Genomic DNA, 127,705 nt, shown 5'->3' on the forward strand with positions numbered 1-127,705 from the left:
AACAGGGTAATGTAATCTACTTGTTGTATCTGCTAATGGGGATGATAACCTTAATTGCTAAACCTAATTTGAAAGACAAACCCTGCCTTGAAATCTTACTTGGACATTATTTCAAATTGCACTTTGCAAATATGACTCGGGCTTGGAACCCTAATTTGAAACCTTAAAACATTTCCTTGACCCTGACCCAAATAAACAAGCAGATTTCAAACCATACTGTAGCTACTTTGAAGCCATGACCATTTCTTGAGACTAGGCTTTACTCAGATTTTATCGGTTAGTTCGGATTGTCAGATATCGTGCATTTAATGCAAAACCAGTGATTGGTTAATGGCATCATTTATCGGACCCGTAAAATAAGACATAACAGCAAACATAATCTTGGTCATTCCAGGACTGTCCTGCCATTGTTATTAATCCAAGGTGTATCAACATCTATAGTCAGATTTTATTTATTTATTTTTTTTGATAGTCACCCCCGACAATCTTTCGAGTTTCAGAGTTATTACTTTTTCACAATGCATTTCAATTACACGCAAATTTGTGGGCTGAGCCGGTGTAGCAGGATTTGAATGTGGGTCAACAATTAATTGGGTAGCTAATTAAATTTTCTGGTTAAATCAGTGATTGGTTTTGTTTTTGTGATCAGAAATTGACTCCACCCTGAACTGTCAGCCAATCACAGGTCACACAAAGACAAACAACCATCCGCGCTCACGACCATACGTAGGGACAATTTAGAGTGATCAATCAACCTACCATGCTTGTCTCTGGAATGTTGGAGAAAACCCACGCAGGCACATGCAAACTCCACACAGGAAGGCCGCAGCTGGAATCGAACCCAGCAGGTCTGCACTGTGAAGCCATTGTGCTAAGCAGTCATACACCGGTCACCCCTGTAAAGCATCATGTAAGAATATATTTGTAAAACAAAAACAAACAAAAAAATAGTACTTAAAACTGTTTCAAAATTCACTCAGAACTGCTTCTTCCGTTTCTTGCGTTTGGTGAACCATCCCCTTTCATATGCTTCTTTCCATACAGCGAACTGAGAGGAAAAAAACGAAATGCCTCAAAGTTTGAATTTATAAAGTATAAAAAAAAAGCACAATTGTATGATTTGAGCACACAGTCGATACTTGCCTAATTTTAAGACAACATGAACACATGCAAAAAAAAAAAAATATCGCAATTCATAGGAGAGCGTTTGTAGAAATTTTGCAATTTGCTGCCCCCTGCTGTGAGACAAAGGAACAATCCGGCCTCGCACTGGCAGAGGATCAAAAGAGAAGAAAAAAAAATCCCATTCTTTCTGCTTCCATTCCCTCCCTGGTCTTCCATAATCACCGATTGTGCGTGTGTAGTGTTAAGCGCGGAATGGTGATTGGATTCGGTGCGCTTGTGCCATTTGCTGTCCACACACGAGCCTCCATGTGTTGCAGTCATCTCCGAGCAAGGCTGACTTTTTGGCAGTGCCGCATCGTGTGCTGCTTCTAGCTTGGCTCCATCGCCGCAAGCTCCACAACTCACAAGTGTGAGTCAACTAATCTGCCTCTTTCTGTCTTTTTTCATTCTCTATTTTTGCAGATTTGCTCGCTCATGTCTTTCCTCATCTATCTCACTGCACCTGCATCCGCTCTGCAAATCCGGCATGAATGTGTGGGCCATACAAGTTCTTTTAATCGTCATTAGTAAACTACAAATGTTATAATCAAGCAATTCGCAAAAATCTCCGGAAAGATACTTAACTCTACATGAACATTACGTGTAAACATAGGAAAATTAAACTACTCCATTTAAATATTGATTTCATTTAAAGATTGCTGCAGACTAAAAATCAGATCTTAATTTAAGTGTTTAAAAATAAACACCGCTTAAAAATGCAAATGTTTTAAAGTAGAAAAATGAAATACAACTGAACTGTAGTTAAGCGATGGTTATTTTAAATACCACTAGAGGGAGCCAATTAGTTTAAGTCCTATTCTAGTTGTTAGTTTATTTTTAGTATAAGCTAACTTACTGTTTTGCTTGAAAAACGATTACCATCAAAAGTCACAGTTCTACGTAATTTAACAATTCAAATTTGAATTATTAAAAGATTACTTTCACAAGTCTAGTATACTGTAACATTATGACAATAAAGCCATAATTAGAAAATACAACATGTAATAAAATAGTGAGGTATTGAAAACAAAGCAGTCAAACTAAAAAGACAGTTAAAAATAACTGTATTCACTCATTTTCTGAACTGAATTGTGATGCATGGATGTAGTGGATAGGTGAGAAACGCTCCGAGCAGCTCTAGAATGACTCAAGACAAGAAGATTAACTTTCCAGCACCTATTGGATCAAGTCAAAGACGTCCCAGCGCCAAACGAGAGAAGGCAAAGCTGATTTTTGAAGTTTGGTAGAAACTGCATGTGTGAGACTGAAAAATGATGCAAAACTGTGCCATTATAAAAAAAATTATCAGCAAAAACAAGATCAAGTTTACAACGTAGTGCCACCCATCAGTCTAGTAGTATGTAGTTCAAATGAATTGAGTAATATTAATTTTCTTATGAAAAATAAAACCAAAGATCAATTATGCACTTCCTTCAGAATATTTATTCTTAAAAATGAGTAAGCAGACAGTTCATGTGTCCTGTGAACACCAAAATGTGTGTAGAACAGTACAGAACACATTTTGTTTTTTTCATTATAGTTCTACGATGACAAAGAGCATTTTGAGCTGCATATCAAAAGTGCCTTTTAATTGAACAGCGTGTTCATCTGGAGATACAGAGCACACGTTTCCTACAACAAAGTGAACACGGACGTTGATTAGTGTTAAATGACGTGGCTAATACATGTGAGTGAGGAAGGAGGGGCGGGGTGAAAAAAAATGTGTGCTGAAGAAGAACGTCACAGCTTGGGCAGGAGGGGCCTCAAAAACGTTAAAAAAAAAAAAAAGAAAAAAAAGAAAAACTCAATTTCCGCTCATCACTTACTTTCTCCCAAACTAACCTTCACACGTTTCTTTTGCTTTCTTTGCCCCCTCCTGTAAAAACTGCCGCGTTCCATCCCCTTCCACAGTTGCATTTTCATCAAACACTGAGGACAGGAAGAACAGGGGAATGAGCACTCGTGGGGCAGGAAATAAATGAAGATGAAAGGAAGAATGGTGTTAAATGAACACTGATTAAGTGATGTCGATATAGAACAACAATGAGGCCAGCTCATTTGCCTAAATTAAATGCACGACATGGACACACTACAATTTCACCTCCGATGATAATGGATTCATGTTTTGAATCCGAGATTCTAAACTACAGGGCCAGAGTTCATCAGGTGTGTTTTGGGAAGTTTTTAATTGAACTTAAATGCAACCTGCGTATCCACCTGTTGCTATTTATACAACAGAAAAATGCCACACAAACATAAATTGAGTTGTGAATATTATTTCGGAATAGATATTTTTGTGCCAGGTTTGTTTGTGCGCTGTGCCACTTTTCTCATGTAAAATATGTGTCTTGGATAAAAAATAATGATTGAAATGAGGGACGGCGGGCACTGGAATTAGTCTACTGCTTAAGAATAGAGTCAAATTACACGTTTTCACTCATGTTACTTGACAGAAAACGCTCTTAATTCAAGCTCAAACTGTTGCTGACGAAAGATGGGGGAGAGATTTCCGCTCGACAAGGATATCCGCTCAACACCACAATGTGCATCGAAACAGATCTTTCTTTGAGACGCTTGCATGCTTCAATCGTAACCTAGCTATATTAGCTACATTAGCTTAGCATTGTCATGTAACATTCCTCAAGAGCTGCTGATATTTTTTTTAATGTCAGGTTTACCTTGTAGTGTATCGACCATTATGTTATGTCTTTTTCGATTGAGTTGTGGAAATATATAGTTTAAAAAAAAATAATTCTAATTTGCCACTTTTACAGGCGTTGAATGGGTGGGACTAAGTCTAAAATCCTGCCCGTGTTCGTCATTTCAAAGCCACAAAAGTGGCAGAAGAGCGCTCTTGTGCATAAAGCAATTATCGCTGCCCAACAACTATAGACATGCTCTGTCGCTATGCAAAAGGAGTGGATACATGCTAATCGTGATCAAGACAATGTCAGAACATCGCTGTCAACTGTGACACATACACACAAATTGTGGAGAAAAAAATAATGCAGTACAAAGTCATAATTGCGGTATGTTTGGAACAAGCGGAATGCAACTCAAATCAAAAAGGAGCAGGCTTAGAGAATGGATAGCAAGGAAGTTAGCGTATTTAGTGAGTGTATTGACTCCAGTGACGTGGTGGCCATCGGGAATTTCAGGAGATTCCCGTATGGCCGGTCCAATTTCAGAACAACCAAACAACCTAAATGCTGAGAAATAACATTACAATGATGTTCGGCATATGATGTTGATTTGTTGTCACCCAAGATAGCATTTAGCATCCAAAGTAGCGCAACCACTGTCCACCAGATTGATTAGCAATGCAATTATTTCATGTTCGGCCTGAACCTAGCATTATACGTCACACCAGACACTGCCATCGCCAAGCATTTAATTATCTATGGGACAACTAGTTGTTATGTTAAAAACTCCAGAAACATGGCTCCACTTATACACGACAATTTGTTCAGGTGTGTGGGGTGAAAGAGGCTAAAAATGAGAAAGCGGGTATTAGGAGCACAGACAGGCCTTGCAATGTTAATGTGATGTGTGACATGTCCTCCTCTCAAGGCGGCGCAGGGAATGAGAGTGCAGGGGGTGGAAACCTATCTGTCCGTCAGTCACTCTGTGTGAAAGGCTCAGCTGAGTATAATTACGGTGAAATGACACACATGCTGACATAGAAGAGGGCGGGGGGGGAGAGAGAGAGAGAGAGAGAGAGAGAGAGAGAGAGAGAGAGAGAGAGAGAGAGAGGTGTTTTGTTCTTTTTTTTTTTCCTTCTTAAGACCCGGCCTGCCGGTCGCTCGCAGCTATGTGAAGATTTTCCGAGGCTTAAACCTATTTTGATTTACCCATCAGTGTCACTATGAGGCTCCCCCAGCATAGACGGGTAAAATCGCATAAGCCCCCCCGAGGACCCCTTGATCAATATCCTCATCACTTCTTTCTGTTAAATCCAAAAATGTGATTTTTTTTTTTTTGTCCGTTGCTATCGTTGCTATGCAACAGCGACATTTAGTGCGGTCCGTCAACCGTAAAAGTCTGCCAGTCTAATTTCCAGTCAAAACGTGATTACGTGATGAACATTATTAACATATTTAAAATGAACCATTTATAGTCAAATAAATCTTTTCACCACATATTTATTTTATCACATTTTCTGAAGGTTAGCCACCAGACGATGCAACGGATTCTATTGAATCAAAGAGACGAGATGAAGTGGCACTTTACATCCCATGAATGATCGCCACATCAATTTGCTCATCTTACACACCTAATCATGTCTGTTTCGTATCCAAGCACAAATTGTGCAATGCGAACACAATAATGCATTTGCCTTTTTGAATGTTTTGGTTATTGTGCCCAACTTGAAATGTTTTGACTAGAAATTAGACAACATTGAAAGAGGATTTTAGCATTTTACAGCGGAATGTCGTCACATGACTTGTTTTACCGTTTTCAGTGCCCTTCTATTGTCGCTATGTACTAAGACATGTGGCAGTATCCTCCATCGCACACCACGGAGACCCAAAGCTGCTATATTTGAGACATTTGGGCATCTCGTATCAAATACGAGGCACAACATGTGGACATTGTAAGCCTTTTTACAACACAGCTGTATTGTACTCAAGGCACAGACACTAATGTGGCCAGCTATTGGCAATATAAACGTACGCAATCAAAGTCATCTTTTAACTATTAAATGGTTAGCAACGAAAGCGTCTGCTTTAGTGACAAGGTTAAAAAGAACCCAACGAATGTGTTATCAAAGTTTGTGCAAACCAAAAGCATGACTAAGTATCTGGTGATCCATTTTCCTCATTTTTTCTTTTCTTCTTTTTTACAAAATCAAAATAAGCCTTTGAATTGTTTCAAATTTCAGGGTTGGACTTAATTGAGGCCAGCAAGTCAGTTAGAAATGTGTTTCCTTTTCTGAGACGGTGGATATTTTCCCATCAGCTTTTAGCATGGCGTCGTTGGCGGCGTACGGACTGAGAGCGGCGAGCTTCCCTCGCATTTTCAGGTCCGGGCTGGGTGTCGTCAACTTCTTCATTCTCTGCGGAGGAGAAGAGATCAGGAGATCATTTTCAACATTCAAATGTTAAAAGGGAAGTCAAGTCAAAAAAAAAAAAAAATCCAATCATTTCATAAACAACACTAGCTTGGGACGTTATAACGCACGGAAGGAAATTTGCACGACAAGTCAAAAGCATATGAGAACGGCCCGGGCCAAACGACCGTTTTTTTTTTTTTTAATACCAATTTATATTGTTGACAAGAGGTAAAGTGAGTTGAAGGGTGGGGTGCATGGTATATACGTATTTTAGGACGGCATCTAGGGAGAGGCGGCTCTGCCTGGCATGATGATGCCATGTCTGTCCTCATGCTATATAAGGCATTATTTGCTTTGTAAGCGAATTGTACGTTGTATAGAACTGAGGCTCATTTGCATAGAGGTAGGTGATTAACCTGTCAAATACATGCACATTTTATATAAATACGTGCAAATATCACCTGTGAACCGAGATGCATTTGATTTGGCTTCGCAATAAGTGAAGCATTTCACCACCTGAGCGTGCCTTGTGAATTCGACGTTTCTGTTTGCTTCCATTTTATTGGCTAGCGCCACGCAAAAGCAACACGATCATTTCGTGAATTTGGCCCTCTGTGTGCAGTATCTTGTGCAAAAGCCCTATGTGTAGCTATATGTGTTGTACCTCAGAGAAGGTCCCGGGAGTCTTCCAGATCATCCAGATGATCCCAAGAGGGATACACACCATGGAGGACATGGCCATGAACCAGCCGATGCCGTAGCCCCAGTCGGGATAGGTGTACACGTTGTTGTACTTGAGCGGTTTGTATTTGATCAAGAAGAACAGGAAAATACCCTGCAGCACAAACGACAAAATATTTGTAGTGTCCAACACTTACCCCAAAAAGGGGGGGATCTATTACTAATTTGCAATGATTAAAATCATTTGAAATGTATCATAATCATTATTTAATACCAATATGAACTGTGACCTAGTTTCCATTTTCAATTTGGGGTGAGCCTGGCAGCTTGTCTGATCCTGAGTGGGTGCTGCCATTGAGCAAGGCACCGACCCGAACAGAACAACCCCATACTAAATTATGTTCCTAATATGGAGACATAACTTGTTTTTGTACTTCAGTTGGCACCTATATTAATGTACATTAGTAATTAAGTCTTAATTACAAGCATTACTTGTATGGAAAAACACCCCTACGTCATAAATAGGAAATAAATGAAAAACTTCAAGTACTGCGGAAACTGACTGTGCCTTCTCGTGCCATGTGACAACATATTCCTACGTACAAAAGTTGCAACATGCAAGTGCTTGCTCATCTTGATAATAGTGAGTGTGTGTGTGTGTTTGATGGACTCACAGCACAGATGCCCGGGGTCAAGATCATCCAGCACCATTTGATGAAGAAGACGGGCTTGTAGCCAATCATGTCTTCAATGTTTCGGTAGAATCTGTCACTGCCTGAAAAACATAAATATCGGCCACTCTAGTTTCCTCCTTCGGCTTCAAATGAATGACATGACTGATTTGTGAAGACACTACGAGGCCCGCTGAGCACAAAAAAAAAACAAAAAAAAACCTCAAGACATTTCTCTGCGTTATCCTCATCTCCAGCAGATGGCGGAGTTGCCACTGGCCAGTTTTTCCTCAGTTTTGTCTTTTCGCATGCGAATATTGAGCCGACAGGACTGGACACTGTTATTGAGATTACGTAAGAAGTCTTGAGTCATGTCTTACCATACACCCATCCGATACATATGGACTCAAAGATGGCCACAAACAGCAAGCACATGCCACTGGCGGCGTACGAGTCAAAAAGCTGGAAGACGTACATCCCTCCCTGCAAGGAGAGAAGGCAGGTATCACATGGTGGCATGAAAAAAACGTTTTTATTTCATGTGGTAATATTTTTGGAAAGGGGTCTGCAGGGTTGGACATATTTGATTGGAACATTTTAGTTCCAGGATGTATAAGAAGAAAAAGATTCTGGAACTTCAAGTGCAACTGCGCCTACATTAATCCCCAAATACGAGGCAAATACGGCCGTTCCCCTCAAGGCTATTTTCAGCAATCTGATTGGATGTAATTTGGTGTATAATCTCGCTTTTCATCTTTCAGGAAAAATCTGATATATCAGAATTGATAAAATGGAGAATAATAGCTGCCCCATGTCAATTTTGATGAGTTTGAATCTATTAAAGTAGAAGGCCTTTGAAAAGACCAGCTCAATATTGTGATTCAATTGCCATTTTTTTTTTTTAGCAAACGCAAGCACTAGATTAATTTGTATTTCGATAAACAATATCAGATTTATTGCGTAGCAATGTATTGGTTTTACAAGTTATGTCTATGGAAAAATAAATGCAACTGGAGCTTGAATTCATATGAGAGACAGTTTATCTACTTCAATGTGAGTCGTTAACCGACTTGACGTTATTTTTACTCTATTTTCGTAGACAGGCGCCCCGCACTTGGTATAAAAACAGGCTCATCTTCATTTTAGTGCCAGGGAAATTCAAGTCGATAGCATGTTGCGGAACACGACATGTCTAATTGGGTGTTTCAGCGCGTGAAGCTGCCGCGCCCCCACGCATCTGATCGTTTGGTCACAGAAAGTAGACGGGCGCTCCGGAACAAGTCTAGTTTTTTGTCTGAATTTTTTTAGTCTCTCGTAGAGTTACAGTCTGATTGATATTCTTCTCTTCAGCTCACTAGATCTTATTTATTTACAGTACTGGTGGCGATTCACTTAGGAAAACTCCTGTGCTTTTCCGCTAAAAGGACAATCATGAATAAAATCTCCCATGAATCCCAGAGCAGGGTTACATCAGAGGTCTGACCTGCGCGCTCATACACAGAAAATCTCAGCACTGTGTCCAATGTTTCAGCTCAATACTCATTAGCCTCCCAAGGGACCTTTCAAACACCCCGCTCTGCAATTTGTATGGTATTTAATCCGTGAGGGCCATTTTGTGGCCGTAAAAAGTGGCAGATGTATCAAAGTAGCTGTAAATATTGGACATTTTAACATACTGGTGTCGATAGGGATAAGAAAGCTTGATGACCAACTAAAAAAAAAAATCGTTGAAAATTGCAGCTGAGGAATAAAACGCTTGTCAGGAGTATAAAGTATTATCAGCGTGGCGCATTTGGTTATGTCCTCACATTTAATGGCACCCCATAAAGTACAGAATGGTTCAAGAGTGGGTGGATGGACTACAGCGCTTATAGAAGCACGAGAAACATTTCGTGGGTGATATAAGAAACGATTGCTGTTACAAAGTAAAGAAAGAAGGTCTTAAAAGCATGGGAGAGGTGGCGGCTACTCCAGATACACAGTAGACATTAACTGCATTTTACAGTATATTAAAAATCGATGAGAAGACAATCAAATTGACTATAAGGGACAGAAGGTCATACTGTATGATCCAATCAGACAGTATCACAAAAATGTACCTGCTGGCTTTCATCTGGTGGTGATGACGATGACAGTGAAGATGACAATGATGATGATGTATCGTGGAAGTGAAAACAATTGAATTCTATTGAGCAGTAGAAACGTGTTAATCGAAATATAATATACTGAATTGCTTTGAAATACAATGGTGCCTTAATATACACGTGAGCTGACTTTTGGGGTTTTCTAGATATGAGGTATCATTATGAGGATTTTCTTTTGTTTTGAATTGTGGGCAAAGATTTGAGGTATGGTGAGCAATTTGGCATAGTGGACACATCTTCAAATAATAATTCATGACACTTCCTGTTAAAGTTTACTGTTTAACTAAACATGAATACAAAGAGATGTACACACCGTGAGTTTAAAATGGCCAAATATCGTGGGTTTTTACGTCTGGTACCATAATGGTTACACCCTATTGGAATTGCCAGAGACAGGCTAACGAATAGCGTCTATGTGATAGTGTTACAGCGCTTCAATGAAAAGATGTTTGAATACAAACTGTGCAGCAACACATGTCGTCAGACAATAAACCATTACTCACAGGCATAGGTTATTTATCCTCTGCAAAAAAACACCATTATCGTTGCAGATTACTGAGTCAATTATAATAGTTAATGAAACTCTTTTTTTGTCTTTATTACCGTATTACGCTGCCACCTTGTGGCCAATGCGCACACATCCGGAGGAACCATAATGAATTAACCATGATGCTAAAACTTTTTAATTCTTAACATTCTATTCAATTATGTTAATATTATCCTTTTTTTATAAAGTACAATATTTTAAAGTGTGACATTCCTTATTAATAAACATTTTTAAAAAAACGTTTTTTATTTGGACCTTATTAATGGCATATCAATTCATTTTAATGGAGAAAAATAATTTGAGATGCGTGTGTTTTAAGTTATAAAGTGTGGTCATGGGACAAATTAAACTGATATCTCAAGGCACCAGTGTATCCATGTCTGAGTATAAAAGTCAAATCTCACCTCTGTACACATGATGAGCCCTATGAGAAAAGAAACTATAGACATGCCAAGGATTAGCAGTTCTCGGCGGTAACCTCTCCTGAACGTCTCTGGATACATATCCACCACAGCTGTCACCAGGCTTTCCACGCACACAAACTGGGAAATAAAGCAATAACGAGAGGTGGGTCACACAAGTGGGAGTATCTACAGATGTGTTTATTACATTTCAGTTGTTATTACTGCATTATTACAGAGTATTCAGAAGTTATACATGATATAGGAATGTAGTGTATCATTCTCCTTCATGGCACAGTATCAATACAGCAACATCAAATTTGGATTTTGTCGCTGAAATGCATGCAACTAAATGCTATTTGTGTACGTTAGCATACCAACTGCTGATGTATTAGCATCATTTGATGCAGTACCAGACGACAGTGCATGATGTAAAATCAATTGGCCTATGTGCTTTCTTCACTCAGTTCAATGAGGAAATTCAAATTTCTATCTCTGTAGAAATGTTTCAACCTCGACTTGATCTATTTTAAGTCTTACATTTGGCGAAAGCGCACTCAGTATGCGACTAATCTCAAACCCTGCCTCAGCCTCTGATGTCTGCATTTTAACCTGTTTTACTCCTCCTGCTCCTGTGGTGATGCGCAAAGTGAGGTTGTCGTTAAAATTGCACAGCAATATATCTTTTTTTTTTTTCTTGCCCGGTTAGTGGGGTCAAGACCAGGGGATATTGTTGATTATTGTAAAATGTAGGCCTGTGAAGCACTTTGACACTCTTGTGATTAAGGGCTATACAATATGAATAAACTTGACTTGATTATCTTGCTAATGTATGCTAGCACAGAAACTCAAGTTAATATTCTACCTATCGCTTTGAATTTCTAAGACAACTCCAAATGCTGTGTTAACTACGTAAAATGTCCACATTTTTATGGTGTTCTGACTGCACTATTACATGAGTGTTACTTAGTAATTTACTGTGTCCAGAAATTGTTACTGCACTCTTCCACAAATGTGCAAGTACAGTACATCATCTTACACTACTGCATTATTGTTTTAATCATTACATATCACTATATTATCATATCCTGCAGAACTAAGGCCTGATTGGAAAAAAAAAAAGACAAGCTTAACTCATCATGGATATGTGTGTATTGTGTCTGCTCGTGTTCACCTGACTGTCCAGTCCGAGAAAGATAAGCATCATGAAGAAGAGACAGGCCCAAAGTGGAGACAATGGCATCATTGTCACAGCTTTTGGGTATGCAATAAAGGCAAGACCAGGACCTGAAAACACACGATGTTACAATATTGGCATGAGGGAAAGATGTTTAACTCTTGCCAGTATCTGTCTTAAATCCTGGAAGCTTTTCACACTTCGTTTTACTCCATCTGTAGGATCTCCAGTACATGTGTAGGCTGCATGCACATTGATGCTTCCATGTTCACAGTTTAATGACTGTTGAGCTCAATTTTTCAGTTTTTATCCATATATGCAAAACAGATACATTCATCACTCAGCTGGAGAAACTGTGCATTACACTGCTGCGTTTGTTGCGACGCAGCAGAGATAAATGGCCCGAAACATAAATGATGGTTCTGCGTACGCTGTTTTCAAAGCAGGAGGAACGGGTTCAAAATAAGATGCAGCAGGAAGTCATATTATCTCGCGGCGACCTACTCTCAGAAAAGCATTAGAAGTTGTCTCCTCGCTGTGCTCTGAGACAAGTATTTTAAATCTCTCACGCTGTCATTCTCACTAAATCATTCATAGCAATTTGAATAAATCATCAAGTTGTGGTCTGAGAAGCTTTGCGAGTACGAAGGTACATCAGAATCAGAATCAGAAATCCCTTTATTGTCATTGTACTCAAGTGTGCAACGAGATTAGAATGCATTCACATAATGATGAAGAACGGAACAAAAGATTCATGGACTCCACCTACAGTATGTGATTCTGACATGCCCACATCCCAAACAGGTTACTGGCGCTTCTGTACCGCCCTTACCAGATTCTGCCACGGCCTCGATGGGAACATTCTGTTCGTAGGCCATGAATCCCAACACGGAGAAAATCGCAAAACCAGCAACAAAACTGGTGCCACTGTTCAGACAGCACAGCATGATGCAGTCCCTGAGGAGCAAGTCAGGAAGAGATTAACACTCCCAAATGTCACGACAAATTCAAATTTGGACAAAATGAAACACGTTCTTACCTGTAGCAGTTATTGTTGTAGGCGTTATAACTTCCAAGGGCAGTAAGGCAGCCTAAGCAGATGGCGTAGGAGAAGAAGATCTGCGTTCCTGCATCAACCCATACCTGGAAGTAATGCAGCTGACATTACTAACAAGGAAAACTTGAATGGAAATCATATATAGCGCTGCTAACTGCTTATTTAATTGTAATGTGCTTAATTTATAACAATTAAATTTTTATACCGTATGTTATAGTTTGATTTCTTCATTTGATGATTATAAAACACCCCCCCCGATAAATCATGTAAAACCTGAGCAAGGCAAACATTTTTTAAAAACGAAATTTTCGTGAGGCTAAGTAAAAATAAATTGTGATAAATGTGGTTACACAAGTGTGCACACACTCTTCATGGCTGTTCAAAATGAACCAATCACATTCAAACATTCATGTTAAATGGGAGTCAGCACACACGGCAGGGATGAAATGTGCCTCTGATTAACACCAAATACATTTCGGATGTTCTAGTAGGCTTTTCGGGGCCTTTTAGAACCCTGAAGGTTTTGTGCTAATAATGACGGCTATTTCGAACTGTTCTTCCACCAAGGGCTGAACAGGCCATCTAGCTTTCAGGGCAGGCGTCTTTCATTTTGGTTTCATAGATCTATTAACTCCTTCACTGCCAGCCCAGGTAAAACGAAAGTACGTCAATATCCGTCGATGGTAGCGAATGAGTTAAAAAAAAATAAAATAAAAAAAAATCCCAAACATGGATTCAGTTTTTCATTTTCATGAAAAAATTACTTACGATAATACTTTAGAAACGGGTCATCTCCCTTAAGAGACAAGTTTGGAGCAAAATGGATATTAAGTAAGGTGCATTATGAAACCAGTGTGAAGTTGCAGCATAAGACCTCTGAACCGGCAGGCCTAGCATGGGGTGCTAGCAAATGCAAACCAAATGCAGCACTGCTCTTTGAAAACTTCCCCACATCACCATTCAACCACTAATCTCATTTCACCGCCATGAAACAATTCACAAACGCACAATCTTCACTCCCTCCTGCGAGTAACCACGGTAACTTCCGTGACCCCACAAACACAGGCCTGTTCCTGTGGAAGAACAGCCCTTTCTTTCCTAATGTTCATTAATGTTCCCTTTAGTTCACTTTGGGCTGATGGCCGGACAGCGTAGGGAAACCTTCGCAGCCCGGCCCCCCGAGAGAATCTCTTGTTGATGTTGTGCCTAATTTGGTGGGCTTGTGTTTGCTCGTGTTGAAAACATGTCCACCATGTGAAAACTGAAAGACGCTAGGCCTGCTCTTACTATTACTAGTTACTATTGCTAGTTCCAATCGCTGGTTTCATTTCCAATCGCATTTACTGTTTTGAGAGACTGTCACGGGCTCTTATACATGCCCTGGGTCACTTGTGGACAAGTGGGGAATGTGCCTAAAAAACATTTTGTTTTTGTTTTTTTAGATCTGGATAAACGGGTACTTTTTCAAGTCTGCAATTTCTCAATGAACAAAGCGTACATCTTAATGCTCTGAAGATGGGCATCTATGATGAAGAGTCAACGCTTAGAGAGTTCCACAAGTCATGCAGAATATGAATATTGAGAAAGCTTCATCATGCTCGATTTTGTGTTCCCAATTCCAGTGTATGATACGAGACACCGGTGATGCTGACATTTGGCAAACATAAGTCAATCTCATCAATATAGTAGCTCGAAACAACTAGGACATGAAATGAGATTTTTTAAGAAATACGGTTCCATTTCAAAAGTTCAAACCAGGACCATTTGCGATTTTCATTGAAATGTAATTTAATGAAGTCTGCCATTCACATTTCTTACAGTTTGATGTGATTAGTTGTTGACTGTAAGACATCGGGAACTACCTACTGTATGTACAAACACTCGAACGGCTTTCAATAGATTTACCAAACGTCATGTCCTAATTGTTAAAACTTAAAATATCAAATCGCAAGAATTTAACAACAATGAGCAAAATCCTCTAGAGCAGGCGTGGGCAAACTATGACCCGGGGGCCACATGCGGCCCGTTAAACGTTTTAATCCGGCCCGCCGAACTTGAAAGAAATTAAATGAATAAGCCGCGTTTTATTTTCTAAATACTGTGGGGGGTTTTTCAAAGACATATATTGGTGTAATGCTTTTGTTCACTTTTATTAAATTAAATGTATTTTTTTTTCCAATGAGGTGAGGTTACCAAAACACTCCATCCATTGGTTCCTCGGTCAAATCTTAGAACCCATTGTGGCTCGCCAATCAAAAAGTTTGCTCACCCTTGCTCTACAGTATCTGACCATTCCTAACCTAATATTTATCAATAATATATCAGACTTTTTTTGTTGGACTGGAAGAGTGTTTTTTTTATGTTCTCACTTATTTGAAAACTTTAACTATAATGTGTGCTTAAAGTGGGTTTTCCCTACTGTTGTTATATCACTATTGTGATTTACAGTATGGAAGTACCATTAATTTTAGTACAGAAATCTCATTTGGCAAACACAGGTGAACATAAGCAAACAGTTATCATTGCAATTTAAGATGAGGAACGGAAACAAAAGTAAGCTCCTTCAAGAGGTATTAGAGATACATGAGCGGGAGTGAGAAAGAAACACATTCCAGGTAGTCAGAGGAGGAGGAGTGATGCACAGCGCTTGGAGAGAAAGGAGATGGAGCTTAGCTAACACACAACCACTCACACACACATAACACACAGCTTTGAAGTGAACAGAGCCCTGATTGTCCTCCAAGGAAGCCAATTTAACATCAGAGTCAGAAGTAATGTCTTCCTCTGCCCAACAGCGCCGCTTCTATATCACCCCCCTTAACTGCCACTGTTTGGGCCTTTGACTGCCCCACTACAAACACACATATACGCACACACACTCTTCCTCAACTCGTCTTACGTTTTACTACAGACAGAATGTTTCCACACTGCTATTGAAAAGAAGACAAAAATGGCTGCTTTCTTTTATCAAGTAACTTTATCAATATGGACTGACCGGAAAAAAAATGACAACAGAAAAGGATGCTGTAATTCATCTTACATAAGGGACACAGAATAAATATGCAATCAGCAAATGTGTGTTGTGCTGTCATATGTTCTAAATGCGCTCACAAGATTATTTAGTAATCATCTTCCTCAATCTTTCTTTTCAACGATCCAAGAACTATAAGTGATGCAATAAATAAAAGAATGTGCTAACTATGCAGTGCAATAGGTGGAAATGATTCTGCACGCACTTACCTTTCTTGCTGACTAGCTCCTTCTGCATAACAGCTATCCATTTTACGCAAAACCGGTTTGATCAAATGTACCAAACCAAACTATTCTCACTCATTATCATCCACAAAACATCCAGACTTTCAATCTTCAGGTAACATAATGCACCACAAAGTTGTCCGACACTTTTTCGAGACAGTTCAAGTGTGTTTAGAACACTTTAAATTGGTTCATAATGTAAAAATAACAGAAAATGTGGCGATCAATAGTATCATATGTGAAAAAATATTTAATTGATTATATTTGGACATGCGGGGTATCTACCCAATTGTGGCGTTATGCTAATTAGCATTAGACTAGGAGATGGTAGGTTACATAATTTTGGGACTTATCAATTACTTACACATATTTGAGTTTTTTGGGTATTTTTTAACTTCAGAAGCCTTCACATTAATCAGTACCCAACAAGTAGCTCTGTTTAAAAAAGGTTTGATAACCCCTTGATCTATGGTATCTCAGATCGGCGATATCAATGGTGTATTTATAGTATCTATTCTTCGATCGACGGTATCCATAAATATATTGTATCAATTGTATCCATGCTCTCCATCTTCCTCCCACATAAACTACATTTAATCATTTTCCTCCAGTCACGTTGTCATGACACCCTATCTACTCTGAATTGTTCCGCGCTACAGCTGGTGAGCTGCCTATTCCATGGAAGGTCAAAAAGATGAGTATATGTGACAGTTTTTAAAGTGTTACACATAAATCGCAATCTTCTTTATTCTGTATGAATAAGAAATGGGAGAGGAAGTTATCTCCAAGCCTACCTGGGGATCGGAGAGACGAGAGATGTCTGGGTACAGGTAAAACTTGATGCCGTCATACGCTCCTGGCAGCGTTACTCCTCTGATCAGCAGAATCAGCAACATGAAGTAAGGAAATGTGGCCGTCACATACACAACCTGCAGGAATGAAACACAAGTGCAATAATGAATTTTTGACTCGAGCAAAGAACAAACACAACCAGTTGGCTGTAACCTGGTACCCACAACTACAAAGAATAGTCAATTTGTATACTGCAAAATGAAAGAAAGCCAATGAAAGATCGGCATTAAAATTTTTGCAGATACAGTTATTAATATAACGGTTGTTGATTATGGATGCAGATTATGGTTTAGAGACGATCTTTTGTATGATTTCAGATTGTGTCTTTTGTACCATATTTTTTGGACTCCCTATAAGTTTTTTTTCCCAGAGTGTGGCTAGTCCTGCGACTTAAACTCACAGGTGACTCGTATACATATTTTACAATTAGAGCTTGGACTGGCACCCAAAAATCCCCATTCCCTAATCATGTTGACTTTCTTCATGTGGTTTGCAAATACTTTTGATGCATTACCACAAGTGGCCAGAAGATGGTGGTAATAAACCAAATATTTGCCCATCGCCAAAACAAAGTACAAGAAGAAATGGAAGAAGTAGAAGAACAAGAAGAACAGACAGACAGATCGCCGTTCCCTCCCATTAATTTTCCGAAGGTAATCTATGTTATAAACCATTCAACAGCTCGCACTAGAACTGTTTCTGTTCCTTGCACTGCCTGACACGTTCATTTTTGTCTTCCAAATTTCAGAGCGCCAACTTGGGGTCCTGACTGAAAACTGAACATTTATCAATCAACACCAAAATCTCTACGTATGCCCTCATAAATCCCAGAAAGTATCAAAACACACACGGGGCACAGCGACTCTTAGCAGCACACTTAGTGAAGCATGTCAACATCTGTGCATGCTTTGTGAGTTCGAAGCTACCTGTTTGCTACATTTTTACCAGTTATTGCCGTGCAGAAGCCACACAACCTTTTAGTTAATTCGGCCCTGAGGGTCCAGCGAGAACTTTGGATGAGAATTCAAGCACTGCTGTTCTTGATGTCAGTATGTGGAAAACACATTTCCCCAAAAGCAACTTATGTTTTTTTTTTTTTTCTTTCTCATGCTGCAGTTTTTGATTGGTGCGACTTACATTCCGGAAAATATGCTACCTAAAGTTCATCAGCAGTAAAGCTCCCTGTTATAGAGCGTTTGAAAAAAGCCCGGGGGTAGGCAACATATATCGCCAGGCTTTTTGGAACCCAGTCAACGGTCACCAATTGAGGGCAGAACGGAACAGAACAGAGCCGGCCGGGCCAGGAGAGTGAAAAGAAAGTGAGGGCTCCCTTGGCTCAGTCTCTGAAACAGGAGGAGCCCGGAGGAGTGATGCTGGCAGTGTGGGAAAATGTGCTTCAAAGAGACACACAACAAGTGGACAAATACACAACTTCATTCACCACCTAGAAGTACATACACACGCACACAGAGTTTAACATACACTGTACGCACATGGACTTTGTCCTTATGCTGCATTTGCTCCAAATATAGCAAGACACTAAATTCTGAGCTGAGCATGTTATGCAAACATTTGTAAAGAAGCAAAAAAAAGTCATGTTTTATGATGCTAAAGACTTACTAAGGCTGTGCACTTTAAGCTGTGCTAATCCCAACATGTCCGACAGGAAAAGTGTGGGAAAACTTGTCTCCTGCCATGCGGCTGGCTTCTTTCGGATTGACAAATGCAACGATTACACATCCTAAACCTCTCTTCCCCTTTTTCCCCCACGTTTGGGCCAACAAAAAGGGTAATATTAGATCCCTGCGTGAACTTTCGAAGCACTGCACGCTGCAAGCCACATCACCACGGGTAAACATTTAAGACAGCGCAAATTTACGGGTCAAACTTGCCCCAGCCTTGCCGTAAATCTTAACAGGAGGGCTTAAATGTGAGAATGGCTTGCAAACACAGTCACAAAGCAAACAGCTTAGCAGTGTCGCTGCTGAATGGGCCCGTTGGGTCTGTGGAGAAGAAAGTGAGGGAGGGAGAGACTGAGGATACTCTGCATGCTCCTCATGAACGCTCCCCTTTCCTCTAGTGAATACAGGAATCAATCTTGGACCGGCTGCTAAAGCCCCGCCATGAAGGAGCATTCTCTCCTCTTCACTTCACAGACAGACAAAAGACACTTTAGGGGGAAATCAGCAGTACCGCCTAGTTGTTTTGTTTCCCCTCTATCATGTAGAATGTGAACCCATTCATTTTCCCCTCCTCACACACCTCTTTTTTATTCAGTTTTTTTGCCATTCTTGCAACCCTTTTCCACATTCTACCTCCATCTCCCAAATTATTCTGGACCACTGGCCCTCCGGGGAATTTTCCTACAGGCTTTTGGGTGTGCTCAAGGCTGCTGTAGGGTCTCTTGGACCGCTTTAGATATTAAATGTGGATTCAGCAGTGGTACAAAGTAGTCATTAAACAGTTGTTAATAAGGAGAAATCATTGCTGTCTCACCTTGCCGGTCGACTTGGGTCCTTTCCAGATGCAGAAGTAGCAGATAAACCAGGCCAGTGCCAGACACATGGCCAGCTCCCAGCGCATCCCCCCCATGTGTTCAATGCCATCAGATATCTTCAGGACTCGCCGTCTGTATGGGCCCAGAAAAAGAGACTGAGAACTGGAGGCTCATAAGAATCCAACAAACAGTGTTTGCATGAGCAGCTAGTTACATAGTCGCTTGTGATTATTAGAGGTTTTGCATAAGATACAGTACACATAGATACAACTGCAGCAAATTTTAACTGTCTGGCAAGCAACAGCACTTTATTGTGATATTGACCCTGATTATCGCACAATTACTAGACACTATAACAAAGTTAATAGTATTCTTAGCAAAATACTGTGCGTTAAACTGCAATTCTCACCAATAGCGATAACGAATAGCAAGATTCATGAAGCAAGATCTGCTGCTTATTATATACGGAAACACATTTAGCTGGGTGTATTCTTACGAGATAAGCTCCAGTTTCAACAAGACTTTCCCAGACTATAAGACGCACCCCTATATAAGCCGTGGCTACTCCTATGTCTCACTATGAATAGTGCCTTCACATGAATCACAAATTAATACTCTCACTATTATTTTATCCTAATTTGAGGAACAGAGATGACAATTTAAAAAAAAGAAATTTTTAAAAAGTTGATTTTGACGGAAGGCTTAATTCAATCGATGCAGTCGACAAATACAGAAATGTCAATGTTAACCCAAACATTGTCAATGACTGCCATTGTCGTTGAAAAATAAAAAGTACACCATCATATTTACTCGACACATTTCAAGCCAACACATTGGGAAGAATTTGCTCTTCCAAAGCTACAGTGCATCTTCGAAGGCCAACAAGTGTCACGGTCAAGGTGGCCCAGTCTGCGAGTATGCCACGAACGGTCGTTTGCGGCGGTGAACCAGCACATGTGCTTCCTGTTTGTCAAAGCATTTCCAGGCAACGGCATTGATGGAGGATGCGAGGCGGCACAGCGAACTAAACGCTGTTTGCCAATTCTTCGCCACCGAGTTCACCCCCGGAGATCCTGAAGCAGCTATTGATCATGGTGACATGTTCTTGGTGGCAGGCCACAGGCTAAGTCCAACACCGCTACCCTGTCCCCCTGGTCAGCCACAAGGGCTACCTTGGAACACTACGATCTATCTGGATTGCTTTTGAGTGCTCTTAGAAGTGGTTTTAGGCATGTTTATTGCGCAGAATTTATCTTCAGACCGACTTTATGCTAGCTAGCCATACCAAAGGCTGGTTCTGAAGTATTTTGAAAGATCTTATTAACCCAGGCCAGACAATCAAAACCCATTTTTGTTCTACCCGAATGATATTAATACTGTTTAACTGGACACTTTGTTGGTCCTTGAAGTTAAATCATTTAAAATAGTATCAACGTATTCTTTGGACATTTGTCGAAATTGTGTCAGCCTTTATGATTGACGTTTTCATATGTATAACAATTTTCTAAGAACACTTTCCATTCCACGTTTAATCTGCACAAACTGAGTTAATGCACGCGATTTCACAATGGATGCAACGGCAAAGATTGAACAAGGCTTTACCGTTTGGTAATGTTTTTGCCTAACAAGATTGAGGTTGTTTTGGGTACAAAATTCATCATCATTAATTCAAATTGAAATGATACGTAATCACCTAAAACTGTTTTTTGTTTCCGAAAATACTCTGATTTATATGGTGTAAAAATCGGACCGTTCTGGTGAAACCACGGGGACTGGCAAGGAGACTGGAAGTGCGGTCAGCACTGCCCACTGACAAAGGCTGATCCGCTGCCACACTTGTGACTCCAGCTGAGAGACAGCTGGCCTAGTGGACCCTGCTGACAAATATGAAAAGAGCTGACTAATTATTTTGAGGAGGGAAGTCGAGGAGGTCTTTGAAAGCATCTTAGGCTGTCTAAGACTTTCATTCTGGGCTCAGGAGATGTTCACTAACAAAGAAATGACTGCAGTTTGATTTGTGGAAACCGATTCATTCATATTTGATACCCAGAGAGACAAGCGACAATGTGTAAAGAATGCTGAAAGCGACAGAGGGATGGGGGAGGGGGGGGGATAAAATGTACTGTACTCACTCCCAGAATTCAATAACAGGAGATGTTGCGTTGGGGTTTGTAATGTTGGTGGCATTTTCTCCATAGTAGTCGACACAGTTCTCTGTGGAGACACATTGACATCATTGGCTTGTTGATGAGGAATAAACATGAACATGATCACGACCATCCCACCAGTATTCCAGTAATGGCCACAACCCGCCCACGGAAGCTCAGTGGTGAAGCAGTTAAAGAGGTAGAAGATTGCCCAGGCGAGGATGACTACATAGTAGACGTTTAGATGAGCTTCAATCACCTGGGTTGCATAGCCGATGCCTGAAAATGCAAAAAAAAAAACACGCTTTGTGAAATAACAGCTGAGTGGTGATGAAAAAAAAAACCTTTCAAGTAACATGAGGGATTTCTTACCCTCAAACAGGGGGCAGACTTTTCTCCAGCATGTGATTCCTCCCTCGCTGGTGAACTGACCAAGGGCGGTCTCCAGGAAAAACACGGGGATCCCGCAGCATATGAAGAAGATGACGTACGGAACAAAGAAGGCACCTTGATGCATGCAAGAGAATTTTATTTTTTTTTAAAAAAGGGCACACATTTGCAGCATGATGATGACATTTTGACATTGCATCGCTGATACACTGTCAGAAGTGGCGCTTTACGCTGGTCTAAGTCATGCACCTCATAGGACAAATGATAGAATCCATGAAAAAAAGAAATGCCGTTATGCGGGGGTCAACGGGTCAACGATACAAAACGGCCCCAGTGACAAACCATTGAATCCCTAAAGATTCAATAAAGTTGTGGCTGAGTTAAAAGTACAAAACCACTCGTGACAAGCCATTGTACGGCAAAGACCGGATAAAAATGCATAGAATTATAACACAATCACAACTAATCACGCAGATATTCCAACATTCATTATTGTCTTGTACAACTCAGCCTTCGAAGTCGCAAAGTTGTTCAACACAGTCCTCATTTACCGGCGGCTGGTGACTCAGCATTCAGAGCAACTGGGTTTTGGGACATATCAACATGGTCACAGGTAGTCAGGTAAAAGCCAGAACCTTTGTTTTGATGAGCTAACAGTTTTCCACATAGGACATGAGTCCAAATGAAGTGGAAAACCTGGCACTGATCAACCCAACTCACTCAGTCCAAAGAAAAACACACAATCACGAAGACCTCCCTTATGTCACCTCCACCAGGAAATGGCATGGAAGCAGGAATTCAGAAAAATATAAGGTGTTTTTTGCATGCCACTAAGTAAAATATTTAAAATAACCACAAATTGATCATTTATTTTCCTCATGGTTGATCGTAGAAGTAAACATCCATACCTCCTCCGTTCTTGTAGCAGAGGTAAGGAAACCTCCAGACGTTGCCCAGGCCGATGATTTCTCCGGCCACAGACAGGACAAACTCGATCTTGTTGTTCCACTGGCCTCTCTCGTAGTACTCCCTGTTGTCCAGGCTGGAGTTGGAGTCATCCGTGTCCCTGCCATCTTCCGGTTTACCGTTAATAACCGGCCCGCTCTTCTCGGCTGTCATGTCGCTTCCGCTTTGCGCAGAATCTCCAGCGGGCAAAATGAGGAACTTTCACTTCAAATGCAGCAGCACGGCCCTCCGCCCTGAATAAAACAGGAACAGTGGGGAAGTGGAGCGTGAGATTTCATTAACAATTCATTTCCATTTTGCGTAGGAAAGAATTGAATAAAAAGGAGATTACAAAACTCAAATGATAATTCTGAGTTGTAGAAAAAAAAAAAGTTTAAACGTACCAAGGACAAGCACTTACCAAGTCGACTCCCAAATGCAACGGCGGCAACGTTCCTTTGGGCTCTCTGAGTGATGGTGCCTTGGCAAAACGTAGGGGAAAAGAAAAACAATTTCGGTTAAATTTCTCGTCTCCAAAAGATTTCCGGACGTGGTTGGTCTGTGCTGCGCACCGGGCGGTGGACGGTGTGCGACTGCGCTCCTGCTATCCAAGCGCGCCTCTCTCAAGCGCCTCCACTTGGACTAAAGCCATGTGGTGGGAGGGAGGTGAAGGCAAGGCACATGATGAAACATAGACCAACGCTGGCATGATGCAGCTGATAATGAAGGTCCGTGTTTTTTTTTTAATAAAGTGCAACAACAACTTGCGGCTGAACCAACCTGAAATTTCTAACTGCCTGACGCTTTGGACACGCTACTTGGGGTAAATGTGCCACAAAATGCCACAAAGAATTCTCAGGTTGAAAGCCATTATGAGTGACTGTCTGTCGACTGAAAATGACATTGCAGTCGTTTGGGGCTCAGGTAACGACCAATCATTGCTACGCTTCAGAAAACAGGTGAGCTTTGATTGGTCGTTATCTGATAAATTGTTATGTCATTTTTAGTGGACAGAAGTGACAAAATGGCCAACGGTGACGGGTGAATTTTGTTGCAAAACTCATATTCCACAAATTCAATTTTAACCAGAATGGCATGTTTAGACGCATAGAACATTTTATTGCAAAAAATAAAATAAATATGGCGAGTTGACTTCCCTTTTAACTTTTAAGGCATTTTCATAGGTTACACTCCAAATTGTACTGCTAAAATAACTATCAAAATAAAAAATAATACTTAACGAATCCTAATAGTGACTGTCACGACAAATATCAGACCGATATTGAAGACTTTCAAATATTTTTTTTAGTCCTGCAATAGTGACATGAGCTTAGCATTAAGCTCCATTCATGAAAAACGCAGCAGCACAAAACAAGTTAAGACTTCTCTCTTTGTACCTGGCCTAGTTGGAGACAGTTACCCCCCGTTTGATTTTCTCAATTGATGTCAACAGTCTTGTTCGCTCCCTCTTTTTCGGCTTTGCTCGCAGCATACCAAGTCACCGCTCTTTGTCTCCTGCAGCAGTCATCGTGCGCTCCGGCATACCAATAGAGTCCTTTGTTAAAAGAAAAGACAAAAAAACAAACAAACAAAAAAAAAAAAAACACAAAATTGTCTTTATCAGCAGCTCATGATAAATCAGCCTGTCATAAAGTCCCATCACACACGCTGCTGGACGAACAACAGTTTTCTTGCCAGGGATTCAAAGCTTTCAAAAAGCTTGTCGGTGTTTGTTCATACACAAGTCAATTCTCTGGGTCTCCAGGCGTGATATGCTCGCTGCACAAGGAACTCCCCTAACTCGAAAAGCCTGACCCAGTCTCTAAGAATCCCTTCACGCAAGGGTCACTCGCCATGAGAAGCTGGGAGGAAGTGGCCTGCATAAAAAGTATGGCCACCCAAAGCGGCTGGCAAACACCGTGTGTGCTTTTCAGCCAGAGTCAAGTCTTTTATTTATGTTGTGAGCTGTGCATCATTATCCCAGTCAGAATACTTCATTTAGGAGGTGGAGACATTTTGGATTGCCTTTACAGATGCTATACCTGGGAGGAAATATTAAACTGTCTGAAGGGATTGCCACGTATTGAGCAGAGCGAGCTTCGTATTTTACTCAAATCGCAAGCTTGTGGGTTTAATTTTAGGGTGATGCGACCGAGACAATTAGCATCTTGACATGAGCCAACTGCAAGTTTTTTTTCTGTCATCTGTGTGGCCCGGTCTAAAATTGTTTACTGTCCCCTTTAACATGGTTTGTGCCAGACTTCTGTGAGGTTTGAGTAAAGTACTCACACGATCCTGGTCTTTCATGATGATCAATCTTATGTTAGCTTAGCAATTAGCATGACTTCTCCACTTTTCCGCATCAACCCTTCATGAGAACGATACTTTCTTTTTATGAAAAAGGCCAGAGGGTCGAGGCCGGAACGATACTGCTGCTCAATTAAGTCAACAAAGAGAGCCTATCTAATATTCAAAATGTAATAAGTGTTTTGAGTTAAAGACTGTAAATAGGCATAGCAAATTTTTCAATATGGTTACTCCATGCTAAAAACTATTCTGCTTGAAGAAGCATGAAATAAGCGTTCCAATGACACCAAATCACTTAGATGGGTTAAAAACTCACAGATATTCATTCTTGAATTTTGCGAGTGAGTAGCAATTGTCTTTTGTTTTTTCTTTCTTCCATCGTTCAAACCACTTATCCACAATGAAACAAAATCAAAGCTGTCACCCAAGACATGGTTTTAATCACAGAAAATCCATGAAATATTCAGGTGGTGTTTATTGCAGCCATCTTCTGCCTATTCCAATTTCATAATTAATTTGGCATTATAAAACCTTAAAGGGACACTTGAAACACTTAAAAGATCAATGGAGGCACCTCCCCGCATCTTCATTTCGACTCTAATTTGCTTGAATGATTCAGCAGCGTTTAAACACGCATCACTTGACTGAGAATGCTTTCAAGGGACAATTTAGCCTGTGCCAACAAAATAAAAGTGTGAGGCAGAAGAGAAAAAAAAATTGGTGAGGAAGACGACAAAAAGATGCCCAACTCAGGTTCAACAAAATTGTCACTAGCCACTATTTTCATTGATTCACTTTTTTTTCATATAAATCACAAATCTACATAACACTAGGCATGAACCAAGTGACCCATTGCTGTTCCAAGTGGAGTCCACTTACCAGCCGTGCTTGGCAAGTAGACGGCCACCCACTTGTGAACCAGACCTGCCAGAGATGGTGCAGGCAGGACAATAACAAGGCTCATAATAATCATGCAGAATATTAGCAGGAGCAAATTAAACCACAATAGTGGCACAATTTGGAGTTACAAAGAAGCCCCACGATTAAGTGCTGATAAACTCACTTATTTGCTGTTTTTTGGGGTCAGTCCAAAGCCCTGCCTAATTGGAACAATGTCGCTTATGTGACTATTCCAAAAACCTTCCTCACACATTTCTTAACACGTGTGACTGCTTGGCAACTCTGGCCTCCTCCCAAAACATTCATTGCAGGTATTGAAGAATCTACGTTGCGGGAGGCGTGAATGGTTGATTGCCTAATCGACTGAGAATCAGTGCACCGCACCTCTCGTCCAAAGTCACCCAAGAGGACAAACGCTAGAGAAAACACGACAGATTTCTTCAGCATGTCCATTAATTGTGACGCTCAGTTATAAGTTCTTAGCAATTCCTCTGGTCTCTGTCTTTATTACTGTCATCCAATCCTTCAATTCATCCTCACACAGAGATACAATATTGATCAGTCTGGCCGGCGAGGTGACACATCATCATCTTCCACACCCACCTTCTTGTGAATTCATCCATTCCCTGATTGCAGGCTGACGTCTCAGCTTCTGAAGGCTCGGCCAATCAAAACTGAGCATTATTATCTTCTCTCATTAGAGATTGTGCAGTATCAACAACAAATATATCTTGACTAGAAGAGCTATACCTTTTTTTTTTTTTTTGCAATACTGGGTGACCCCTAGAGATGAGAATAAGCCACTGCAGCCCATTACAAGCACCCACTCACTTGTTCTCGCCTCACATGACCCTCTTTGAAATACAAACGTCGGAAATATCACAATAAGGTGCAATAAGCAGAGTCGCCGCAATTTAAGTGACTCAAATGCAAAACATTTGGTGTATGTGCTGTGTATTTAATTCCATGCTAGAGTTGACAGGATGGCATTATGCTTGAATGCATTGTCAATTTGTTCAATGTATGTTTTGCCACTCATCCGGCATATCCATTAACAACACATATGCACTGATGTATCAAACGCACACATCCATACCAACCTGCGAAAAGGAGAACTCACTCCTCTACAAAGCACCACCAATGTTGGCCCATTGTAAAGGACTGTCAGTTACGGCCGCCTTCTTTTGGGCCAAAAGGAAAGCAGCAGGATTCAACTTGGGGGCCCAGTGGAGGGTTTTTCTTCCTGGAAAAGGGCCCTCGCTCATGGACTTGAATGCACCCAGGCGCTAATCTTCCGAGCTGTGGGAGCCCACTCTACATTCACAAGCTGTATCGAGCTGCAGCTACGCATGCTGATGCTATAGGCGTGCTTCATGCCGACATGGCGAGTGGAATTTGTGGGTCTCAGGGATTTTCATTACAAGTGTATGATGGTGGATGATCTGGCAAATTTTGTGGAATAATAATAATAATGCCTTTATTAGTCCCACAATGGGGAAATTCGAGATTCGAACCCAGGCCTCCTGGGGAGACTGGGTCCTGAACGCGGCGCCTTAGACCACTCGGCCATCCTGGCAGCCACGAGATTCGAACCCAGGCCTCCTGGGGAGACTGGGTCCGGAACGCGGCGCCTTAGACCACTCGGCCATCCTGGCAGCCAATTGTTACACTGCTTCCAAGTGGCCTACAGGGAAAACACAAATACAGGTGACAGTCATCATAAACCTCAAGAGCAAGGTCCATAAGGTCAAAAAAGACCAAATATGTCAACATATGTATTTAAAACAAATATAATTAGAAAAATAACTGACCTGAGCTTGATGTTCAGGGTCCGCGCATGCAGTCAAAGTTGAGCAGCAAAAAAGTCAAAACTTAAGGCCGATCAAACTCCATGTGTAAATATTTTGCTGGTGTTTCATCATACAATTGAAAATCAGTAATGTTCACTCAACGAGGTCAAAATCGACATAAAACCACCCCATTGAGTCATACGTCATATTAAAGGGCTTGATGATGACTTTTCCGATATTTTGTGAATATGTCATCATTATGATTAATGATTGGGGTAAGATGTATTTCACCCTCAAAACATGACTAAAATGCCAGGTTAAAACAAAGTGGTGTTACCTCATATTAAATTGTTTGGTGATGATATTTTTAACGTCATCATTATGATGAACAATTGGTGAAATATTAGTATTTCATTCATGAAAAATGACTGACTTGTCTACTTAACAAGGTCAAAACTCAAAGTGCAGCAAAGCCCATCAAGTCATGCCTCATATAAAAGGGATTGAAGACATTCCAGTAGTATAATTCTTTAGTTAATATTACATCATTATGACAAACAATTTAGGAAAAACCTGCATTTCACGCTCTCAAAACTAAAAAATGTCAAATATACAACTGAAATAATAATTTAGGATAATACAATGTGTATACTAAACTAGTTGACTATAGCAAAGTTGCATAAATAGAATAAGTCAAAAACATGGGGGGAATTACTGATTTGAGATTATTTAAATATACCCTTGTATATGTTGATCGAAACAAATCCAAAGCAATTTCAAGTGCGTGGATAAGCTTTCATTCCACTCTGTTAAATAAAAAATAAATATTGTACCACTATTAATCCCAAACTATTTCTATAAAGCCTAACAGGGTCTGTCATGGTGGGCTACTGCCCTCCAGTGGATTTCAAATGTACACTCCCGGTTACAAAAGCATCATGATGTGCTCAAGGCTCTCTGGAGATGACCCTCTTAAACTAAACACCCAGTACAGGCCCAGCAAAAGAGCTGAATGGCAAAAAAATTTCAATTCAATTTAAATTAACCCTAGTTCAAGCCACTTGATCAACGTTCAGTCCTAAGTAGGAATATTCTGTATCATTCATAATTCCTAACTCTGCATTTAAAGTGTTATATCAGATGGAAGCTTATTCCCCCAATACACTTGTTGAGTCATCTTTTCCATATTCTATTTCATTTTTCCGGGAAAAGAACATTTTGCCCGTTTTTGTAACTGACTCCACTTGCCATTGCGTCTGTTTCACAAGAATAAAATTAAATTCTATCAATCCATCCATGATCTGATCCGCTCACCATAATGAAGTAACATTTTACGGGCTTCACCCGAGGTTTAAATTAAATTGAAAGAAAACAAGTTAAATTCATTAAATGTATACAATAAACAAAGTTTGAGGATTTAGTGCATTGTTAACTTCACGTCCCGAGACTACTGGACTGGTTTATGACCCCTGCAACGACAAATGAAATAAAAATCTATATTCAATTAAAGTGAAAATTCCAAAGAAGAAAATGCAAATTTAAAAAAGGAGAAACCTATTTGCTGCTGTATGGGGCTAACGTTGCTCAACAATATATTGTTCAAATCAGTGGGCTTGGGGCTATAGCGCCCCTTAATGCCTCGGTATGACTTCACAACATGGGAAAGCATTTGGGGTTACTCTGTAAAAGGAGTGGATTTAGACAGCGCTTATTTCTACACCTAATGGTGCCCAAAGTACTTTACAAATACTCACATTCACTAATGAGAGGCAGCGGTCATACAAGGCACCGGTCCACTGAGAGCAAATTAGGGTTCAGTATCTCGCTCAAGAGGACTTCGACATGGTCACAAGGGTTGAGCATCGAAACCACAAGAGGACCACTCTAACACCAGGCAATGCTGCCCAAAATGAACAGTGCGCCCCCTGTTGTCTGGGCATAACCTTTACACCCTGGGAATATATTTTTCATTACTAGAATGAAATAAATATTTTGCTCTTCACACTTCTTTTGTCTGAAAAAAAGAAAAACGTCAAACCTAAAATAGCGACTAACTGAAAAATAATGAAAGTTAAAGAAAAACTATATATGGATAAACCTTCAGGCTGCCGTTTTTAATGTCTTTTAATTGGAGGCAAAGTAAATTTCAACTCCTCTTTTAAGATAAAAGCAACCAAGCGCAGTCCTCAGGAGACTCCAAATATCAGGGACACAAATCTTTGACATTCACCTTAAAAATCTTGGTAAATGGTACCTTAAAAGGGAATCGTAATACTGTTCGCTGACGCCAACGTAACATGTAGAACATTATTACAAAAGCAATGAATCTTAGATACTGCGGAAGCGCATCGAATCAGACGAGGACATGTGACACGGGGCCAGGACACACCATGCTGGGTCATGCTGCTCTGGGAGATTTATTTAGTGATTTTCCATTTTTTTTTAAATTATATATATTTTTCTTTTGCACTTGCGCTTTTGTCAAGGAGTGTGATGAGTGGGACAGTCAAGCAGCAAGAGTCACAGTTGATTATCATCATCATGAGCATCCTCCCCCGTAGTATCAGAATCATTTGTCATCATCATCATAGAAGTTTTCCTCAAGCTATAAAATTAGTTTACATCACATCATTTAACTGATTTTGGAGAGCACAAACATTCCAGCAACACACTCTAGGATTAAGGGTGGGTAACAATCAGGGGGGCGAAAAAGCATGACTTTTTGCATAGTATTAAATGAACAAAGACATTGAGTTCTTTATTTACAATTATTGTATAGATTTAGAAAAAAAATAGATATTGGTTAAAAACAAGATGAACACTTACTTAAATCACTTACCCAATAAATGGCTAAGCGTGTATGCCAAAAGGTTAGTTAGCTTGTTGGCATGTCTCTTTTTCTTGGTTCCACAAACTGCATGCTGCTAAATACAGTACATCGAGGCAGGTGAGCGAGTATATTGCAAGAAGTTTCATTGATATCATCGTTTATCATCAGCGGCGGCGTCAAGGTGGGTGAAAATAGCGTGGAAATTGCACATTTTGAGGCGCTTCTGACTAATTGAATTTCATTAATGATGCATGACGGGAGACGTAGTCAAAATATTGACAGTAGAACCTCCAAAGAATGTTTAAAAGGTGACAATTTAAATCAACGTGACTCCGCAAGTCTTGGCGGACTATCGACCTGTGCAAAAAAAAAATAAAAAAATAAACAAAATGCCAATCCATAGCTCGCCAACAATTGTCAGACAGAAGCAAAGGGACTTCATGCAGTTGGGAGGATTCAGACGCGACGTGTATTTAGCAAAATCTCTGCTCAACAGGATATCACATGGTTTGATTGTACATTTCTGAAAAATAAAATGTTATATATCGCTAATATTTAGGATTATCGTAACAGTAACACTCCATTACCAAGAAGTCATGCTAGCAACGTAGCAGCGATGGTTTGTTTTGTAGCGCTAAAGCTAGCTTAGTATTTCTAGCGCTGCTATGTGATTGAAGCTGGATGTTACACAGCCCCTAAGGTGACGTGGAAATTTAAAAAAAAACTTTACATTACCTCCCCAAGAACTTTGAGTTTCCTCGCAAAGTTTTTCTTTTTTTTTTTTGCGAAAGACCACTTTTTTTAATGTCTGTTTTTGTACTTCCAGTTCAACTTCCGGGTAAACGAAAGCAACAAAAATGGAGCATTTTCACTCTTGGGCAAGTTGAATTGAATTACTTTGAAATTTGCTTGAAATATAAAGACATAAAATCAGTTCTTGATATTAAGCACAGTTTCCAAATCTGAAAACATTCACATAATAAAGAGCCGTCTCAGCCCTACTCCATGATTCTACAGCCGCGCATTCGAGGCTAAGGTTATGTAAGTACATAATTGTTGATTTAAAAAAATGCGTTTCCTCACAAATAATGTTGCGTTATCTCGCAATCTTTGTGAGGAAACATTTTTTTTTTTTAAAAACTACCAATTCATTTTAAGGAGTGTTGAGTGTGCACAAGTGTCATGTTGACTCCTAGAGGAGTGGCGTGCAAGGTCGCTAGTGAAGAGAGGCTATTTTCAAATCTTGCTTGGCGTTTTAACACTGCAAACTCCCAATTTACAGAAATTTATAAGCATGTTTGCCTCAAAGTTTAAGGTGCCAGGTTCGAGTGTCCCCATAGGCAGAATTGCACCCCGTTTTTATTTTTATCTAATAATAATATAAATTATATAATAAATAATAATAAAATAATTTTCCATTTCTTCTCAGCCTAAAAGGGCGAGTAGTTTTTCTTTATTTTTGTTTTATTCTGTAAATGTCCTTCTTGTATGGCAGGCATTGAACTTCCATTGTTTCCCATGAGTGGAAATGACTTTGGAGGTTCCACTGTATTTTCCATTGCATATTAGGCATGTTGATTTTTTTATTGTATCGCTGTGTGTGCCTTGGTTGCTGTAATTGTTTTTCTAAAAAACAAATAAGTCGTTTTGTTTCTTGGTCAACTTAATTATTTTCCGACAGGCCTGAGCTGACTGGTAAATCTTGTGCACGCTCTCCACACGGGAGTGGACGAGAGGCTCGGCACGAACGAGATAGGACAGCTTGTGTAGAAGATTGTAATGCTAGAGTGTATTTATTTCGTAGAAAAATGGTTATGGGTTGCATAATGGGCCTATAGAACACGCTGCGCTTGCCAGTGATTTGAGTTAGTAATAGAAAGAGTACAGGCTTCTTTAAAGTGGCCTTTTCTTTCTGAGTGCAAAACGTTGTTTTCGTTTTTTTTTTTTTTTTTGTAACGTTCCCTCTGCTGAGCGTGTGGATCGGTCAAAGCACAATAGATATTACAATGATCAGTGAGCACATCTGAAATGCTAGAATATTGTATATTCTGTGACGGCAGGAAGACAAGCTTGGTTAAAACACACAAAAAGCACATCTAGATTTTACACCACAGAAATTGTCATTCATAACCAAATAGTGCAGAAAAACTCTTTTTTTCCTTTTCAATTCTGGTATATGTATAGATGTGTATGTATATATTAAAAGAGCCAAAACAACATTCCATTTTTGTGTCATTGTTTTCCCCCTTGGAGATGTTTAAAAAGGGCATACAGCGCTGTGAGCCAGTTTGTGGAGGAAAATCAATTCAAATTAATATGGATTTAAAAAAAACGAGACTCTACAGTTCAGAAAAATGGAATATTTGTGAAAAAAACTGTCTAAAAAAAACTAATTGAATTGTAAGTTCCACTTAGCAACATGAAATTTGGTAGGCATAACTGATGAGTAGAACCCCACAAAAAGTCCAGAGAGCCCAAGCCCAAATGACATCGGAAATCTGCCATTTCAGTGTGAAGCAGACATTTGAGATTTTAAAAGATTTTCTCCAATTCCCACAAAATTTGAAACAAGTCCAATAGAGAACTGGGTCATGCAAAATGTGGAGACTTTTGAGATTTCGCCAAAATTTGATGATGTAAAACAAAGCTCTTATCAGTGAGCGCCACAAGCTTAGGGTTGTTAAAATCCAGCTCTCAAAGCCAGCATGAAATTTTGTCGGCATGTCTATCATGAGAAGAACCACAAAAAAGTCTCAAGAACCCATCACCCGGAAAAACACTAGAAGTCTCTTATTTTGGCTTGAAATGCAACAATTTTTGTCTGATTGAGAGCAAATTTGAACTAGAATATGAGAAAACTGAATGATGTAAAATTTGGAGGCTTTTGGTGGACCACAGCGACAAAATGTTATGATTTGTCATGAAATCTGAAGTTCTTCTAACTCGGCTCCACAAGGCTAGGGTTGTCAAAAAAATAAATTAATGAAGATCCCCAAAGCCAGTTCAACTTAGCAGCATGAAATTTGGTCAACACGTATATCACGGGCACCCACAAAATAGTCTCAAGAAGACATGGCATGTGGGTGGAACTTGCCACTGGCATTTGATGACTCATCATGAAATACGACGCACTAATATCTGAGCTCCAAAAGCTGAATGGTGATCAAAATGAAGCCTTCAAAGCCAGTTTTACTTAGCAACGTGTAATTTGGTCTATCTTACATAGTGTAGACCCACAAAAGTGTGAAGAGGCCTTGCTCGGAAAGAAGCAAAAGTCGGCCATTTGAATTTGAAGGGGCCATTTCAGGGTCACGTTGGCCATTCTTCAAAAGAAACTACTTCTAGAGATTTTGTCCAACTGCTACCTAAGTAAAACTATGCATGCTAGACAGATGGGCAACAATGAATGAATAATTTGAGCTTTCGTCACCACTTGTGGTTGGAGCGTGGCAGCAAAGACCAAAATTTTAGTTTAATGAATCCGTCTTAAACCTTCTACTGTTTGACTAATAAATAAAATGTAGTGAAACCAATCCTTTTTTCTGTTTAAAAATGGCCTACAGCGCTGTGTGGATGTTGGTCTCTCTGACAGAGGAAATGCATTGAAATTTACCTGGATTTGATGAATTAAAAAAAAAAAATCCCAATAAATCGTTTAAATTGATTCCTGTGAGGTCAAGATATATTACTTCGCTAACGTGACTCAAGCAGTTCATTTTTAAAGGTTCTGATATCAACCTTTAAACTGGAAAAAAACAAAACACTATATTATAATATATATATAAAAAAAAAGGAAGAAGCAGCAGTGAAAGAAGATAGCGAATGATAGAATTGTTCCCCCTCTGTCCCTGTGGAGGCCTTTCTTTAAAAAACAAAACAAAAACAAAGGCAACTCCATCCTAACAATCATAAAGAATAATACTAAGATTCCACATTTACTACCATTATAGTTTGGTTTCTTTTTGTTTGTTAATCCTCTAAAAATATCTACAATATTTCACAAGATAGCAGGCAAATTCCAGCACATTTTTTTTTTTCAATTTTTTTCCCCTCCGTTTTTTTTCCTCTCCCCCATTTAGTTTTAATCCTCAGCAATAATAATAACACACCATGTGAGCTCCGGCGTCCCTTCTTCTAGAAACCAGGAAGTATATCTCTAAGTGGTCTGTAAACAAATTACATTCTCTTTTAAGACATAAATAAGTCAAAAGTACTTTCGAGCCATTCGAAGCAGGAACAAGGCAACATGCCGACAAACAAAGATAAAACTCTCTCTACTGTAAATATATTTATATGTGTTCATATTTATAGAATATAATCCCGTAAATGCTCGTAAATGGCCGTTGTATTATTTTTTCGCTCCTCTTTTCTTTTTTGGGGGCGGGCAGTGGGGCGGCGGTGCAAAGCTGCTGTGCAAGTTGAGCCCTGGCACCCGGTCACATGATCAAATGTCACGTGATCATGCCACGCAGAAGGAGAAGAGGAGCAAGCTGTCCTTACGTCCACCGCAAAAGAATCCAAACGGGAGGGCAGGGGTGGGACCCTTTTAAATAAAAGTCGGGCAATGTACATTCATGCAGGAGCGACAATAATAATATAACAATAATATTAATTAGAATATAATTAAGAGGAGAGTTTTTCTTCCTCCTCGTTGATGTCCGTTTGCTCCTCGGCGCGAGCTAGACAACCACAAATGCAAGATGGCTGTGTCGCTTTTTCTTCATCTTTCTTTCTTTTTTTTTTTTTTTTTGTACCGGTTACTTGAGAAGGTGAAGGTTCCGAAACCAGTAGGTTAGAGGCTGGTCTCCAAGCTGTGCAAAGGGCTGGCGGGGCTGGACGAGGCCGCCGATTTACTGGTGTCGATGGTGAGGTTGATGCCGCTGTCGATGGCGTTGTTGTTCTTGTTGGGCGACGACGGCTGGCTGGAGTACTTCCCCCTCCGGCGAGCCGAGTCGTCGTCCGTGTCGTCGATGAGCGGGATGTTGGGTGTGGAGTCCACTATCCTAAACTCGGGCTGCGTCATGAAGTTGTGGATGGAGGTGCGGGAGTCGGGCTTCTCCAGGCCTTCGTAGAGGGAGCTGCGGAATGCGTTCACGACGCGGATCTGCCGAGGGGGGAGAAGAGCACACGTGGGGTTTAGAAGGAGGCGCAAGGAGGAAACACGTGGAAGGAAGGAGCCTCTCATGGATGAGGTCGGGCATCCCGGCTCTTTATGTTAACATGTAGCCACCTTATTGGTGTTGGGTGAAACATCGTTGCTGATGTTAGTCCATATCCCCCTCGACGCTGAATCCACCAACGCGCTACATTCATGGATCTAACATCTGTTGGGAATTATGACCTTTATTTTTGTGTTGTGGTAAAAGTTCAATTGTGGATATGTGCCTTCCAAAGATTAGAGAAGGTCAAATTAAGTTAAACTGTACTGTGTATTTTTGTTTCATCGTAAAATGTCACCTGCAAACCCACTAAATGAAATTTTAGCAAGTAACATATTTATATTCTATTCATAAAAGTAGAAAATCAACTTGTGACAGGCAATTATTGTTCCATAAATGTCTGACAGTTTTTTTTAAACTTAGGAAATTTCATTTTTGTATTTGTAATTCCTTTTTAAATACGGGTACTAAGTAAAATATTATACACAGTGGAACATGATTTCAGTTTACTCACTACATTTCCCAAGACGAATGACCTTGGTTAATGCAATTAGGCTTTTTCCTGGACTGTGTAAACATTGTCTCAGTGCAATTACTGTACAGAACTGTTTCTGTGGGTGTGTTCGAAAATTCACCCTCACACCCGTGTACTACTCGGAGAGTTTGTGTTCTGGGAGGCAGCGCGGACTCCCCTTCCGTTAATTTCCAAATGTTGCCAACTATAAATTCTGAACTAACCATCAGTTCGTGTGTGAACTGTGGTCTCTGAACAAATTAAAATTGAACCCCAATGTTACATCAAATATTTAAAGAAAAACATTCTGGCATCTTTAAATCTGCTATTTAAAAAAAAATAGTCAAATCAACAAAAATTCTTAGTTTTCCCAAGACCAATATGGCGGCTCATACTTGACATCACGTCAACTTCCTCCATTGGAGCTTGTTAATAAGGAGGCAGGGTGAGAGGAGGAGATCTTCACTGTGCTTTCACAACATTACTATACAGTTCACTCAGGTTGGGGGCGTGCACTAAAGAAAAACTGTGAGGAACGTAACAATCACAAAAAAAAAAAAAAAAACAAAAAAAAAAAAGAAAAAGCAACACAAATGCCTGTTATAAGTATACGCTTTTAGTCCAATGTGCTGTATACCTAGAAACAAGCCACGTTAATCAACGTAATGCTCACAGAAAACAAACAAAACAACAACCAAAAAACACATAAAAATAAATCAAATTAAGGAATGAATGGTCGTTGACCATCACGTTGTATCCCACCGGGCCCCCTCCAGTTCTCAGCAAAAAAGTGAGTTGGTCTCTTATTATATCCGCACAGTCTAATCATGTATCGTATTGACCAAGATAATAATGTTTATTTTTTTATTGAGCCATTCATTGATAAATCAGATGCTTCATATAAAGTTGACACCTCAACTTACCCTCAAAAAAGGGGAATGAAAAAATATTTTCACACCCTCAATACTGACGCATTTTCAAACTCATGTTCAATGGGATACACCTTCCACCATTTACAACGCCTCTGATTAACCATATATAAGGTTCAGCCGCCGCAATATGTTTCTCATGACATAGGTCATTATATTTTACAGCACACTTTTATAGCCACTGTGCGTTTGATTACACCGTCTGAGATCACAATCCTGATTTCATCTCCACTTCCAACCGGTGATGCCTCCGCCCAAAAATACGGTTACATTACATTATATAAAACCGTCATTCAAAACTGTGCGTGATTACATTTCATGTACAGTAATGCATATATAATGTCATATCCGCCTGCATCTATTGATCAATTCGTCAAATCTCTGCGGCAGTAGCGGAGGGGCGACCATGAAACCATAGTCTGACACGGTGGGATACAATTCAGGAGAATATCACATGCAAAAGTTGGAGGAAATCTGGTGGACAAGGTCAGTAAGGAGGAAGGAGGTTAGATCTCAGCCATCCAATCAGGCGCTCTAAAAACAAACAAACAAAAAAAGAGTGCCAGAGCCAACTGTGCTGACTCAGAATCCACACACTTTGCGTGGGACACGCAGATTTAGAGCACAGGGTGGTCCCAAAAAAAGAGGAGGGCGGGGATGGTTTGCACACGTACACAGGCAGTGCAGGAGTAGACGACTCACAACAACACAAAACGGCACGCGCGCGTTTGTGAGACAATGAACAAACATCGTCACATAGTGTATGACGACAACAGAAAGTCAACAAACCAACATGCAACAAGACAACAAGTATAAAAAGTTGACACAAAACACATGGATGTCAAGAAAAGTTTTGAAACTTTTTTTTTTTTTAATCAGGTCTGACGGCCTCAACGCCATGCATGGATTGGTAAACATTCAAGTAAGAGCATAAGATATTGAGGAAGATTAATGACACTAAGGTTAAATGTGCAATGATATCAAATGACAAATGATTATTTTTTTCCACATCCAATTACAAAAGCAACTATTTAACACATTACAACTAAATACTCTTTTAATTAGTATTTAGAGTTATAAAATAGCCAACATTGAATATTTAAATGCAGATTACAGTAGCTTCTTTGGATTGTTTTCAGTGCGGTCTTTAAATAAAATACTGTAAAATAATTAAGATGGTACAATAATATAGTAATGACTCAACTCAACAGACAGTTTTAGAAATGTCTTTTGATTTTAAGGTAAGCTTTTACAATTTTACGCATTTTAAAATGTGTTTCACGTTGTGCGCGCATTTTGAAAATATTTAAAAAAATGTGGGAAATGGAGTAAAATTAGCATGAATATATTTTCTTCTTTTAAAATAGGAGTCAGTTTATACATAAAAAAATGTATAAAGTGTACATTTTATACTAATACAAATAGTAAATGATTATATTCAAAAGTGTGGAATAAAACTATACAGTATATTAAAAAAATGTGCATCAGATTTATTTATTTAGAATAATTACAAATTGAACCATTTAAAATCTTAAAAAAAACGATTTAAAAATACCTGTCACAGTTTTAGGAAATAAAACAAATTGTTAATATAAAGTATAAAATAGTGAAAGTTTCACCATATATTAAGTATAATAAATAAATTTAAAATAATGAAGTTTCGGATCCTAGCTAATAAATAAAGCAGGTATTGTCGAGAATATGAAATCATGTGACAGGATGTGTGACACGTAACCGATGAAGTGTTCCAAAACGACGGTAGGTTGAATTTGCCAATTGTCGCTGTGGCTGCAGAAGATGTATTGCGAGTCTCCGTAACCATGGCGACATGACACTCAATTACACGACAACATGAAGCAACAGGACGGGGATGAATACATTTTTATGGTCGCTTCACATTTACTGTAAAATTGAGAAAATAAGAAAAAGAGAAAATTAAACTTGTGTGCATGTGTACGTGTATGAGAAAGGAAGGTATTTTAGTTAGTAGACTATCATCTTTACACAACATATATTTGATTTGGACCCCAAGTAAAGCATCTCCAAGTCAGGATCAATATGAATAGCGCTAATGCTATTAGCATTTTTTTGTCACCTATTGACAAAAGTCATGATTTCTGTCACCAAATACAATGAAACAGAACACTGCGTCATTTTGAAAGTAGCACCATTGGAAGAATCATCACAACATTAACATTTTTAGCACGTTAGCAAGATTTTTGCCAACTACTGAAACTAAAATAAGACCAAGATCCTTAAATAATGCAAACCACTGCGGCTCATATTTGAATGTTTACCATCGGTGGAATTAGTTGGAGTTAGCATCCGTCAAGACACAAACGGGTCAGATGCTGGTGGTGTGGGTTAGTGGTCGAGTGGTGGTGGGGGTTGTCGGTTTTACGGGAATATGAGCAGAGGGAGACAAACTCACAACCTGAAATGTCACGCCGTGGGTATCACCCTTAGTCCCGCACTCCTAGCACTCTGAGGAAACAGACAACACATCGACCAATGAGAGGACAGTACACCCGAGCATGGGAGGAGAAATCCAGCGTGAACAGCAACGAGACAGAAATATGCAAACAAAAAAGCAGAAGAAAGCAGAAAATTAAAAAGAACGATTCAGGGACTCCAACCCGCCCTAAAAGCGTTCCGATTGGTTTAAAGGGTTAATATAGTGGAACCTCCAAAGTGGATGGCGGTTGACTGAAATTATTAATTGTAAAATCATTTTATCTGCCGTACGAGTGTAACGAGAACTGGATAATACAAGTAAAATACGGCAAAATGACTCTACCTGTCTGTCTGTGTGGCCCGCTACCAAATGGCCTACAAACTGGTACCAGGCCGTGGACCAGTGGTTGGGGACCATTGCTCTTGTTAAGTGGACAAATATGTTTTCCCGAAGCAAATCTGTTTTATCTTTTAGTTCATTGTTAGAGTAATTCAAAGTTATTTGAAGTCAAAAAGATATAATAGTACTATACAGTTAAAAAGAGTGTAAAAGATTGAGCCCTTGGGCCTCATTCAACAATTTTTTGTACTTGAATTTGTGTGTATTCTGCATTCAAATTTTGTGGTGTGAAAACTTAGCAGTAAAAATGACCTCATCAACCTCGGCTGCTTTCGTTTATTAGCTCAAAACAGCAGCAGACTGCTGCCATTCAGCTCTTAATCAGATAATTCACCGCACATTACCTCACATCGAATTAGGCTTCATTGTGTTCACTGAGCTGAAGTCGCGGGAGATTTATCGACATCTAGCACAACGTTTGTACATGTTGAACTCCGGAGGCTCCACTCGTTTTTTAGCATAACGGGGCTGACGTCCCTGAATGCGAGCAGACAGACAAGCAGACTGACAGATTTCTGACTCACGGCCAGTAGACGGAGCAGCAGCAGCGACAGCAGCAGCGCTTGTAGGAGAGGAAAGGGCATTGGACAAGGACACGTGACTAGGACTAGAAACATTGGTTACATCCTGGTTCTGGCTGGTGGTGGATGATTGGCGTCTCAGAGCTCCCGCCCCCTGAAAGGAGGTGCCGCTCTTGAAGGTGTTGACTACTTCGATCTGCGGGGAGGAGAGAGCGGGACAGGAGAGGCCAAATGGCGGCTCGAGGTGAGCGCGGCGAGTCCAGGGACAACAACAAAGCACAACATGTCCCGATTGTGGCGAGACGAGGCTGAAGGTCAGGGTGTTGCGTCACCTCGACAAAATGCTTCCTGGCCACTCTCGTTGAAAAAGGCTTTGGCTCATTTCTTATAATTACAGCATTTGATTCATCAAACAGAATCTTTCATTCTATTCATTTTTTTAAATTTAAACAAATTAAAGAAAATAAGCTAAAAGGCTAGTAAAGTGTAAAGCCTCACTTGTGATTTCACTTAATTTATTATATATTACTCTATTAGTATTGGTGGTGACCTGTTACAAATATAATGGAATTATAATGAATCATTTAATTTATTATTTAATGCAATAATTAAAAAAATATTTTTATCTTATTTTAATTTCTTAAAAGTATTTTATCTTACCAAAACCGTTCCAGTGGGACACTCACCTGACTTGTGTGTAGGCATTGTTGGGTTCAGTTCCCACTCAGTGACAGTGTGACTCTGAGTGGGAATGTTTGCTTCTCTTAATATGTGTCCTGGTACTGATTGGTGATCAATTTAGGGTGTAGTCTGCCTTTGGGATAGGTTTCAGCATCCCGCGATCCTGAACTGGATAAGCGATGTTGAAATTGGATGGATGGGCAGAACAGCGCTCCAAATGTATTAAATTAAATAATTAGGGAAAACTAATTTGGGATAGATAAAAACTGCCTTATGCATTTTAGTTAGTTGTTTTTAATGTGTATAGCCATGATTTTAAAACTGCCACTGTCCAAAAAGTCAACCTTTGTCAGCATATTTTCTTCTGATTCTCAATGGCTTGTTTATGTGTTTTAAGTCTTGCCTTTCTGCATGTTTTTTTTTTTTTTAAATGTGACACATTTAAATTAATGTCAGTGTCAAAGTCTTCATCATGAAATGTTTCGTTACCAAACTATAATGATCACATTTAAATTAATTTAATATGTTTATACGTATACATTTAGTCTATTTTGCTTTATGAAGCCCCTCCCTGTAGGACGACGAGCTGTGTTCCCATTGCGACGTGACACCTTCACCCTGGACCATCAGCGACACACACAATGAGATGAAACCATTGCGTACACAACAATCTCATTGTCTTGAATATCACAGTGATCAGGTCTGCAGAGTTCAGGGTCCAAGGACCATCGTCTTGGGGGTCCACCAGGCCCATCACTTCCACACCCCGAGCGAGAGCTGCGTGTCTGTGAACTTAACTCATCTTGAGAGCAAATATTTTCCATTCCAGCCGAGGGTTACAAGTGTAATTTGTAGACTTCATAAGGTGTGTAGCTTAAAACTGCGGGTGAGCGCCCCACCTGAGTCTGAATGCGGTTGAGTCCTCGGAACCAGAGGATCTGGCCTCTCCTCAGCTCCCGCTCCGCGTGGTCGATCTCCTCGTTCTCCTCGTTTACGTCCTCCTCCGGGAGTTCGTCCTTTTGGCTGAGTTGGCCGGCCCGCCGCAGGAAGCGCAGCTTGCTGTTGGGTATTGTGGCGATCACCTGGGACCAACAGAGAGGATGAAGTTTACATTGTGCTTGTCCATGCATGTGTGTGCGTGTGTAAAGTAATGTTAAATTAACTATTAAACATGATGTACTTAATATATTACATCAGCACCTGACTATAAAAAGGTGTATTAGCCCCAGACTAAGAAAAAAATATATATATACGGGTGTAATGGAGAGAAAAAAAGTCAATCTTGTCAGAACAAAGTGGTGATATAAAAGGTTATATTTTTGGTTGGAAATAGCTCAGAATATTTTGAATCACTATTTTTGGTTATGTTTTTTTGAAGTCCTAATCATGACACTAAAATAACTTTTTTATCGGGTTTTGCCATTTTTTTTTAAGTCTCGTTTCCCACCGAAGAGTCGTTAAATAATGACTATCAAGTTGCATTTTTCAGGAATGAAGATGTAGTTTTTGCAGAACAAGTAATGCTATAAATCAGGGGTGGGCAAACTTTTTGATTGGTGGGCCATAATGGGTTCTAAAATTTGACAAAGGAGCGGGACCAGGAGCAGATGGATGGAGTGTTTTGGTAACCTCACCTCATCAAACATACACTTAATTTTAAATGAATGTGAACAAAGGCATTACAACAATATTTAGGTCTTTGAAAAACCACAGTATTTACAAAATAAAACATTAACAAGGTTTATTCATTTAATTTTTTTCAAGTTGGGCGGGCCGGATTAAAACCTTTAACGGGCCGCATGTGGCCCCCGGGCCGTAGTTTGCCCACACCTACCTGCTATAAATTATAATAAAGATCAACAGACAAAAGGTTCGGATCATGGATGGATTGAATTGCTGTAATCTAATGAGCACAAAGCCATATTTATTAAGGTTACAATTCTTCACAATGAATATTTTTATAATTGGCAGTTAACATATGGGGTAAAAAAAAATAGTGTCATTTAACAATAAAAAAATGGATGTAATAAAAAACAGATTTTTTTTAGAATTAAATTAAAAAGAAAAAAATCACATTTCATTATCATTAACATTTCATTACAAATAAGTATTTTTTTACATTTTCTCCACTAGATAAAAGTAAAATTATGGCAATATTACATCAGAAATTTACGAGACTAAATATTAAGTGTAACAAACCCAAATTAAAAGTCAACATTTGTTCTCAATCTTCTGTAGCAAGGATTGCATTTTCCAAAAAATAAGCCATAAGCCAAAACATTTTTTTTCAGCTGGTGAAACCAATGTGGCCAAAATACTGGAGATGAGCTCCGTCTCAGATACGGGCACTCAGAATTGCTTCATAGAAATTGTGAAGTTTTTGTTCTTTACCTGACCCCACACGAGCTCCCCCAAGCCAAGGAAAACGCACCACATCCACTTCTCCAGGTCAAGGGGTTGGCAGCTGAATGGCTTCCCTCCAAACTGTACAATTACAATCTAAACAGGCGCAAACAGAAATACAAATAAGGAAAAAGAACATGTTTGGTATTAGTGTACTCTAAGTACAAGTGAATTCAAGTCGTTCAAAAATAGTTTGAAATTATTTTCAAAAAAATGTGTGTGGAAAAAAACTCTCACCTGTACAGCGAAGGTGCCAAAAACGATAGAGCAGAAGATGGGGTTCCTAAAGATACCCTCGAAGACGTTGCGCTCGCCGTGTATCTTGCGGGCGTTGATCTCGTTAAAGAGTTGCATCATGACAAAGGTGTTAAAGATGATGGTGTAGTGCTCCGAGGGGGGCGCATGGAGGGGGGCATTGCGGCCGCTGTCAATGTCGAAGATCTGCTCACCTGTTGCGACACGGAAACAAATTGATTCGTCACATTTGGCAGGGCTGTTAACGAGACTCTTTCTCTGTGGTGTATAAAATTTCAAAGACGTTTTGTTCATTTTACAAGGCCTTTAAAGAGAGTCAACCACTAAAATTCTTAGCAATAAAATGTTCTTTGCGCCAACACTAGTAAACATGGCATTGTGATTAATATTGCTTTTGTGTAATACGAATTAAGCAGCAAAATTGACCCGTTTTTAGCCATCTCAGCGGCGGCCATTTTGTCACTTCTGTCGAGTGAAAATGACATCACAGTTGCTCAGGGCGCAGGTGACCAATCATGACATTTTTTCTGAAGCTGAGCCATGATTGGTTGTTATCTGAGCATTGAGTAACTGTGATGTCATTTTCAGTCGACGGCAAGTGACAAAATGGTCGCCTGCGGAGATGGTTAAAAACAGGTGGATTTTATTGCTTAATTAATATTCGGCCAATGCAATATTAATCACAATGCCATGTTTTGACTAGTGGGCCAAAATAGAACATATTCTTTTAAAGAATTGTTTTTGTGTTGAATTCCCCTTTAATAGTTTTGCTTTTACAACAAATCACTGATCTGATCTTTAGTTTCTGAAAACTACAATTTTCGCTGCATCCCTTGCTTTTTGAACACACTGATTTTGTTTTGAACTTCATTGTACGCTACAATGCAACATTAATCCCTTTTCACGCGGCAGTCACTCACTCTGAAAGGTTGAGCGGCATTGCGAGAGGAAATAATAGTTGAGACTGTCGACAAGATGTATCTTTCATTCTTACAAATGAAAGCACTGTGTTTGCTCATTTCAAGAGGGAAGAGGAAAAGATGAGCAGCAGAAAAAAAAGGCAGTGGTGCTCAGCGGGAACATGGAGAAAGTTTAAAAAAAAACAATTTGAGGTAGGCTGAGCAGGAAGCAGTGTCCTCCTGTCATGAATGAGTTCGGCAATCGAACGCTGAACCTTGCTAAGCGCAGAGTGAAAAGGGATTTAGTCCATACCGATGAAGAGAAGGAGAAAGATGATAATGAGCTGATAGACGCCGTGTCCCAGAATGTTCTTGGTCATGGTGCTGGAGATGAGAGGCTTGTTGCGTCCGTACGGCTTCCTCCTGAGTAGGGACTCCGTGGGGGGCTCGGTGGCCAGGGCCAGCGAGGCGAACGTGTCCATGATCAGGTTGACCCAAAGCATCTGCACGGCTTTCAGGGGGGAGTCCTGAGGAGCACAACATGCACTTTGAACCACCGACACATGCATACAAACGCAAAATGCCTTATTTCATTGTTTTATGCAAACTATTCTGATGCTTCAAAAAGTGTAGACATTAGTATCTGATCTATAGCAGCCTGTGGTATTGTGATAAGTTATTCTCTTAAATATAAGTTGATTTGAACCTGGGATAAACCATCCATTGTTTTAGTAATTGCCTTAATTAGGTAAAGTGGCGCCTATCCCGGCTCATTTAGAGCAAGAGGATCCCAGAGTGGTTGCCAGTCAATCGCAGTGGACACACACTCACATTCACACCCACTTAGTAATTTAATGAACACTAACATGTAAGATAATAAAACAATAGTAAAGTCAGATTTTTATTAAGGTCAACATTTCACCAGAATCTCAGTGAAGATGACTTTTTCTTCAAGCATCAAATAAAGTACTTATTGAGACTATAGTCCTATTTTTTTTTCCAGGATAAAAATTAATTTGAGGAAAAAAAAGTCATATTTTGTTCTAACCTCATGAAAAGAATGTTTTTTTTTTGGAGGGGAAAAAAAGTCATAATCCGACCCGCCACACTCCCCCTCCCCCCAGAGTCAGCATATTACATGAATAAAGTTGACTTTTTAAAAGCGTTTTTTTAGATAGAAAGTCACATAATAATAATAAAAATAATAATAATCACTTTTTGATGGATAAATCCTATGAGGTAATTACCAATTACAGTTACAGTAAAGGTTAAAGGGGAGGAACTGAGCGCAAATTGTTTGTCTTGCATAAGAAACCGAGACAAGTTTTGGCATGACCTGTCCTGAGATGAGCTCCCCTAAGCCTCCCAAACAAACCTTAAAAAGAGCTTTTTAAGAAAAGCTGAATCCAGCCTGTCACTTGCTTGGGTTTTCTCCAGGTACGACATCCTCCTCCCACACTCCAACAACAACATGCATGTGGATGTTCACTGAAGATTCTAAATTGTTTATAGGTGTGAATATGAGTGTTTATTTGTGCTGCTGGCGACTGGCACAGATTGTACTCTGCTTCTCGACGAAAAAAGACAACCTGGATAGGCTCCATTTTACCTGTAATCCTAAAAAGAGAAGCATTACAGAAATGGATGGATAAATAATGTGGCGTAAAACTGCACTTGAGCATGCTAAGAAGTCTTTTTCAGTACCTCTTACCACATTTTGGGCTCATTCGTCCGTACCTGTGTGATGCAGGCACCCGTGAAGGCCACGATGACGGCGACCACGTTGACCGTGAGCTGGAATTGGAGGAACTTGGAGATGCTGTCATAGACGTTGCGGCCCCACATCACCGCCTTGACAATGCTGCTGAAGTTGTCGTCAGTAAGGATGATGTCGGACGCCTCCTTGGCCACGTCGGTGCCGGCGATGCCCTTGGAGTAGAGATTGGGAATAATGTTTTTTTAAAGATCTATAATAGCAACGGCCAGGCTACTAAATATATCCTGTCTTTTTTCAGTGACAATGCTATTTAAATGCCAGCAATCAGTTGCAGCCCCCCTAAAAAAAAAAAATTATTATTTTTTTTTTATCAGAAATATAGCAATCTATAATATCGTTTCTAAAAACATATATACCATAGGTAACATAATTATACATAACATAATAAAAAATAATGTAAAGAATTACACAGCTTTGCACTGTGATTTATTGATTTTCCTTATCCTTACAGTGCATATAACTTGGCCACCAGGGGGCAGTATATACAGTCATGCCGACATAAATGAAGATGAGTTACACAACTATCGGAAGTGACTCAGGTAGCTGATGTAAGATTTTTTTTTCAGATGAAAAATATTCCCGCGAGTACCGTTATAGTGCCTGTCGCCGCGTTCAGGACCCAGTCTCCCCAGGAGGCCTGGGTTCGAATCTCAAATTTCGGCTGCCAGGATGGCCGAGTGGTCTAAGGCGCCGCGTTCCGGACCCAGTCTCCCCAGGAGGCCTGGGTTCGAATCTCGAATTTCCCCATTGTGGGACTAATAAAGGCAATATTATTATTATGTGTTGCCGCACCATTTCTGTTCAAATATCAATTTCTCCAAACCAGCACCTTCACACAGATGCTATTTGTTAGCTGGTCTGTGGAGGCAAAGTTGTGTTTTTTATGTAAAGCTTTTCTAGATATGCAAAGAAGCAAAGAATCTACTTACAACTAAAATACTAAATACACATGCATATATTTTAATCATTGTGAAAAAACTAAATAATTCCACGTCACCACAAAATCCTAAACTATTTACCTCATCACCTCAACAAAAAATTGTGCCGATTTTTTTCAAAAAAGCTATAGTACATAGAAAGTATGTATCAAAACACCACACTTTAATGTATATATAATATATAATCCAAGATGGCGGCGCGCATGGACGCAGCGGCTAACAGCTCCCCCTCACAGTGCTCCTTTTTACTTTTTATTAGTGTTTGCTTGCTCTTATTGGCATCAACTGAGTATTGTTGTATTGCACTGGAGAGGGGAGCCCTCTAATCTCGTTGCACACTTGAGTACAATGACAATAAAGGGATTTCTATTTCTATTCTATTCAAATGGAAGAATATGAAAGTGATCCTTGCATCCTTCCAGTTTTCTGTATGTGGCCATTGTCCATAACGCTGAGTGTGATCTAAAGATGAGAATCAGTACAAATCAGATCACTGTCACAATGACAACGCGGATTATCCCACTGTCACAATAATTTGGTAATCTGCTGCAGTTATAATGTGTGTCCCCTGTCCTCCACTAGGTGGAGCTCATCATCTTTACAGCAGCAACCCCGCATACCGCAGAGGTGAAGAAGATACATCTGCAGTTGAGGAGCGAGATCTATCTCTAGGAAGTGAATAGTTTTGGTTACCATGGCGAAGCCGACGTCAGCTTTCTTCAGGGCCGGCCCGTCATTGGTCCCGTCGCCTGTCACTGCCACCACCTGTCTCTGCTCCACCATGGTGCTGTCAATAATGCCTGTCACACACATAGCAACGTTTTATTTGTGCGTACACTGCACACTACAAAAGGCGATTGGATGCAAAAAAAAAAACATTGTGATTTACGCTCGTAATTTGTCCCTTTATGTTTGATCGCAGTATGTCATTTACAGCAAAAGCTCACAAGCATGAGTGAAATTAATCTTAGAAATAGTGGCGTTTTTTTATTGTAATTTATGCGACAAGGAACTATTAGGAGCATAACTGCACCATGTTAATCTTTTTGTGTGTTTTAAAATCAATACAAAGCAGGGAAAATGCCAGAATAAAAATAAATTTGGCTCTTAATCTGAAATATTGCTTGTTTTATAATAAATAAAGAGCAGGAGTTAAAAAAAAAAGGAATGTGAATGTTTTTAGCATTCAAGATTAAAGTAAAAAAAAAAACTAACAAAGATAAAAGGTTTACTTGGTTTTTAGAAAAAAGTCAGAAAATAGATTCATTTTTCACCAAGAAAAAAAAGAATAAGAATAAAGTTTCATATTTTTTTTCAATAAAAACGCTGTAATGTCACAAGAATAACGTTGCACGGTAAAAATGAACTTGGTGTATAATCTTAAACAGTGCTGTTTTATGAGTTAATGAAACAGCATGCTGGGCATGATTGCATCAAGCCAAATATTTTATCTGGCTTTGTACGTGTTTCATAATTAATGCAGAGCAATGAAAATGTATGAGTGTAAATGAACTTGGCTGTTTTTTTGGTAGTCATTTCTGCGCCAAATATTAAAAGCATGGTGTGGATGACTTCAGTGTGTTATTTTATTTTTTACTGTTTTAAAATCAATGCGGAGCAAAATGAACAAGCTTTTTTGTGTGTGAGCATTTTTAAGTGTGCCACACCCACACCCTATGACTTCCGCCAAGCAACAGATGCAACCAAGACAAATGCATATTTACCTTTAACCAGTGTGTGTTTGTCAGTCGGGGAGGATCTGGCCAGGACTCGCAGTTTTGGCCAAACCTTATCAATACGCTCCTGCTCCACCTGAACACAAGCACAACAGTTGAGTGAGTGATGTTTTGTTTTCTCAGGGTCAACTCTTCCATTCTCGGACGGCAGCGTACCTCCCCTTTTTCATTGCGGATCCTTCTGTTGAACTCCTTGCCGTCGATGCAGAGGAAGTCCTCCCCGGGATGGATGATGCCGCACTTGATGGCAATGGCCCTCGCCGTGTTGATGTTGTCCCCGGTCACCATGCGCACGGTGATGCCCGCACGCTGGCACTTCTGAATTGCATCCGGCACCTACAGAAGTGCACAAAAGAATGAGATTATTATTATTATTATTATTTTTTTTACATATGTGTAACATCACAATTTGTTTGGAATAGGATCCAATTTTAAAACAAATGAATATGGCCCTTTGTTTTGATAGTTGTTGTTGGATAAAACTCTGGACCTCCTGCATGCCAATGCTAAGGGAGTACCTTGCTTATTTCTTCAGCATTGCAGCCTCACTTTCTGTAGATTTTTACACGTTTAGGGTTGAAATTAAAAAATAAATAAATAATAAATAAATAATAAAGATAAATTAAAAAAAAAAAAAAATATATATATATATATATATTTAAATGTAAGGGTGCCTTTCGAAAAAGCGCACGGTTGTACGGAATGCAGTTCAAAGAAATTAACAGTTTTAGTAGTACGCAATCTAGACCATGGAGGAGCAACTGAAAGCACGTTCAACAAACTGTCAACGGTTCCTGGACGGAAGGGGGCATCACCGTTGTTAGGCTGCGCTGTTTCAGGTGACTGCAGAATCTTTTTCCATCATAAGGTTGTTAATCATTATTAGGTGTGCTTACGATATTCCTAATTCGTTGGATGAGTCTTAATTACCAGTTGTGTACACTTTGTATGTACCTTAAGCTACATACTGTATTTGCATACAAACGGTAAATATTGTAAGGAACGTAATATGTACCTTGTTAAAGAGATACAGGTGGTCCAGTAGGTGTAGTTACTACCGCCGCTGGGCACTTAAAGGTATAAATATCGTACGGGTTTTTTTTCCCAACAGTGTAGAAAATCAGTCCTTTGCCGCCCTCTTGTGGCATTATTAGGTAATGGTAACACTTGTCTATTGGAATGCTAATGAGGGAATCCAACCACACATTTCTTGGTTATTATCCTTATGATCCCTAATGGGAATATTCTCTTCACATAACAAACCACAACCATCCCTCCGAACCGCTCATCTTCACGAGGGTCATCGCTATTGTCATAAATAAGTACAACCTGCGCAGTATGCAGTGCACGCAGTTTTTGGGGCGAGCTTTGCGTCGTCCATGTGTGATCATGTGATGTCGAACAGCATGGTGGATCCGCTGGGAGATGTTATGTATGGAGATTGATGCACACGAGAAGCCAGCATGTCCTCTTCTCTGGCAAAGGTCAGTGTGGGCGAGCTGCGCTCTCCAAACCCACACATGCACAAACACAGAGGCGGACCTATGCATACGTTTGACTCGCGAGTCACTTGGTTATGTTCTACATACTTTAGCTTTTTTTTTTTTGTTTCGTTTTCTTTAAGAAAGAAATCCACCAGCACAATTACATAGCTGAGCCAAATCAAGCCTCTCATAAAAAAAAAAAAAAAAAAAAAGGGTTGTAATTTCACACATTTGCATCACTAAAATGACTCTAAAACATGCAAATCACGCGAGCACCGTGCTGCCCTGCAAAGACCAGCACAAAAACGAGTTGCATATTCCATTTTCTCACCAGAGTTCTTGCTGTTCCACATTTTCCTCGCCGGACTAATTCACATTCCTGCTTGACTTCTCGTCTTCATGACCGCAGGTCATCAGAAAGAAGTGGTTAAGCAAAAAGCACAACGCGGGGACCAAAACAGGGATTTTCTGTAAGAGCAATTACACTCTGCTCGGCCACCGTTGTCATAAACCCCTGAGGTTATTCGTCTTATATTTTTTGTTTAGTTTCTTTTTTTTTTTTAATTCCCCATCTATGGCAGCCCCACAGGCTAACCGGTCATCAAAACGAGCCACCAACAATTGGTTTAATTGAAAAAGAAGACGAGCACAGGGTACAAAAGAGCTGATGGTTGCGAGCAGGATGAAAAGACGAGGCTGAATAACGCAACATGGCTTTCCTGCACCTGCGCGAGAGCCGCCAAACGAGGTCAGATGTCCCACTGCACACAGATTCCATCAAGCACAGCTTTGCTTTCTTATCTCTCTTCAGAGTTGTCCTCCCTGACAACCACAACACTGCAGATTGATTCGCCCTTGACACACGATCAAAATAAAATCCGTCTTCTGCACTGCTTGTCTGGCTCAGGGTCACGTAAAGGGCTGGAGCCTAACTCCGCTGACTTGGGCAAAGAGAAACCTGGACTATTCGCCAGTCAGACACACGGCTTCAGTAGGATCAACGGAAGGGTGCATTGACACAGTCAGGACTTTGACAAAAGATTCATGCTGCGTGACAAGAAAAAGTCTTCTGTCCAAACGAGGTCAATTTCAGTTTTTTTTTTCATGAAGTGACACAATTAACTATTTTGCGCTAGAGCTTTCTAAGATGTGCTGTAAAACGAATGCCTTTTCCCGCACTCTTCCGTGCAGAACTATGTAGTCTCAAGATTGGAAGTGTTGCTGATGTGATGTGTGTTTTTTTGGGGTTTTTTTTCGACATGAACAAATGAATATATTATACACATTATTTGAGTAAGCCTGTTTTGTTTAGCTGAAACGTTTCGTGTATAAGGAAGCAATCAACCACGGTATTGCACTGCTTGGTCCGCTCATCCATTCATCTGTTGCATCACACATGGCTCTAAGACCTTCGAAAAAGAGTTTGGGAAGATGAATTAAGCACACATTTCAAAGGCTTTTTGTTTAATTGGGAGGGGGGTCAGTATGAGCATTGACGCCGTGTCCCAAATTGGAATCAATGACCGAGTAATAAATTAGTGATTTTTTTTACAAATGATACAGTATGATACTGACGTGAATGAGACAGTGTTTAGTAATGAAATATGATCAACTTTTTGCGAAAACACAGTCAAGCAGACCACCGTTGCTTTGTCGGCATCATATGTACATTCTCCTCCTTTTCAGATCGCTATCAAAATTTCTCTCGTTGCTCCTTTATTAATGCTGTTAATTGGCATACAGTTATTAAAAACTAACTTCCCACCCGTGGAGTTTAATGAAATATGAGTCCTAAAATTGACATCAGAAAATAAATGTAGTCTGTGACTTGAGCGCAATTTTCTTCCAAAGGCGCAACAAACACAAAGTTCAATAGCCATAAAACTCTAAAGACTCCTTCTTGGATGGATGTCGGGTTGGGTCAGACCACCCAGACATGCTGCAAATATTATCAAAGGATCCTCTGTCTTAAAATGTCCTCTGGAACGTCCTTGGGAGAATCATAATTGTCCAGCGCATCCATTTAAAAAAGAGGCACAAGGGCAAGATTTCTCATTTTGATGTTGGGGCGGTGACCTCTTTCAGTCGCAGCATCTTTTGTCGACTTAAGACTTTAGAACATCCTATTTGTACTCCCAGCTCATCTTTTTCTTCCGTATTCTGTATTCATTCCTTTTTATTTCCAAGAAGCCAAGCAACCCTGACGATAACAGCTTCAAAGGATGATGCGAGTAAATGTCGTCAAAGGATGATGCGAGTGAAGCGTAACCATAGTAACTGAAGCGCACGTGTACAGTAACTTATGTGAAAGGGAGGCAGAGGGACTTGCGGTCGAGTAAATGTATCATTTATAGGCGGAAAGGTCGTTTGGGTACCAGATAAATTCATTACTTTGACAGCTCATATTTTGATTGATGCAGATACAAATCTTGACTCGCCTGGAGTTGACAGGCGGGTGCACAGAGTGTATTTCAATCCATAAAAGTGTGACATTCACATAGCACTGATCTAACATTAAGATAAAACTTTTTTCTTGTTTTGTCACGCAAACGCGCCAAGATTTATTGAGCTATTCCAAACGCGGGGTAAGTCCAGGAAATGAAAAGTTTCTGAAGAAAAACGAATATTTACTGATACATGAACTGCATTAAAAACACTGCTATGATGTGTGGACGATGCATGTTGTAGTTTATGAGCAAAAGTCACATTAACAAACTAAAATAAATATTCTAATTGATTATTATTGTGTAATTCAACACAAGATTTGACACTGTCAAGTGAAATAGTCATTTTTAATTCACCTTGAGCTTTTTTCAGAGTTGAAAATGTTGTAAGATGCAGAGATAATATTTTGCATTGTCTCTAGCAGTTTATGAATACAACACTATAGTTTTTTTTTTTTTTTTTTTTTAATAGAGGTGCCACAATAACAGTAAATATTTTCAGATTTTTGTAGTCCTCCATAAAATCAGACTGATTACCTTGGTGTTGAATCCAAATAAATTAACTGCCGTCTACTTTTACTTTGGAATACAATGATCAACATTTTTGGGTGTCATTTTGGACCAAAACATTTACTTGACGTTAGGGACCAAAAACATTTACTTTCAATTTGAAATAACATCCTGTATTTTAACGGATGGAAATGAAGTGTTTTTAAAATCTGATTCATCCATTAATCAACAATATAATTGACAGATTAATCGGTTATTAAAATAATTGTTAGTTGAAGCCCTGATAAAAACAACATGAGCAGTGTTTCCCTCACTTTAGATATTAAAAGGGTTTCAAGGCTCTCAATGTTTTTTTTTTTTTTTTGCTGTGGGTGACTGCCAAAATGGCACTTAGGGTATTTAAGTTGCCGACCCCTAGAACAGAACAACAGCAACCAAGCAATCCAATATTTTGCCAGCAACCATCCCATCCCAACCCCGTCCTACCTCTGGCCTGACGGGGTCTTCGATCCCAACGACGCAAATGGCCGTGAGGTCGCTGAGGATGTTGTTTTCGTCATCCCAGTCGGGCTCGGGGTCGCTGGGGAAATCGCGGTACGCCACGCAGATGGTCCTCAGACCGTCGCAGGCCATGGGCTCGATCACCTTCTTCACCATCTCGTCCTTGTCCCGTGGACGGAAAACGCGGGGCTCGCCCACCTCGCTCAGAATGTGGTTGCATCTGTGGGATAGAAGGAAAAAGTGTGAAAATGAATCAAAAGCCCATCCCATCTTGGTCGGGCTCTACAGGAAACATTGTTTTAAGACAAAAATAATGTAGAAATAAAGGCTTGTTCTCTTGTAGATCTTTCTGCCATTTGAAATGGCACGAATAAAAGCCGCTGTAAAGCATTTAAGATACCTTACTTTATGTAACTTATTCATTTATGAAAATGGTATCTTTAACTGCAGTAAGTATTCTTATGGACAACTGCCCAATAGAAGCACACCTCATCCCATCTGCAGTTGAGTAAATAATCATACTTTTTGAGGACGATCTCGGATGCTCCCTTGCTGTACATCCGGAAGCTCCCGTCCGGCAGTTTGACGACGGTGCTCATAGACTTCCGCACAGAGTTGAAAGTGTACACTTTGTAGAGCTTCTCCTCGGGGATCTGGTTCCTGATTGGCTGGTAATCTCGCTTCAGGTCCAGCACCAATCCCAGCAGGCCGCACTCCGTCTTGTTGCCCACCTGTTTCGGCAGACCGCCTTCCTTATCCGGGGGCTGCGGAGACGCAGAGGAGAGGTTTTCAGTGTTTGTGTTCTGAGATCAAATTAAATGCGCCAGCTCTTTTTTCATCTAAGCATCTTGATCAAGAGGTAGAGCTTCTTTATTATCACACCAATGCCATGATGGTTTATGTGAACATAATTTATTGTCGCAAATTTCACATGAATCACCAAGTGACTAAAAAGAATAGCTGACACAAATAAAGAAATTCATGAGGAACACAGCCTTTTTTCTTTTAATACATGTTCCCTTTCAACTGGCGCTGAAACCCAAATCTCATTAATGTCAACATCGAATGCACTTTACTCTCGTTTTAGAGCGAGCCACTTCACACATTTGCTCGTCTCAAGATCACATTATGATAGCAAGGAATGCTGTCATCCGCAATCATTTATCATCAACAAGGCGCAAAGCTTTAAGCCTCCTCTTTGAAAATGCTAACCGGCTGCACGTGTAACCATAAAAACATAAGAAATAAATTTTTTTTTTTTAACACATTTTTGAAAATCTAGGAAATAAAAATCAAGGCATAGCATTATATTTGGGGGGAGGGAGGGGTTGCGGGGAACCGTATAAATTAAACATTTCTATAGCCCCCGGGTTTTATTTACAATATGTACACACAAAGTGAAAAGAAGAAAACAGCAATGTCAGACATTTTTGATTGAAGCTATTTGAAGACTTAAACTTTAAATATATATATATATATTTTTAAACTTTAAAAATGGTCAATCTGCCCAACAACTGAAGAGAAGAGTAAAAAAAAAACCCCACAAAGCTAAAGGATGACAGAGACAAAAATAAAAAAATAAAAAAATCAGCAAGCAATGCTAGCTGCTATGCTACATAGCTTTGAATGTAATGACTGCACATATAATTCTCTGTCATTGAATGCAATTAGTATAATAAAACAAAGGTGAAATCAAACAAATCTTTTTAATATGTACTCTTTCCAAACACAACATTCGGATTGGCATTGTTGAATGACGTTTCCTTTTAGTGAACGTTGCCACCACTAATGTTGCTGAGTTGGGCTGTTGACTGAAGTGTACTTTGGTTTCAAGCTAATATCTCTCCGATCAGCGACGTGATAGACGGTGGCTTACGTTAGCATTAGCATATAGCACTTGCCTTGAAAAGAAACTGTACCACCCACCTATTTTGATTGAGACTTTTTCTAGTCACTTTATATTGTTGTTTCATTTGAATGGGTTATATTGTGTTGGACTACGACAAGGGCAATATTCTATTGTGTTCACTGAATGGTATAAAGTGAAGTGATTTTGTAACCTTTTCCACAAAGCAGACGGTGTGGATGCGGATAATAGTTCCATCCGTTCATTAGCCAAAGACAGACACTGTCTCACTGATGTCATTAGTGATCATTTAGGAGAGAGCCTTCATTTGTTTTGTTTGGTTTTTTTTTAACCGCGCACTCGCTTATCCTGCCACACAGCTAAACATGAATCCGATTGGGACGAAAAGTGATTGGATTTTTAATAATGGAGAACATTTTATGTGATTTCTTTTTTCCCTCTCAGCTGGAGTTGTTTGGCTGGTGGCAGCTGCTGGGAGACAGCCATGTAAATATGGCCACGGAGAAATAAATCAACATTTATTATTCTTCCTTCCCGGAAAGTCCAAATATTGAGTTGCTCTTTCTGGAGGCGGCTCGCTCTTTTCTCTATGCTGAGGTCCAGCTATCTTTGTGGATTTTATTCCAGCATCTTACTTCAGCTGAAGGCCAATAACAAATTATTGCTGACATTATTTTTTTTATTTATTTATGTGAATTGATTTTTTTGGGGGGAGAAGACGTGGTTGTGAGCAAATTATTAAAGAACAACTTTTGTATGGCTAGTTTATGTGGCTGAATGCAGAGACCAACTAGACTTTGAGGTATTGTAAGACCCCTTGGTATGAAGTCATTAAATCTAACAACTGTGACCTATGCAACTGTCATTTTTGCTCGGGATGACATGCTTGAGTTTTCGAAACATAATCAAAAGGGCAAATAGAGTAAATTCCCCTCCATTGCGACTTCTATGTTTTTTGTCCTGCTATTTTCAATTATTGCGAGGGTGGTGTGGAACGTAATGTCATTGATGCCACGAGGTTTACTGTATTTGGCATTTTTTTTCTTATTTCAAAGATTTATTAAATGCTTTTGTGAAATACACCAAGTATAATAAAATACAGTACAAATTAAAACATTTTTCTGTTACCATGACGACTTGGAACGTAGCAACCTGTTAAGCCTGATAAAGACCGTAAACAAATGGATTGTATTTTCATTCTCGGAGGCAGCACTTCACCCCCATGCCGATGAATTACACTTGTCAAGAAGCGAACACATAGGCAAACACAAATGCTTATGAATCGCTTGGACACATTTTTGGAACGCTAGCGAAATATTAACTTGGATGTGACCTGCAATTGTTTTGTATTTATTCCAAGTTCTTGACTCGGATGATATGATTTGAGATAAATTTTTAGAATTTTCTACTACACATCCTGAGTTTATAAAACAAAGACACATGAAACGTTTTCCGGGCAAGTGCATACAGTTCAGGCAAGAGTCGCCAAGTGTCAAAGGCAGAAAAGTGATAAATTTTCGACTCAGTTGCGGCAGGTTTCTGGTTTTGTGAGATTGCGCTGAGGTTAAAGCATGACGGTACTTCCTTGCTGGCTCCGAGAGTCCCATGTTGGCACGACCGGGCTGCCGTTGGCACGTTTTGGGGCCCGCTCGGGCTGAGGACCAGCTGCCCTCTCCCTGGTCTTCGGGTGTTCCCGCGGGCAAGGACATATGCCAGAGGGAGAGCTGGCAAGCTGACTTCCTGCTCCCTTACTCCACGCCTCCTGTTCCTTCCACTTCTTTTCATTCTCCTTTGTAATCTTCTCATTCACTCTCCCGCCTCTCAATGACCTTCTTCTTCATCCCTTTCCCCTCCATGCCATCCCTCTCGTGGATGATACGCTCGCGCTACGCATGAAGCGTGCATGCCAACTGGGCTGAAGCCCGGAGGTGTGCTGGAGGGCAGCGAGGCGCTCTCGCAGTCCACGATGAGGACACTTGTCACTTGAGTGCGGTCTGACAAACTCCCTCCTCCGCTCCAACAGTATCATGTCACCATCTTGTCTGACTCTCCTTGCTCTAATTCTCCATTCCTTGCTCCGTCTTTCCACCATGTCCTTCCTATTTTGGCACTTTGTTTTGGCAAGGTACCACAAATGGTAAATGGTTGCGATAGAAATAAAATATATATGTATATAAGAATATATAAATCAAGTTAAAAAATCGTTTTTTTTTTGTTTTTTTTTATAAATTCTAAATATTTTAAACATTAAAATGAACACAAAGTAAAACAGATTAAAATACCTATAAAAAAATATATTAAAAAAATAAAATATAAAATATATAAAAAAAATAAAATATAAAATATATAAAATACATATATAAAAAATATATAATCTAAAATATATAATATATATATAATATATAATCTAAAATATATAATATATATATAATATATAATATATATATAATATGTATATATATATATATATATATATATATATATATATATATATATATATATATATATATATATATATATCCATTCAACATTGTATCCTTTATGTGCCCTGAGTCAGTAAGTACAATCAGATTGTGCATAAAAGAGCAAAAACACAACTGTATGAATATCACTTTCACTTTGAAGAAGCAGCTCGGTCCCTGCGGGCCAATCATGAGAACATCTCCTGCCAGTTCACTGAAGAATATCTGGACTGGCCCAATTTCATTAAAGAGATCTGTTTACTTGTCCTTTAGGCTCGATTGATCGCCAACCTAACCATGTAAGTAAAACTGGCGTGTGCATCTACAGTATATCATAATGATGCACGATTAGGAATTCTATCACCAGTGGCACCGGTCAGCCCAGAAACATGCTCTGCAGAAGCATGGAGTCCACCGTGTTGTGTGTGCTGGGATGCCTTTAAACTCTCCAAAAAGGGTTAATTGATGATGTCCTGTCAAGTGTGAAGGAAAGGAAAGGCTGGCGGTTTCCCAAAAAGAGGGATGATCAAATTATGTTCATCACTACATGAGGGTGGCTTCCATTTTCAAGACACTCAAGATGATAAATGAAGCCCAAATGAACTTGCGTGCCGAGCTAAAATGAGCAATGCTTCATAATAGGAACCACATTGTGTTGCTTTTTTTTTTTTTTGCTTTTCTTTCCCTGTTCTGTAATGCCTTTTATCAGCATCAGTGGCATTGTCGCACAAAGCAGATGGCGCTTTGGTGGAGGCAAAAAAAAAAAAGCATGTTGTATTTTATATTGAATATAGAGCAGTCACATAATTGTCCTTCTATCCATTTTCTGTACCACTAATCCCTACTTTAGAGTTGCGGGGGAGATGCAAGCTGTACCCAGCTGACTTTGGGCGAGATGCGGGGACCACCTGGAGGCTGTCGTAGCGAATGCTTAAAAGGTTGCCAGTCCAAATGTTTAGCAAATTAACACGAATTGAAATCCATAAATTGATGGATGTCGGCTTTTCAGTGTTACATTGTGTCACTGAACTGGCGTGAGGTAAACGACACAGCCAGCTTCCAATAGCTGTCTAACACACCTTATTCAAATGATCAGCTCATCAACAAGCTCTGAAGAAGCCTGATAACAACAATAATGATCATTTGAATCATGTGTGTTGGATTAGGGAGACATTTCAAGCCCTCGAGGTCCGGGTTTGGACACCCCTGACCCACAGTATTATCATATTTTTCATTGCTTCACGTTTGTATTGCGTTGAGGTGAGCGTATACATATTGTGTCGCGTGTGCAAACACCTCCCCACACTTCACTTCACATCGTGACTTGATACAAGTATTAAAGGCTGCCTTCTTTCGCCATTGTGTTCCCGCCGCTGCGTGTGTAATGGCCATCAAAGACTTCCACAGCCATCTTAGCATCCCACAGGATTGGCCTCTTATATAAGAACACAGCCACTAACATACTGCAGGGCTGGCGGCGCGCTGAGGGACTGACTGGTGGGGGCGTCAAGAACTAAATATTCCTCTGAAATGTCCCCTTTTTTCAGCTCTCGGGATAAACGTCCTTCCTTAATTGTATGCTTCACTTTTCTTCCTCATTCAAGAGCTCCTAAAGAATAAATGCATCCATATGTATACACGCATGCCTGTTAATGCATCGTTGCATGGATGGATGAGCTCGCCTGTGCTTGTGAATGGTCAAAGTGGTGGCGTAGGGGGCTTTTTTTAGCGGATGTGCTCAAAGCGCTTTGCAGTGTTGTTTTGTTCCCACACACACACACACACACGCACACACACACATGCAGTGAAGGCTGAGGCTGCTGTTGAAGGTGCACACACAAGGAGCACTTCATAGACACAAATCAAAGCGGCTCATAAGCGTGGACACGGAACTGTAAGGAAAATTACGTCACACTTTTCTGTCCAAATGAAGGCGAGTGGATGTCGGAAGGGCAGATTAAAGATTTTTGGATGTGGGGATTAAATTTAATGGTGCAAGATCTTGCAACCATCTCATACACAAAATGGAAAATTATTTACTCAGAATTTATACATTATACATTCCTCAACAAAAGCATTAGAACAATCAATTCCTTAGTTTATACTGTTGACCGAAAACATTTCAGTTAAATTTCTGTGTTCATTTATTGACACCGAAATCTCATACGTAAATTAGAAGATAGGCCCTTTTATTTTTCATATGAGCAAAACTTGCTTGCTAAACATTTTCAGTACCAACACTGAAAGCCGATGATCAAGCAAATGTGAAAATACAAAAAAAAAAAAAAAGTAATATCTTGAAGAAGAACTAAACCACTGTTGTACTCAGCAAGCGAGACTCAGGACAACAACAGCCGCTAATGACATTTTGAGAGCTGTAGAGAATGCGGCTCAAACAAGTGTTTGTGACATCAGCAACAACCTCCAGAGGGCAAAAGTGAACGTATTACAGTGTACTGTTTGCACAACACCTTATGGGCTAAAGCACAGACATTACACTTGAAAATGTGAACCACTCACTAACAAGAATAGAAAGGCCAGGCTGGAATTAGAATCCCAAAAAGAACGCAGGTGAGCCCAAGAAAATCTGGGACGAAGTGGTATGGTGGTAGTGATGAGACAATTATTGATCAAGGAAAATAGGAAGGAAAGGAAAATAAAATTCAAGAAAGACAACAAGGTACAATGCTTTTATATATATACATATATATATATATATATATATTTTTTTTTAAATATTTTTATTTTTTTTAAGGTCACTGAGTCACTTGGTTGTGAAACTCTTCTTTGTGTATTATCTATGTGTGTATTATACTGCCACCTGGTGGCAAGGGGAAATACAAAAAAAGAGTACGAACTCAATGGGCATTGACGCATGACGTGATAAGTTGTTTAATTCATTATATATTACATATTTTTAAAGTTAATCAGCTGATTAATAAATTAACAAAATTTTACTCAGCCAAATATCGGTAGCTACAGCAATCCATCCATTTTTTTGAAATTATCCTCACAAGGGTCGCAGGTGTGCTGGAGCCAATCACAGCTGTCTTTGGTTGAGAGGCGAGCTACACCCAAAACTGCTTGTCAGCCAATCACAGGGCACAAATCGACAACCACCCACAATCAAATTCACATTGGCCTAAAACTAATTTGTATCACTTTGTGTTGGTGTGAGCAATATGAGCGGGTCTTCCTGTGTGGGAGTAGAAGAAGAAGGAGACTTGACTTTTGTCTTTTAACCGCACAAAAAACAACTTCAAGTAAAAAAAGGGGCTGAGTTGAAAAGCCTGGAAAAGAATTGCAAAAGAACAAAGTGACAAAATCCAAGTCCGGTGTGGAACATTTTGTACAATTACCGACTAAACGACTGTGAGAACTTGAGCCCACGTGCGTCTCAAATGGTCATTGCAACTAAAAGCTTTTTCACCCCAACCGGTTCTCTGGACTTTAGACTGAACAAATGCTTTGCTGTGGGAATCATTTTGAAGGGACATCATGAGGTATAGAATAAGTGGCTCGACGGAAGATTTTTTTTTTTGGTATTTTATTTATTTATTTATTTTTTAATATTAACAGTTATTCGATTTTGCGTACGACTCCCAGCATCCACCCACCGTCTGCTGCACTTGGACAGATTGGTTCCAATTGCAGTCTGCTATTCTATAATATATAATTATAATATCAGATTAGACCCAAATTACACAAGCACTCTCAAGGTGACAAGTTTAGGAGAATGCCATTTTTTAAAATGTTTTTTTATCATTTAAAAAAAAAAATATATCCATATATGAGAGCATGTGAAAAAAATGATGTTTGCCTTTAATCAAACATGCATGCTATGAAGACATAAAGAAAAGTCCACTCAGCCCTTTGTTTGCAGGAGATTGTTGAATGACGTGGTCTACTTAGCTGTGACATGGACACCAAACACATGAGCACTCAAGTACCAAATGATGTTAAACGACTATCAATTTTACACTTTAAAAGCTTCGCTATCTTCATACAAACATATTTAGTTTAAAAACTGGACCAAATGACCAATTATGAAGAGAAAATGACTTATGAAGGATGATCAGACTGAAACAACAGCGGCCATGCACAAGTCGTTCCATTCAAGGATTACGGTGGACAACATCACTGATCAGGTTTGCTGAACTGCAGGCTTTTCAAATTCTGATGACTCGCGCTCAAGAATACACACATAAAAAAAATTTATCCAAAAAGAGCCACCTATTTTATTGTACAATCATTTCCAATAAAACTGGACAACACACCTGACGCGTACATTACTTGGTCATCGTGGGATAAAAAAAAAAAAAAGTTTAAATTAACATGATAACGTAGTTCTTGAAAGAGAAACAACAGAACTTCTTTCTGGTTTTAATTTCGAAAGCAATTCCAACAGATAATATTACACCTTTTATTTTATTTAGTGTCACAGGTAACTTGTGTACTCCATATTAAATGTAACAGATTTTTTTTCCTGCCAACCAGTTGTAACAATATGAACAGCGTGGAACTGAATTCAATGGCATTGTGTTCTAATTTCATTCTGCCAATCATTGAATCTTGATATTATTTATTTCCTACCTTGTTCAATCATTGTGAGAAATCATTAACATAATGAGAGTCTTCACAATGCTGAATATTGTTGATTATTATTAATAATAAAATTAACATTAATCATTACCCAGCTCTCAGTTTCAAAAAGTTTTGTAACCACAATTTCAAGACGATAAAATGTGTTATTTAAATGATCTTGCCATGCCAAGTGGATTATCACAGTAAGAGTACAAATGAATATAATTACCAGTGAATAAGAACAATCTGAACATCAATAAATTAACAGTGAATAAAATGCTTTACTTACCAGTATCTTGGTGGTGTAAGCGCTGTTGATGGAGATGGAATTGACGAGCAGGTCCAGAGATTTCGGGGGCAGGACCCCCGGCTCGGGGATTTCCTTGTAGTGCACGTCGCCAACGTAGCACTGCACGGCCGTCATGCGGTTGGTGGTGAGCGTGCCCGTCTTGTCCGAGCAGATAGCGGTGGCGTTGCCCATCGTCTCGCACGCGTCCAGATGACGCACCAGGTTGTTGTCCTTCATCATTTTCTGTCAGTGGAAACCCCCCAAAAAAATAAAAAATGGCTCAAAAAGGTGATCTAAAAGATGCAAGGGCGCGGTCGTGGCGGTCGGTCACCTTGACGGAGTAGGCCAGAGAGATGGTGACGGCCAGCGGCAGACCCTCGGGCACGGCGACCACCAGCACGGTCACGCCGATGATGAAGAACTTGACGAAGTACTGAATGTAGATGGGCGTGCACTCGGGCAGCCAAGGACGCTTTTGGATGACGAAGGCGTCGATGGCGAAGTACAACACCAGGATGATGACGGTGATGGCCGACATGAGCAAACCTGCAAACAGTGTCGTTGACCCACAAAGTGAAACTCGGATGCAATCTTGAAAACTGAACTTCATAATCCATCTTTGGATCCCCAAACCAAGCTTGAAACCTCCATTTTAAAAATAAACTGGAAACTGGAAGCACAGGCTTCAAACATTACTTCAAAATGCTGAACCAGGTTCAAAATAGGCTTTACACGATACGGAATTTGGAGCAGAATTAAAAAAAAAAAAAAAAAAAAAATTATTTGGAATTCAGACCGGCCTGCTCATTGAGTAGCTAAAATCCGCATATCAGTGACGCTAATAAAAATCCAATGAGGAGAAAAAAAAAAAACAATAAATAAACCCTAGAAATTAATGTGTTGGGTGGTTTCATAAAATGTGAAGTATCCGACTATCCGATCCAGCATGTGCTTTAAAACTCAAGATCGGAACCCTAACTGTGTTTTAAAACCCGAGTTGGGAACCAAAACTGTGCTATCTGGGAACCCAAGGTGAATTTTCAAAACCTAGAAGGGAACTCCAACTGTGTTTTAAAATCCTATCCGGGTACCCTAATTGTGCTTTAGAACCCTGGTTGGGAACCCTAGTTTTAAATCTAAATCGAAACCATAACCAAACCCTAATCCTACTTTGATGGGCTAAGCCATTCTTAAAACTAATTTGAACCTGACCGATATGTAGAGTCACATCAAGGAACCTCCAGGCAGCAAGTGCACAAGTACAGAGTAAATGTAAAGCGTAATCGTTCAAATCTAATTTTGCTTCGTCGCCTATTCAAAAGGTCAAGCAGCGCAAGTGATTTAATCAGTCTTTTTATTTGGATTAAACTCAGTTGACAAATGTGAGCAATTCCCTCTGCTGGGAATCAATACTTGAATTTTCAGAGAGCAAGCAGCTTGTTTGGGGAAAGACATATACCTGCAAGTCCTGCATCACAATGTCTCACTTTACCATGAAAACAATGGTCGTCGGTTTTCATTTCGTAATATATTTATTATTGTGGATGTTGTTTGCTTTTCGGGTCATTTTAAACAACATAATTACAAACTTCTCTCGGTAATTTGAGTGCAATGCATGGATGCTATTACGAGTCATGTCGGTGTACTCAACTGTAATGGAAATTTGCCACGGCAATTTGCCATGACATGAAAAGATCATCTTGGTGAAGCAGCATGTGGCTCAATACACGTTTTGTTTTCTTTTAACACCTGTGAACATTTGCATATTTACGCGGCTTGTCTGACAGCAACTGCCGTGAAATTCGAAGAACACGCTCGCCCGCTCCATAAAAAAAAAAATCTCTTGTTTTTTTTGACTTGGTGAAGCAGCATGTGGCTCATTATCCAAGGTTAATTTTTGCATGCTTGTTCCAAATAACAATTTAGTCCAAATACCTTGTGCTCTGCATTCAGCATATCTGTTCTAGAAAATTTCACCACTTTGCTTTTAAGACTCAGTGAATCATATGCCTCATGACTCAAAGTTATTACTCTGGATTACGTTCCAAGTAACTGTAAACAATTTCATTTTAATCATAGCTCATATGACATCAGAAAACTTTGCAAACAGCATTCCATGCATTTGCTGTATACAACTTCTCTTCTGTAGACTTAGTGAAGCAATATGTTGCTCAGTAACCAGAGTCATTTTAAACCGTGACGCCTGTGACATCGTTTGCCGTGTTAGTCGGAAGACCTCAAGTGGGACCTGTCCGCAATTGAACAGCATGTTTGTGGTCAACACAGCTTGTCCCGTTTGTCCAAGGACCTTATGTACTGCATTACATCCATCTGCTCGATGCAATTTCTGATTGTCTGGCAGCATAGGAAAAACCTTAGAAAACTTCTGGTGTTTCGCAGAGTTAAATACAGCTCTGGGAGGTCTTATGTCCTGCTGCAAAGCATTTTTTTTCTTGCCCGTCATTGAACCCCGAGTCACCTCTGAAAGCTTCAAATGGTTCTTTGCGGCGCGCCACACTGGGTGTCAGGCAGAGTGCACAGCGACGCGATAGTAACATAAAGCACACACACACGAGACAATCACAAGCTCCCGCAGTGAACAAAGTCCACACAGTCTGCACTGAGAGCACCTGATGATCCAAGTGTATGCTAATCCATCCGCGGCATCGCATTGTTCTGACACCGCGTCCTCATTCCGTCACTCACGCCGACCGACTGATGTAACGGCGTCGCTATGACAACAAGGACTTTCTTTGAGGAATTTGCGGAGGAATAAAAAGCGGACCGAATCCCACAAAAATACCTTCTTATGCAACTTTTAAGTGCTTAGCTGAAGAAAGAAAAACTTTACATGCATGTTATGCGCCACTGCTGCAGAGAGGACACCCAGAACGTGGGCATGTTGGCTGGGCTAGAAATGCCTGCAAATAACACACACACACTCCATCATACTCTAAAATTATGTGCGTAGGTCCACAAGTACAAGAGTATTTTTAAAAACGCCATGAGAAAACATATTAGCGGGCTGTCAAGCGCATGCCAAAGCAACAGGAGGCGCAATGACCCCTAAGCATGGCATGAGCCCATTTTAATAGATGAGAACAAATTAGCGTAAAATCTAGTGAATATCGTGGATTTTGGCCACTAAAATATGATGGCGAATCAAGCGGGGGCTTAGCAAGGAAACAACAAATTTATATTATATAATAAGATAAATTTCACTGCTCACCGTGAATCACCGTATTTTGACACCAGACACCATATTTTAGCCGAGGGATCGGTCAGTCGACTCCATTTATAGACCAAAAATAATAAACACTGTTATGGTCGTAGCAAATCCCCAAATGAAAAAAATTTACCGCTCTAGCCAGAGCAACGTTTGGCGTTCCGGAACTCGGACACAGCACAACTTAAGGAAGACACCACAACATGGATGGTTATTACAACTCTATAACAACAATGCCCAACAATTACAAACAAAGGAGTTTGTTACATTGTTATAACATTTCTGTTTCAACAGCATATTTGTCGTAATATAGCACGGACTACTAGACAACAGAAAACGCTCACAGGTGAATTTGTAATTCAAGACTTTGCCAACGTACGTAGCTTAGTAGACGCAAATGTCAGCTGCCTGCGCCAAATCACATTTAAGAGATTGACAGAAAAAGAAAAGCATACCAAAGTCACAAACATGCCACCTTCTCGTTGGAGGGAGAAGTGAAGCCAACGGTGGCCATCTTGCATTGCCACTCGCTAAGCGTGCTTAACACAAACACATTGATTTCTTTGTGACGCGTTCTCGTTATTTTTTTTGCTCCATGGTGAAAATGCTACTGTGGCTGCCTCAATTTTTAAAAAGTACATTGAAAAAAATTGCATGGAACACCACCAAACAAAAATGTCACAAAAAGTGGACACAAATGTCAATTATATACTTCCTGCAATCTAACAGAAGATCATTCATTTCTTCCTTATGTCACAAACTTTAACTTTCCGACCAATTATGTGAAATTTGATCATTTCCCCTGAGACATCTTAAAGGGGAAGTCAAGTGAAATTTTATAAAATTTTCATACTCATTGGTATGACCGTATGTCACACATTGTGGCATTTTTCGCTTAGAGAACGGAAATGTATTCAAGTCAGGTAAGCGTCGTGATGGGTAGTAGCTTAATTTCTCGCTACGGCAAGTAAGGCTGCACTAGCAATCCGGGTTATTACATACGTCTTTGCTCAGAGAGCAGCCATTTTACTAATTACTGTCAACTGAAAATGACATCACAGTTTTTCAGGGCTCGGCTAAAGACCAATCACGGCTCATCTTGCGAACGTCACATGACCTAACTCAGACATTCTTTTCAGGTTGGTTTGGATAAAACCCAGAGAATTGGGTCAAATTGATCCCAGTAGAATGTCGGACCAATTTTCGGCCAAACCTATTTTTGACCCGGCACTTTTAAGCATGCACGGTATTCTTATTCTTTACCTGCTTTGCCAATCTGGACAGCCAGTTTGGTGAGCTTCCCTTGCAGCACAGACTTCTCCTTTTTGGGAATGGACACCTTCTTCCGCTCCTTCTCTTCCTCGCCACCCTCGGCGCTCTTAAGAGGCTGCATCTCCATGGCAGCCGCGCCGTCCTGCTTCTTCACTGCAAAGAGCACAAAGCCACAGCGGACAGCAGTGTGAGGAACGGTGAGATTAGGGCACGGAATATGGATGAAAAAGGAAGTCAGGATTTGGCAAGGAGAACTCAAAACAGGAGGTAATGAGGATGCACCTTCCTTTTGGGAAGAACGTGATCAATGCTACCATCGAGGCCAAGTTGGCCAACATACAAAAATATCGTAAAAAGGTTTAGGATTGGATTTGAAATTCCATACATACGCGTCTAATCCCAGACCATTCACAAGGGTTTTTCTACCATTTTTTTTTACAAGGGGCGCTCCGATCGATCGCCCACCGATCGTGAAAGGCTGATTTCCGTGGAAAAGTACGTGATCGACATACGTCAATCAATGCTGTTGATCACAACAACTGATCACCCGCAGCTTGCAGACAACTAGACAACAGCGCGTCTGAAGTGTGGCATCCCTTTCCCTTTTCTTTGTGCATTTTCGCCATTGCCAATATCAAATACGATCCTGCTTTTGTCTCATAAAGAGAATTTGAATGGATTTTTTTTTTCAAATAAGATTCATTAATTAAACGGAAAAATCTACAGATTTATCGATGATTTTAATAATCGTGAGTGTGGAGCTTTAAAATTGTAAAATGTGCAGCTAATCCATCGGCAGCATAAAACCCTAATCAGAACATTCCATGTGTCTACCAATAATTAAAAAATAAATAAAAATAATGATAATAATAATAAATAAAAATAATAATAATAATAATAAATAAATAATAATAATAATAATAAAAACCTATAATCGATGATAGTATCAAATACAACATGAGCACCAAGAGGAGATGTAACCAACATTTTTGAAAGGGAGAGCTCCTTCTTGGATACTAATTAATTAAGGGCTACCAATTTATTAAACTCTCAAATATTCTGAGATTACTTTAATAAGGAAAATTCCACCACCACAAAATGGAAAGCCTGACGTGTCACCTGCATCACGAGAGCCAACTACGATATGAAAGCCAAGTGACACAACCGCAGCCTCGCGTCAACTACACCATGAGCAGAAATCCAACAATATTACATGGCAGCGACTACGACATGAGAGCCAAAAAGACAACTGCCAAATCACAGCCTCAGGTGTCTACTACTAAACGATAGCTTAATGTGTCCACCACCACATGCGAGCCGAAGACATACGAGTCTCAATCGGCACCTCAGAGAGAAAACCACAACATAAGATCATAAAGACTCAACTACAGCCTGAGAGCATCTCGTGTCAACACGGAGCCAGTCAAACACAACACGAGAGCCGAAAACTCTAGACTAGAGCATCATCTACAGCATGATGACAGTTCCGATAATGGACGGATGATTGTGTAAACTCTGAGAGGGTCAACCATAACATGAGAGCCTAGAAAGTCATGAGAGCAAGTTTTTCTGAAATAACGCATTTGCTCACAATATTAATTAAACGTTATCAATAATAGTTAATGATCTTCATCCGGTTTGAGCGAAGACAATGACCATAATTTCTCGCAATAATCAATGATATTTAGCAAGGTAGGAAACGGATGAATATGAATATGAGACACTTTTAAAGGGGAAGTCAACCCTCCAGAAAATGTTCTTTTCGCTTTCACTAGTCTAAACATGGCATTTTGATTAATATTGTGTTTTTGGAATATGAGTTCAGAGGCAAAATCCATCTGTTTTTAGCCAGCTCAGGGGGCGGCCATTTTGTCACTTCTGTCGACTGAAAATGACATCATCGGGTGACAATCAATTGCAGCTCACCTCTTTACTGAAGCTGAGCCATGATTGGTCGCTGTAGCGTGCAATTGGGTATTATCAGAATTCTGAACACTTTCAGGCACCTGGATGACCTGAACACCGCTGCCGTGACGACGACGTGTCAACAACACGAACAGCAACAGGACGACACAGCAGTGGCAGACGCAGCGGTGGGTACGGGAGTGGAGTGGACGGGGGAGAGGGGGCGGGTGGGGGGCGGGTGTAGGCTAACCTAACCTGAGCTCTGATACGGCCCTACTGTTGAATTGTCTGAGCGAGTTCATTCCCCAAAATCATTTTCTGCATTCGAAGAGCACATTCCTTGTGGCGAACGTAACCTGCATTTGACCCCCAGCTTACACGGCACACCAGAGAGAGGGAGGAAGGGAAGGAGGATTAGGAGGAGGGAGAGATGTGGACTGGTTACCTTTAATCTGGTTGCTCTCCATATTGCCGTCTTGCATTTTACCTACGATGGAGACATACAAGACAGGAACAACAAAGATAACCAAGGCGGACAAGTCAACAAAGAATCATCACATGGACAAAAAACACACAGTGAGGGAACCCCCTCCCATCAAAAACAGAGACAGGGAGACAGGAAAATGACTTTTAATACAACTTTGCAACATAGAAAGTGATAGGTGAATGGGCTGGGTTGAAAATCTTGCCAAAAAGCGGGGAAATTCATGTTTGGTTGATCATTTCTTTCATGTAACAACACTTCTCTTACACTGTTGGCGAAAGGTCTGTCCTTTTCTCTCCTTGCCATCCCACAGCACTTGTGAAATCTACTTGAGCATGCTGGGCTGCTTTTACTGCATCTTGTTTTTCTAACCCCACTGCAACACTTGAACCAAACGTTTAGTGAATCTCCTTGTGTGACTACAGTCACCCAAGCAAGCACATTGGCAGCAAAAGGTTCAATAGTTGAAGACTATCCCACAGCAGTGTGAGGTGCCAGGCTTGCACCCGTTGGATCAACCAGAATGTGCTGTTCATTCTAAGATGACAAATCACACAATTGCTTTTCAAAAACTCCTGGTGGAGAATTTTAAACCAATATTGGTTGAAGAGTGGAATGTCATCCCACAGCAGTGTGTCACCAGTATGAGGTAGCAGGTGTTGTTGTGGCTGCATAATACTTGCACTAAATACTTGTGCGATCTGATTTTTTGTTGGAGAGTGACCAATATAAACATACTGGTTGACTTGTGATGAAGGCCATCCCGCAGCATTGTGTGACCAGCATAAAGTGCCTGGCTCTTGAAGCTTGAACTGGATATTAATTGGAGCAGCTTGTTGTTTCTAGAATGATCAACACAAGCCCCGTTGGCACATTTACAATGACTGGCTCAAGAATGGATGACCATCCCAGAGCAGTGTGTGACCAGCATGAGATGTCAGGCTGTGTGTGGTACTTCCTTACTCTACTGAAGCTTTTGAATTAAAAAAATTATTGGATCAGATTGGGGCGTTTTTTTGTTCTAGTGTGACCAACTCAACCACATTGGATGAGATGAAAAGAAAGGTAATCCCACAACATTGTGTGACTAGCAAAAAGTGCCAGAAGCATGTGTTTTTTTTCCCCCGCAAACTCCTGATTGTCTTGAACTGAACCATTTTTGGATCAGCTTGTTTGTGTAAATCAAAACTGACCAACACAGCTGCGTCTGTGAACTCGCACCAACTGCTTGAAAAGAGGAAGGCCATCCCACAGCATTGTGTGACCAGCATGAGTTTTCAGCTTCTCTACTTTTTGGATGAACTTGGACGTGCTGTTCGTTACTGAATGAACAAAAAATATATACATTGGATAATTTACGGTGACACTGGGTTGGAGAGTGGTGAAGACCACCCCAGGGCAGTGTGTGACCATCATATGGTGCCAGGATGTTGTGGCTGCATATGATTCTTGCTCACACTACCAAGTCTCTTCAACTGTTTTTAAGGGGTCATCTTATATTTTAAGTGTGACCCATCCCCCTTACTCCCATTGCCGATCTTCTGGCAACTACTGGTTGAAGAGTGGCTTTGCATTCCACAGCAGTGTGGGACGAGCCTGATGTGTCAGGCTGTTGAGGAATGTATAGATCTTCCTCATATTAATGAGTCTTTCTAACTGAACACTTCAGGGATCAGCTTGTCCGTAAGAGAGAGAGGAATACAACCATGTTGGTTGATGACGTCTGGACTAAAGTGGCAGGCCTTCCCACAGCAGTGTGTGACCATGTAAAAAAACCGTCATGAAGCTCCAAACACGAACTTCCCAATATTTTAGTGTATGTGGTGTACTTTGAGTGTGCTGCATACGTAACACAAATGAGCTGTTCCATGGCATATTTCATCCAACAAATTGAACAAGCTGCAATATATCATGCAGAATTTAACATTGATCACAATGATGGCGCGGACAGCATATTACGGAGACAGCGTGCACAAAGTATGTGAGCATGCAGGATCACAGACTCAAAGTGAAGGAGAATGAATATGTGAAGAGGGAGGGAAGGAAAGAGAAAAAAGAAAAAAAAAAGCCTCCCACACGACGGAGTTACATAAGGAGGAAAAAAAAAATCTAAACTTAAGTTTGGGGACAGAGAATTTAATTTGCAGGTGGATTCTTGCTTGCTCAAGGAAAGAAGTTTAATTTAAAAAATATGTCTTCCTCATATGTTTGCTTGTCGTCTGTAATATTAGCGGCTGAGCTGTAGCACCACATTGTGGATTCCATTTCTCTACCCAGGGATGAGCACTAATTGTCTAAAAATTAAGACAAAGATTTTTCCGCCCGTGCTTTAAATATCACCAGAGAGGAATGTTGGACCTGTGCTCATGGCTGCAAAGCGTCAGATTCATCCAGCAGACACCAGAGTTGCGGTGAGGATGACAAATCGCTGCATCCCGGGACGCTGCAAGGTCACCGTCACAGTACGAATAACCACCCAGCTGTGTCGAGCACAGGCTGCACGTTGGCGCCGGTATCCTTGGAGATGCCGCGCTGCCACGGTGAGTTAATCTTTTATTTCTTCTTCCGGTGAAAATGCGGAAGAGAAGAATTTGCAGTAAAGGAAGTAAAGAGGACAGCCAGATCAACATTTATTATGCTCAGGACGCAATTATATATTACCTTTACAAAATCTATTGTTATGCTCAAGTAAGAATACAATATATTTTCAGCATTTTTATATTATATATGATATAACAAATATACCATCATTGGGAAATCCAGTACTTTAGGTTTTAGCTGATGTATGGTTATTTTTCTGATTTTAAATTGTGATCCATGTACTATCATCACAATTACAACTTTAATGCCAAGATATTTTTTTAAGTGGAAATTTGATGCGAGTTTGTTATTATGACACTTGTCTTGACTGCTGCATTGTATGTGTCTTGCTGTCAATAGATTCTCTATACTGTATATTCCTTGAAAAATGTTTTCAACACCAAGATCAGAATCAGGCCTTGCCAGAATGTGGATAAATACAACATCTGGCAGAAATGATGCAATCACCCAATTTTGAGGAAAAAAACGGAAAAACAGCAACAAAAGAACACTTTAACACACGACTAGTATTTTGTTGCGCCACTTCTGACTTTTGGAACAGCTCAAATTCTCACAGGCATCCGACTTAATGAGTGATAAAGCGTAATCTTCATCAATCTGATTGCTCTTGACACATCAGCTTTGCAGATTGGAGCCTTGTCATGGACCATTTTCTTTTCTTCAACATCCACCAAAAGATTTTCAATTGGAGGGGCATCGAGACTATTTGCATCATATGTGCCTTTCTTCAAGGGATGCTTTTACAGTTTTTAATCGCTGGTTAGTCGCATTAAATGGTTTCGTCATCCCCAAACAATTCATGGGATATGAAAAGTAACCAAAATATAAATGTAAACGTGAACATTTGCTGAAAATGGAATGGCATCATATTCATAAATTTCATTGGAATGCCACCAAACAAGAGTTCAAGCATCAGCACCTTGCCCAATGCAGCTTCGCCATTCATCACTAAAAATGGTTTCCATCCACGATGGCTTTTCCTTAAGTAAATGGAACCTTTTTTTTTTGTGTTGTCTTTCAATTAGCTAAATCCTATTTCCTTTAGGCGATTTCTTACAGTCCGGTCAAAAAAGTACATGCCGGATTTATCCCCCTTTTTATTTTTGCTGTGCAGTTTCTGTTTTCATGAAATATTGCTTTAAGTTTTTCTAGAGGCTTTGATTTATCCTTGGTCTACCAGTCCGCTTGCCTTTAACAACCTTCCTGTTTCTTTGCATTTGGTCAAGCTGACTGTGAACATACAACATCTTTTGCAACGTTATCTGATGATTTATCTTCTTTAAAAAAAATGTTTTAATCCTCTCTTTTGTTTTAATTAACATCACTCTTGTTGGAGCCATGATTCATGTCAGTCCACTTGGTGCAGCAACTTTCCAAGGTGTGATCGCTCCTGTTTAACAGCAGACTAATGAGCATATCTAATTTGATGTGTTAGTTTTGGGAATGGAAATTTACCCGGGGATTTTTTTTATTTATTTTTTTGTTACCTGAGAGTTGATTCATTTTTTTTTCACTCAGCATGGTTTGAAGTAGTAAACATGAGACCACCACATGTTTATTTATTTTTGTTGTTGTTGTTAAAACCAGAAAATCGCCATTTGAAATGACATCAGTTTTGTGTCATGTCAGTAATCTGCTTTTTCCTACAAAATTTAATCACTGAATGAGCATCCTCCGAGACTGGTGATTCGATTATTTTTGGCATGTGTTGTGTAAACTCCCAACGTACAAACTGATTTTTTCATCTATTGGTTATTTCAAGTGTTCAGTAAATTTAAATAAAAGATATCCATGAGTCACTTTAAAAAAAAATAAAATTAACAGTCAACAGTCTTTAACAGTAAAATTAACAGTCAAAAACTCGGATATAGGTGTGAAATTGATATTGGGCATAGAAGTTAATTTGACTCTGCGTAGGTCCACTCTACAAATTGCTAGGTTAAAAGAGACCGAAATTGGGTGTAATAGCAAAACCAACATGGTGTCCAAAAGGCTGGGTTGTTGGTACTCAGTACATTGGGTTTAGGATTTAGCCCATTACATTGGGTCAAGATTTTGGTCCAACAAGTAAAAACTACCCATATTGATGAGTTAAAGCTACCAAGAAATAGTTATCAGTACAGCTGTTGTATAATTTTATTGCAAACATGATCTAAAATGAAGCAACTTCCCCCGTCAAGTTTTTACATCTGATTCCTTTCTTGATGCAACCCAATTTGTATGCTTTTTCAGCCGTGAATTGGCAAATGGCATAAAGGATCTTGCCTGGGGAGCCGACCGGATGTTCTCGAGATTTGATTCCTGTGTTCAAAGTTAGCAGTATTACCCACTGAGCAATCCAGCCACCACCAAAATGTTTTAAAAAATGCTCCATTCAAATTTACTTTGACATCATTCCAAAATGGCAACCAACTTTAGCTCTTCAACCCAATCTGCTGGGTCAAAAATAATTAACCCAGTGGTCACGTGAATGAAATCAAAATCTTCAATGTTGACCATAAGAGACAGTACAAGGCCAGACAGTGGGGGAAAAAAATGATCAAAGTTAAAGTCCAAGCAGAGAGTACGAGGCGGTGGATGCATGACTGATGAGGAGGCAAAGAGGACGACAGAAAGAGAATCAGAGGTTTTGTCAAACCTACCATTAATAAGGTTGGCACTGCCTGGGGCGTTAAAGCCCGCCGCCCCATCTGTGGCAATAGTGGCGATGGGGTGGATGGGGGGATGCGAGCAGTCTAGCCAGTAACAATGGAAGCCCAACATAAATGGACACACACAAGAACAAACACAAGACAGTGAACAGAAATAACATGGTTATAACACATTTTCAGCATCTTTATTTAGTCATGGTGCCGATTACGAGTTTGGTGTCATTATCGTTCATGTACTAATCAAAACAAACAAGTAGAACATTGGGCAGACACAAAACACACAATCTACACATATTGTTTATGGGAAGGAATCGATGCAGAAAGCTCAACCTACTTCTTGAAGGAAAAATTCAGTTTCAGGAGCTATAAAAAGCCTTAAAGATCTCACACGCATTTTATTTGTTGGGCAGCTGCCACGCAAACTTTGGAAACTGAACGTTCGATTAATTGAAATGGAGTGAATAGCGATGCCTTGAGGAGATTCTTCTGTGTGAATGACTTTGCTGTTCACAAAAACAAATTTATTTAGTCATTAGTTGCGGTCACTTCATCTTTCCTTTATGATCCAATTAGGGAATAATTGCACCGCAACGTTTAGCGAAAGTCGTTCCAAATGTACTCAAAGTTTGAACAAATATGCTCATGACTATAGAAATGTTCATCTTGGTGCAAGACTTAAAGAACTATTGAATAGAACGGATGAACAGTACGAGGGACCTATTTTCTTGCCAAGCACAATTCTAGTCTGAAAGCGGAGTCTGACTGTGCGGAGACCATCTTTTATCCCTGATGGTGCGTCTCTTTGTGTCACACACGCACACACATACCAAAAGGGTGTTTTTAAAAGTATATTAAGGTTGATATTAATAACGATTTGTTCAATGAATTGATTTGCACAATGATTTGGGATTGACACAAGCTGTTGTCATATTTAGAAATGAAATCCATCCAACGCAAACATCCGCAGAGCTCGGAATTTGTCCGACTGCGCCTTGATCAAATCCACCAACACCTGCACCACAACTTAGACCTGCCTTTAGCTGGTCGAAATTCTAGTCTACTTTCTGGAGGTATATAATACATAATATGTGATAGAGAACACCCTCAGTCCACCGGAAAGCCCACCGAGGCGCAACATGGTCTGACAAATTTCCAAAAACTGGACGTACACCAGCAAGAAAATGAAGATTCACCACTTTTTATGCTGGCCGGACCTGCATCTCTCTATGAATTAGAGCCTTGCATCTTTATAATGGAAAAAAAAATGTTGCTAGTTGAGCACACAGACTGGATCATTTTGCATTAGTAGACACATGCAACTCAAATGGAGGGAAAATTGTGGATTTTACAAACTGGGTTGCTGAATCACACTACAAACACATGCCACACATAACTGTTATGGTGTCATTTTGCAGATAATACCTAGCTGACCCAGTCACAAACTAACTGACTCACAAAGTGACCAACTGAATGAATTAGGAACTGACCAAATCAGTGACTAACAATCTGATCTTTGTTTGTCTCACAATGGGACATTGCACGATCTGACTGACTGACCAACCAACTGCGCCAAAATAACCACTTGAGTTACTAGCTAAAAATTGATTGAATTACGACTAGCGTTGTCACTAACTGACTGACAGATCCAATGACTAACTTCCTGACCTACCTCACAGACAGACTGACTAAATAAGTGATTTAGTTACTGACTAAATGAAATGGCTTACTAATTTACAGACCTACTAACTGTGGTAAATATGGTACGAGACTAACTAATTGACTCATTCACTGTCAAAATAACTAACTGACTGACAAACTATGTAACTAGTTGACTGACTAACTAAACTAATGACCGGTGAGTTACTAAATGACGGACTACAACTCACTGGCTAACTAACGGCTGTTCAACAAACTAACTAAAAAAACATAACTAACAGCCTGATTGACTAACTGCCTGACTAATTAACTAACTAACTGACTGACTGACAAACTGACCGAGCAATCACCAAAGTGGAGAAGTCTGACTAACCCACGCATTAACTGACACTGACCAACTTAGCAACTAACTGACTGAGTGACTGACCATGGTAACTAAATAACCAACTGACTTACTAAGTTGCTAACAAAATGACTACCGCTAAGTAACTATCTGACTATTTAACTGACTCGCTAAGTAATCAAGTAACTGATTAACTGACCCGCTCTCTGATTAATCAACTATGTGATTAATTGATTGGCTAACTTGCTAACAAACTGAAAAAGGTCACAGATTGACTGACTAAATAACTGACTGACTAACCAACTAAGTAACTGACTAACTATGGACGTTAGCTGTATAGTTTCAGTGAATTGAAACAAAACTGAGGACACCAAGTGAAAAGGGTTTCACTTTTTAAGTGAAGACAAGTGTTGAGGAGGACGTGACTTGCGGCTGATTATTGGAGTAGGGGTTAAAGGTCAAAAGAATGGACAGTGCCACCCTCAGGGTTGAGACAAAGAGGATACTGTACCTGTGTTCTGGTGTCCGTCTTCCACTGCGCCTCCTTCAAGGCAAATGTGGAACAATGAGACAAAGTAACAAGACAAGAAATCTCCTGAGGTCCACTGCACCTCACCATCAAACCACCCATCACCAAATCACACAATATACAGAATTTCAAGCATGGCCATTTTTTTTTGCGGGGGAATATGTTCTGATAGCAAACACATATGAGTCATGGTTATTAATTTTTGAAAACTAACTAAAAATAGTATGCATAGCTTGCCTTTCTTTTCCTTCTTCTCTTCTTCCTCCACGCCAGCTCCGAGCAGGGTGAAGATGATTCCGGTCTGAGAGTTGACGCCCACAGCGGTCACCACCATGCGCCCTGAGCCCTCCATCACGTGGGTCCCTAGAGGTAAGATATGGTTTTTCGTTTTTCGGGACATTTTTTTATGAAAAAAATACTACAGTATATTGGGAACACTATTTGGTAACCTTCAAATGTACGTCCAAATGGATGTCATACTAAAATAAATACAATCAACAAATCAACAAAAAAGATTAAAAAAAAATGTATATTAAAAAAATATGGAAAAAAAAAAAAGATTATAGTGTCATCACACTTTTCCTTCTTTGACAAGCGGTTCGGATAAAAGATCTCAACTTTTACCCTTCTGTTGTACAAATAGAAATGCAACACAAAAACAAAAACAATCAAAAAATAAAGAAACACCTTAAACACTGTCACAGCACTTGCGCGCACACACACACACGCACGCACACGCGCACACGCTCACTGCAAGCCTGATTAACCTTTGGGAGAATGTGGGTGAATTTGAGGCTAATTAATGAAGGCGGCAAAACGGCACACAGCTAATTATCCAAGGATGAAAAAAAATGCTTGAGAGAGATTAATCCACTTTTTTTAAATTTATTTAATCAGAGATATTGTGTGACTCCTACAGCAACAAAATGTGATTTATCTGACGCGGCAAACCCTTGAAATGTCTGAAGATAAGTGTAGCATACAGAAAGGGGAAGTGTGTCTGCCTTCAGATTAGAATAAACAAACTTTTTTTCTTTGTCGCAATTCATGCCAAGGTCGTAAATTAATTGCCAGAATAATTGTGAAGAATGTCACAAATGTTTGTATTAATAAGTAAAAGCTATCGTACAAAAACAGAAACATACAAATTGATGTTAAATGGGAGTCATCACATACCTAGCAGCAATTAAAGTACTTTTGAAGTACAGGTGTTTGAGTAGGTTTTTCCAGACATTTTCATATTCAAAACCCAAGCATTTAAAAAAAAAAAAAGATGTTATCACAACTGCTGCGTTTGTGAGTTTGTTAACATACCAGACAGCAACATGGGGTCTTTGTCCGCGGCCTTCTTCACGTGATCAGACTCTCCGGTGAGCGACGACTCATCGATTTTCAGGTCGTTGCCTTGGATCAACACTCCGTCGGCAGGGAGCAAATCACCTGACAACAAAAAGATAGGAGTTTGGCATAAAACGGACACTCTTGCATTAAAAGGGTAAAATTATACATAGTTTTTTTTCTTTTTTTTTTGCTAGCAACAAAAACCAACAGTCACACTCATGCTCAGTGTGGTGATCGGTGAAACAAAAATAATATGGGGTGGGGCACGTCATACCAAAAGGTGTAAAAGCAGTTTTATTTTTGATTTGCGCCGCTTTCTTTGCCATTTGGCTGACTCGGACTCGCTTATTCTGTTCAACCTCCTGGATGAGCGGGTTCATAATAACATTCAGACTCAGGGACAAATTAAAACTTTCAATTAACTTAACAAGCAAATTATTTTTGGGGCAAATTTGGAGGAGGCACACAGGAGGAAAAAAAAAAAAAGCATGCAATGAGTTACCTACCATATTTAATTTGTGCGATGTCGCCCACCAGTATGTCCGATACGGGCAGCTGGATGACTTGACTTCCGCGCACCACCTGGAACTTTTGCTCCTGCTCGATGCGGCTCTGCAGCCCGCGAAACTGCTTCTCCTTGGACCAGTCGTTGAAGGCTGTCACCAGCACCACGCACACCACCGACAGGAGGATAGCGGCGCCCTCGATCCAGCCCGCCTCCGCCTCGCCCTCGTCCTCCGCGCCGCCCTTCACCGAGCCACAAGCTGTCCAGGTGAGACAGGTTTATTTGAAAAGTGTGTGATTTAATGTGTTAGATGGACACCTTGCCTCGATTAATCATCCACTTCGGCAAATAAAGTAAACTCCACACCGCAAATAGATGAAGTATGATTTAAAGGGATCATGTTTAGCATGTGGCCTTGGCCTTTGCTCTACTGAATGGACCAACTTGAGACTAAATTTAATAACCATAAGGCCTGACCCAAAACCACATGAACTGGATGTCAAGGATTTATTTGATCACATTGAAAACTGGAGTTTGTGTCGTGGACACGCAAAGATATAAAAAAAAAAATAATAATAATAATAATTTTATTTCTAGAATTTAGCATTCACAAATGAATTAAGTTAACGATGAATCAAGTAATGTGTTGCTATCCAATGGCAGGAAAACAGCAGCTCGTGAAGCTGTCCATGGTGCTGAACTGAAAAATCTCAAGTATCATTAATTTTTCCACTTTTCACTATAAAGTAATTTATTGTTAGTTTTTGCAATGTAATTTTATGGAGGTAAGTAAGTAATTAAGTAAGTAAAAAATAGAATTTAACATAAAATATCAACTTAAAATATATCATAAAAAATTGAAAAAAAATCTACTTAAAATATTAAATGAAAATGAAATCTCAAATTACAAAAGGAAATATTGGAAACCTTAAATAACATATCAACTTAAAGATTATTTCACAATAAAATATTTAGTAATTAAAATGTCCAAACTAAAATAATTACATTTAAAAACATCAAATAAAAGATAAAAAAACAGAAAATTACAAACTAAATATTATGTATTAATATCACTTTAAATATAAACTCAAAAATGAATCACTGAATATAAAAACTAAAATACATAAATGAAGTAAAATATTAAATAGCAATTTGTCAACAGCAAAGCCCGTTTTAAAATTAATATCTGCACTGACATCACATAATCCAAAAATAATAACACGTACAATAAATCACTCTGTGCACTTTTATACAGCAACTCATCATCCTGCCTCGTGTGCATCTTCCTCCGCAATTTCAATCTCCAAATGACATGCATCGACAACTTAAAGGGGAGCCTTTTTTTTTTTTATGACTAAGTTATGAGCATAATGATTCCTTCAGCACAATTCAGCCTCTTTTGCCGAGTAAGCACTCCTCACTCTGTTGCTTTACCAGGCAACCGGAGAAATAAAAGAAGTTAGCAGCTCAATATATTCACGCATTCTTTCAACTTTGACACCGTGAAGTGTTTAATAACCGATGAATTCGTCAGGATAAAACAACTATGCGCCAGGCTATACGCAAAATATAAATAAGACCATTTCTGTTCCCTCTGGCCATTCTCTAAAGTTTTTACAGACCTCAAAATGATGACTGGTCCCTTTTGGTGAGGCGGGCCGAGTGCCATTACTCTCAAAACGCTACGGGGGGTGACTTATGGCGCTGACTCAGCTCCTCGTTAAGGGTCTTCATTTCCTGTTTCACGGCTCGCGGGGCTAATGTATGGACACCGGGTGCTCAAGGTTATTTCTCGGCGCAACACTTCATTAACCACCCGCTAACACGCCCGTGCACATGCAAGTATGCGCGGTGAGTCATGTGACATGCCATCCTCCCACTACCAATGTGAAACCTGACCAAGCAATGAAGAAGAAAAACATTTTGGTTTGAATGTGTGTCAGCGGAGAGCATAAATTGGACTTGATTTGAGTAGAATGATGTCATCAGCGCTCAATTTTTTTGTGTGGTTAAATTGAAATGAACGAGCACTCAGCAGATTGCCAAACAATCTTAAAAACATCCGTCTGACTTGATCATATTTTTCCCATCCAGTACTGAGCTTAATAGAAATACTGTGGTAACATTTTTTTTTTTTTCATTGTTCATTATTTCAAAAACCCACAATTTATTTCAATAATGTGCAAAAAAAAAAAAAAAAGTATCTATATTTTTTTTATGTAATTGTAAGTGTAGCACACTACAGTGCATTGCATTTGTTTTTAATTATGGCATGAAATAATTTATAACTGTTTATATTTTTCAAGGATTTTATCTAGGCACAACTTTTATTCAACATTATTTAAATTTAACATTTTGATTGAATCATGTGCAGTGTTTTTATTTCCTTATATTTGACCATCGTGCTAATGTTCAAGCTGTGCATAACCATACTGCTGCTTACATTGTATAGATGATTATTTTGCATTTTTTTTTATGAACATTTGGGCCTACAACGCTACCGTGTTCAAATCTTGATCGTTATGGTGGTACCTAAAGATATATGTATTTTTTTTAAGTTTACTTGGTGTAGAAGGTCTGACAATCCCAAACCTATAGTGACTATCAAATAATTTTGTGCAGATTTGTGAGTTTAATAACCAGTGTAGATTTCTGAGCAAAAATCCATCAAATGAAAAACTGAGTAAATAATTACAGAACTGGAAAAGCCTTTGATTTGAGGAGAGTTTTTTTTTGTGAGTCTATAAAGCAGGGTTGGGTAACACCATTCCTCGAGGGCCGGAATCCTGGATGTTTTATGACTCCTTGCTCAAACACACCTGATTCAAATGATCTGGACCGTTACCTAGCTTCTGCGGAATATGCTTCCAAACTCACAATCATTGGAGAAATCAATGCTATGTAGAGGCCATGTAAAAAAAAATATTGGTTTTGCAGTTTACAGTTATCTTCCCCAAATGCTCCAAACATATTTTAACACATTTTTGGTATTCAATAAATGGCTAAAAAGTGCCCCAGGGACTCTTTGCTCACATGCGAGGGCAGTACAGAAGAGGCAGCTTGCACTTTTGTGCTTCAATGGCGGCGATAAATAAGCGGACTCACACTCTCCAGAGCTCTCTCCGGGCGGGTGGTAGAAGGAGAGGCCCAGCGAGATGAGGGCGGCGACCTCCAGGATGATGAGGGTGACGTCCTGCAGGGCCTCCCATACCAGCTGCAGGAAGGTTTTTGGCTTCTTTGGAGGTATCAGGTTTTTCCCAAATTCTTCTTTCCTCTTGTCCAAGTCACCTTGGGCACCCGTGAGTCCTGAGACAGAGATGAAAGGCAAAGAGGATGCTCAGTAAGACGACCGCATAACTGCGTAGGAAAAAATGTCACTCAGCATCCAAAGCAAACCACATCATGCGCTTTAATCTATTTAGAAAAATAAATTTCTCACACAAAATCATGCGTGATCTATTTATATATCCATCAATGGAAAGAATGTGCTCAGGATCCAAAGCATTCCACACCACGTTTTTTTTTTCTCTTTATCTTTTGGGCTTTTCAAGAATCTGACTGGCAGGATTGAACAGGCAGATATTTTGCATTTTGTGTTTAATTTGGAGATTAATCAATGACATCCTCGATCGGCTTCACAATATAAGATATTACAGCTGCAGTTTTTTCCAAATGCGCATCTATTTTACTCTGTCGGGCCTCCATAGATAAATTTTTGCGGCTACTAACAACTTTCGCTGCTATCCGTCAATATGAAACTTTGATTGCTGCAGTGAAAGATGCCCTGCTTGTGGAAGTCTGCGAATCGATACCAGCACCGATTTCCGTTGTGTGCAAATACAGCACCGCAAATGATTGAAATATCAAACGTACTGATGTGTACAGTTAGGGAATGGATCTTAGCGGTATGGGCTCAAACAGCAACAATCTCCCTCGCCACTGCAGCAGTCTTGTCGCAGCACACCCTGCGATGTTTTTCCTGTCTTACCGTGTGTTTTGATTTGGAAACACCGTTCCATTTTAGGCAAAGTCTACGTATAGTCGTCAGGGCATGGGCAATTTTGAATTACGCTTTGAAAAGACGTTTACTGGAAGCGAATCGAACATGAGCACGGCGAGTGTTCCCCTCCCCACAATATTACAGCTTTAAAACTGTGTCAATTATCAGGAAAATTAAAAAAAAAAAAATCTTTCTAAGAAGTAGTTTTTACTTGCCTCCTTCGACTAGTCCTTACTCATACTCATTGCTGACTCTTTGACCTGCTTCGTGCGTAAAGTGCCCTGAGACAACTTCTGTTGTGATTTGGCACAATATAAATACAACCGAATTGAACTGGATTAAAAAAAAAAAAAATACAACTGTCACATGTGACGAACACGCTACTTAACGTCCGCACCGCTGACAAATATGCGCGTATTTGCAAAAGACCCATGCCCGTCACTACAAAGTAAGATTACAAGATGTTTCGCTTGACATTGTTCTGTCATGCAGAAATTTCAACTCAAAAATCTACAAGCAAAGCTTTTCATTAAAATAATTTTGTAAAGATTCCAATTCAAGATTTATAATTTTTTGGGTCGTTTTGAAACCAACTGAACTGTTAATAAAAATCAATGTATGTACGTTGAAGAAATGGAAAAAAAATGAATGAATGAACGTTTTATAGTCAAATATTTAGATTTGAAAGATTGTCAAAAATGCTTGAAATAATTCTGTTGATGCTTAAACTCGACGCAAGAACTCTTAAAATTTTACAACCTGCCTGGTGACTACAAATGGAATTTAGCCAATGCTATAATCTGGCACATTAATTTGCACATTTACATTAATACAAGGTCGCACTTTAAAAAAAAAAAGAAATAAAAAGAGAAATATAATAAATAATAATAATAATAATTACAAAAAAAAAAACATCATCCGCTTTTGATCACTCCAACTTGTGATGGGATCGGTAATATGTATTTTAAACTCAAATCTTTCCAAAAGTCCGCCATGTAAAGCTTTCTATCGATCTATGGAAAGGAACCTCTCAGAATCCAAAGCATTGCACATATTGTTGTCTATTCATCTATATCTAGAAAAGAACAGCTCAGGAACCAAAACACCACGTCATGTGCTATTAAACAATTAATCTATGGAAAGGAGCCATTCACGATCCAACACACATCACCTTTTACGAACAACTCCATACGTAAAGGGACAGCTCCTGCTCCAAGAAATGCCACATCATGTGCGATCTATGAATTCACCAATTGAAAAGGTACCAAAATTCAGAACGCCAAAGCATACCACATCAGTTCCCGATAAAGCTAAACATAGTTCAATTGAGTGAATGGAACTGTTGAAAAGAAGAGGTCATGATCCAAAGCATACCACATCACAGGCTGTCGATCTATGGAAGGAACATTTTTCTCAGTGCAGCTCCATAGTGTGTCTGCACAGCAGCATTGTGCACCCAAACACAAGGGCAGACATTAGCACGCCGTTATGTCACGCGGTTGTGCGTCACCAGGGTCTCCCGGGAGAGCCCCTGGATGGTACCTGATAACATGTCACGTGTGCGCCACATCTGCACAAATTAGCCGCTGAATGACAAGAGAGGGTGGATGAAGCATCAAATAAGTGCGGAGGAGGGAGGGCGCAAGGAAAGCGAAGCACTCCCAGCTCCTACGTAAGAGAATGCCCTTGTTACAAATAGATTTGTCTATAAATAGCTTCATTATCCATTCCCTTTCACCTAGCATGCTCGATCATTGAACTCGCACAGCTGCAGCAGCAGCCCGTCTTGCATCACGTGCGCGCACGTGCATGTTTTGGTGCATCTGGGCGAGTCGTGCCCGCCAGCACATGCTTGGCGTGTGTGCGTGCGTGAAACAATTAATGACCTTTTGATGTCCTTTCAGCCGCGTCGTCATTACACACATTTCCCCACCGCATCAAAGGGTTTATTCTTCCACGGCAGAAAGATGTCAAATCAATAAATATGCAAATCTCCGTGTGGCCCACATTTCCACGCGGGAGAGTGAGCTAGTTAAAAGCGGCGAAACTGCACCGACTGCTTTTAGCCATCATTAGCATGGTTAGCGGTGATGCGGCATCAAAAATAGAATGTGGCGCTTGCATGTTAATGTTTGGGCTGCGGTGTAATGGGAATTCAAGGCGCTGTGCAACATCCGAGAGTGAAATTTAACCTCAGTGCTGATGGAGACGCAAATCTTTTTTGTGTGGTATGTACTTTGAAGGTGACGGGTGTTTTCTTGTGCAACACTGGAAGAAAAACTTGAATCTAAAGGGCATCGATGGGCAGAAATAAGAGATTTGACCACAATAATTCAAAACCCTGGGAGAAATTCATAGTTAAATTAAAAAAAAAAAAAAAAAAAAGGGGGGGGGTGGGGGGTTAAGGTTCAATGTTCATTCAATTTCATCGAAAAATAACTGGCTAGCTTTTTTATTTAAAGCAGGTGTGAAAAAAGAAAAGAAAAAGAAAAAGAAAGAAAGATAGAAAGACAGCCAAACTTTTTTGATAAAGAAAAGTAACGACGCGGCAAGAGTTGGCGAGTGATTTTTCGTCAGGGTTCGTCTCCAAGTCGAAACGGCCACAAAGACGTTAAGACACAACTTTTATGATGACAAAAAAAAAAAATGTAAAAGTGTAAAATGATCGTCTTGACTAAAACTACACGTTACATGTTGACAATTTTTGGAATACAATTAGGTTTTTTTCGATGGAAATAAAGACTTAAACACTCGAGCTATCGTCAACTAAAACTTGGCGGAATAAAAATGGGATGAGGTTGACTAAACATGATAAAAATTAAAACGCGCAAACATCTCCAGCTGCGGAGGGATGTCTCAAAATCTCCAGAAGTCTCCAATGAAACCCCAAAAAATCTGGCAACACTGAGTAGCCCTCTCTATGCCGGAACATCCAAGCTTAGCTCCTCGTCGTCATGGTAACGAACAGCATCTGCATGAGACAAAGCTGTACCCCCAAAACTTATCATTCAACTTCTTATCATTTCTAAAGACTTTTGGATTCAAATTGTAGAAAGAAAAGTCCTTAAGTATAATTTTTTTTTTTAATAAATACAATTTTTTTTTTTGTAGCCACAGAAGTAAAGCGTTATTGATATATTATTGAGATAGAGAATACAGCGGCGATGTTTCCGCTCTCGAAACAGTTCATGGCTGCTAATTCGCTGATCTGTCAAGTGTTGCCGGCTCTGATTCAAATCTGCGGTGACAAACGGCGCCTACCTAACATCCTGTTTCCAAAATACACTCGACGGGGACATGAAAACCAAGAAAAAAAAACTTGCCTCGTTCTCTCTCTCTCTCACTCTCTGCATGAAGGTTTTTCTCTCCCAGTCCGTAGGAACATGATGGCATATTTTAACGGGCAAAAAATAGATCTCTATGGAAACACTATGCGTCCCACTCATGTGGAAATACCCGCAACTCTGAACCTTGAAGAACGTGTGAATTAAGTGCGTGTGGTCCATCTTTATCGGCATGTCCAGAAGCACGCATGCAGAAAGCAAGAAAAAATGACGGCTGGTGATAAAAAAGCATCGACCTTGAAATGTCCTTGAAGAGAAGCAAAGACATAGTTTATGTTCAAGTTGGTTCTCATGAAAGGATTTTTGCAACTTCTCCTCGTTCATCGCGTGCGAGTCGTCATAGCAACGAGCCACCGTGATGATCATCGACGTATTGATGGGAGAAAACAGGAGTGAATCAATATGTCCGTGGCGCATTCTCAGTCGCTCTTTGAAAAGCGAGCCGGTAATAAAGAGCAGAAATGGCAGAGAGGCTTCAAGTGTGACTCAGAGGGAGAAAGTGTGAGCGAGAGCACACGGCGACAGAGAGAGTAGGCTGACTCTATTGTGAATAAAAGCCATCAGCGAGCGAGCGGCTAAAAGGTGGCTAATTATCACGCTGCCGTTACGAGATGGCGTGATGGAGAAATGTGTCACCGCGTCCTTGATAGTGACCTACATCAAAAAGGCAAGTGTGGTACGAACCAAGATGTATTACGGAACAAAAAAAAAATGGATCGACTGCTGTGAAACTCCTTTTGGCTGTGTCTTGCCCAAAGACACTTCAACAGCATCGTACTGCTAACCTTTCAACTAAGCCACAAAAAAATTAAATCATGTTAAATCTTTTTTTTTTTTTATTAATTATTACCTGGAAATCTGTTTCAGCTTTGTAAATGTTCATCAATTATTATTTACGCTTCAGTCAGCTATAAGACAGTAGCGGGATGAATATGTCAGCTTCCGTATCAAAGAAGACACATGAGAGGCGCCACACTGTCCACTCGCAGCATGCGACATATATAAATGAAAGAGATGACACAAGGAAGGAAGTGGACCACACCCAGCAGAACAGCAGGTCCATCCTTGAATAGGCAGAAAGGACAAGGGTTCGTGCCAGTACACACACTCGTAAAAATTGAAAGGGAGGTTGGATGGATGGCGTGTGGGTTGGTTGTGCGCAGCGTGAGGCCAGCTCAAGTTGATTTGTCATCATGACTTGAGTAGCAATATTTCATAAGCAAACTTACGCTGAGCTGTGAACATACCATTGAGCAGTCAAATCTCACAGGACTACTCTAGTGTGCACGCAAAAAAAAAATAAAAATACCCAGAAGAATGATAATTCAGAGCGCACACGTCAGGATTGGAACATGACGTTTTGTCAATTTGCTTTGAAATGTTTTACATTCTGAGGTAAAATTGCAACCTTTCTCACCCCAATGTTTTTTTTTTCTAAGACAATAAGAATTTTATTTTTAATAATATAAAGATAGTAAGTAGATACCTTGCCAGCGATATAGCCTGCTAGCAAAACAGCTACAGTAGCGAACTGACTGGCTTGCAAGCTAGCTAGCTTTGATAGATATCTAGATAGCAGAGCTGGGTAGTCCGTTCCCGTGGCGGAACGGTCTGACCCTCCGGCCTGGCCAGACGCCCATTTTGGTGAAGTCAAATCATTAACCCACTTTGGTTTGGCGAAACACTTACCACCATAATAAGCCCATAATAAGGTAGCCAGCTAATGATCATTAAATAAAGCTCTGCTGTTAGCATCTGTCCCGCGGCGGCGTCATCCACGGACACTTTTTTTTTTTTGAGTAGGGGGGCGACAACATTTATAAATAAGGTCAGAGGATCAAGGCCGGAAGGGTACCTAGGTCACGGCCACAGGGCAGGGGACTGACCGACAAAAATGGTCAAGTGCCCAGCTCCGATCGATAAATCGATCGACTTGATCGGTGATCACAGTTCCAAGGTAATGAATGTGCATACTAAGAAAGCACATTCAGTCAGTCCGTGCTCTCCCGTCACATCAGATATGCTGTACATGAGTCCAATTGCTTACTTGCATCTGGCAGGTTCAACCAGTATTTTTGTTGTAGGCTTTTGCTGGTCGCCATGACAACGAACAATGTATTACCTCTTTTTTACGAGCCGGTATCATCAATTTGGAAGTTGTAGTTTTACAAATAAATACATAGAAAAATCAGACCACATATTTTTTGTTGCAGCGTTCAGAGCACTTTTAAAAGGCTTTGCAACAAGCCAGATTAAATGAAAAATAGAACGTGCGAGTGCGTGTGTGCGCGTGTGTGTCTGTGTGTATTTGCGTGTGGGGGCAGCTGTACAAGTGGGTGAGTTTAGCTGTCAGGCACTGTGCTCTATGAGTCTGACTCATGCGAGTGATAACGGAGTGAAGTGAGAGAACACAGCTCACAGCTCCCTCTTTCACACTCACACACTCACGCACACACTCACGCATAGACACACGCACAGACACACGCGCACACACCTAAAAAGACAAATCCCACTTCACAATGTATTTGGACATCGAGGTTAGGAGCAAATTTTATAAAGACGAAACAAAGTGTGTGAGAAGAACAAATAAAGAAGTCATCTTACATCAAATTAAACGTCTTCTGACCCAAAGTAGACGCGCACACACATGCTCTTTTGTTTCCATGACAATGATTCTTGCAGGTTTTTGTTCCTTTTTGAAATGCGGTAAAATGTGATTGTGTAACGTTATGCATGGAAAACAATTACGAAACAACAACAAAAACACACTTGAAAGCCTTACATACGCTAAGGATGGTGTGTGTGGGCGTGTGTGTGTGGGAGGGGGTCAGAGGGGAGTAAATCAATAGGAAATCAATATACAGTACTCATACAAAAAAAACGAAAGAGATAAATGTGGCTTTGATTTCAGTTCATTGGGGTTTTTATATATATTAAACTTAAGTGTCTTATTTTGAAGGACCTCCATGAACTGACTCATTGAACAGATAAGAGTCATGCTGTCCAAAGCATGGACCAAATGGTGTTTTTGCCAGGCCTGAGCCAAATATGTGGTTTTATTTTTCTTAACATAATTTCTAAATGCGGGATTGCGTTCAGCACAAAAATAATTGAGCTAATTCAATCCGTCTGTGAGGCCACTTCTCATGCCAGTGAACTCAAGTGTGTTAATTTGTCTGTAATACGACCGCGATGAACCCAAATGTAACTATTCAACACTACAAATTTAAATACTAACAATGCCACTTTTTGAAATAACAAACAGACAATTTATCTATTAAAATAATGTCCGCAAAGTGTGGCCTCAGCTCTAAAACAGCCAATATTATTAGTAGCAAATGTTACGGAATACATTGTCCAGTTAATTGGACAAATATACACAACCTTAAAGGGACAGTGTGTAGAATGTAGCGCCATCTAGTGGTGAATTAATATAATGCAAATGATTATACTGCAATGGTTTGCATAGTTTCATTAACAGGCGATCACTTCAGACAAGGAAGTGCTGCATAAGATATGTTCACAAGCCCTACAAAACTGGGACAAAATTTGGGTCAAAAAAATCATCAAAGACCAAACCTGATGAAAACTGGCGCACACCAAAAGCAAGGTTCTGCCAGGTTGGGATCGTTTGAATGAAAATGAATGAACATGCAAATATTAGATTTGAAAATAGAGAACAGCGCAATGTTGCTGCAGTAGTGTGGGCATACATTCGATGTGTGACTGTTTGTTACGTTGTCAGACACACACACACACACACACACGCCCACACGTGCACACCCACACCAAATAAGTAATGAAAGTGCACACAGCACGCAAATCAACGATCCTCGGAAGGAATGAAAAGTGAGAGTGCTCTTGACAAAACAGGAGAAAGGGTGCGTGACCTTGTTGTATCTCCCGTCTGGATGTCAGGCTCTGGTTTCAGCCCTCGGATCAGGTCCGCTCGCAACACAATAAGGGGGACAACCCTTCACATCCCAAGTAACAGAGAGAGTCAAGTAATAATCATGATAGCTAAGTGAAACGTACAACTCAATTGGCGATTAAAATTCTACCATCACGTTGTTGTTTTTTTGTTTTTTTTATAAATTAAAGGCAACATATTACGGAAATGTGATTTTTTTAATGGTGTGTAAACCAATAATTTGGTCCCTGGAGTGCCTGCCCACCCATTAAGTGTGAAATTAAACAACCAAGTAAATAATTTATCTACCTATTTGCGAATGTGTCTGTGAGCACCTGTTCTGAATTCTACAATATTGTGACATCTTAATTCGGCAAAATCACATAATAAGCGCCCAGACTCATGAATTGATTACCCAGGCTCGGCAAAGATCCAGAACCACTTTCAAGTAATGGCTAGACGATACTGTCTGAAATATTATCTAGAGGCAGTATCCTGCAGAAACACTCACATCCCCTTCGGTAAGAAATGTCATGTCAAAGCCAAAAGGTAAGCAGAGCTGCATTTTTGGTCTAGTGTCCGTGTGTCACATACCGTATCCAAAGAATTGAATTAAATTGAAATTCTTTCTTTGTCGACAAAAATAAGTATTTTTAAAAAATGACTTTTTTTAAAAAATCATGTGACATTTAAAGCATAGACAGTTTTCTTGAATTTGTCTCACTAGTATTAAAGTCACAGGGACAATTCTAGTGGCTTGAATTGTCACCTGACTGAGGCTGTGAAGTCCTTTCCGAAACAACAAATGATCCATCTACCGCATAGATTCATCTCTGCCAATACTCCTGAAATAGCGCAGGTGCATCTGCAAAGTATTGCACACAGTTTTCAGTTTTTCTGGCAGAAGAGCGGGCCTCTTAGGTGAGGCGTCAATTATTCATAGTTTTCCGCTATGCACGGCAGGGTTTGGTCACTGTACCCCACGAACAACAGTAGTTCAATGCATTTGCGTTTTATGATCAGTCAGCAAATCCCGCCCAAACACTTTGACAAAACGTCAAATGTTTCGCATTTTAGCGCAGATGTCCATTGCAAGAAATTGCTTTCTCTGGGTCAAGTTTATGTTTGAAGGACCCCTGACTAAAATCTCATCCCGAATGACAGCGTGCAATCAGAGGCTATTAGATGTATTATTTTATACTAGAAAATATTTACTCATTCACTACCAGACAAGTAAAAAAAAAAATAATAATAATCTTTTTTACGTCTTTAGCCGTCAATGGGAGTAAATGAGTTAAGGGTGCAAATTTGACAAAATCTCTGCTTTTGAATGTCACCAGCTGTTGAGTTTTTTAAATGCTTCCTGGTGTCGTTTGGCTTGTGTGAAGAACAATGATCCCTGTTGCGTAGAAAATGCACTGTAGAAATAAAGCTCCCTTGCCCAAAAATCCCATGCTTGACAAATTTATAAATTATTTTGTCGGTAATTAATTTGCAACCGGTGGAGTGTGTCCTCCACCTTTTGCCCAAAGTCAGTTGGGGTCGGCTCCAGCTCACCCGCAAGCCAAATGAGCACAGAAATCCTGTTTCAATGCCAGTGCTGTATTAAGTAAAATAAGGAATAGTAGTAGAACTGAACAATTGATTAAAAAAATCCGCCAAAAGAAAGGAAGAAATTGTTTGTAAAATATACAGTTCTGATAAAAATGCTGTCAATATAGCATTTTTGTGAATCTGTTGGGGGGGTGACAGTCATAGACACGTAACTTGATGCTTCGGCCGCCTCCAAACAACGCCCCCTAGCTATAAACTGCTCTTATGAAAGCTTATCAAATCTTACCAAAGCAGATCTGAATTTTTGCATCTTACCAAAAAAAAAAATAAATTTGTTGAGATGTAGAGTGTCCTGGTACCACCCTACGAAGTGTTAGGATAGGCGCGGGAGAGGCCACCTCAGGAAAAGTGCTGACAAGAAGAGAAATGAGCCGGTTATAGCTGGGAAGGGACTGTGCGTTTGCAGCTAAAAGCATCACTACGCCTGTCAACTCACTTGTCACACCGCCGTCTTCCGGACGGTGGTTCACGCTCAGAACGTTGTGCAGAACATGAACTGAATGTAAATGTACAATGGAAGACTGGAGGAAGCTGAAGAGGCTATCAGACTCGATTTTAACAGGCTTGGGGAGTAACGGAATAGAAAACGTGTAGCTCAATGCGCCGGTCCGACTCCCCTTACGTGGATGTTGCTGAGACGGACGGCTGTTCAGTTGAGAGGAAGTAATATTTATTTTAAAAGAATATTTATAAAGAAAAGTCCGAGCTGTCAGAGTCCTGGGTTGTCCTGCTATGACGAAGCTAGCTGCTAGCTCGACATTCCGAATTTAATACAATGAATTAATAAGGAACACAGTTGAGGTTAGCATGTTAGCCTGGCCCTCAACAAACATGTGGCCTCTTTGGATAATTTATTGCGCTAAGCTAGGCTAAATTAAGATAGCTAGGCAAAGTTAAGTTTGCTAGTGCTAGTTTGCTAGCTAGCTCTGGTTCTTGTATATTCACTACTAATTACCACTAAGTATAACTTTTAAGTAAAAATATTGAATTGTAAACCTTATTTACCAAAACAAATGTCAATGTTTGTGTAGTTACCGCAAAGTTATAGGATTAGGGTGGAGCAAAAATAAATGTAAAGTTTTATGCAGCTGTGGCGTATGTGTGAAGTGATTACATGACAGATGATCATAATAAGATTAAATCCTACAACACAATTATGATTAAATCCGATAAGGCAATAGACCAGATGTCACCATAATATGCAAACGACATGAACGTGAATGTACAATGTTATATAGTACAGCAAATCTAATAAAAGGACATCTAGGGGAAGGACGTGCTCCTCCATAGGGGAAAAAAAGTGTTTATTGGCATGTGTCCAATTAATTTAGTCAAGTATCTCTTATGACGGCTAAGATACACTCCCCAGTCACATCCACCATGTGTGTGTTACTTCCACTGACAAGCCAAGATCTACCAGCAGAAATTCCACACTGATCGCCGTCAACTCCAGAGAGCTTGCTTATGAGATTTTAAACATGTGAGAAGTGATCGCACTTTACGTTCTGTCCCAGTGGAGACGGTTTACAAGCCGTTAGCAGCTTTTGGAAGGTGGCGCGTTGATGAGTAAACAGGTACAGTATCGCTGCAAGGCATGAGTGTGCAGGTAAGCACTCTACACACTCACGCGTGCAGCTTGCTCCGCAACGCAGCTTGCTACAACTGATCATCAACAGGGGAAAAAAATGATGATTAAAAAGCTAGATCAAAACACCTACGATTGGGAAGATAAAGCCTTTGGCTAGTAAAGGTTTTGTGTGATGAAAATATGTCACGGTGTTAGGGGTGGACAGAGGTGTTAAAGGGGGTGTACGATTTTAAAAAAGATAGATTAGAGAAAAGTGTCTGTAACTAAAAAGATCAAAAATTTTAAAGAAGAACTGTCCCAACTTTTTGGGGACAAATATTCCCATAAAGTAGCAGATAACTTGAAAGTTTGAACCACGGTCACGTATATCTGTCCAAATACTGTCTCTGGTCGGTATGGCCACATCAACAACGCACTAGGATTGTAGAAATTGAATGTTTTAATTTTCTCCTACACAAAAAAAGTGTTGGGTAACATTTTCAAGGGATTTTGCCAATATAAAATGTGATCCAAAAATCTCTTTCAAATTACAGTAAACATTATAACGTCATTTCTCAACATATCTCCTCAGCCCTTTCCTTTCTTCTACTGCTCTTGGAACTCTTTCTCTGATTGGTTGGTAAGTGCCAATTAAAAATATCCACCAATAAGCTCATATGGGCCGAAATTCCGAGGACTTGTCCAAATTATTTAAAAATTGAACATTATCGAGCACTGTGGGCAGTAAACATTGTAGATCATGGACTTTAGAATTTTCTTTCCGAAGTATATTTGTTATTGAAGTTCATTCCATGTTTTTGTTTTTAATAAAGTTCCACAAAGATGGCGGCCATTTGTCACGTTGCTACTAAATGACTATGACCTTGGGTCTCTTCTTTTACGGCTTTTTCGTTTTAACACAGTCTTGAAAACCTTGATAAAATATTACCGCACTGACTTATAACAGTGAATTCTAACATTAACCAGCATGAAGTTATATTGTCCCCAGTTTTATAGCGCAATGTGTGGAAAAAAAAAAAACACAACAAAAAAAACCAACTCTACCAAGAAAAAGGATGTTTTTTTTTCTCTGTGTGGCAGTACGTCAACCGTCTGCCCTCTAATGAGTCACACCTGTGTTGGACTACCTTATGGTCTCGCTCCCTCACCGAGCAAAATGGCTGCGCATCATTTCGAATCGGTCCTCTGGGATGCATCGTTCTCCATTCTTGTCTGACTCCAATTTTATTACCACTCTTTCTACCCACATTGTAACCTTCCGCATGGCTGCAGGAACAGGCGACACTGTCCTTGTTCCGTGCACAAGATCCCTTGTGGGACGGAGATTAAATAGACTTCATCAGACAGGAACAGATTTGTAGGGTGGGGGTATGATTAGTGTGATCATTAGGGAAGGAAGAAGGCGAGGTTTGGAAATTAGTACCCAGCACCCATCAGATGCTGGGGATTTGATTTGAAGAACTGGTTGATGATCTGGCTCTCAAATAGCGGGCACACGAGTTGGTAAATAAAAGCAGCAATGTTTGTCTCTCTCTTGTCCCATGTGTGTTGCTGCAAGCTATTGCTCGCTGCATGCACGCCACTCACTTCCTGGTAGTCCACGAATCTGTGGCAACCAAACATCCAGAACAAACTGATCAAACATTCTCTGACTATGACATCCATCAGTGATCTGAAAACCTGCCGCTCCATTTGCAGTTTTAGCCGGGTTACCGGTCTGATACTCATTCCAGTACTTGATCTGAAATAGGAATGCAACGTTGCGTTGATATCCTACACTTGTCCAGTGGATGAATCTGAAGCTACCCTTGTGGAATCATATGTGAAATTCGGACCAGATCAAGACTAGTGATCAGTCCAAGACGTACCTCGCTTTGTGCGCAAAGTCAGCGGCGATAAGTTCCAGCATCCCAGAGGGAAATTGGATATGCAGTAGGAAAATGGATGGCGGGAGATGATCTGTGCAATAATCCGTCACAGTGATACTAAAACATCCATCCATCCATTATCCGAGCCGCTTCTCCTCACGAGAGTCGCCGGCTTGCTGGAGCCTATCCCAGCTATCTTCGGACAACAGACGGGGGGGTACACCCTGGACGGGTTGGCAGCCAATCGCGGGGCACACAGAGATGAACAACCTTCTTAGCTTCACAATCACATCTAGTGTGCAATCAACCTAATATGCATGTTTTTGGAATGTGGGAGGAAACCGGAGTACCCGGAGAAAACCCACGCAGGCACGGGGAGAACTTGCAAACTCCACACAGGAAAGCCGGAACCGGTATCGAACTCATGACATCTGTACCGTGTGGCGCACGTGCTAACCGGTCTTCCACTGTGCGGTCCAACATTAAAACTAACATACTTCTAGATCTAGCGACTAACGACATCTAACGACTTCTAGATCAAATATGGTTGAGGAATGGAAGATCGATCAAAGGTAGAAAGAGCGTCCTTGTGTTTATATAATACTTTTCCATGTCTTTGCTTTTTGCCTCGACATTTTCTGCCATGCACGCTCAACTCTCCCAACCTCATCATGGAATGAGAAATGAATGCAAATTGCCACCTAACGGACGGGTAATCAATAGTGTCAGTATGTGCGGAGGCGCAGGGATCATATGGCGATAAGCAACACGAGTGGGCTGTTTTACACCAGAGCCTTCTACCAGGAGGAAAGGATGATGTAGCCGGCCAACAGTGACCACTACCACTGCTGCCAGCGCAAGCAACGCAAGGCCATGCCCTTCTGGAGTTTGCTCAAAACACAACCGGCTCGTATCCCCCGCATTGCTGCACTGCATCATCACTGGAGAAAATGAAAAAAAATCTTGATTTCACCTTTAAAAGGACGTGCTACTTTCTTAGCCTTGTTACCAAGCAAGCAGAGGAAGGATGCGTAGAGGAGAGAGATGATAAAGGTTATAGATGTAGAGCAGGTAAATTTAGGCTACGCTGTGCAGCAGCCCGCTGGGACAGGCGACCGACCAGCAAATGGAAATAGAAATGGGGGCAGAGGTGCGAAAAAGAGAGATAAAAATAAAATGGAGAGAAGTAAAGAAGAAGGGGCAGGTGGAAGGTGTAATGAGGAGTTCTCAAATGATAGTGTGGAGATTAACATTAGAAACTGTCTGACAAGGAGGGACGAGCATTTGGCTTCATTTTCATGCATGCTTCCTTATGTGTGTCGTCTACACTGAGTTCGGATTAGCCACACACTCTTGCTATTGTGACATGAAATAAGACGAAAGCCAGTAAGGAAGCTCGCCGAAGCTCACGAGGTTGGGCAAATACTGTGTTAGTGTAACTGCCGTTACCAAATAAGCTAACAGTTAGCATAGCTTATTCTATTTCTACTACTCTCAGTGACGGGCTGTGCATTTCAAACGAATGGCCTTCAGTGAAGTCCTTCTTTGTCCTACTTGAATACCATCATCTATGACACCAAGGTTGGACAAAAAAATATTTACACAGTAGTGAGTGAGTCTTGGATGACGTAGCTTCTCTTGAAAATGGCCTCGCAAGCGAACACACACACTTTTCCCTCCTTTGGCCATGTGGTTTAAAAATGCAAGAATATATTTTAGATTTCCGAACGGTCGCCAATTACGACTTCCGGTGTGTTGTTTCCACGTAGTGCTAGCCCCCTCACAAGTGAGTATCCAATCAATAACGTGTTCATCGCCTTCAGCGTAAGGCCAGCGAGAAGGCTCACTGTAACCAACTCGTGATCCGATTGGCTATCACAACTATCAACTCTGAAAGCTCATTACTTTGACAGAACAGATGTCCTCACAAGTGTATCTGAAGGCCTCGGACGATTAGTGCATGCTACCGGTATTATGAAATCTGCCTTGCAACATAAACTAGCTGAATTCTGATTGGATAAAAACTCTCACCTAAAAATACAACACTAGGCTATAATATGACATCAATGTGAAGAATGTGATCATGATTTCTTGATTGTTAGGCCAGAAGAGAACGCCTTGAAGGCCTTGACCGCCCACCACTGACTCCTCTCATTTTATATGCCCCATGGTCCCATGCTGCCTCTTACAGGTTCGTCTTGGAACTACAACAGAAACCGTTTTGTGTGTAGTGTCCTGTATTGGCGTCGCACACCACAAGCACAATTAGCATTTTTTTCCCCTCACTTGTGGGAATGGGACAATGTTTTACTGCACCATGGTGTCCTATAAACTGCCCCAAAGACTGAGTATGGATCAATACCTGATTTATATTTGTGGTCCAAGTTAAGCCAATTTCCCACTTCTCCGTCGACCCCACCTCCCATCCCGAGATTCGTTCTCATAAACTGAGGCGTTGCGGCGTTCTGGAGTTGAATGTGTACTGTCAGCAAACGCAGGAAGCGAGTAACAAAGAGTCGGTCGGGTCCAGATCATGCGAAGCATCCTGTCAGAGCATCGGTGAAAGTGAGCTGTAAATTCACTGACATTCCATCTGGCCCCTGCATGACTTATTCACCTGCTGTCTGCCTGAGGGGAACACTAGCTTCTTCACCTCGCACTCGCCTATACGACAACGCATGTTGTGAGCAAACGTGTCCCGCCTCCGCACGTCAACTGTACACAATCAATACATGCTGGGGATTTTAAGTATAGAAAGATGGCCTCTAAGATGAATATTTTTCTTTTAAACATATTCTTATATAATTTATGAAAAAACATTAGATTCCACGTTCTTTGTAGAATTGAAGATACCTTTTTTTTTCAGTATTCACGTGCAAATAATAAACCGTAAGCCGCAACTTGAAATTGTGGAAAAACTATGACAACAAGACGACCACGCTGGCGGCGCGCTATGTGACGGGATTCTCGTTAAATGTGATTATCCTTAATTTGTCTCACAATAGAGAGATTAATTTGATTGTAATTAGCCCCTTTTACTGTAAAATAAACAATTACGAGCCTAACAAAGGAATTATTTTTCCCCACGAGTGCTTGTTGTTGATTAAATATATATTTTCATCTGCTTGCTTTGATAAAATATGAATGATTTCATAAAACAGCTTACAAAAAAAAATGCGCACTCCAAATTATTTGCGTAGAGCAGTCTGAAAAATAATTTCTTTACAAATATTAACAGAAAAATTAGGAAATTTAAGATGCTGTATCTGCTCTTGAGTTTTAACTCTTTCCTTGTAGAGTCGACGAGTTCGAACATGTGCCTTCAAATCTTGGAACTGCGCTTGTGTGGGATTTTCTTCCCACATTCCAAGAAACGTGCATGTCCGGTTCATTGACGATGCTTAATTGTCCAGAGACATAAATGGCATTTGTCAATAATTGTACGTGCGATTGACTGGCACCCCTCTCACTTCTCTCGTCAAACATGAGCTGGAATGAGCCCCTTGATTCACCGCGACCCTTGAAGAGAAGCGGTATTGCGAAAATCTATGGTTGAAAACAAATATTCTTCGCCGTGCTTTAATCTTAAAGCAGATTCAGAAATAACGACTCCGCTCGAGAACTGAAGTGAAACTTGAATTTCTAATCGACCAAGCGTTATGCATATATGCTGCATAATGGATTATACGTAGCTATCCATGCACCGTGGATATCATGTGATAAGGCCAGTAGAGGCAGCAAGAGCGGTAATAGGTGGGTCGTACTCAAGGGCCTCTTACCCGCCGCCGGCCCTTTGGGAAGCGCACACACACACACACCCACACACACACCTACATACACAGTTAATGGCAAAGTAATACCCTCGCAGCTAATTAGCATGATCATATTTCTCACATTACATGAGTTCCGCGACACAGTAACACAGAACGGACCGATACGGCGTAAACATACCTCACCTGGGATCGCTCATGCAAATGACAGCGCTTTCCATGCGAAGCGACGGGAAAAATGCATTCCATCAATTAATGATTCTCACTGAGAGAACAGCGCAGGCATCCTGCTAGTTAACATCTTTGCCACAAACATGCATCCAATAAGGATGACTCGAAACACGGTATGGAAACAAGTCGTTATCTGAGTACAAGGCGGCACAAAAGAAACGCGGTGCGGGAAATCCAATTACGCTCACAAGTCCGCACTAAGTCATGCGGTTCATCAGAGACTTTTTGAATAATTGAAAGGCTATTTACATATTGTGTTGCTGTATTATTATTGATATTAATATACTGTCCAGCACTCGCCATTGGGGAATACTAAATGAGGATTTTTTGGTCATAAGATCCAGCAGAGAAAATACAGTAATTCTCCACTTTTCATAGGAGCCAAGGCAAGAGCTCTGTCGCGAGTAATTGACTCCTTCATCTGAATATGTTTAGAATTGCCTATAGAAGGGGTGGGAAAACAGGCCACAATGGGTTCTACAATTTGACAGAGGGGCTGGACCAGGAACAGATGGATGGTGTGTTTTGGAAACCTCACCTCATCGGAGAAAATAAATACATTTAATTTTGAATGAAAGTGAACAAAAGCATAAAAAAAAAATATATAAGTCTTTGAATAACCACGGTATTTATTAATTTAATTGTTTCAAATTCGGCGGGCCGGATTAAAACATTTAACGGGCCGCATGTGGCCCCCGGGCCATAGTTTGCCCACACCTGGCCTATATTAATCATTTTAAACCGAAAATATACAACAAACTACTATCCAAAATGGGTTCATTATAACTTCAAACTGATCTTACATTTGTTTTAACAATAAATGATAAAAGAAAAAAATGCACCAAAAGTGTGCATATCGCCTACATGTATCAAAAACTCTCCTTCTTCCATGAAAAACCCAGGCTAAATTCAGCTCCTGCATCATCATTCTGCATCACCTGTGCTTCAAGCAGTGGTTGAAGACAACAGTAAAGCTGACAGATATGTAAAACATATTAATAATTACAAAATTCTTCCTTTTATTTTAGGGTGTTTATGACTCGGGTCTATGTTTTGGTGCGGGTCCACAGGCTGGTAATTCTCCACTGGTGTTTAGTACACTAATAAAATGGGCGCTCGTGAGAAATTATGTGTCACTTATGCTAATTTTATTGCACTTTGCAAATCAGTTTCATTTTCAAATATCGCTCGCGACACTGCAGGCATCGCATTGCACCGCGACTCCTGTCTGAGTCATTCACCGCACTTGTTATGCAACCCTGTGTGTAATCTTGTTTATTAAGACGGTCCTGCAACAACCAGGTGCCTGGAAGGCTGACGTTAGATGAAAGCAATGTTGAGATGAGAATTTGAAAAAGTCTGCACATGCGCTTAAATTACCGCAGGCAGGCCAAGTCGGAGTGATAATTAATACAGTAAATGTATGAAGAAGAATGAGGACTAAAGATATGCTTTACTGCAACAACATAGGCAATGCGACATTCCACAAATGTGGTCGAGACAGACAAATTTGTCATAATGTGAAAGCAGGCATACTATCATGTCGTTAATCAACTATTCGTGGGGAATTGGGACCGAGCCCAGTCGGAAGTATAAAAAAAAAAAAAATAAGTAGGTGAATTTTTTGTTTTGGTACAAAATCCTAATAAATTAATTTTTGGGGTCTAATCATACAAAACAAAATCATAAAAACATAATAATCAAAGAAAAATAATGAATGCGCTGAATAGTGCTGTGTGCATTTGCAAGATGCTAGATTGTGAAAGAACCCCAAATACAACGCGTTTCTACAAATTTGATTCTGCCCTCCCTGAGTGTGCATTAAGATGCTTAATGACACCCCTGTTGGTGTTTACTGTAAAAGTAAACACACAAGACAACGTATTACACACACATACATTGAATATTTTTAGATACTCTACAGACATTTAGTTTTAGAAACATCGCTAATGCTAATGCTAGCAGTCATGTAAATCCTGGCTACCAGAAAATTAGCATTGAATTCAAGGCGTGGTAATCCTTGAAATAATTCATATTTACACACAAGCGCTGTAGGAACACGTCCAGAGAAGCAATATAGCAATATTTAAAGGCATATATTTGTCGTAATCTGCGTAAATGATTTATATTAATAGAGATCAATGATGACTTTCTTTTACTTCTTTTTAGTGGTGTTCCAATACATCTTTTTCATTTCCAATACAATACTGAAATTGCAGCCTCAAGTGTTGTCCGATACCGATCCAATATCAGGTTTTATTTATTCTTTAGTATCAAATGTTTGAAGAAACTTGATCAAGTAACGTTATTCAAACAAAGAACAATATTTCGCAACATTTGGCATGAGAAGATAGGACCCATTTATTCCAAACATTTGGATTGCATGAATTCCACCTAAACATGACAATGTACTGCCCTTGAATATAATAAATGTAAAATAATTTAAAAGACTCTGATAAATAAACCTAATAAAGTCAATAAAAACAAATGATACCTGTTGAGGTTTTCTTCATTTATTTAGAATAATTTTTTTATATCCACGCTGCTGGATAGAAGAGCAGAGGTGGAGTCTGGAATGGACTGCGAGTATACTGTGCTAATTTCTGAGATTTCGGATGTAGGCCGATATAATCCGAAACTGTTTTTTGGGCTGATATTGGATCATCAATACCTATAATGGATCGGGTCAACACTCCTTTATTTTTTTTTTTAATATTCTGTGAACTCTTTTTATGCACGGCACCACACTGCCCCTAAAAGGCCAAGGAACTTCTGGAATTTACTTTTATTTATTATTTTTTTATTGCTATTATTTTGCATTATAATTTTACTGTGTTACAAATGTATTTTCTCGTTGCTATTTCAATACTATATTCAAAGTAGTTTTGATAGTTGAATAAATACAAACTACAAAGTTTCGAGCTTAATGAATATAATGGTATTTATTAGTCATTATTTCAATATCAATCAAAGTAATTGTGTTTATTGTTTTTGTTATAATCGCCCAGCCCTAGCCTCCTGCATTAGCAAAGATTCCCAAGATATGATAAATGTTCATAATTACATCCTTTACACCGATTGAGGGCTGTGCATATCCCACATTATACTGAACCATTCTTCTAAATAAGGATACGTCTGACTGGCTGAGGGGAAAATGACATGGAATGCAGCGGGTGGGAGTGAGGGCTGAGAGTCATATACATACTAAACAGCGAACCGAGCTGAAGAGATACATTTCAAAAGGGACTCCCTCTGCTGTGAGGATGTTCCTACAACCACTTCCTCCAAGACTCCATCCCAGGAGGATGTGACTCATGGATACATCATACGAGACATCCCGCATGCACAAGCACAGGAGTAGTGTGTGTGAGTGTGGTGGTGGCGGGGACTCGGACTCACCTTCCGTGGGTGAGGTTTTCAGTCGTTTGCACAGTCCCTCAACACCCCCGTAGTCCTCCTGGAGCTTGACCACCGCCTCGGTGCCGCGAAGCTCCATGAGTGAGCGCAGCTCCATGAGCGAGCAGCCGAAGCCGGCTGCGTGGTTGGCGCCCTCATTTCTTTGGTTCTTGGCGTAGAAATCGCTGTTGGACATGTCCCCCATGATGCCGATCGGTCGGTTATTGCTAATAGGGTTGGGTTCAGTCTCCAAAGTAGGATTCAATTCGACAAAAAATAAATTAATAAATGGGAATGCCACTTGTGGAGATATTAAAAAGGAGGACAAAATCCAATTATTGGAGCATCTGTTTCAGCATCAGAGCAGAAGAAGAAGAGGGGAGAGGAGGGAGGGGGGCGATGTAGCACAGACTGGGGAGCATCCAGGTGAGCGTCGGACGGCCCCTGTGGTCAAGTCCTGAGAAGGTCGCGAATCTTGGGGGGGGTGCGGGGGCTCAGGCTCACCACGGCTGCAGTCCAGACCCGCTCCATGCGTGGCTTCCCATTGCTGCGTTACGACTGCCGCCTCTACATGGTGGTCCTCCCCATCACTGCTGGACAGAAAGATGGAGAGGAAAAGGAGGAGGAGGAAGATGTTAGTTCCGAGTGGGCAGAATGTGAAGGACAGTGCGGGAGCGGGAGCGTCGCACGGAGGTACAACCACAGCCCGCCACTGCGGTAACTCCGCCGCTTCTGTGTCGATCTAACAGTGCTAACGGAGCTGCTAACCTCATTCTGAGGACAACCAGAGAGAGAGAGAGGGAGAGAGAGAGAGGCGGGAGAGAGGACGAGGATGAGGATGAGGAGGAGAGGGAAGAGGATGCTCCTCTCGGATGCGGAGAAAGAAGATGTGTGCGCGCGGGGGAGGGAGGCCGGGAGCCGCTCTGACGACAAAATGGAAGAGGCGGCACGCAGCGACACACTGTCGCCGGGGAGGATGGGCTCATTTGAAACGGGGAGGGGTGGAGGATGCTTTGGCGTCACGCGTCTCATCGGGGCTCATTTCAACGGACGGCGCCGCTTCAAGACGACAAGAGAAGACACTTGGACTTCCTTTCTTACTATTAAGCAGTCAGTCACATGTAGTTATCGCGGCTGATAGTCAATTTTGCGGCTGTTAATTTCATTGCCAACTCATTTTTAATATCGAGTCCATTTAGGTTTGCTGTGACATAATGCTGCTGACTATTCTTGCTGCTGTTCACATTCAGTGCACTAATACGAATATTTCGATCTTCACTGCTAATGGACTCGTTTTCGATACGTAGACCGTAGATACATAGAATGCTGCTGTTCGTAACCGTGTATGCAAACACAATATGCTAGGGATGGGTGAGTACCGAAGCCGGCCATGTTTTAAGGTATCGAGTATTCCCAAAGGCTGCCGATACCACCCGCTAATATCAGACAATGGCGGCCTGTAGCGGCAGTTATAATATCAGGAAGTAAATCGCAAGCATGGCTGATTGACAAAATTCTACGGCATTCTTGTCAGTCTTCTCAAATTAGATGCAATTTCTGCAAGCATGTCTATGTTTGTAAGGTTTACATGAATGCTTTTAGTGCATTATTAGTGTGTTTTTACCAGAATTTATTTCATTATTATTTGCTAACTCAATTTGGGCAATCTGTTGACTTTCCCCATTACGATATTTTATGCATTGACTTATTTTGCACAGTTACTGGTTTTCGTCAACTGAGAAAAATAGAATGTTGAATTATTTTTTGTAACATACATTTTGTTGACTATTCTTGCTGCTATTTGCATTCACATTTGCATCCATAGAACAATCCATTCTATTATTTCTGTACGTATTTTAAATGTAGTTTCCATTGATCTGTTTGTTTTCCTTGCTGACTTCTCATTCATGGATACAGGTATCGTTTTTAGCTACATACATAGCGCTTGTTGACTATTCTTGCTGCAGTTCACGTTCACTTATGCAGACATAGTATAGTATACGGGTTGACATATTTACATATAGTTTTTTTTTTTTTTGCTTCATACATTGCCACGGACTTTTTAGTGTGTGGATGTATTCATGTAGCATTTGTTGTTTATTTCAGCATAATCTATTATTCATCAAAATATTCTCTGCTGCATTCATTCTATTCGGTCTCATTGTATGAAAGAGAAAACTCATAAGCAATGAACGATAATCCAAATAATCATCGTGTATTAGCCTTGTTTGCGTTGTAGTTTCTCCATTTAGTACTGCATCATCTTTTTGCCCGAACTTTCCTACTTTACTCTACAAGTAGACTGAAGCCATGTCGACTGTCCTGTGCGGATGCCAAGGCGGGCATCTGTGTCGGCCAGATCTTCTAAATGAAAGCAAACAAATGATTTCCCAGGAAAGAGCGTGTGTGCGCGTGTATTCACAACCAAGCACCAAGCGAAAGAGTGAAACGACATCATACACCTACAAAAAAAAAAAAATGACATCATTGCGGGTAGCAGATGGGAGCACCTGCAAAAGAGCCACCATGTCCCTGCGGGGCCCCCCAACTCAACCTTGGGCATTCAACCCAGCTGCTCATCTTTGCAGACGACCAGGCAGTAAACTATGAAACAGAGTACTAGGTGGAAAAGTCCATGACGGATTTGATTTCTCGGTGGGATGGCACGAGAATCCTGCTGATTTCGAAGAAGAATCCTTCTCATCTGAGCCAAGATGCACATCATGATTTAGACCGAATTTATAAATCCATGTTTTATCTCCAATTTTCTCCGCTAAAAACAAGCTAACAAACAGTGAACAGCGGCACCTTTCGACACTCTTTGAACTTTATTGAAGAAATAGTAGCAAGACAAAGAAACAAGTAATCTATTCATTCACGAGCTGCTACGGCCATAACTGAAGCCCGGGCGCGCAACACGCAGGCTGGCTAACTGGAGCTAACAACAGCCAAGTACACTGCTGACACACACGTCACTCATGTGCCTTTTAAAGCCATACACATTGAAAGTCACAGAAACCACAGGGAGGGCTATTGCAAGGTGGACAAAAATCATTCCCGCACCACACAAGCATATGTTGCAGAATTCGTATTGCTGTTCAGTAATGCAAAATCTATTTATCTAATTACTCCGTTGATGGAATATTTGGTAGAATACTTGATTTTAAAAATATTTGCAAACTGCAGCCACAGGCCAGAGTCAAAAACCGTAAAGTGCATGTTTGGCTAATCAGCAATTCACATTCGTTACGAAGCAGAGTCCATATGTTCTCGGCTACTGTTCTTACTGTTTTCTTGGCAAGTTCATGGCAGACAACAACGGTGCCCCAAATCATAAAGAAAGGACAGGGAGAGTGGCAAGAATAGGATGTCAATCAGACACTGACAAAGGAAACGATCATCTTGACACGTTTCAGTTATATTTTTTGAATATGTTATCTAAAAACCACAGCACCCCCCTTGTGAGACTCCTCGGTCCTTCCATAAGTTACTTTCCCCACCTCCCAGTGTCCCACTGTGTCCGTGTCTCCTCTCTCGTCTCCTTTTACTCACTTTTGGCTCTCATGAGCTGACAGTGACTAATGACTAACACGAGCCCACGCTCCAGGACAAAATGCCCACTGTGCAAATACGGTAATTAAAAACTCGTTTGTTTGTTTTTTTGACCAAAGTAAAAGTGCATCTAATTGGACTTCATGTACCAGGACACCATATGGGATGTGAGCCTTAATTTGAGCAGATGCCTAAACCACCTGATCATACAACTATAACATATGCGCATGACGTGTACATGGCAATAAGCATTCATTTTGAGAACAAGCACTAACCATGAAAGCATGTTCCTACAGTGAACCGACACTCTTTCTCCAAATGTCCTTGAGTACAGTGCTGAGATTTGAGCTGTGCCCACTGCAGCAGCAGCAGCGGGAGGAGGAGCACTGGCACACAGCGCCCCCTGCCTCTGAGGAAAAGCAGTGCAAGAGAATCCCCTGGGGATGATTGACTCACAGGCCACCACTACATTAGGTAAGGTCACCAAAATATTATTATGGCCTGTCAGTATGATACAGTGCAGCGCACCACTCCAAGCTACAACCACAGTAATAAACATCATTCAAAATGTTCATAATTGTAACAAAATAATCGATATCCATCAGGAGCAATGGGGAAATACAAATAATATATTGTCAGTCAGTACTTCCAATATTATTATTGACCTCTTCAGGGATATAATCAAGCATACACAATACGTATAAACAATTTAATAATAATAATAATAATAATATTCCCTTTATTAGTCCCACAATGGGGAAATTCGAGATTCGAACCCAAGCCTCCTGGGGAGACTGGGTCCTGAACGCGGCGCCTTAGACCACTCGGCCATCCTGGCAGCTAATTAGTAATCGATGCAATGATTGGTTTACTCACTACTGAAATAAAAAAATAGTAATTTGATAAACATTTCCTTATTAATTCACTACTAAAAATAAACATGTTAATTAGCAATTAAAAAAAATGATTGACTTAATTACTCCCAAAATAAAAACAAATAAAGACCTATTATTATTTTTTTTTTTATCTTTAAAAAATTACTAGAACCTTAGCATTCCGACTTTGTTATGTGCTGTATAGTTTTGATTGTGGAGACCTTTCGAACAATGAATTTCCCGTGAAGAGATAGAAAGTATTTGTCAATCAATCAATCCTTTTGTAAGAGAGGTTAAATTGCAACTTAATTACATAAAAATCTTGACTGGTTAACTCACCACTTGAATAAAATGAATGCATCTTGTAATTCACTATATAAATATACTAACTTAAACAAATCTGTTAGCTTAATTCAGGCCTTGGTGTCATTTTAAATATGATTGTCAGGTATATGACCTCTTAAATCTACTGTATTACATGTTTTACTTTAGGTATTACACTAAAATACGCCATTGGGTTTGATTATTTAAATTATTTCGAGTGAGTAACAACTACACAGTAGTGGAAAGGGTCATTATATGTGTTTTTTATTCATTGCGGTATTTTCGTGCTCAATTTGTTGTATCGAGCTTAATATGGATGTAGGTCCAGATCCAAACTGCATGTACTGCCTGTAAGGCGTCAACATCCGACAGAGTAGACACAGAAGAGAACAATGCATTAAAATAAATTATATAGCATTTTCACTCTTCTGGCACTGATTTAAATAGGAATAACTTCTTCAATTCTTTTGCTTATGAAGCAAATTGACATTGTATTAAACGGTCTGCACATGTTCTGTGTGCTACTTTAAACAGTGAAAGTGCTGGAGTAGTACTCATGTTTCCTAATGTTTTGTTAAAAAATATAAATTAAATACTACATATTCAGAAACAGTAATCCGGCAACACATTGTGTAAAACAACTCAAATAAACATTTTTTACTCCAAAAAGATAAAAAAAAAATATATCAAATGATATTCACCAACAGGCACAATTAGCATGCTAGATTAACCACTTTCAAACCTAAAACGTCCCCAAATCATGAAAATGTCCAATTGTCTCTGTCTCACCGCATCGGCAAAAAGCGTGCGCACGATTTGTGCCATAATTTTCGTTCCAAGCTGAAAATGGGCACAATCACTTTCTCATTTTTATGGTCCAGAATTGATGATTGATAATGGCTAGCTAGGACAAAAGAGTCAGTAAAAGACTAGTCATGTCCAAAGTTCGAGATCATTTCACTCTTAACAGTGAAATCTCAGTCAAACAACAAGAAGACGACGACCAAGGGAAAAAAAAAAAAGGGACTGATGACAAGGTTCGACCGAAAAATAGGACAACGGGCATCAGGCCTAGAAAGGAGGATTGGAAATAGAAAGCGATGTTAGTCTATCTTTGAATTCAGCTGTCTACAGGGAGATAAGGTGGAATGGAAATGGTTGGCCAGCAGAGCAGGTCTATCGCACTGCTAATAGAACAAAAGAAAATGATCAGAAGAGTCACTGTTCGCCATTTTTAAATGCATCTACAGGGCTCGAGTCAACATTTTGCAACGACAAAAACAAAACAGGAACGAAGGAAGGAAATTTCGCACATACTAATATGGCATGTTCCCCTTAGTAGTCGCCTTTAGACAGGCGTGGGCAAACTACGGCCCGGGGGCCACATGCGGCCCGTTAAACATTTTAATCCGGCCCGCCGAACATGAAAATAATTAAATGAATAAACCTTGTTAATGTTTTATTTTCTAAATACTGTGTTTTTTCAAAGACATATATATATTGTAATGCTTTTGTTCACTTTCATTAAAATTTAAATGGTTTTTTTTTTCTCCAATGAGGTGAGGATACCAAAATGGATGCAGTCCATCTGCTCTCTGTCAAATTTTAGAACTCATTGTGGCCCGCCAATCAAAAGGTTTGCCCACCCCTACCTTAAGAGGTCAGTGGCGTCCAATGATAACGCTGGCCCATAACTAAAAATAAGCAGACTTTGAGAGAGGCCATTTTGTGCCAAAGGAGCAGAAAAAGGCCTTTCGAGTTCAGTGGCGTTGCTTTAATGATTGCAAAGTGAGACCATCTGAAGATTACGCAAGAAGTGTCTGAAATGCTGACCAATCACAATATAGGGTAAACTTGAAAGTGATAACTGATCCAAACTGGGACATTTTTGGAGAACACTTCACTGGAAGGCAAAACTATTCCCATTTATTTGGAACATTATGTATTTGTAAGAAGTCAGAATTGAGAGGGCGATAATTGACGTTGGCCTGAAATAAAGTACAGGCGGGACGTAAGGAGGAAAGCACAATTCTCCAAATAAAAGAGACCTTGCAGGTGTCCGATAAACGGGACAATCGTCCACTTCATCATGCTTGTCGTACCTACGTCGTTACATTAACATTTTTCATACTTTTCCAATTAGCCTCCGAGTAAACTGCCGCTAATGTGCTCCCGCGCAGACGCCAGTCAATAACGTGACATTTTCACCCACGAGAGGAGCACCTGCGCCAACACTCAATGAGCAAAGCAGATTGTGGCTATGAGCCGGACATAATGTTGCAGCCACAAAAGCAATCCTTGACTTGAGTGGTTAGAACTCTTATAATGCAAAGTTTAAAATGAGGTTATGACATTGCGGCAACAGTAGAAGGAAATAGAACTTATACATGCTTCAAGTGTCAGGTGAGTGCGTAAAGGACGTACAGGAAGTAAAAATGGAAAAAAAAATATGTGGATCAAGTCCCTGAAGTTTCGTAGCACATTCTATTTCCCAAGGTCACGGGCTGTGAAGGGAACAAATATTTGATCCATACTGTACTATTTTCTTTTTCGGGGGGCGGGGGGGTCATCCTTCTGTTGTGGTAGCAACCACAGAGCTATGCTACAGTTTGATGCTGCACACAGTCTCCTTAGTCAGCAATTTGGTAACGTGTACCAGCCGCAGTCAAGATGCTATCGAAAGGAAGAGAAAATAAAAACTTGGTTTTCTGGAATAGTGCAGAAATAAGAGAGATTCTTGAATATGTGACAAGACACACAAACTGGATGTTGGTCTGTTGTATTTTCCAAAATTTGACTTCCAAATTGAAGACATTTCGATGGATATAAGAGCAATAAAATTTGTAGCCAGTTAAAAAGTAAGTCTCGAACGAATCAGCCCAGGAGCTTTTCTCTGGTTCAGTTTTGAGAGCTTCTTTAAAAGTACCAACCACAATGGCTCACTACTTGGAAGGACCACTGACGTTTCAACGGTAGTCTTACATTTATGAACCATTCAGTACATTTGTGGAAGGTAACAAAATATCTGGTCCCTAATGTTCTTCTACAGTACTGACAACAGTGATAAGATACTAAAAAGGAATTTCCACCATGTTGTATATTTTGATACGGTTCAATAGAGTTCCTGGGTCTATACGGGACCATTATTGGACCTCTTCAGCTGGTTTGCCAACCAGTGTGGTACCCATTTGGTGCATCATGGAATAGTCCAGAAATAGCTCATTCGTACTGGACCATGTTTTGGCACCCTTCATCAACCAGTGAAGTGATGCAACCCCCCCCAAAAAAATGAAAAAATGAAAATGGACCATGTTTGCATAAAACGGTGAGCAGGAAAGGCAAATGATAGCAGCGACGCGGTAGTATGATTAAAGTCATGCAGCCTGCTGGTCTGAACAGTGATCTTTGGGCGCATCAACCTATCTGCCAAAGTGGCTGCTGCAGGCAGCGGAATCCGCGACAAGCCAGCCATTTATCGGACACGCTCGCCGGTCATGCACCGCCACTCATATTGCAATCCCGACTCATTCCAAAATCCGTAGTCATCAGTGACGATGTGCAGTGTACATTCATAACAGGGAAGGTAAACACATCATTCCATGACCAATTTGTATGTTTTGCATCTCAATCCACAAAACCCAAAACAAAAAGCACTTACATGACATCAAGGTAACAGTCACCGGCGGTCCTACAATCCACCTGCGAGCGCACCAGCACATGCGGCGATGGTGGCGGCGGCGGACTAACCACCGCAGCAATGTGCTGCACGTGTGTGTGTGCCTGTGTGTGCGTGTGTGAGAATGTGAATGTAGGCGTGTGTGAGTGCGTGTGCATGTGTGTGTGTGTGTGTGATGAGACTGAGGCTGTGAGCAGCTCTCTCTCTCTCTCTCTCTCACAGTGCTGCCACCTCAGCTGGGGCCGTCTCACTGCACAGCCTGTACCATGTCGGCAGGCAGCGGGGGGTGCGGTGTGTGTTGGGGTGCGTGTGCGTGTGTGTACGTACGACAAGGCGTTCTTTTCCCCATTCGTGAAATGTTTTTTGCAAATGGGGCAAAGAGAAAGAAGTCAGGGGAATAGTGATGCTCCAATGGGGTACAGTCCAAAAGAGTCCCTCCAGGTTCAAGCCACATGAATGTACCACCTACGTGTGGTACTTATCGCATTATTAGGTTTCCAGAGTTGTTGAGGTCAAGTGGCCAAAAGTGAAAATGTCCCATCGATAAAGAAAAGTCATCCTTAAAAGGAGACATGATGTTGAGAATTCCGATAAAGTCGGTCAGGAACGCGCACACTGCATTGGACGCATCACTGGGAACGAGACAGCAGCAACAGAGAAGAACGGGGATCTTCCATGTTGGCATTCAGAATCAGTTGATCGTGGTGTGTTAAAGCAACGAAAGATGGGAAACAGGCATTACTGAGGCCATCGAGGAACAGGATTGAGGACCCCTGGTTTAATACTATCTCAATCCTGTTCCTCGAGGGCCGGTGTCCCTGCGGTTTTCCATCTTTCCCTGCTGCAACACACCTGATTCAAATGATCAGATAATCAGCAATGTCTGCAGAAGCTAGATAACCATCCTGATTGGCATCAGGTGTGTTGCAGAATTGAGAGATGGAAAACAGGCAGGACACCGGCCCTCGAGGAACAGGACTGAAGACCCCTGATGGAAACAAACTTGCACGTATGAGCATTTATCAAGTCCAAAAAAAACAAAAAAAAAAACAACGTGTCCATTTTATTCGTTGGACGTTATAGTAATTATTGTGACTGATCTAAGCAAGTACGCTAATATTAGCATGTTTGATGTACTTTTGTCATAGCTGTCTGCCCTCATCCGCAGAAGATCCCGATCTGATCAATGGCAGCCACATTGTATGGCGTAAAAAAAAAAAAAAATAAAAAAAAGTTCCTCTCTGTTTATCTGGTGTCAGACCAAATTAAATGTGACAGCTCGAGACTAGCAGCACCGTAAGGTACAGCATATGACGCCTCACCTCAATTTCAGTAAGTTTCGTGAAGTTCCGACTCAGTCAAAGGAGTACTCCGAGGGAGATTCGAGCGGAGTGTTGGTTTTACAGAACAGCTGTTGAGACTATTTAACTTAGACATGGTAGAAAAAGAGAGGACGACCTACAGAGTGAGAACGAGGGGGCGAGAGAGGGAAGGAGACCAGTGATGGGGATCAGACACAGGCTTTGAATATCAATGCAGCGCAGTCTGAAAGATTCCAGAGCTGCAGTGCACCAAAAAGCTGCGAGGAAGAGCAGGAGAGGACACGCAGCCTAGTGCTGCAGGTACCAGCAGGTGCGGGTGGTCCGGGCATCTGCAATATGTGAGACAAGACGTGTCACATCATTAGGTACACCTACATCAAATCCATTACAAGAACTGCATGAATAATTCTCCCAAAATAAAATATAATAGCCTCATAATGAGAGTTTTCACCCGTGTGTCCTTTTATTCTTGATTCCTGTCAATAATGCAGTGCAGTAGGGGGCGCTCTGGCCAAGTTACATCTGTTCATATTTGTACTTGCCGCACAATGATAAGCATTACGCCCTATCTTTTATTGCCTGAGTTGTCTGTTTCTTCTCAGAAATGACATCGTCCACGCATTTAAGGTTGAAATTGTGTCCAAAGCAGTAAGATCATGTTTAAACATGTGATTTGTTTATTTTCAACGCCGTTCTCTACTAATTAGGCTATGAGCCAGCGCTTGTCTGTTCAAAGGGCTCAGGAGTGCGATCAATTTGGATGGCATGTTGAAAAAAAAAAAAGAGGTTGACAGGAATGACCAATTTTTGAATCTGAAAGTATCCGTTTGGTTCAACCTCAATACACGTTAAGCACATTGTGGTCTGAACCAATCAGACAAAGTGAAAGGCGCGACCATCCTCTGATTGGCCGTGATCCAGATATACGCGTGCATGCGTTTGGAGATGCGAGTGCTGCAGCCAGATAAGGCTCAGACCAAAACTTCCCTCGAGGAGTGAGGAGACTGGCAGAGGAGCGAGGCGGGACAAGCCTACAAAAGTTAAGTAGAAATGAGGCGAGCTCATCTCAAGACGTCTATTAAAGTTGATCTGCGTGGCTAAATTATTTCTGTCAGAAATGTCCACTTTGTTTTAAGTGGAATCAAACTGAACTCAGATGTCAAGATCTTTAGAAGAACTTTATGATGACCAGATTGTTTGGTAATAATTTACTAGTCAATATTGGCTAAAAAGACAAGCAATAAATTTTGTTTAAAAAAAAAAGAATTAAGTCAAATTCATGATAATGCTTTCAGATCTCTTTTGAACCCTTTGCAAGGCCACTGCTATCAAATTAAGACGTCCCCTTCACTGAATGAGAGTATCCATTTCAATATCACAACTTTGCAAGAAACAATTAATTAATTGTGACTTAGAGTATTACAGTATAATAAATAAAACACACCATAAAAGATGCGATGTTGACGATTGTGCCACACGTTGATGGAAAGACAAGAACACGTGCACACACAACTTTCTATCTTGGGGGCTATTTTCCTATTGTGTGTGCGTGTGTGTGCGTGTGGGTGTGTGTGTGTGGTGTTAACTATGTTAAGTGCTGTGTTTACCTTGTGGATAAATCTCAAACACTGATCATTACCAGCTACCGGCCAATAACCATTAGCCTTATTAATTGCACAAGCCTCAAACCATTTCCTAAGTGCTGTAGTAAAATAAATGCGCTTGTGTGTGGGTGTGTGTGCGCACACACATGTGTGACGTTAATGAGATGGCTCCCAGAGGTAGAAGCTTTCTCTCACTCAAAGTATTAATTGATTCATATGTTCCTCACACTACGGGGGCGAGGCAGGTCATGAAGAACTTTGCGCCCCAAGGACAGCTCAGAGGCATCAGCAAATCGGAAACACATATCGTCGACCACCGTACGTACACAGTTTGCACGTTTGCGTCAGACACAGGAAAGGCAGGAAAATGCAGTGTACACTGACGCTAATTACTTCGTACAGTAGACGAGCCTGCAGGGTTATAGTAACCTGCATTCATAAAAGCTTTTATAAGATATAATTCATTCAGAATTAAAAAATGAATTACAATTTAATAAAACGATACAAACTAATGAAATATAATAAAACATGGGATTCAGAAAGCAATACAAATAATAACTGAAAAATAATTAAATGAAATACAATTAAACAAAAAAATGCAATATGATTTTAAATGATTAAGACGAACAATAAAATACCAGATTTTAAAAAATTATAAAAATCAATGTTATCAATACTGCAACAAAAAATTGATAAAACAAACATGTTTTTGATACAATTTCAAAAATGTATGTTTTATTAGAGATCAAATTTATAAATTAAATAAAAAAGAAAAGAAAAAGATTTAAAAAAAAATTAATTTGTGATGTAATTTCACTGAAATAAAAAATAAAAATAACAAAATATGAACAAAGGAAATAAATTCAGAGCCTTCACCAGGCCAGCATGGGCTACCCTTATTTTTTTTCTTATTTTTCCAATAAATGAAGCCTGTCTGCCTCCAAAATAGGTTATGAAATTGCGCTGGATCAAATCGCTAGGAATGTCAGAACACATTCAGATAAGCTATAATATCCTTTGTGATCAGTTTTCCTTTCTGTTCTTTACATCTCTTGGCAAATACTCAACCCCTTGCGTCAAAAGGACAAGCCCTGTGCCTCAAGAAAAATATTGGCTCCATCAGAGTCCTCAATGACTCGGCATTTGTAAATGACCCAAAGGGAAGGAAACTTAAGAGTCACTTAAAAAGCAATATTGGCTGAGGGGATTGTCTGTTTTTCCAGAGGAAATGATCTACTAAGCAAATAGAAAGAGTAGCTTCACAAAGACAGGGTGTGGTTACCTAATGAGAGATGTAAAAGCAAGTTTTGTACTCAAACACAAAAGTACAAAATTCGACTTCATAGATGAGTGCAGCACAGACAAATCATCTTTTGGATTGGTTGTATAGAAATATACTGTGAACTATATTGAGCAATTAGATAAACAGCGTCGGCCTCACTGCAATTCCACCCTCACAACCATGCGCAGGGCAATCAGTGTAAATTACGAAATGGCAGGAATGAATAATGACGTACATTATTCCCCGAGGCGTCTTAAAGCTTGATTACTGCCATGTCAGCATCTGCGTGACATATTGATGGCTAGCAACCACCATCCATGGCCTCTTCCGAAAGGTTTGGTTTGAAAGGGAAACAAACTAAGTGGGTAGGTAGAAAAATAAATAAATAAATAAATAAAAATACATAAACCATGAAATATAATTTAAAAAAATAGAAATAAAAAAAAAAGTTATTCAATAAAAATACAATACAATAAAATCCATTCATCAATTCTCCGCTTATCAAGGATCTGGTTGTTGGGGCAACTGTTGAGGTGGTTTCCACGAATATTCATCATATGCAGTGTTAATGATGCTTACTTACTAAAACAAACTAAAATTACAGCGAAAATGTCCTTCGTTGTTGTCCTCTTTGTCAGTTAATATTTTAAAGTTCATCTTTAACTGTACTTATTTCCATATGACTGCACGTATGTACAAAAAAGGAAAGTCAAAAAAGTTGTTTGACAATTATAGTTAATTGGACAATACCTTGTGACCTTCTTTTGATATTTTTTTACATTTTTTTGTTTTTTTTAAATCTGGCAAAAAACTAAAACTAATACAAAAACTAAATTAAAAGGAAACATTTTCTGAAAAAAAAGTAAACTTGCACTCAAACTTGCAATCTGATTAAAATGAACTGATTCAATAAAAAAATGTCAAATTAAAATTAAAACTAAGCGTAATGCAAAATCCCAAACTATTAAAACCCGGTCGCATTTGACAACAACGCCAAAAAAATTTTACACTCCGTCCTAAGAGCGGGGTTTTTTTTTTCTGACATTTTTACCAATTTTAATGAGCAATTTAATGCCTTTGTGTTAACATTTATTTGCTTCCCACACTCGTGGCGCCACTCTCGCTTCACAGTGAACGACAGCAAAGTATCACGGCATCGGGCCGCACAATTACCCCTCGAAAAAGCAGCCGCACGTTCACCCATAAAATGTCATCTCCATTACGCGTGGCGCAAACAACGTGACATTTATACACAAAGTCACATGCCATGTTTTGCGGCACTACCTCCACAGGGCGAGAGGTATCAAGTTGGTTCAAGTCAGAAGTGTTTGGGAATGAACCGCAGGTCACGATCACAACTACAAAGTCATGGAAAGGGACATAGTAGTAAAGGTTCATGCTGACATTTGGCCAATACAGAAACCTGTCACCAAACCACCGAGTGAAATTAGGTGGATTTTATAGACTAACTAATGTGTTGTAATTATAGAAATAAATTATTGAAATAAGCGATTTCTCCCAAGCAATTAGCGAGTAAAGACAGTATCATGAATGATACGTTTATTGCATATAATAAAATACTGGTTATAACTTATAAAAAAAAAATGAAAGCAGCAAGCTACAATTTTTGAGGTTTCATCTCTTGTCCTCAACTGCTGAAAGACTTTCTTCCTCTTGAAAAAGTTCCTGTTGCTATGCAACTGATCTGCCTGGCACCGAGAAATGTTAGCTCACAAAGGCTACACACACACACACACACACACACTTTAAGCGGTACAGAATGTAGGCTAATTCTGTACTTGTTCAAAGAGATTGGACTATTAAAAGTTTAACAACAAACCTGAGCTCATATCTTTACAGCACATTTTACAGCCTTGCACAAAAATGGGATTCAGTGCAACGTGTGATACTGCCATCAAGACTCGACTTAAATCCACCCAATTTACATGCATTTTGTTCAACGTCAAAAGCTGTCATGTCAAAACTAAGAAGAGGAAAGTGAAACACGGGTCGTAATCCTGAGTGACATTTTTAGGGAGGAGGCCAGTTCGACTTAAGCAGTAACATTTATCGCAATGGCATCATCCATTTTTATTCAAATAAGACCCACTCAGGAGGGGACGTTGTCGGATTAAAAGGCAGAAGGAGCAGCATTTAATGGTCCAATGGGGAAAACCTTTGGTGGGTTACAATCAGTTCACTTTTACGTTTAGTCCTCGCGTGTCAGCAAATTTGACTCTCTAGACGCTAAGTGCGACCTTGAATACTGCACATACAGTAAATACTGCACTTTAATGAGAGATGTCGAACAGCCAATGGCAATATGGTTTGACCGTAACCTGTAACTAAAAGGTGAAGTTAGGAACGTAGCCAAGCAGAATGCATGCAGATGGAGGCAGGTGAACAATACTGGGTTAGTTAAAAAAAAAAAATTTTTTTAAAAAGAGACTTGAACTTCCAGCAGTTTGTGAATGCTCACAAAAAATGAATAAATTTGCAAAAACCTACTGCTGAAAGTGTCCTACCTCAAAGTAACAGTGTTCGTGTCGTTTTTTGTTTTGACGGGAAAAAAATAAGAAAAGCATTTTATTTATGTCACAAACTAGCTATAGTATGAGTGTTGTTTATCTCTTTCATCACTCATCTTAAATTGCGCGAATTCCGGCCATGCAAATTCAGCCAATTACAGATGTAACGAGCAGGTAGGTGTGTTGTTGGAACTAACGCGGAAAGAGCTTCGTTTTTGACAGATGCGCAAAACGTGCAACGCAAGGATAGGAGATATACCATGCTCATTCCGAACGTGAGTTGAGCTATTCTGGTAACACAATTACAAAGAAAGTCCATAAAGTTTGTAGAGATAGGGCCAAATGTATACAGCTGTTGAAGATAGGAATCATTTAGCAAAAGCCCCAGCCAGCTGAATGACTCGTTATAGTCAAGCATTTTTTTTTTCATTGATGTCAGACAAAAAGAGGTTGTAAACATGTAAACATTATATGTTATATTGAATTTTTATCAGCATTTTTTAAATAAATTTTGGGATTGCATTTCATAACGGTCGGGCCGTAACAGTATATGACCGTTTTTCTTTGACGTTACTCATTTTACTCGTTAGAAGGGTAATTTATTATGAATATTTAAAAAAAAAAAAAGAAAAAAAAATTAAAATTATTATACATATATATATATATATATATATATATATATATATATAGGCATTTATTTTTTTAATTTATCGACTATTGCCGCCCCATTTGCTTCATGTTTGCTCCATTTCTATTGATGTGAATATTTGCATACACCAACAAGCAGCTGAGAGAAAAAAAAAAAAGAAAAAAACTTGCTTGCTCACTAGCTTGTTACTGCAGAGCTTTAGCGCCGGCATCTCTCTCTCTCTCTTTCTCTCTCTCTTTCTCTCTCACTTATTCTATCGTTCACGGTCACACCAAGGGCAACGGCTCCCTCGGAACAGCACAGCTCATCATTGGAGAAGAGGAGGAGGAGGAGGAGGAGAAGGAGAAGGAGGAGGATGATGAAATAACGATTTCTCACGGCGATGATCACACATGAAAGGCAGACAGGAGGCTTGTGTTAAAAAAAAAAAAAAAAAAAGGCTCAGTGGGAACAAACAGCACACACACGAAGGGAATTAAGAAAAGGAAGGACAATGAGATAGGGGACATGCTTTAAAGAGGAGTAACGGAGATGTTAATGTGCCTGTTGGTGATAATTATGATGATGAGGAGGATGATGATGAAGAAGAGAAGGAGGAGGACGCACTGCAGCAAAGTGAGGGAGGTGACAAGGTGGTGCGAATATGTGTGAGCGGGTGGATCCAGGGAGAAGATAGCGAGAGGATGCAGATGAAGCCAAGATGCGGTGAGAATAAGCGCATGGCAACTTATTATCGAGAATTGGAGAAAGCTCCTATTGACCCGAGCGAGGGTCCTAGCACGTGTCGGTGGGCTTGGCGAGATTCCAAGCACTCATTAGGATCGACTCGAGCGCTAACGTGCCAACAAGCCCACTGATGCGCAAAACAAACCAAAGGAAAAAAAAAACACAACAAGCACCAGTGGAGGGTCTGGAATCATGAATGTAGTTCAACTGTAGTTCAAAGAGAACAAAAATAGAGAGAGAAAGTAATGAAAACATTCGATAAACAAAGACAAGCCAAAACAACAACAAGATCCAATATTCTTACTTTGATTAAACTCAGTTATTAGTCTAGCCGGTTTTAGTGCTGGGCGATTTGGAAGAAATTTTATCTCTCGATATAGTCCATTTTATATCACAATAAAGATATAGCACGATATATTTTGAACACTTACGCCATATGATGCATATGGCCCAAAGGCATTTGAGTTATTGTGAGGCGCAATCGCGTCGATCATGCGGACCTTTAACACATGAATCACGATGAACATGCCTTTCAGCAATTCATGGTGTAAATTCTTACATTGAGGCTGAGATGACGTAAGAGCAGGACCAGATTATTAGCTAATTCACACACTTTTTCACCAAATACTGACTTGGTGCGCCGAATATTTTAACAGTCCACAACACACCCGATCATGCTATTGCTGTTTGGGTTTGTTTCATGAAACAACACAAGTTGAACGACAATAATCAGTTAATTTACTCTAGTAGGAAAACATTTATACTTTAATGTCAAATATATTTCTATTCGAGGTTGTCGATGGAATAAAAAAATAGAAGGACTGAATTAAAAAATATCCCATTGTCAATGGGGTGAGAGGGTAGACCAGAGAAACTGAGTCCAAAATGTTTCATTAACATTTCAAGACGTAATAAAATTAAGATTTAAGGAGAATACATTCAGCCTCTTTTATGGGACATAAATTTGACTGTCGTCAACAGAGCAAAGGAAATCCCATGCTTCTTAACCTAGGAGCAGCAAATGCACAGAGAAAAGCAGGGGCCCTAAAATTGATCCCTGTGGAACCCCAAGACCGCGTAGCAGAGTGGTACGTAGAGTTACCAAGTCTTATACAGAAAGATAAGAGCTGAACCAATCCAGAAAACTAACACTCATGCCCTCAAAGTATTGGAAGCAAGGAACTAGGATATTGTGAGCTATCGTATCGAATGCTCCTGAATGAACTATATTATAAGTTTTGTTTGTTGATTTTTTTTTTTAATTGGGTACTTTATTTGAAAACATTCACATAATTCTGTGGATGACCCAAAACATGATGCAGAGGGACATTAGTATAGACTATGAATACCAAAACATAATTTGCATAATAATTTAAAACATAATATAAAATCCAGGAAATTACAAGTACTACACAATTTTTTTGGATTGCCAAAATGCACAGATCAGACTGATACACATAACTTTTTCAATTAGTCTTGATAACCAAAAGCTAAGCTTTAGAAGTTCTTTAAATATGTTTAACTGCTTAGTGTATGTTGACCTCCAGTACAATGAATTGGATTTAGTATACTTTGTAAAAACAAGGTCAAGTCGCCCCTCTTCTTTGTTCCATTTTTCTGGCCCTCACTGGAAAGAGTTTCTACATCTATATGCAAGATTCACCTGTATATGTTCAAACAGGTTACTTTGGTGACAGTTTGGCCCCTCGGGCTTGTTGTCAAAGTCAAGAATTAAGTGGCACTTAGAATGTGTTACTACACACCACGGGCTATGGACTAGGATTTCACATTAAAGAACAAGCAATTGTGACATAGAAGCAAACACTATGTATGACATCAATCAGCAAATTCTATTTGCAGATATAATGTCAGAAAGTAGGCAATAATTTCCCATTGTGGTGGAAAAAAAAAAATCAATGCATTTATAGTTCAAGGCCAATTTAAAGCAGCCATATATATACTTTTGTAATACAAGCTTAAAAATCTAGGCTATAATAGTGGTGGACTTCCTTTCAAGCTGTATTAGTGCAAGCATATGAGCTACCTTTGGCATACGGAGTTGTTTGCAGTCACTTTACAACGTTTGACGAGCACTAAAATTACCGTATTTAAGGTTTATTCGCTTCATGTTAAATGACTTTGAAATGTTTCTTTGAGGGCGGCACAGTTGGGCGACTGGTTAGTACGATGGCCTCACAGTGCAGAGGTTGTGGGTTCGACTCCGGCCTTCCTATGTGGAGTTTGCATGTTCTACCCATGCCTGCGTGGGTTTCCTCAGGGTTCTCCGGTTTTCTCCCACATTCCCATTGATTGGACACCCTAAATTGCCTCTAGGTGTGAGTGTGAGCACGGATGGTTCGGATAAAGGACAGTGCTACACCAGGGCAAGAAGGGAATACAGCACTGTCAGAAATCTGTGCAGCTCCGGTTATGCCCTTCCAGGATTTTATGCGACATTCTAAAATATATCAATATATGGTATGTTCTAAAATATTGCCTCCCGTTAACACTGGGAGGGAAGAAATCCGGTAGCCGAGCCTGTTTTTGTACAAATTAAATAAATTAAAAAAAATTAAATAAGTATTTTAATCATCGGATTTTTCTGAGTAAAAGTTCCACACTTTTTTTTCAGTATCAGTTATACTATACATTAAAAACGGATCTTGAACCGGCACCCGAAATCTCAGTTTCCTAATCGGGTTGCTTTTCTCTGCATCACTGGCACCTTTTTTCCCCACTGGCCATAATCACCAAAATTATTTGCCAACCGCCGTGACAGTAGAAGAAGAAACGGAAGAAGAAATATAAGATGAAGTAGTCATCATAGCAACTAATGTGTGACTTAGGTTAGCTGCCACTGGTAGCATCCAGTTACAAAAAGGATTGACTACAACAACAAAGGTGGAACAGCTGACCAGGTTTCTAACTTTGGCCACAATGCGATGTGGAATCCTAGCAAAACATAGTCATAAAATGATATAAATGCATGTTTTTTTTTTTAAATAAAAGTAATAAAATGACCAACAGATAATAACAATGTAAATGATAATACATTTTTTTCCCCTCAACATTTGCACATACTGAGAGCGATTTCTTATCCTGTGACATTGTGCAGTGTACCTAATGATGTGGCCAGTGTCCACCAGTCTATTCATGCTGTGCCTTTATTCCACATCTGGTGTTGTTAGCGGCAGCTAATTAACAAAGAATGAACTTAGTCAACTTGCATGCAAAGCACTATTTTGGGATCATTCTGCAGGTCAAGCAGCAAAGAGAAAGTCCACGTGGAACAGACGCCTGTCAGGAGCAGCATTGGTTCTGGCTCTTGGCTGCGTTCAGGCTAACGGGCCCACGGCGCGGTGCAGCGGGTGCATGGGGGTCGTTGATTGTATCTTTAATGGCCGCTGTGAGGACGCAGCATTAGCATGGCCAAGTTATTTGCTCTCAGGGGCAATTTCCACTGACTGCACAGCATTTTTCCGTTCACTCCTTCAAACGCACGCTAAGAAAATGGCAAGTCCCTTATTCATTACTAATAAAAGGACTGAGTGCTGATTTGACTTGAGAGAAATTATTGGTTGACAGCACTCTTCGAGCATATACATGAAAAAATACACATTTTTAACATATGTAATAACTTGGATATTCCAAATTTTAACCCCATAATTTTTACGTTAGGACACTCCAAAAAACTCCATCGCATCTGTGACATAAAATTTGAAGTCGACCAATTTGGTTGGTCTGTTTCGACTAGATACTTCGAAGTCGGTGTCTCTTCCTATTTTTTTTGAAAATCCAGCCCCAGAAGCTGGTTTAACTAAGTGTTTTGGTCAGCATGTCTATCATAAGAATACCGACAAAAAAGAAAAAAAAAAAAAAAAAACATGCTCCAAGAGACACAAGAAGGCTGCCATTTTGATTGGCGGGCCACAATGGGTTCTAAAATTTGACAAAGGAGCCGGACCAGGAGCAGATGGATTGAGTGTTTTGGTAACCTCACCTCTTAGGAGAAAAATAATTCATTTAATTTCAAATGAAAGTGAACTAAAGCATTCCAACAATATATATGTCTTTGAAAAACCACAGAATTTAGAAAATAAAACATTAACAAGGTTTATTTATTTAATTTTTTTCAAGTTCGGCAGGCCTGAATAAAACGTTTAACGGGCGGCATGTGGCCCCCCGGGCCATAGATTTCCCACGCCTGATTTAAGGTCTATTGGCCAGTTCCAGGATGAATCAGGCAAACAACTCCAAGAAATCTTGTCCGATTGCTACCAAATTTTAACCTAATGGGTTAAAATTTAGTACCAAGACGGTTGACCTTAAATTGTGAGACTTTGGGAGATTTTACAGACATTTTAGCGTCAAGACAAACCTTTCCAAGAGATGTTCAATTGTAACCAATGATTAACCTTTTGTACTTAAGAGCTGTTTTCATGGTCATTTTGAGGCTTTTGAGTTTGCACCACAGTATGCGAGTGAAATTTGAGGGGGCCAACATTTGATTATTCACCAAGAAATACAAAGCCATAACCTCGCTCCACAAGCACACGGCAGCCAAAATAAAGCTCCTGAAGGCAATTTCACTCAGCAATATTCTATAAAAGAAGGTTGATATTTGCAGCATAAAAAAAATAAAAACTCCAGAAATCAGGCTCAAAACCGACTCTGAACATCTACTGTTTTGGTTTGAAGCGGGAAGTCAAGACAAATATTTTGTTTGTGGAACGTGCATTATTATCCATCTCAGGGTGTGTGTGGGTGGTTTCAAGATTCGCCAAAAATATTGATGCACAATAATATAATCTATCATATGACAAATTCTGTGACATATGACAGCAGCAAGAAACTACAGAAAACTACATATCATAACCAAGTCCCTGAATTGCTTTCTGAGCGAAGAAAACACTATCTAGTTTTTGTATCGTTATCTGATTGGTGAGATGGATAGACCACCCACAGCGCGATACAAAATCAAGACCACCGGTAGAAGATGAAAAGTGGCGGAGAGCTAAACGGAGTAAGAGATGGATCGGTAAAGGAAGATTTACTGCACGACGTCCACTGCGGGTAGGAAACGACCACCACCCTCCCAATCCGTGCAATGAAGCTAAAAATACATATTCAAAAACATATTACAAACTGCTCACATCATAAACTAAAACGATTAAAAAAAAAACCTCCACAAGGTATCTTGGAAAGAGGTTAAGTAGGATTTGCTTATGCTGCGTTCAAGACAGCTGAGAAAGTCAGACGAATTTGCACAAACTACATTTGAGTTAATTTCCTTGATCGAAAACAGGAGGACATTTCCCATTGAATTAATTTCTCTCTGAATAGCGAGAAAAAGCAGTAGAGCGAATGGATGGATTGCTGGATGCTCTGAACTGTTGTTTCCATGCATGTGTTGAGCCCATAGAGGAGAAATTTCTGCAAGTAGTCAGTCAATATTTTTACTCCAACAATTAAATATAATGACAATACCGATAAAGACGACTCCCTGAGGAAGTGAAGTAGCATTCAAATGAACACAGGCTTCCCCCAAGGACAAACAAAACTAATTGAGGTCAACACTAAACTGAAGCCCTCCAGGGACAACAACCTCCAACAGATGATTGAATTCCGCATGCCTTACTCACCATAGAATGACCGAAAAGTCTCACTCTACACTGACGGATAATAACTGCTGAGGAATGCAGCTTGAATTTCCGGTAAAAAACTAGGGAATGCGATGAGATTACAAATCTTTTAAAATAGAATAGGACCACATGGTGCCCCGGTGAATGAAACTCAGCAGGTGCAGGCACCAGCAAGAGAAGTGATTAGACACCATATTTGACACTTTACCAAAAGCCCAAATTAACAAAAAATGAATACATTAAAATTAAGCAGCCACCGCCCTGATATAATTTATTACTACATCTGTAGCGGCAGATACCAGCTCTAGGCTTAGTTCAACACCATATTAGGCATGGAGCTAGCACAGGACCATACCGTGACATACAAATTGATTTACATAGCAAATCGACCACAAACAAACAATAACAAAACATATTAACACAGTTGTAAGGGATTGTTTGTTGTAAATGTTTAACACTTTCACAAGAGCCTAAATTAGCCAAATGATGAAGAAGAACCTGAAGTAAAAGTAGCCATCACTATGAGTTCACATATTTCCTCCACCAGCTAGTCGATGAGATGCCATATTTTGCTGCATTCAAGGGAGGTAGGAAGTTTGAGTCTTCCCACTTTCGGCTTGGAAAAGTGCACTAGAACGCCTTTGAATTGGGAGGTCACTTGACAATGGCGACACCGTGAAAATACAGACCGTGAATGTCAAACAATATTTTACAAGATTAGCTTTATTTAGCTTTATTTATTTATTATTATATGAATTTAGTTATTCACCATAACATCACGAAAGAAAAGGTGATTTGTACTGGCTGCATAAAGTTCTTTGGTGAAACGAAGGAAATGCTTTGAAAATAAGATATTAATTGATTTGTATAATTAAAAGAAATTATGCAGCTCGAGGTCAAAATGTGTTGTGATGAAACAACGCACCAAACAATTTATCGGAATCAGCCATTTTTCTTGTTTACATCCGCCTCGGACGCTTTGAGGTCGGATTTGGGACAACCCGAATGGGATTTATCCAACTTCCCACCCTCCTCGAATGCAGCATTAGACAGTGCTGTATTTGTTAGTGTTAGCCTGCAGCTAGCATAATGGCGAGGGAATGTTTGTCAGACATGTTTGACCCTTTTTAAAAGTGCTCAAATTACCCAATAATTAATAAAGGAAGCTAAAGGGACAGTAGGTAAGCCACACCCATGAAATTGTTCCACAAATGATGATACCCAGCAAGTCCGTTAGCTATCGTATTAGCATTAGCCAGTAACTAGCAAAGTGGCTAATTAATGTTTGCCAGCCTCGTTTGACACTTTCCAAAAGTTCTTATACTAGCTAATGCAAATACCCCAAAACAAACAGTCAAGAATAAACTTAATGTAAATAGTCTCAACAATGCGCTAACTTAATGGCTAAGCAGGTGGAAGACCATACTAGCCATGTTAGCATTGGCCTAAAACCGGCAAAATTGCAAGAGACCGTTTGTCAGCCATGTTTTTCAAAAGCTTTTTTGTTATTTAAATGAGCTCAAATGTGAAATGAAGAAACAAAAGCTTCCTAGCCACCACTGTGAGCTAATGTATTAGGTTGGCAGGTGTCGGCGACACTTTAGTCATGTTTGTATTAAATCTCAAGTCATTGAATTGGCAGTAGCCATTTTAGCATTAGCCTGCAAGTGGCGCGT

The 127,705-nt window shown here is 40.0% G+C and overlaps 2 protein-coding genes across 9 annotated transcripts; both read right to left on the reverse strand.

Moving 5' to 3' along the window:
* Positions 1–2,584: 2,584 nt before the first annotated feature.
* Positions 2,585–23,595, reverse strand: slc6a11b (solute carrier family 6 member 11b). Of its 2 annotated transcripts, none has more exons than XM_088308155.1 (15): positions 23,403–23,595; positions 22,945–23,235; positions 22,019–22,088; positions 21,785–21,925; positions 21,632–21,713; positions 19,499–19,631; positions 16,945–17,079; positions 12,878–12,981; positions 12,671–12,795; positions 11,836–11,948; positions 10,665–10,802; positions 7,950–8,052; positions 7,573–7,673; positions 6,882–7,052; positions 2,585–6,220 (listed from the first exon to the last, which is right to left on the reverse strand). In XM_088308155.1, exons 2-15 carry the CDS (start codon positions 23,107–23,109, stop codon positions 6,077–6,079), a joined length of 1,725 nt encoding a protein of 574 aa, XP_088164281.1. In that variant the 5' UTR covers positions 23,110–23,235; positions 23,403–23,595; the 3' UTR covers positions 2,585–6,076. The 2 variants fall into 2 exon arrangements, with proteins under 2 accessions (XP_088164281.1, XP_088164280.1); XM_088308154.1 differs by having other exon boundaries at positions 22,019–22,153; positions 23,403–23,594.
* Positions 23,596–34,397: 10,802 nt separating this feature from the next.
* atp2b2 (ATPase plasma membrane Ca2+ transporting 2) lies at positions 34,398–112,447 on the reverse strand. Of its 7 annotated transcripts, none has more exons than XM_088308140.1 (24): positions 112,259–112,447; positions 103,853–104,442; positions 83,234–83,434; positions 80,130–80,387; positions 79,597–79,722; positions 78,520–78,645; positions 78,265–78,297; positions 75,746–75,838; positions 70,464–70,505; positions 68,105–68,266; positions 63,947–64,161; positions 63,616–63,858; positions 54,936–55,177; positions 54,399–54,633; positions 49,631–49,810; positions 49,463–49,550; positions 48,432–48,538; positions 46,761–46,952; positions 45,337–45,550; positions 44,107–44,318; positions 43,858–43,965; positions 42,366–42,548; positions 40,889–40,981; positions 34,398–35,912 (listed from the first exon to the last, which is right to left on the reverse strand). In XM_088308140.1, the coding sequence occupies exons 2-24, from the start codon at positions 104,052–104,054 to the stop codon at positions 35,601–35,603; spliced, it is 3,867 nt and encodes a 1,288-aa protein (XP_088164266.1). In that variant the 5' UTR covers positions 104,055–104,442; positions 112,259–112,447; the 3' UTR covers positions 34,398–35,600. The 7 variants fall into 7 exon arrangements, 6 of the variants coding, with proteins under 6 accessions (XP_088164266.1, XP_088164267.1, XP_088164268.1 ...); XM_088308145.1 differs by lacking the exon at positions 112,259–112,447 and adding an exon at positions 39,845–39,894 and having other exon boundaries at positions 35,768–35,912; positions 103,853–104,607; XR_015845744.1 differs by lacking the exon at positions 112,259–112,447 and adding an exon at positions 39,842–39,894 and having other exon boundaries at positions 35,780–35,912; positions 40,774–40,981; positions 103,853–104,607.
* Positions 112,448–127,705: the final 15,258 nt, after the last annotated feature.

Source organism: Idiotropiscis lumnitzeri, chromosome 11, assembly GCF_059441095.1.
Source record: "Idiotropiscis lumnitzeri isolate Australia: NSW breed Sydney's pygmy pipehorse chromosome 11, RoL_Ilum_1.0, whole genome shotgun sequence".
NCBI classification, from domain to species: Eukaryota; Metazoa; Chordata; class Actinopteri; order Syngnathiformes; family Syngnathidae; genus Idiotropiscis; species Idiotropiscis lumnitzeri.

Bases quoted from the DNA above. Each gene is read 5' to 3' on its own strand.
- slc6a11b (XM_088308154.1), bottom strand. From the start codon at position 23,155: ATGACAGCCGAGAAGAGCGGGCCGGTTATTAACGGTAAACCGGAAGAT. The intron at 19,632-21,631 runs GTGAGTACAGTA...GGGCCCATACAG, and splicing joins CCTGTTATTGAATTCTGGGA to ACGGCGAGTCCTGAAGATAT. The intron at 8,053-10,664 runs GTGAGATTTGAC...CTCTCCTTGCAG, and splicing joins GGCTCATCATGTGTACAGAG to GGAGGGATGTACGTCTTCCA.
- atp2b2 (XM_088308140.1), bottom strand. From the start codon at position 104,054: ATGGGGGACATGTCCAACAGCGATTTCTACGCCAAGAACCAAAGAAAT. The intron at 83,435-103,852 runs GTGAGTCCGAGT...TCTCTGTCTCAG, and splicing joins GAAAACCTCACCCACGGAAG to GACTCACGGGTGCCCAAGGT. The intron at 75,839-78,264 runs GTACAGTATCCT...GTTACTGGCTAG, and splicing joins AGACGGACACCAGAACACAG to ACTGCTCGCATCCCCCCATC.